Source organism: Pteronotus mesoamericanus, unplaced genomic scaffold (genome assembly GCF_021234165.1).
Source record: "Pteronotus mesoamericanus isolate MK-2021 breed Mesoamerican mustached bat unplaced genomic scaffold, CSHL_Meso_final scaffold_36, whole genome shotgun sequence".
NCBI classification, from domain to species: domain Eukaryota; kingdom Metazoa; phylum Chordata; class Mammalia; order Chiroptera; family Mormoopidae; genus Pteronotus; species Pteronotus mesoamericanus.
The window spans coordinates 23,068,646-23,184,134 of record NW_026555313.1 but is presented as its reverse complement, the minus strand read 5'-3'; the positions used below and the strand labels follow the sequence as shown (position 1 = coordinate 23,184,134).

Genomic DNA, 115,489 nt, shown 5'->3' with positions numbered 1-115,489 from the left:
CACAGCCTAGCCTGAGACTTCTGTACCTCTGGTCAGGGCACAGGAGTTCAGTGTTGCTTAGCCACAGTCCTGAGCAGGGAGAGTATGCCAAGTGAGAGTGACCAAGGGAGATTCAATCACTGGGTACAGCTATGATCCCCACTTAGCATTCCTGAAATAGAAAATGGCAGCCCTGCCACTGGTAATTAGAGAAAAATTTTTTAAAAACAAAATATCTGAGGTAAATAAAGCAGAATGTTAAGATTCAACAGAGTTGAATGGTGGGTACACAGGTGTCTGCTTTATTTTCTCCACTGTGTGATTTAAAAATTTCATTAAGAAAACTATTTGAAGAATGAAACACATGTAACATTCATTCAGTCAAGTTTATTAAATTTACTGTGTGCTCAGCACCATCCTAAGCTGTAACTGAGAAAAATGACAAAACAAGGGAGAAATACACTTAATTTACAATCATTTCCACGTTGCTTTGTTACATGTCCTTATGTCATTTTGGGGTATGTGGTATCCCTCTTTCTCCATTCTGGCTTCTGGCACTGTTGGATTATGTGCCACTATGAACATTCCCTTAAGAGCAGAGGATGGAACCGAAGAGTGGCTTCCTGCTGATGGGGCAGTTGGGTAGGTCAGGGCTGAGCTTTCATGGAGGCGAGACATGTGGAGGGGGAAACGATCAAACTCAAGGACTCAGTGAATCACAGGAAAGCCAGACTTGGGGAGCCCACAGAGAGAGCCCTCATTCACCCCCTTCCCAGGGGATGTGCTTCAAGTGCTAACACCGTAAGAAAAACACTAAGAAAAATATGCATAGCTACATGTTGTCCCGGACATCACTAGACTTCTCACCTCCCTCTTTCCTCCTGATTTATGCAAATACCAGGCACTAGCACCACCAGAGACCAGACCAACAGGGAAGTCTGGTGCCTGGTGAAGAAGTGGAAAAGGTCCAACCTATAACTTAAGATGTCCAAGAGAAGGTGGGGACAGAGAAAAGGCAGAGGTATACAGCAAGAGACTATAGTTTATGCTTGGCTAGTGCCCCTGGGCCAGGGGTTGGTTCCAGTGCAAAGAGCATATTGGTTCTATACAGCTAATAGGGTTTTAAATTTTCCCTGAGGGAACAAAGCTACATAGCACAGGGAAAGAAATCTAAGACGTGCAGGGCCTTCCTTGTCCCACAACCAGGCATGCCCTCATGCCAGCTGTATAAGGTATTAAGTACTGGTATGAGGCAGAGCAGGCCCAAGCCAACAGGGCTATGCCACACGTAAGATGCCAGATAACATCTGAACACACGAGCAAAGAGCTGTATCCGCCTGGGCACAAGCATCACATGCAGGCCCCCAACCTGAATTAGATAAAGGGCTCAGGTCCAGCCAGCAGCCATGCTAAGGATACCTGTGCCCCTGAGGGTCAGATCCCAGTGGAACCATTATGAAGATGACAGAGAGGACACCCCAGTTAGGGGTGCAACAAAAATGGAGGTGGCTTCTTCTCACTGGCAACATGGCCGGACAGAGAATGCCTTGGAGGAGCGGGAGAGCGCCCAGGGGCCATGGGACCTTTCATCTTGCCCTTAGCTCAGAGCCAGATCTCATCACTGCTCACACTGGACACTCGATAGATGTAGCCCAGCATTGGTAGACGGATGAAACCTGCAGGGTCAGAGATGCCGAGAGTCTTGGTAACCCTCATTCTTGGAAGTTAGGAGACCCCTTTCTGCCTCTGGGGACTTAAGAGGCAAAAGTACAAGGGCTGAGGGGTGAAGGAGGAGGGTACCTTGGCTGGTGAGGAGGCCGCCAGGCTCTGAATCCAGAAGCTCTGGCCGGCTGTTGTTCCAAGCCATCTGCCGATCTACTGGTTTCCCTGTTGGGTGACAAAGGGGATGGTGCCCAGGACAAGGAGTGTGCCTGATGGGACCTTGTCTCTCCTAAGCACCAAGGTCTCTCTTTTTCTTAAAAGCACTTCTGAAGATAAAACATGGGCAAACAGAGGGTCCTGGATATACCTCTGGAATCTGGAGTGAGGTCGTTGAGCTGAAGGTTGGATGGGAGGGACATGTTTTCCCGTGGCAGGCGCACATTGTTGAGTTTCAGGTTGTTGGAGTCACTACAGGGTGGATAAAGCCAGGAGATATGACCTGGCTCCAGCAGGCTTCTTTTGGGCCAGTTCCAGAACCACCAGCAACTGCAGATTCCTATTTGTTCCCATGCTGCATCTCCATTCAGCCCATCCACCCAGCCCCCAGGAAGAGTTACCTAGAGATCAGAGACGGGCGCCGGGAGGAGCCTAAGGAGAAAGAAACCACAGCACTGTTTTCAGTGTGCCCACCCACTCTGGGCTCTGCCCCCCTGCCCTTTCAGACCCAGGATTCTCAAGCAGGGGGTCTCTCCAATGTCCACACCCGACAACGCCTGTCCTGCCACTTGTGAGAGATGACTTGTTCTGCCCAACTCTTTCTGCCCTGCTGCTCACCCTGACCTCAGCTCTACTCCCCAGCCACCCTCTGCCCCCCACCACTTTGGCCCTACCTTTGGTCTTCTCTTTCCTGTAGACCAGGCATGCCACCAAGGTGCTGAATGCCACCAGGGTGCCCAGGGATAGCCCTCCAGCCACAATGATGCCCAGAAGTGGCACTTCCACCCGAGTGGCCAGGAGTCCTGCAGGTGGTCCTTTGGTTAGGTTCCAAGTGGGCAGGGCCCCCAACTCTGAGGTGCCACAGGTACTCCTCTGTCCTCCTTGCCTGAGGTGGCTGGGGACAACTCATTCACTGAACTCATCCAAAGGGTAACAAGTTCTCCCATTTCTGTACTGAGATTCCATACTCACCTTGGGCAGGAAGTGAAGCAGTGGTGACACCCACATCATTGGTGGCTACCACAGAGAGGTTGTATGCCAGGCTGCGAAGCTGTAGCCGCACAGTGTGGTTGGTGAGCCAGGGGTAGTTCTGGGCATCCAGCACCAGGAAGTCTGAGGTGTTGACAGTCACCAGCCCATCCTGGTCGATCCAGGTCACATTGGCAGGTGGGTTGGCACGTACCAGGGCAAAAAGAACAAGCAGGAAGCCCTGGCCCTGAGCTTTCTGGTACGTGGCCCCGACCTGGGCAATCTCCGGCTTAACTGGTGCAAAGCAGAGGCCAATATGCTCTCACCAAAGCCCCTCATACTCCTTACCCTTTCTTCCCAAACCCAGAAGGGACCTCTCCTCAAGGGGACACTGGAAATAGGATGATTATGTCTACCTGAGAGGCAGCATTTTGCAGTGATCAAGAATGCAAACACTAGAACCAAAATGTACAGATCTAAATACTGGCTCTGCTTCTTGACCTCTGCCAGGTTGCTAACTTCTCTGTGCCTATATTCTCATACATAAAATGGGGATAATAATAGTAATTATCTCATAGGACTGTTGTGAAGATTAAAGTCAGTTAATACTTGCGAAGTGCTTAAATGTCTGTTAAATGTTCTATCAGACCACCTGCCAGGTAGCTGCTGGGGATCCCTGGGCAGTGAACCTCTCTCCCTGCCCACCTCATGGACACTCACATTGTACATTGAGGATGACAGAGGCGTTGGCTGACCAGCCACTGCCCGGGTCCTGCAGGGAGCAGTTGAGCTCATGCTGGGCCCGCTGGGCAGTGACAGTAAAGGTGCTTGTGCCTCCAGAGAAGGCCTCCCCATCCACATGCAGCAGTCTTGAAGCGCTGGCCTCCTGCAGCTGTCCATCCAGATACCAAGTCAACTGGGGGATGCCAGACCCACCTGTCACTTGGCAGGTAAAGGGGTAACGTTCATTCTCCCGAAGTGCTAGCTTGGCCCAGGTCTGACCATTGATCTGTGGCGCCAACTCTCCCCAACCTGGAACATAACAGGGGGTTCTGGCTAGGGTTGGTGCTGTTCTGTGACCAAGATTAGGTCATTACCGAGGGGCTGCAGGCCAAGAGACAAAGCACCTGGGTTCTCTCACCAGGAACTGGCTGGATCTGGGGTAGGTGTGTGAGGGGAAACCCAGCTCTGATGACTAATGCCTGAAGTGAGCACCCAAACCGAAGGGAGGAGAGAGACAGGAGACATGACTCCCAAAGTGCTTGACCAAGGGATGAAATGGGGTGTTGCCCAGGTTGAGGCCAAGTACCTGAGCTCAGAAGGGCTAGCAGGAGCTGCAGTGTGTGCGGGATGGTAGCTGGGCGTGGAGGCAGCGACATGGTGGCGCCGGCCTAAGACCCAGGCTGCAGAGAGAAGGGGATCAAACCAGGCAAATTTAGTAATTCCTCCAGGAATTAACTTTCCAGAAGCAAAAATAAATCATGCATGTAAACACAAATGAAGACCGACCCACAGGGATCACGGCAAGGACGCAAACAGCCAAGTCCAAAAGCCCAAACGCCCAAACCGACTCTCTGGCTTCAAGGGACACAGGCACTTCCCCGCAGATACAAAGAAACAAGAAGCAACCACGCAGCAACCCCTGGCCCGGGCTCGTGCGCGCACACACATACACAAATACTCCGCCAACGTGCGCCTCCCCCAGAAAACAATCCTACTCCAGGCCCCGTCTCTCTTCCCCCCTCTTCGCATCTCTCGCCCTAAGCCCCCTTTCCCATCCTTCCGGTTGCTGCTGAGAAGGTGATCCCGAGTGCGGGGGTACACGAAGAGTCCCCACCCCACCTTCTGGAGCGAGTCACCTGACAGTCTGCCGGAGCTCAGCCCCGAGCAACTGCTCAGGCCTGGCGCTCACTGCAGTGCGCTGCCGGGGGCAGCGCGCACCAGGCGTGGCCAATCAATGCCCCACCTCGCCGACGGGCCCCTACCCCCAGGGACAGGTGGACAGCAGTTGCCGACTCCTCCCTGCCCTCCCTGAGCCCTAGCCCGGGCTAGGACGGCGTTTGGGTGCAGACAAAGGCGGGAGTCGTGCGAGTCGGCAGCTTTATTGGTTTAGGGCGCGCCATTCCCTGGCCCGCGGGCGGGTTCAGCGTCTGTCGCTGGGGCCGTGCAGCTGCCCCATCATGTCGGCCAGCATGCGATTGCACAGCGCGGCGTACGGGTTGAGCAATACCAGCTGGCGCCGCGCGAAGGGGCTGCCCAGCCGCGCTGCTCGCTCGAAGTCCCTGCGGGCGTCGTCATTCCGGTCCTGCAGCCGCGCCAGTAACCCGCGCTGTACAAAGCTCTGGCGGGCAGTGCGGCCCTGCCCGCCGCTCAGCGTCACGGCGCGCTCCAGGTCCTCCAGGGCTCCTGTGGGACAAGGGAGCACAGAGTCCGGGCTCAGGATTGGGGCCTGCCGCTCTGCCCTTTACGGCCCGCTTGCACGTTAACCTGCAAGTTAACCTAGAGGTAGTTACTGCTCTTCCCATTGCACAAATGAAGACTGGAAGAGATGGGGAAGACATGCCCGCCTGTACAGCCACTTAGTGGCAGAACTGGGACTTAAGTCTCACAGCAAAACAAAGTTGCTGGGAGCATTTTAAATGATTACTGTGTTCACGAACGTGGCCCGTTGCTATCATGTATATGGCAATTTATTCCACATATATTGACATGTTATTAACCGTCCTCCATGTGCCAGGTGACTAACCCTAAATCCCAGAGTCCGAACAACTGTTTTTTACAAACACAGTGCAGTCCATTTCTCTTTCATTTTGAAGGTTTTTTTCCCTTCTTCCATTGTATACGTGTGTGTGTGTGTGTGTTTTAAGAGAGGGGTAGAGAAACATCAATGTGTGATTGCATCTCGCGTGCCCGCTGCTGGGGACCTGGCCTGCAGACATGTGCCCTACACTGGGAATCGAATGGCCGGCACTCAATCCACTGAGCCACACCAGCCAGGGCCCATTGTGTGATTTTTGAAAACAGCTACCCCTTACTTGTTTTTTCCACTTACTGCTTTTCCTCATTCTTTATTTCCATAATCTTAATTTTTTTAATCCAATTTTCTTGGAAGGTCTTGGAACCAGAGCTGGCCTGCCCCGTTTTTACTTTCCTCATGAAATCCTGGGGTTAGGCATCTGAACTCGACCTCAGGGAGTCTGCTGGTGTCTACTGTAGGGTCCGCTGAGCTGCATTTCATCTTGGTGGTGGGGGAGCTCTCATCCTAGAGCAAGGCTGATCTTCCTGCTCTGTTCTGATCCCTGGAACCCAGCAGGGGCTATGTTCCCCACCGTGCCTGGACCTGGACCTTTGAGAAGCTCTGACGACATTGCTTGGTTTCCCTCGGAGGAACTGGTCTGGAGGAATTGAAAGCCTCCTCCTGGAGAATTGCCTCTGATCCTGTTTGTGGATTAGGTCTGCAGGATGTCTCCAGTAACATTTACAGCGCTGCCTTGCCAGAGCCAGGTGGCAGACAAGCCTGGAAAAGGGGCTCTTGAGGTTCTCCACGGTTCCCATAATGGAGTCCAGACTCTCCAGCCTGGCATCACTGGTCCCAAGAGTACCTCCACCACCGAGTTTCAATAGTCTAGGGGTTCCCTACTGGACTTCTGTGGTTCACTGACAGACCTGCTCTCTGGTTCCCAGCATGGCTGGCTCCCCTTGTCCCATCGTCCCCATTCCAGTTACAAGTTACCACAATGCAGCAGGCTTGATCCACTCTCCAGCTAAAAACCCTTTAGTGAGCCCTGGCTGGTGTGGCTCAGAGGATTGAGTGCCAGCCTATGAACCAAGGGGTCACTGGTTTGATTGCCAGTTGGGTCACATGCCTGGGTTGCAGGCCAGGTCCACAGTTCAGAGTGCACGAGAGGCAACTACACATTGATGTTTCTCCCCTTCTCCCTCCAAAAATAAATAAAATCTTAAAAAAAAAAAAAGAAAAGAAAAGCCTTTTGGAGATTCCTGTTTACCGGTAGGCCCTCCAAGCCCTAGCCCCTGCTTTCTCTACTCTCTGCTCCGTCTGGAGACCGGAAATTCCCTCTTTCTTTCATGCCTTCTGGACCTCTATAGACTTTCTCTACTTCCTCATTTCCAGACACCTAACTCCTACTTAGCCTTCAAAATTCATCCTTCAGGAGCAGATCCCTCCTAACCCGTTATGGCAATATCGTAATTATGTTGTCTGTCCCCCGCCAGGCTGTGAGTTTCTTGAGAGGCAGTATCACTATGGAGCACTGCCACCTGATTTGAATCCATCCTAGCTGTCACTTCTCAGCTGTAGGACAGTAGTAAGCTACCTAATCTCCATGCTTCAGTTTCTTCATCTATAAAACGGAGGTAAGAGTAGTACATACCTTTCAGGGTTGTTGTGAGGATTAAATTAATTACAGATTACATGTAAAGTGCCTTAGTTTCTATATTTTTTAACTTTGTGTCCTCAGCACTTGGTCCATTGCCACAATTGTAGATTCTCATTAAATGTTAAATAAATAAATAAATGGAATGCAGTCTATTCTGACTTTCATAATAGCCCCAAGAGATTAGCAGGGTCCATAATATCTCTTAGAGGTAAGAATGCAGATTCCAGAGGGGTTTAATGATTCCCCACCCCTTTCCCCAGGTCCACAAACACTTCATCTCTGGTCTGTGCATCCCAGGGCCTCTTCAGCAGAGGGTCCAGAGCATCTGCCCTCACCTGTCACGTCTCCTTGGAGTCTCCGGGCCTGGGCTCGATTGTTGTAGGCTGACGCCCTCTCAGGCAACAGATTGATGGCTTGGCCAAACCTCTCCAGGGCTGTGCTGAGGTCACCAGCCTCAGCTGCTATCACCCCCTGCAGCTCCAGAGCCTTGGACTGCTCCAACTGTGCTTGAGGGAAAACACCATCTGTGCAAGGGAGGGAGCCAGGAGGGGACAGGTATGCAATTGGGAACAAGAAGCAAAAGCCACCTCAGGCTTTGGAAACGTGAGCAAGAACTTAACTAAGCTGAGGTGTTGGTCACAGCAGGAGTCAGACACAGTATTTGGGGCAGGGGGACCTGAGGTCACCAGGGCTGAGAGCTGGCACTGCCTAAGTCACAAAGGGACCTGGGAAGGGGACCTTGGTTGGCTCCCATTATCAAGAGAATAAAGCTAGCTCACTGTAGTGAAAATACTTGCTCAAGGTCACACAGCCTGTAAGTTGCACAGCTTGGATTTGAACCCAGGTCTTTCTGGCTCCTTAGCCCATCTCCATTTTGTTCTACTGTATTACCTCCATCACGAAGTGCACTCATTGTGGAAGGATCAACTCAGTGCTTGGCTGGTAATAGTATGTAACACTGAATGCTTGCTTAGGTTGAAACCATGCCCTGCCCTCTTCCATTGTGGGGTGACACACTCTGTTATGACAAAGATGTGAGAGTTTAATACACGTCAACACAGTTAAGCTTGGATCATGGAGAGAATAAAGTGGTCAGGTAAGTTCAGAAGTGTGAGGACAAAAGGATTGAAACAAACCCTGGCTTTCTCTTCTTCCGAGAGTGAGTTGCCAAACCACCTTCAGTGCACTAAGGTATAGCCAACCTTTAATTCCAATCTCAATCATTGCCCAAGGGGCATGGAACAAACAAGGGACTTTGTTAAGTCCTTCCTCCCTCCCGCCAGCCAAAGAAGACCACTTCCCTCTACCTCCACAGGGAGGCCTGCAGACCAGCCAATGTAGAGAGCTATAATCCAAGGTCAAACACTCACCCTCATCTTCTTTCTCAGCTTCCTCTCCCAAGTCCAACCCAACAATGTCTCCAAATGGGGTGTCAGGGTTGAAGATGGCCTGTAACACTGCCTGATCATTTAGAGTCCCCATGGCGCTCCACTTCCAAAATCCAAAAAGGTGACTCAGGATGAGGAGTGGGGAAGATGTGGTGGGTGGGGACTGAGCTTTGCAGCCAATTGATCTAGAGGGAGGTTGAGGACCATCCTCCATGAAGAGGACTGTTTTCCATTCTTTTGGCTATAGTGTAAACTCAACCTTCTTTGGCCAGGGGTTAGTGACCCTGGTTTTGCAGAACATTTACAGGTATTTCTCAACTGCCTCCCCACCAGCACCGCCCCTCCCCCATCCTAGAAGAAACAGTAATAAATAAATCCCATTTCAGCCTTAAGGTGGAGTGGAGCAAAGAAAGAGTGCTGCCCAGGTTCTCCCTTAAATGCTTTTATTACATTCACAGATTGGGAGAAAATCCCTAGAAGCAACTGCTTCTAGGAGGGAGGTATGTAGACAGTAAAGGAGCTATTCCTTTGTCTTCTTGAGCCTATCTTCACAATCCAGAATTAATTAGGTCCTGAATAGACATCATTGATAAGGAAAGAAAATTTCATTGAGGAATGTAGAAGGCAATGAGGAATGATTTAATTACTCCACCTTAAAATAAAGGACTGTGGAAGGTACTTTGTAATCAGGTTACAAGCCACAGCCCACCCCCAACTCTCTACCCAAGGCAGTGCCAAAAGAAAGCTCCACGAAGTGCAGCAATAAACTTGACATGTTTATTAATTAAACTATCACTTAAATAAAAAAAAGTGCATAGAAAATAAACATGTTTAAAAACTCCTTTTTTTTACAACTATGTACACTTTTTACTTTTACATTCAGTCTTTCGTAGAGAGCTTTCAGCATTATTATTTTTTGAACTATTAAAGTTATTTTCCTTCATCCCTGTCACAGGGAGTTAACACTGATGGATTTTAGACACATTTTTTTCCTTTTTTTTTTTCTTTTTCTCTAACCAGAAGCTTGGAAGAACACAAGGGGGAAAAAAATAAACAACCAAAGATCTGTTATACATGATAAAGTTGTCAAGAAATGTCTTATTTCTAAAAAAGAAGCTTGTCATCTGTTGAGCTTTTTGAAACAATTATTCAACTACCTGTATTTACTAAGGAGACTGTTAAAAGTTCAATGAAAGAAACACCACAAATCTATTTTCTTGGTTGAAAGACAGAACTAGAGTACCTCGGAACAAGATACCAGGAAAGCACAGAACACAATTTTCCCCTAAATGCAGGTGGTAACCCCAACATTCATAACCAAAAATAGGAAACAAGGAGTACAGATACTGCCTGGCAACATTCACGGGCAGAAAAAAGATCCAGGTGACACCACTTCTGCATTTCTTTCTGATCCTAGGCGTGGGCCGTTTCCACTATCCTTTATGGTTTGGGTTTCTCCCTCATTTCGGATCAGAGAAGTGCCAGACTGACATTTTCCTGCCACTACTAGCAACTGTAACACAATCCTTATCTATAGTGTTAAGAGAATTAAAAGCCATGGACTGAACTAGGCTTCGTTACATGGTGCATTACTATATTAGTTCCTATATATATCATATTTATATTTATTTGAAAACCAAAACAAAAAAGTTGCAAGTTTTCAGAGTGTGAAACTTGACTGGTATTCATGATTCGGCACACACCATCTGCTCAATAACCTTGTATTGCTTTAAATGAAGGAAATGAAACAAAATTACACCCAGCCCTTTGAAATGACCCGCTTTTCCTTAAAAAAACAAAAACAAACAAAAAAAAACAAAAAGAAAACTATTTAAAAAATTCCAAATCAAACTTAAAAGTTATCATCTGACAAGGTTTTGACCTTTAGTATTTTCAGATTATTTGATTGAACATCAGTCCTTTAGAAAGATACATTCATTAAAAGGTTTTTTTTTTTTGTTTTTTGTTTTTTTTTTTTAAATCAAGGGAGCTGCATGGTGCTCACTGCATTGGCCGGGGGTTCGAGGCAAGCAGGATGTGGACTGGATCCCGGCAAAGGAGTCTGGTTGAAAACATATATAGCTGCCAGGGCTTCCCCCTTAATTCTTGTTATTGGTCTAAAAACAGGAGGGGCTGTGCTGGGATTGGTGGACAGTAACAGAGCGGGAGCCAAGGGACCAAATTCCGGCCAAAGGGTCAGCGCCATGCAGCTATTCTAGTTACACAGTTTTCACTGGCCACTAGGAAATGCAGCCACAACAGGTTCTAGCAGCAAAGCTGTAAGGGAGCTGGCTCTCACTGAGAACTGACCAGGTTTGCAGCCTGTTACTCCTTAGGGATTTGGGGTACCCCTTGGGGGATTCTTAGGAATGACCCACCACAGTTCCTGTCTGCACTTTTGTGCAGATTCCTTATGTCACTTTCAAAACAAACTCAGAGGTGTTTTGAAGGTAGCTATCCCATTTTTTTGCCTTTCTTTCTTTCTTTCTTTCTTTCTTGCAGGGAAACCATAGCTCTCTTCCCAAGTTGCTGGCAGGTATGCTGAATTTTGGCAATGAACTCAAGGCTGAGCTGTAAGGAGGAATTTCTCATTTCTGTGGTTATAATTAGGGAGTGGAAAGGCAAGGCAAACCATCTGTGGCTGGCAGAAGGAAAGATGTGGGCTCCTCCCCTGGCCTCAGGGTTTGGGACTGGTAGAAAGAGAATATGAGGAGGGGGCTCACAGTACAGCATGGCCTAGCAGGACAGTAACTAGGTCTGTTTAGCTGAGTTTCCCCCACCCCTAGACTGGCCTTGGGGTCTTTCTCAAGGTGAATTCATGACCCATCAGTGCATTAATCATTTCAGTAACAAATGCAGCTTAAGGTTTTTTTTCTAGGAAAAAAATAAAAAGAATAAAAGGATTTACAAAACAAAACAAAACAAAAAAAAAAAAACAAAAAAAAAACCTCACACAGTGCAATAATAAAGGAAACCAGACAATAGCGGAACCCCTTGGGCCACCGTGTCTCGTTCATGGGCAAAAGGAGGAAGGGAGGTGAGGTCTGGGTAGAGTGCTTTTCCCCAGTCCCCTGCTGGCACTTCTCCGTAACAAGGAAGTCTCTGCCATCCTGGCCACAGTGCTGGGCTCCCTGCATGACAGTGAAAACAGTGACAATGTTCCAGCACAGCCACCAAAGTTCATAAGGTCACGGAAGAATAGGGAGCCCAGGATGGAAGGCACAGCAGAACCACGAGTCCTGGAGCAGAGTGCTGGGCTGGGTTGTATTGCTTTGCTAGACTTCCATAGGATCGGGATTCTCCTGTGGAGAACAAGCTGTCTTGCCTCCACTGGACTATACTACTCTGAAACCTTATGGCTGACAAAGGCAGAGAGGAATCTTTTTATCGTGAGTGGTCAGACTGTGCTTCAGTTTCAACAGGCTGCCCCAAAAGAGGGCATGGGGGAATCTGTGGGTTCTTGCAGGTATGAGGACTTGGTGGGTAGAGGAAAGGGAACGAGGTGATCTATGAGGCAGATGGTGATGGAAATGTCAGGTTGCCATTCAACGTGGTTGCCAACTCTGGAGTAAGAAAGATGAGGGGAAAATAGATTACGACCTCTCGCCACTCTTAGCTAATGCCAGATAGGAGAGAGACAGTGTGGGAAAGAAGAGGAGTGGCCCAATGGAGTTGGGTGACCTTCCTTTTCCATTTATTGTCAAAGAGCAAACCCAGGAAACGTTTATGTCAACAGGGCACAAACTAGACATTAAACAACAAAAAGTACACCTTCCAGGGGGAAGTTGGGCAGGAAAAAACCAGACTTTGTGTGTACAGCTGAATATTTTCTTTGACTTCATCCTATGAAAATAAAAAATTATTTAAAACCAATCTTTTAAATTAGGATAATACCGCGGTTTAAAAATAGCCTTGTCATAAGTGCTTCTCCCTATGAAGTGCTTCTCATAGAAAAATATACAAAATATATTTACATTTATAAAACCTTAAATAGTAAACTGTAAACAGAACAGAGTAAAATCTGATGACTTAATTTAATAGGTTCAGGACACTGTCTTGGGGGAAGGGAGAGAAGACATATTTGACGCTGTTTGACCACATCCTAAGGAGTAATCAGGGCAGTAGTGTCATTTAATTTACTTTATCCATAGATTTTGCATAGGTGGCAGAGTTCCCTCAATAGTAGGTGGTCTAGTCCCCAAGTTTTGGGCGTGGAAATCTGATTAGTGTTGTGCCTTCAACTGGAAATTGACCATTTAAAAATTAAGTCTTCCTATGTCTTAACAACAGGAAAATAAAGTCACCATATCCTAGGAATGGGGCCCAGAGGTCACCCTGGTTGTGATACTCTGGTCGTTGCATGATTCAATTATTTAAATGATCTTTTCTTCTTCTAAAATATCATGCTATGTATATTTTGTTAAAACTCTCAGTGGGGCTTTAAGAAAACTAATTCTGTCTGGTTCTGGCCAATGGCTCCTGTCCATTTCCCCACTGGGAGTGCTCACAGGCTCAGGGAACGTTTCCATAGGCACATGGTATGCCCAGTAGGCAGTGTCCTTGAGCAGGGAGTCACTCTCCTACCACCCAGAAAGAATGGGAAAGCAGGGGATGAAGAACAGGGAAAACAAAAAAGTAGAGTGAAGAGAAGGAATGAGAGGGAAGCTGCTCCTATTATCAAGAAAGGTAATTGGCTGAGATAAGGCTCACGGGAATAATACTCCCACTTAAAGCCCACAGGCTAGATGTTTGGTAATTAATTGGCACAACCCCAAAACAGACTTTTGACATTAAAGATGCTAAGATTCCTGTTTCCCAACTAGAAGTAAACCCTCATGTGGGAAGATAGGGAAAACAACCAGACTTTCTCTGTTTGTTCAACAGATGGCTACTGGCTGAGCCTGGATGGCAAACTATCAAGTATCCAACCAACCAACCAACCAACCCACCCACCCTATATGTGAGGCTTTGCCTGACTCCTTGCTTACAGTGCTTGGGAAAGGACCAAGGAGAGGATGGCAACTTCTCTCTGAGGAGATGCTCAGGCCCAATCTCTCAAAATAACTAACCCATAGCCCCTTCCAGGCAAGTCTACTAGGGACCCCGTTTCCCACTTTTTAACAGCATATAATCAATCAGAGGGCCCCAGTTGAAAACAGATCACAGATCTTTTCTTTGAGACCATTATCTCTCTCCAGGGCTATGCTCACTTGTATAATGTGAATACAGGACATTTAAGGGAGCTCAGACATTATGGAGGCCCCTCAACTGACCACTCAATCCTGAACTCCTAGCTGCTGGCAAAGGCCTTCAGCATTGCTCTGGATGGCTCTGGGTCTTAGTACTCCAGCACTGGGGCAGAAGAGCAGCTTTAGTTTAGGAACTTCCGGCATTTCTTGGCACCACAGTTGCAGGGTAGCTTGTTGCTGGCATCCTCAATGGGGAACTTGTAGTCATAAGTGAGTTCCTCTCCTCGGTAGATCTTGCGCATGGCAAAGATGACAATGTGCTTCTGTCCATCAATATTGATGACCCGAGAGTAGCAGTTGGGCTCACATGAGTGATTGATGAAGCGTGCAGCATTTCCATGCATGGTGGCATCCACTACCTCTGAGTCATCAATTCGAAACATGTAGCAACCTATACCCTGTACGTGAAGGAGAATGGAGAAGAACATGTTATTACAGCTAAATTTGAGAACATTTTCCAACCTTTTCCTGATGTGACTTATAGCCACTGATGAACAGTGTCTCTTCTAGTAAAATGTCCAGATTTCTCCCTTCTCTCAAGATGCTTCCAAAAATTCCTAGATTATAGGCAATAGATTCCTGGATTCTTAATGTCCCCGCAGGTAAGAGAAACCTAAAAACTGTGTTGCTATGTATTTTTAATTCTGGGGTCCACTCAGACAAACCTTCAAAGCATATTTTGTGTAAAATCCTTAGAGCGGATTATGAACTTTTATTGGGCCCACCATAAGTTTCAGAGGTGTTAAAATGTTAAAAAAAACAACAAAAACCTATGTTCTTGAATCAATAAAATGCACTATTTATTTATTGATCTAGAGATATTTATGGTCGATGGACATTTTTTATAATAAAATAAAAGAACTGGGAGAGTGAAAGTGTGAGACTTACCTTGCTGTCATAATACTTCTCTCTCTTGTCAGTCTGGATGGAACGGATGACATTGCCAGCGTACTCAATCACCATCTCACCGGCATCAATGTTTCTCTTACAAAAAAGACCCCGACCATGGATGGGAGACCTAAGACATAAAGACAGAGAGAGGTCAGTCACAAATTTTGCAGTAAGGTTAACTGTATGACTACATGAATAAATGAATGAAATTTCCTGGTCTGTTAGTCCCTCAAGAGAGATAGACAGTTGGGGGAAAAAAAAAAATCTGGCCCCACCTGATTTGAGCATATTAATTGTTCTAACAAATGGACAAGGATTCAAAATTTCTCCATTCTGTGAGTCACTACAAGTAGCAACATTGTAATGCTGATCTGTGTTAAGATCTTTGTTCAATGAAAGAACTGCAGGATCCCAAGATTTCAATTAATAATATCTATAAAACCTAACTTATTGAATGAGGGAGGTTACTCCAGCAGTTGGGAAAACTTTGTGAGTTTCCTATGATTCTCTAGAATTTTAGCCATACCTGTAGACGCCAACTGCCTCCTTAGAAGTCTTTTTTAAGTGCCGGAAACGCATGGGCATTGGCAGATCCATACTAGTTGCCCTCCTTAAAAGACAAGGCACATTATTAATGAATTCTATTCGGGAAATAATCAGTTATGAGACTTAGATCAAAGGTTCCTAGAGAATATGAGTACAATATTTGCTTTGTTCAAAGCCAAGCATAAAAAGTACTTTCTAAAATTAGGTCTATTTTTTAATACACATAGTGCTTTCTGACCATGATGACTACAGCGGTACAGCCAAAGCTGACAGAGTATACTGTGGTCAAAGAAAATATACATCTTAGAGTTATTTTAATCTCCCCCCCCACCGCCGCCAGCTACTACTACTTCAACACAAACTATATTTCAGTCTTCTTAAATGTTGCCCAAGTAAAACTACACAGTGCCCTGAAGACCTGAGGAGAGGGAACAAAGGGTATTTCTAATGACCCCTCTCCACTGAAGACTCACCGAGCTGACTTCAGTTGTACCTCCTCCTCTTCCTCATCATTGGGGTTGTATTCAGGAGGCTGCCGATGTTTAGAAGCCAGGAAATTAAACATGTCAAATGCTGACTTCCTGGAGCCAAAGGATTAGAATATTAGAGAAATACTTTAATAGAAGCAATAAAGGACAGCACTGACACTGGAAATGTCAAAGATTATATGGGAAAATAATAATATCATTAGATAATAAATCGGGACCTAAAACTGCTTATAGAAAAGAATGGAACTTGCCTCAGGTGGACTTCAGCCCTGGCTGAGCCATGAGGGTTCAAGGGTGGTTCATTGGCCTCCTCTGGTTTGTGAAAACGGAATTTGTAATTCCTACAGTGCTTGGCACCTGACAGCTGCTCAATCAGGAACACAACTGCGTCATGGAGAATCCCCAGCATCCTCAAACCATTAACACCTGTAGTAGGATCAGAGCCACCAGCATTGTGAGGAGTGCAGCAAACAGGAAACTGCATAGTACTAAAAGAAAGGCCTGTGCTAGGGAATAACACTGCCAGAGGCTGCTCAAGGGTGAATTCTATTAAAGACTAGCTAAAAATCTGCATTAGATCGCCATTCAAATGATGTGGATACAGACAGATAATGTGGAAAACACTTGTGACAGATACAGTGAAAAAAGCAAGCTATCAAATTATGGACTATTTTCTATGTTGTGTATGTGTAAAAAAGTGCTATACGCATTATTTCACGTTATGGTCCTAATGACCACACAAGGCAGGAGTTACTAGCTTCAACTTAAGGTAAGTAAACACAGGCCCAGAGAATTGAAATACCACACTGAAGGTGACACAGCTAGTGTGACAAAATCTGAACCTTAGACTGTGTAACTCCAACTATGATCCCCATTTTGTTTACAGGTAACAAAGTACCTGGGTCTGGAAGCTTACCTTCACACAGGCACCACACTAAAATTTAAAAGGAATGTTAGTAAACCTCTACACAGAACACTCTCTTGTGCTGTGATAGTCAATGTATAGAGTAATACCCTCAACAGATGCTTTGTTTTACTCACCAGTCCCAAGCCATTAATGAGCACTTCTTATTTTTTTTGTTTTACAAAAACCTTTCTACAATCAATAGAAGTTGATTCTAAAAGGATGTGCTTCTCTCATTAAAGGGATGGGGCACAGTAAAAACTGCCACACTCTTTTTGAAAGGAACAAACAGCTAATGGTCTTTATATTTTTATTAAGTAAACCATATTATTTCATTTACAAATATTGTTTTTAGTTTTATTAATAGATACCAAAACAATAATGGTATCTGTTGTAGACAAGGCATGTTGTTCTTAAACATAACTGTGCTGGGACCACCTATACAATTTCTACATAGTTTGTGTTATGAAGCATATTCAGTACAATTTGGGGACCGCATGCTATGTCCGAAAGATATCCATGTTTAAATGTTAATAATAGTTACTTTTGGGTGGTGGGACCCTGGCTAGCTTTTAATTTGTTATTGTGGCTGTTTGTTTTTTCAGATTTTAAAGTACTTCTGTCTTTGGTTATTTTTTTAGAAGAGGGGAAAGTTATTATTAGTTGTATAGTATCTGTTTCACTTGGAGAATTTCAAAGGAAGAAAATTTGGTTTCAATGGCAAGTAAAAAGTTAAGCTCCAGATAAGCAATATTGTCATGAATAACTGTTGTTCCAATTAGAACTCAACCTAAGTATATAACACAAGTATACAACATAAGAGTTTAAGCTACATAAGACAGTGGTAAAGGTTTCTTTTTTTCTCTATCCAACACTGATAATTCCCTAAGAACTTTTTCTGAAGAGTGTAAGATTGCTGCAGACTCCCAGGTAGAAAAAGACACTGAGGACATTTTTAGGTATATTATCACAAAAAGTTCACTTTAACATTTAGGTTGAGTGTTCATCTATACAGTAACAGGAGGGCTCACAATGAGATTAGGTGCTGTGTCGATAATGGGAAAACAAAGATGGATCCTGCGTGGCCCCTGTTCTCAAGGAGTTGCAAGAGGAGAGACAGATGTGTACAGAAACCACACAATGTGAAAGTATCCAAATACAGGTTGAGTACACAGTACCAGGGGCACTCATAAAAGGGAACAATCTATGCTGTTGTGGATGGATTCACTTATTCAACAAATACTTACTAAGCATCTACTATATCCCACACATTCTTCCCATCTCTCCACTGTGACAGACAGAACCTTAGAAATATAGACATGAACAAGGCAGGCAAGGTACTTGTATTCATAGAGCTTTCATTTCATGGAAGAGACACAATAAACACAAAGGTGTTCCTACTTCAGGGCTTTTCATCTGCTATTTCTTCTGCATTGAGGATTTTTACTCTACCTATTATTCATAACTGGCTTATCCTTATCACTTAGGTCTCAAGCTTTAATGTCACCTCTTCATGAGACTCTTTTCCTGATCACTCTATCTAGAAGTGTTTCCCTGCCACCAACTACCCACCTTTGTATCACTCTATTTCAATACCCCATTTTATCTTCTTTAGTGTTCTTGTATCTTCCACTAAAATATAAGGTCATGAGGGCGAAGGCAAGGTGATAGCTCTAGAGATGGAGAATAATGGACAAGTTTTGGATTGGGGTACGTAATGGTCATGGTGGTTAACCCTCAGCATCCATTCTACTTCAGATGATTAGCCTAAGCCAACCATAGGATTCCCAGTACCCTTGGTGGGGACTAGCTTAGGAACAGACATGGTACCAAGTTCTGACCTGTGAGATAGGAGAAGGCCACTGCTTGCTAACATTGCCGTGACTGACTGTGATCCTGGGAATTGCACAATCATGTGTTATCAGCCTGAAGATGAAACTTTATCATGGAGAACAAAGTGGAAAGAATCTAGATCTTTATGACACTGCAAACTCCCACCTCAACCAATCCTAATAAGTGTCCTACCTCTGGGTGTTCTGTAGGATTATAAATGGTCTTCCTATTTAAATCAGTCCAAGAGTTGGGGTTTCTATAACTTGAGGCCAAAAACATCCTCAGTGATAAGGCAGTAGGTATAGAGAAGAATGGTCAAGAAAAGCTAAAGCAAACAGGTGACTGTGCAGGGTCTTGAAGGATTAACTTGAAAGCAAAAAGGGAATTTGGGGTACAGGGAGAGAGAAGATGGAGTTAAGCAGGCCATTCCTGGTAGAGGGAACTGCATCAACCATGGTATGCTAATGTGAAAGCACATGAAATATAAGTAATAAGAATTCCTTGGGGAACATGTTAAAAATTCAGCTTCTCACTTCCAAGTCCAGAGGTTGTGATTCACATCTATAGACCACACTTAAAGATACACTGATGGATCTGTAACAGTAAATAGTGCAGTATGATTAGAGAACAAGGAATCTTGTGGGATGAGAAACATGTTGAGCGCTTACACTGAACAGATGAGGCAGGGTGAATAGGAGACCTTGTTGTGAAAAGTAGCTATAGACTGGAAACCTCAGGAAAGTAGGGCTTAATCTGCTTCTCCTCAGCCATTATTCCCCTTAGTGTTTAACATGGTGTCAGGCACATTACAGGTGTTCTGTGAATATTTACTAATAACAATTATTTAAGGACTGAAAATTTATTCCATAATTACTGGCACCAATAAGAAGCTTTTGAGGTACTTCTAATGACACTGATGATTCACTACAAGAAGAGATTCCGAGACCAGTTATAAGGCTTTTTGATACTATAGGTTAGAGAATAAGAAAGGTTATACCTGAGAAAGGAAAGAGAAGAAAGAAATATGACTTACACGTTTGGTGTAGAACCAATAGCAGTAACCAACTGGATGTGAATGATGAGGGAAAAGAAGGACATCAAGATTTACTGGTTTTTCTGATCCTGAGATATGGGGGGCAATAGAGAGAATGGGTTGAATCATTGGTGTGTAATATGAGAACATGGGGATGACTAAACAAGCCTCCTCAGATGGAGAATGAGAGGGACACAGGCTGAAAACCCAGGAGACTCCTAACTTTAAAAAAAGTAGAAGACAGAAGACCATGTAATGATGAAAGCAGAGAGATTTGAAGATGCTATATTGCTGGCTTTGAAGATGGAGAAAGGGGTCATAAGCCAAAGAAGTCATCTCTAGAAGCTAGAAAAGGCAATAATATGGATTCTCTGCCAGTGCCTCTGCCAACACCTTAGCTTCTGCCCAGTGAAACTGATTTTGGATGCCTGGCCTCCAGAAATGTGGGAGAATAAGCCACCAAGTTTGTAATGATTTTTTACAGCAGACATAGGAAACTAATATGAAGACAAATATATCACAAGAAAACTATAGACTAATGTCCCATGTGGACATAAACACAAAAATCCTCAAGAGAATTTTAGCAAACCATATCTAGAAACACATAAAGCACTATGACTAAATGGGGTTTATCCAAGAAACCCAAAATTGGTTTAATACCCAAAAACCAATTCATGTAAAGTACCATACACTTAGTAAGAGAATATAACATGACCATCTAAATATGCCTGCTTTCACTGCTTCTATTTAAGTTGTACTAGCAATAAAGCCACAGAAATTTGTCAAGAAATAAAGGCATCTAATTGGGAAAAAGAAGTATTTGTCATCTGTCCTTTTAAAAATTGAATATATTTAAATTAACTAAGTTTTAAAGAAATTCATAAAAATAACACCTACTCAGAGAAATAAAGTGAAATAGTACAGAGAAGTAAAGGCTGCCTGTTCTAATTTCCCAGGTCTTCCTCCTCAGAAGCTTCTCTCTCTCTCTCTCTCTCTCTCTCTCACACACACACACACACACACACACACACACACACACACACCTACCTACCTACCTACCTACCTAAAGGGAAGTATGATCATTCTAGATACATATTGTTATAACCTGCCTTTTCTTTTTTTAAGATTTATTTTCAGAGAGAGAGAGAGAGGGATAAGGAAGGAGAAAGACAAGGAGAGAAATATTGAGTGGTTTGCCTCTCGCACGCTCCCAACCAGGGACTTGGCCTGTAACCCAGGTGTGCCCTGACTGGGAATCAAGCCGGTGATCTTTTAACTGTGGGATGATACCCAATCCACTGAGCCGCACCAGTCAGGGCTAACTTGCCCTTTCAAGTTAATTTACTTTGACTTCTTTCTAAACTCCTCTAATGAGAAGTATTTGGGTTGCTTCCAGTTTTTTGCAACCACATGTTGGAATGAATATCCTGACACATTTTTATGATTTAACTGAGATAACATATAGGATTATTTCTAATAAGTGGAATTGTTGAATGGAGGGCATGTGACTTAAAAATTTTCATGGCTACCATTTCACTGCTCCTCTAAAAAGTTGTATTAGTAACGTAAGGGAGAGCCCATCTCCCCCACCTTTCTATATAATACCTCCAAATTCTGAATCTTTAAAAATCATGGTAAAAACAGTTAATCATGTTTTAATATGCACATTTAAAATTATGGATGAGATTGAGTATATTTTAATTGTTATTGGCCATTTGTATTTTATTGGGGATATTTTAAAATACAGGAAAGTACACAGGCTGTTATAACAGCTACATGTGTACCTGTCACTTAAACAAAAGTTAGTATTTTCTGAAATAAACTTCAAATATTTTCCCTCCTTTTCTTAAAAATATTATAAAGGTTATATTCCTCTAAACACACATTCACATTCCTTCCTATTATCAATATGAAAGGAGGTCAGAGAGTTAGATAGATATGGAAAATACAGAGTCCATGGATTAAAATCTTTAATGTTCACTGGAAACAATTGCATTAATGTTTTTGTACACTGCCTACATTTAACTTGATGTCTAAAAGCATTGAGAAACTTCCAACTTTAAAAAGAAGATATATGATGAGTCTCTGTGCCCACACATACATTAATCTAATCCATACATTTGAGAAAGTAAAAAAATTTCAGTCAGGCATTTATATTTGAGAATATATAGAAGGTTGACCCTATTCTTTATTGTTAAGTGGTATGTATAGAGACAGACAAAATTTGCATGAAAGGGTAATAATGATCCTTATTGAGAGCTAAGAGATTTTTTCATGAAGATAACACACAATTTATAAAATTATGGTTCTTATTAAAAAAAGACATTTTTCTAAAATAAAAATAAAAAGAAGGTATAACAAAACCACAATGAGATACCATTTCACACTCAATAATATGTCTATAACATATAACAAAAGACAGACAATAATAAGTATTGGCAAGGATGTGAACACTCAAACCACTGTACATTGTTGATAGAAATATAAAATGATGCAGCTGGATTGAAAAACAATTTGGAAGTTCCTTAAAAAATTACAAAGAGTTACCACATAACCCAGCAATTCCAATTCCAGGTATATACCTAAGAGAAATGAAAACATGCCTACACAAAAACTTGTATATGAAAATTCATGGTAACATTATTCATCATAGTCACAAGGTGAAAAAACCCAGTTGATGAATAAAATACAAGTGGTATATCACAAAATGGAATATTATTTGGCAATATAAAGGAATATGAAATACTATTACAAACCATATATGAAAACCCACAGCAAGTATCAGGCTCAATGGTGAAAGACTGAAAGCTTTTCCTCTAAGATCATGCATGAATAATAGAAAAATGTCTACTCTGACCACTTCTATTCAACAAAGTACCAAAGTTCTACTGAGATCAATTAGGTAAAAAATAAATAAATAAAAAGCACCTGAACTAGAAAGGAAGAAGCAAGACTGTTTGCAGATGTTATCTTTTATGTAGAAAACCCTAAAGATTCCACAAAATAACTACTAGGACAAGTGAACAAATTCAGTAATGTAGCAGGATATAAAGTCAACACAAAAATCAGCTTCATTTCTACATATGAATAATGAACAATCTGAAAATTTCTAGAACAATTTCATTCATAATAACACCACAAAATGAAAAAAACTTAAGGTTTAATTTAAGGAAGTGAAAGACTTGTACAACAAAAACTACAAAACAGCCCTTGCTGGTGTGGCTCAATGATCTGAACACCGGCCTGCGAACCAAAGGGTCACTGGTTCAATTCCCAGTTGGGGCATGCTTGGGGCATGACCAGGTTGCAGGCCAGGTTCCTGGTGGGGGGCATGCAAGAAGCAACTTGTTGCTCTCTCTCTCCCTCTCTTTCTCCCTTCCTTCCCTTCTTTCTAGCAATGAATAAATAAAATATTTTTAAAAAGAAACTACAAAACACTGCTGAAGTAAATTTTAAAAAGACTTAAGTAAATGGAAATACACCCCATGTTCATAAATCGGAAGGCTTAATATTGTTAAGATGTCAAGGGTATCCAAAGTGATCTACAGATTCAGGGCAATCCCTATCAAAATCCCAATGATTTTTTCTGCAAAAATACAAAAACTCATCCTGAAATTTATATTAAATCTCAAAGGACCCTGCCCTGGCTGATGTGGCTCAGTGGACTGTGCACTGGTCTGTGAACCAAAGGGTCACTGGTTCGATTTCCCAGTCAAAGCACATGCCTGGGTTGTGGGCAAGGTCCTCATTTAGAGGCTTGCAAGGGGCAACTGATGGATGTTTCTCTCCCTCTTTTTCTCCCTTCCTTCCCCTCCCTCTTAAAAAAAAAAAAAAAAAAATCTCAACGGTCTCTGAATAGCCAAAATAATCTCAAAAAATGATTAAAACCTGAGGATGCATATTTCCTGATTTAAAACTGAAAACATGTTGTAGAATTGTGTACCTGAAACCTGTATAATTTTGTTAACCAGTGTCACCCCAATAAATTCAATAAAAAGAAAAAAAACTGGAAACAAAGCTATAGTAATCAAAACAATGTGGCACTGTCATAAATACAGATATGCAGACCTATGGAATACAATAATAGAGAGCCCAGTAATAAACCCTCACAAATTTGGTCAAATGATTTTTGCCAAGGTGCCAAGACCATTTAATGGGGAAAGGACAGTCTTCTCAGCAAATGGTGCTGGGAAAACTGGATATCAACATGCAAAAGAGTAACACTGAGACCTTACCTAACACCATATATAGAAATTATCTTAAAACATTCCAAGAACCTAAGTGTAAGACCGAAAACTGTAAAACTCTTGAAAGAAAACATAGGAAAAAATCTCCATAACAATGGATTTGGCAAGGATTTCTTACAAATGACATTAAAGGCCTAAGTAACAAAAGAAAAAAGTTAAAAAAATTTGTGCATCAAAAGATACTATCAAAAAAAATGCTGGTACTCAATAATTCCTCTGAATTCTGTTTCAAATCACTTCAGTCAGGATAATGGTCTTACCTAGGCACATTAGTTATACTAGGATATATAAATAAATAACTATATATAAATGAATAGCTGCCAATATTGTCAGATTCATTATTTTAATTAATTCTCACAAATTCTGAAGGAGATCAAGACTCAGAGAATTATCTGCATCCAATGAAATACTGATAGCAACAGGGCTTGAACTCAGTTGTATCTGCCTCCAGAGCTCATAGTTTCTTACCACACCATTGTGTATTACAGTGAAAGTCATGGATAAACCAAAGGGCTAGGCTATTCAATTTGAGGTTGAGAACACTGAGTCAAAATGCTGGTTTCCACCATGGCTGGGTGTTCAGGTGGTTGGAACACTGTCCTGTACACCAAGAGGTTGTGGGTTTCATCCCTAGTCAGGCCATATACCTAGATTGCGAGTTCAATCCCTGGTCAGGGTGTATACAGGGGTAACAAATTAATGTTTCTCTCTCTCTCCCCCACTTTCCCTCTTTCTTTCTTCCCCTTCCTCTTTCTCTAGAATCAATCAATTCATCCTCTGGTGAGAATTTAAAAAAGAAAAAAAAAAAAAAAAAAAAAGCAAGCTGGTTTCCTCCAGGACTAGAATTTTACACATGTTGTAATAACCAGTTTGGAGTGACATGTACAAATTTAATTACAGTTCATCCAATGACAATCACAGTTGGTCAGAGCAGGATTTATAAACCATATTTTCTTGCCCCCAAAATATATCCCTCACCAATCTGTGAAAAAATAAATAAAAAAAGGGGAGGGGATAGTTGTTTGTATAAAAAAATAATACTAATACAGTTTAAGTAATTAATAGCAATACAAGAATAAACTGTTTCACAGATTCACAACTGTAAACCTACTTTTGCCCCATACTGTAGAGAGAACTTCTAAAATTCAACAATTAAAAAAAAACCCAATTAAAAAATAGGCAAAGTATTTGAATAGACACTTCTCCAAAGAAGATATACAAATAACGAATAAACACGTGAGAGAATGCTCAACATTATGAACCATTTGGGATGTAAATCAAAAGCTGTGAGACTCCACTGTCTACCCATAAGGATGGCTACTAAGATATAAACAGAAAACATGTGTTGGTGAGAATGGGAAGAAACTGAAACCCTTGAGCACTGCCATGGGAATGTAAAATGGTACAGCTGCTGTGGAAAACAGTATGACGGTTCCTCAAAAACTTAAAAATAGAACTATCATATGACCCAGCAATCCCACATTTGGGTATATACCTCCAAAAAGAATTTTAAGCACATTCTCAAAGAGATACCTGTATTTCCATGTTCATAGCAGAATTATTTACAGTAGCTAAAACAGAAGCAATGAAAGTGTCCACTGATAATTGATGGATAAGCAAAATGTGAAATACACATTAACAGTGAAGTATTATTGTCTTAAAAAGCAAAGAAATTCTGTAATATCCTGCAACATAATGGACCTTGAGGACATTAAACTGAGTGAAATAAGCCAGTCACTTATTGTATGATTATATGAGATACTTAAGAGTAGTCAACCTCACAAAGACAGAAAGTAGAATGGTGGTTGCCAGGATGAGGAAAAGAATGGAGTTACTGTTTAACGGGTGTATGTGCATGGTGATGGTTGCACAACAATGTAAATGTATTTTAACACCACTGAACTGTACATTAAAAATGGTTAAGATGGTAAATTTTATGTGTATTTTACTGAAATAAAACAAAATCTTTTTTTTTTTTTAAAGGCATGGAATACTGATATGATGTTACAGAAGAGAGAAATCTTGAAAGCATTATATTAAATGAAAGAAGGTAGTCACAAAAGGCCACATGTTGTCTGATTCCATTTCTATGAAATGTCCAGGCAAATCCATAGACACAGGAAGCAGACTAGTGGTTGCCAGAGGCTGGGCTGAGAAATGACCGCTAATGAGTACAGGTTTCTTCTAGTGATGATAAAAATGCCCTGGAATTATACAGAAGCAATGGTTGTACAACTCTGTGAATACACTAAAAGCCACTGAATTGTATTCTTTAAATGGGTGAACTGTGTAGTATAAGAATTATATCACAATACAGCTGTGAAAAATGATTAAAAAACTGATTTTTTTTTTTTTTTGGTAGAATCAACCATAACTTAGACCAACAAGATACCCTGCTTCTTGGAGTAAAATGATCATTCTATAGAGATTACCTGCAAATGAGAGCTGTTTTAGGCGGGCATTTGATCGAGCTTCCTGGACTTTATCTGTCAATGACTTCCAGGCATCTGTGAGAAAATAAAATGTTAAAGCAAACATCTCTTAACACCAGTGGTGTGCATAATAAGCTTTGTGCTTAGAATCCTACATGAAAACACACCCTGCTAGAACAGGCAATTTTTTTGTTTTGTTGTTTAAATCAGTTCAGTGCAAAAGAAAGAAGCTGGACAGGTACACCACCCAGAAGTACTTCCTCCTTTTAGAAAGGACACAGAGCAGTTAAGGAAAAGTCATACCTTTTGAAAGTAGCTCCGACTCCCCAAAGCATTCACATCCCTTTGATGGTAATCTGGATCCCAAACCTAAACATTTGGTATTAGTTCTATTCCCTGTACCCTTTACCAATACAATACTAGCATTGATAATTTAACTAAGACTGTGGGGGAGATTCTAGCTTCTCAGTTCCTTAAAATAAGGGGTATTAACTAGAAAAACTTTACAATCCCTTCCAGCTCTTACCTAAGATCCTGTGATCTCTTACTGTCACAGAAGCGTGGAATGATGGTAAGTAATCCGTATATGGATTTCATACTCTCAAACTAGTTCTCCTAACACATTTTTTCCCCCTTAGTCACCCAGGCCTGAATCCTCAGAGTCATCTTTGACTCCTCTGTTCTCCATGTCCAAGCAGTCATTAAGTGTGTTTGTTGTTCTTTCCTTACTTTTCCTACTGGAAAGGGGCTTTATTACCTGACATCTCTACTGCAGCAACTCTCGTTAGTAACCTTTTGTTTTCTAGTGTGTCCAACTCTATCTCATATGAAGCTACCATGTTAAGCTTTTATTCCACTCTCCCAAATTTTCAAAGCCCTCATGGTTTCGCACTGAAGGCCCTCCAAAACCTGGGTCCAACCCACCTTCTCAATTTTCTCTTTCACTACTACCTGACAGGGATTTCAACATCATTTCCCCACCTGACACTACTCTACATCTACCAAATGCAATCCTGTCTTCCTAACTTGCTTAAATCACTTCTGAGAAAGAACTCCCCTTCCCCTTTGCATAACCCAAATTCTATTCTCTCCCTTAAAGAATCTTCATTTTTTAAAAATCTTCACCCAAGGATATGTTTATTGATTTTGGGGGGTGGGGAGGGGAGGGAAGAAGAGGGGGGGAGAGAGAGAGAGAGAGAGAGACAGACAGACAGACATTGTTTGGTTGCCTCTTCTATGTACCCTGACCAGGGATCAAACCCACAACCTAGGTATGTACTCTGACTGGGAATTGAACCTGCAACCTTTTGGTGTATGTGACGATGCTCCGATCAACTGAGCCACCCAGTCAGGGCATAAAGAATCTTCGATTCTACTAATCTTCATGGATTTTTTGATAACCCTAGTTGAACTACAGTGATCTTTTCTTCAAACACCTCTAGTACTTACTTCTATAGAACATTCACTAGTTCTTCAACAGTTAATGAACACCTATGTGCTTGGAGTACATAGATGAATAACAAAATGAAATTCAAGCCCTCATGGGAAGTTCTCTGTTGAGTGAATAAGACAAACATAAACGAACACTTGAACAAATTTTAAGCTATGAGAGAGAAACATTTAAGAATCTAAAAGGGACAGAGAGGAGAGAGTGGGACTGCTTATCTGCCTCATAAGGTGAGAGGAGACTTTCTGAGCTGAATCTTAAAGGATGAGCTGAAGTTCACCAGGCAAATGAGGATAGGAAAAGCATTGCAGGCAGACAGAAGAAATGTACAGAGGCACAGAGGTGAGAGAGAATGGTATGTCAAGTGCATAAGGAAGTGGTAGAAAATAAAGCTAGAAAGGTATCAGAGGTCTCATGTGCTCTGCTAGGATGTATGTAATCTTAAACACATAACCTGTATCACTAATTTTTCACATAAACTATGGACTATTTCTTAAGAACACTAACTTCTTAAGAACAAGTTAAACGTATAATGCCTCCAAGTATCTTGCATTATAGCTAGCGCACATCTGCCCATACAAATAGTAAAAATATATACAGAGTGCTGATCTAGCTGAAACAGGACCTGTGCTGGTGGGCCAACCTAATTTAATCTACTTGCCTTCAATACTTTCCGCACAGATCTGAAAGCCATCATCACTTGATATTTCAAAAATAAGTCCTTTCTTGGGCTTTTTCTCAGCAATACTTTCCTTCCGCTTCTGTTCTTGCTGGAGCCAAAGCATCAGCGGAGAGCTGAAATTACTTTCTTCCTCTTCCACTGTTTTAGGTTCTATGAGGAAGAAAATGGAGAGCGGACAAAGTGATTGCAACAGCACTGACTTTACGTACATTACCTCTTAAGCTTAACAACATTCCATTATTGGTGTTATTTCCATTTACAGACAATAAAACTGAGTCTCAAAGAGATGGAACAGCTTACTATTGAGCTGGCTCAAAAGTTCGTTACATTTTTTCCATAAAATAAAGGCACACTTTTCATTTTCACCAATGACTTTATTGATCTGGATATTTTAGGTATGTTGGCTATCTCTTACTATTGGCTTCTAATAGGGTAGTGGCCAGGGGTGCTGATAAAAATCTTCCAATGCATAAGACTGCCCCACAACAAAGAATTATTTGGCCAAAACATCAGTAGTACCAAGAAACTCCTCAAACCACTTTTGACATGTTCGCTCAGTCACAGCACCTTCTTCATACGCTGCACAAAAATCTTTTTTTGCATTTCCGTTGTGTTTTTACCTTTCTTGTATTAATAAAGTATAATACATCAAATATGTTCCATAGTGTCTTCCATCTTCAATATTAAAATGGCTGTACAAAAATTCACCAATTTTTTTAAAAAAATGCACACTGATATGACAGCTGTCACAATACAATCTAATGAAGTTGTTTCGAATGAAGTTAAAGACAACTAAGCACTACTAGAACCATCATACAGAAAAAAAAATAACAGACTTTTTTGTCAACCCAATACTCAGGCTGAAGCTAGAAATAGTTAAAATGAGGATTTATGAGAAGTGTTCCTCCATCTACATACTGTCTTTGTGGTAGAGTTTCTAGTATGACAATTTGTTAGTTTTTCAGTAAGTAATGGCCCTCAATAGGGTTAAAGTCAAAAAAGCATAATGGTTAATGTGAACAAAGCAGTATGTATTGGGCACCCTTCTAGGAATTCCCTACATATTAACTTATGTGAACCTCACAATAGTCCAATGAGGTAGGTGTTATTATTTTCTACATTTCAAAGGTGAGAAACTGAGGTAGAGTGAGGTTACTTAAGTAGCCTAGCAGCCTAAGTGCATACAGCTAACGAATGGTAATGTGGGGATTTTAACCTACCTGGCTCCAGACTCTGCACTAGGAGCCCTTACTGGCTTCTTACATAAAAGAGGTATATCAATATATACTCCTGAGAAATCAGCAAGTCAGCAGGATGTGATTATATCTCCAATCTTAGGTCTAAGCACTTTCTCTATCTGGTTCTCTTTTGGAAAGACCTCTCAAGGGAGATGGGCAAAGCCTGATATGCAGAGGTCTCTAATCCTGAAGTGACCAATGTGTACTAATTGAGTTCATTCGGAGAGACAGAAAGTGCCATGGAGATGTATCTGGTGCCATAACCAAAATCTGGCTCTCATATACAAAAAATGGTACTTTGTTTTCCTTAGTGACAACTAAGGGATGAGTAAAGTCAGGTCATCACTAGCTACTGAAATCACACTGCTTATAAGCAAGAAGGGCTGGGCTGCCCAAGAGTGAAGGTTTTAGTTTGCTTCCTTTAGTGACACATGACCACAGAATATGGAGTGGAAGAGCATGGGACCACAAGATAACATGGTTTGAAACTCGGTCTACAGCTGTGGCCAATCACTTAACTTCTTTGGGAATTAAGACATTTTTTTTTTTCATCTAGAAAATCAATAGGCAAGGTAAGTGACTTTTATAGCACATTTGGCTTTGAAATTCTGATTCTAAGCTCTTAACCCACCCACATACCTGTACTTTCTTGTTCATTTGCTGGACTTTGTGTTGTCTGAACCTCAGGAAGAACAGCCACTTGCCTGAAAACATAAACACACACAAATGTGAGATGTAACATTGGCTAGTTCTTCAATTCAAAGAAAAAACTGTCCATAATCTGACATACAGCTGTGTCAGTTATTCAAAAACAACTAATGGAAAACCACAGGGTGCTCTGTGCAGAGCCTGCTGAATGAACACCATCACCACACTACTGAATGATATATAACATAAAACCACCTTTCCCCTCTCCATTGCTTCTTAGAAAGAAAGGAAGGAAGGAAGAGAGAGAACAATGACTGGCTGCCTCCTACATACACCCTGACGGGAATTGAACCGGCAACCTTTTTGTCACAGAACAATGCTCAAACTAACTGAGCCACACAGGCCAGGGCTAAAACCATTTTTTATGAGATTTCCCCAAGTACTGTCATTAAATTTCTACTTTTGAAGTTGTAGACTGTATCCTTAAGTGTTTTCTTATACTCTTAGCATTGGAAAAAAGCACACTTGTTAGATAGAAGCAGTTCTGGAGTGACTAAGAGCTGCTAAGTTGGCTGCTTTAACTAAAGTAAGCTGCATGAGCAGTAAACCACCATCAATTTTCACTTTTAAAAATTAAGTCTTGGAAACAATCCAAATGTACATCAATACAATACAATGTATTGGGTTGTACAATGTACAATACAATGGCTAGTTAAATAAATTATTATAGATGTACACACTAGAGCTGGAGGCAGCCATTAAAAAATGAAGTGCTTCTATGCCCTGACTAGTGTTGCTCAGTGGTTGGGCATTGTCCTGCAAACCAAAAGGTTGCTGGAAAGGTCATTTGTTTGATTCCCAGTCAGGGCACATGGTTGGATTGTGGGCCAGGTCCCCAAAGGGGTGTGGGAGGGGCAACCAACTGATGTTTCTCTTGCACATGGGTATTTCTCTCCTTGCCCCTAAAAATAAACAAATAAAGTCTTTTTAAAAAATGAAGTGCATCTGTATCTACTGGCACAGAAATGTGTATACAATATGTGATAAAACCAAGTAAAGAACTGTATGTGCAGCATTATTCATTTTATGTAAAAAAGTATATACATATTCACATATATATACCATGTTTATCGGTGTATGAATAGAAATGTCTGCAAGGATGAAAACAAATTATTAGCAAAACAAATTATTACCTCTAAGGGGTAGACGGGGGCGGGGGGGGGGGGGGGTGTTAGGCAGGAAGAACAGGGAACCATTATCCATTATTTAAAGAATTCTACACTGTTTTCTTTTCTAACAAGTGTGTACTACTTCTATTAAAATAAACCTTTGACAATGAAAATCAATAAAAATCAGAAAAAAAAAAAGCTTTTTTTAAATGCGGTAGACAGAGTCGAGGATTTAATCTTAGAGAACTTTTCTGCTCACCCTGCAGGCTTCCCACACTCCTTTTGTGATGACTGTTCCACATTAGCTGTATCCTGCTGCTCAGCCTCTGCTCCTGGAGTCCTGAAACAGAATTGTTTATACCTTTTCAAGAAAAACCACCAGTGGATATGTACCAAGCATTGAGGTCACTTTAAAGAAATGACTGTATGGCTCTAGTAAAATTTATGAGCCAGGAAAACCAACCTGTGGCGACACAGGTTAGATGATGACTACCTTGCGGGGGCACTAGGGGAGGGCACAAGGAATCTTCAGGAGCACTAGAGATGTTTTACATCATGATCTGAATGGTGGCTATGTGGGTGCCTATATATGTAAAAATTCACTTGTGCACATCACATGTTATACTTTAATAATAGTTTTTAAAAGGACTTAATGAGGATCTACAACAGGTGGCTTCGCCCTGTAAACAGGAATAGTCATCCTTCAGTATCCTGAGCCTCAGCAAAGAAACAGAAACAAACAGCAGAACTGTTTTAAGTCAGAGCAAAAGTAGTTAGAGATGCGTTCTATGCGAGAGACAAACTGCTCACGAATAAAACTGAAATTTTCCTCTATAAATTATCACTGTGAGAAAAAAAAAAAAGTCAAAGTTAAACCCCCCAAAACACCCAAGTACTGCAACCTGAACAGAAGACTGTCCCTCCCAGAAGATTACCACTTAAACAGCCTCTGATCCAGGGCACAAATCTCACAGACCCAGCACAGCCAATAGTTGGCTCTCTCACCCTGTGACTGAAGTCAGGGATGATGTGTTGGCTTCTTGGTCTGGAATGTGTGCTTCAGAAGAACTTGTCCGCAAATGGGAACCTTTGTGCTTCTTGCCATTCCCTTTGTCCAAAGGCAGCTGAATCCGTTTGATTTTTGGTTTGGATTTAGTGGGACCCGGCACTGAAGGACTTGTTGACTGCTGTCCAGAGGATGGAGAGCCTCCAGGAGAGGCTGAGCTGGCTTGCAGAGCTGAGGATAAAGCCTTATTCTGCTCCAGCCCCATGCTATGAGGAGAATCTACTGTCTGCGTAAAGCTGGATCCCTGGGTCCCTGGAGCAGAATCGAGATCACACTGGGAAGAGAGAATTCCAGTTTTGTTGGCAAGAAGCTGGTTCACATGCTGAAGCTGATAGTGTTCTCCTGCTTCCCTGGAAGGTGAAGCAGCTGCTATGCCCATGGTCTGAGCAGAGGGGAGGACACAGATGCTAGATGCTGCTGTCATTGCAGCAGTAGAGGGAGTCTGTGATGTCCCCAGTTGTGGAAATATTCCTGAACTTGGCTGTAAAGCCATAGGCTGGTCCTGAATTCCCAGACCCTGCTGGCTAGCTTTAATTAACAGATTGCTTATTGAGCCAATATCTGGGGTACCCAGCAACCTTGGATTGGTTAATGTGACATGTCCTGGAACTGATGCACTACTTGTAGGGGCTGTTGTAGTTTGCATGGATACAACATTCAAGACAGAGGAACCAGATGCCAGGCCAGCCACAGGCCCTGAAGTGAGGTGGCCAGTGTCCGGGCTTATTGTTGGTGTGCCCGCTGCTGTGGCAGCAGTTCCTCCCACACTCTGTGGCAACAGGGATGCCTGTTCAAAATACATGATGCCAGACTTAGACCTTTTTATGATGTTGGGGACAGTTCGGTGAGATGAAGTATTAAGTGACCCCAAATCTAATAGATTGGGATGATTTGGAAGCTGGGAAGATGTGAAGTTAATCAATGTCATATTAGAAACTACATCAGAAGGGGTAATGTTTGAAGGGGTACTAGAGGGAGCAAGTTTTTTATTCTTTCGGGTCTGTAGACGAGATATGGGTCTTTTCTTGAGTCCAGAGGATGGAGTGGCTAGTGTGGTATTGAGGTCTGTCCTCTGGCTGCCTTCTGAAACCAAAAGTTGGGGATCTGGAGGAGGCTGAACCCCAATAAGCAGCCCTGAGGAAGGACTGCTGATGTTAGGTGGGAAACTACTTTGAGTAGCTGCAGGGAAGGAATGTAAGTGCTGGTGATGAGGCACAGGGAGCAATCCTTTGCTAGCAGGAGGGAACAAAGATTGAGAACTTGGCAAGCTTGGATTTAGTCCTGTGGTTAGGGTGAGACCACTGCCCATGGGCCCCAATACTGAAGTATTTGTCTCCATCACATTGGGTGTAGAACTAACAGATGAGGTCAACTGAATTTTTTGGGTCACTCCATTTGGAAGAGTTTGGAGAACATAAAGTGGCTGCATGTTCTGGTTAACAACAATGAGTTTCTCAGTGGCTGGTTTCAGGTGGGGTGGAGTGGTCTGGACAGCTGCATTAGAAATCTGAGATGGGCCAGGACTATCAGTAGAATTGGGCACATATTTCTGGTTCTGGATAGGAATAGTAGGGGAAACAGGTACCTGAAGGCCAGGGGTGCTACTGTTTCTAGTTAAATCCTGACTGTTGCCATGACCTTGCTCCACTGAAGCACAAGGAGGGCTGGAGATGTCTGCATCCATGTGTCCTTGGATAAAATGATCAGGAGTCATGTGGCCTTCAGGTGCTGGATCTACTCCTGGACTCAGCAGTGATGAGTCATCTTCAGAGGACGCCACAGACTTTTCCGTGATGGTGACTCTCTTCTCTGCTGAGTCTGAGATTACAGCTAGCCTACTGGGATTCTGGCTAGGGACAGTGGGACTTCGGGTGGTCAGGACAGAGAGATCAGATGGTAGCTCTAGAGGCAACTCAAACTGCTCCTCTGCTGAGATAGAGGAAGAGACGCTACTGTCCACAGGTTCTGTTGTTGGCAGCTGTTGAGAAAACACTTCAAAAAGACCCATGTCTTTTTCACGATTACTATCAAGACCCAAACCTTCACCAAGATTCAGGAGTTCTGAGGAAGACGACTCTGGACTCTCACCCAAAGCCTGCATGGATGGAGTATTCTTTAGTACAAAGTCCATAATGTCTGAGGGCAGGATATTCCCACAGTCGTCACTGTTGTTATTATCTGAATCAGATTTTAGGAGCTCAGTATTATAGGTGTCCAGTAAATTTTTGTCCGAGGGGGTGCTTGAGTGCACTCTGCGGCTTGACTCCAATGAGCTGAGTTGAGCTTCCAAGGAATCCTGTCCCTGTGTTTTAATTCTGCTTACAGAGTGGCAGTTGTCCATCTTTGGCTCATTTTTGTGGCCAACAGAACTCTTAATGACATGTTCTTTTTCACCAGCATCTTCAGGTTGATCAATCTTTAAGTTCTCAGTTCCGTTTTCTTTACCATTTCTTTTTGGAATCTGGCTGGTTTTCCTTGTGGTGGCTATGACACTAGTGTCACTCTCTGTCCCATCATCAACACCATCCAACTGTGAAATTTTTGGAAGATCGCACTGTTCCTCCTCTCGAAACAAATTATGGGATGGCAGCCGTTCCTCTGTACCTGAAGAAATCACTGTTCTAGTGAAATTGTAGTAGTATAAGTCGTCTTCATCTGAAGTGCTTAAGTCATCAGCCCCATCCACCTGCCCTTCAGCTGATCGCTTGCCTCGCTTCTTCCCAGTGGAGCTGCTGTAGAATGGAATGTCTTCTTCCCCATAGGATCTTACTCCATAGAGTGGGGTGAGACCAAAGAACATGTTTGAACGTGCCCGGGCACTACGTCGAGGATATCTTCTTTTGAAAGAGCCATCCTCCTGAGGTTTGGGGCCATCTGGAAGCATTAGATTTCTGTCCTGTACAGAAAGATTCTGATAGCTGTTACTCTGAGACTCCTGAGATGAGGTATTATTGGGGCTTGGTTGGGGCACTGGACCATCTCCTGAACTTTCAGAGGCTGAAACTGGTTCTGTTGGAGATGCTGACTCTATTTGCAAAGGGGAAATAGGACTGCTTTCCTTTAAGGTATTCTTAGACTGACTCTCATTTTCCATTTTTAGTGGTGTCAGTGTTACTTTGACTGTGCGTTTCCGGGGTGTCTGTAATTCCTTGGCAGATCCTTCTACTTGCATGGATGGAGTTTTGGGGACTCCTGGAATAGAATGGATTTTCTCCCCAATCTTATCAGAAGAAACATTATTACATGATCGTTGTCCCATTAATTCAGGAGGTAAAACTTTGTCAACAAATTCTGATTTTAGGTTTCCTTCCTCATCAGTTGTCACCTGCCCAGGTTCCAAAAGGGATTTGCTGGAATGCTTTTCTTTGAAAGTTTCTTTACAAGATTTTTTCCCTTTCTGTCTTCTATCTCTGGAACTAGATCCTACGTGTTCATTGACAATAGAAGATCTGTTGCTCACTCCAGATAGTTTCAAGGTTTTGACTTCACCACTTTCCCCAGGAGATGGGCTTACTGATAGGTTAGAATCTGTATGATGGTCTCGATCATTCCTTTGCCCTCTCAAATGGAGTGGTGGAAAGGAGAGAGCCTCTTTAGAAGAAAACGGCACTGAAGAGAATTCAGCTAAAGTGCCAATTTTATTAACATTTAATTCACCAGATGTTGTACTATGAGTCTGTTTAGGAATGCCAGAGTAAGCCACACTATGTGCAGATCCCTCTGCACTCCTGGAACTTAGTATTTTGGTCTTCTCGCCTTTCAAAGAGGAGCTATTGGATGCCAAATCTGAAGCACTTGAATGCTTCATTTCTGAAGATGAAGATCCATCCAAGTGACTGGTTTTAGTGACCACAGTAACCATTGTCCTTTGCAAATTTGAAGAGGTGGGAGTGTTTTGCCTTAAATCAGTACTTGAAGTCAGTGGATCTAAGACACGATCAACTGCTTTGGCACTTGACTCAAGATCTGTAGTGGTCCCTATGGTGGAGATTGAGGAAACACGATTCTTGGAGTAAGTACCCCCAGTTCTCATTGGAGATGTTATCCGGAGTTTAGATTGCTGGGGTGATAAGGAAGAAGTACTGTGACGCCTGGAGCCAATGCTTCGAAGTCCAGAGGAGAGTAAAGGGTCACCCACTGTGACTATTTCATGAGTGGTCGGAGTAGGACTTCCTAAACAGGAGAGAAAAAGTAATAAAGCTTATTAAACAAAGAACAAATGTGTGGTAGTCACTGGTTTCAATGACTTACTGATATATATTTATAGGTAACTAAAGATAAGCTAAATAAGCTAAAAAGTCACTAAAATAAAGTTGCCTGAAAGAATTACAAATTCATCTTTGAGCTGACCTTCTTGGGGTAGATGAAGCCCTTTACCTGCAGAAGGCAATGGCCGACAGCCAGGCGATCTCTGTGTTGGCGAATAACTGGGTGTTCGAATCCTAGGAACCTTTGAAATGACGTGGTAAAAACAGGAACTAGAGGTTTGCGTATGAGGAGGCCGGTCTGGTGATGGAGGACTTACAATTTCAGCTGTGTTTTGACTTTCTTTAGATGACATTTCTGTGGTAAGATATAAAAGCCTTACTAAAAAAGTCCAATTAAAATATCAAACAAATGACCCAATAAAAAGCCAGCTATTAGGTAAATATCAAAGTAGAAACAAATGAAAACTCCCAAAGAAATGACATTTTTCCCATGCTTCAATCACAGCACTCCCAAAAATCTAATTCAAGTAATAGCTCGATTAAAGACTAACCTGCAAAAGATGTTGGACTATGAGCAATGGTCCTATTTTCATCATGTTCAACAGTGCTGTTGATATCTGGTTCTACAACTGGAGGACGGCATTCTACTATCTTGCACGTATATACACAGCGCTTGCGAGCATCGGTGGTGCTCCAGTATACCCTGGAACACCTAGCAAACAGATTTGTAAAGATCACTAGAAGTGAGGTTATAGAAGCAAAGACTAACATTTGTCAAAACCTCTGCTCATCCTAGGTTCCATGGTCCCCTTGATTTTTTTTTCACAGACTCTTAGATTTCCCAAGTTAGGATGTTCCAAACTTTTTGAAGTCCTTTATTTTTACTAGCCTCTTAGAAAACAGCATCAATCTTTTTTTATGGTATTATAAGACAGGGATAAAAATAATATATCCAAAAATGCAGAGAAAAAAATACGAACTACCATAAGAAACAGTTATTGGCTGTCAGAAAGGGACTGCTGTCCCACAGTATGTACAAAATAAGGAAATAGCAAGTCTGACGTGTTTCCTTTGGGAGAAAAGCCCCATGAGACAAGGAGAACATAATTGCTTCAAATTAGCTGGATGCTGATGGAACCTAGTTTATACAAAGAGATGCCAGTTAAATGTGGAGTATAGACTGTCATCAGAGTTGAAATGCAGAGTAAGTTGAAGTATATATAGCAAAATGAGATTCTAAAAGGGAAGAGATAAAAAGGGAATTTTAAATTTACATTGTCAGCCTGTTAGAAGTTTAAACAATTTTCTTCATACAGGAAAGATTATAAATTCTTACTGGAGAATCTGATTATTATTGTTGAGAGGTTATATTTTTAGAAGGACCTGTCAAACATTCAACTGAGGGTAGCAGCCTGAGGTGTGTGTGATGCAACCATGACAATAATCTGGACTTCTGAATCCAGGTGAATGGAGCTTAGTGGACTCTCAAGAGGCTGACATTGTCTTCTACTTAGATTTTATTTAGAAATGGTCTGAAAAATTTTTTTAGATATAGTTGGTATACAATATTATACTAGTTCTATTAGTTTGAGGTGTACAATATAGTGATTTGACATCTTTATACCTTACAATGTGATCACCCCAATAATTCTAGTAATCAACCTTTACTGTGCAAACTCATCACATTATTCAATGCTTTTCTTCCATAACTGGATTTAGCTGACATAAAATGATACTTTAGTCTCAATCTAAGAGAAGTAGCAAAAAAGTAATTAATATTTAATAGCAGTTAAAATTAGCTAACAAGTATGGCTCTACATTTAACAATTTGATCACTGCTTTAGGGTACTCAAGTTGTGGGGGCTGATGTTTTCTCTTTACGGTGTTACTTACTGATATCCAATAGGAAAAAGCTTATCTTCACAGTCAGAGAGATCATTTAGAATTCCTAAGCAGTCGATTGTCATAGAGCCTGACCAAACAAAGAAAAAATATTAGAGGAGATAATGATATACATAAAATAATTTTACAACCGAAGATTAGAAAGTACCCCCATGATACATCCAGCCTTCCTCAACAACCAAGGCCCATGTCATACCAATCATCATGTGAATATTTTCTGGTTCCAAGCCATTAAGAAACTTCCTTCTCAAGCTGATTCCTTCAAAGTCCACAAACACTCTTCTAAAAACTTCAAATCCATTCTCAGGAACCACCTTAAATGAAAACCCAGGGTAGCTGTTAATAGGTTCTCCCTTTATAAATCATCCTCATGACACAGATTCTCTCAGAGGGAAAGTACAGAGCATGGCTCAAAATCACCCTTCTGTTTCACTAGGAGGACCTCTGTATTTCTCTAAAAGGAGAAGATTCTAGGAACACCTAGGAGGAAGGTAAAACAAAGTTTATGACCTTGCTTGCTATGTTCAGTCTATTTTCCCTGAATTCCTAGAGAATTCAAAAATCAACTAAAGCTCTCTCACCTCGCCCTTGATCAAATCCCGATGTCGTTGGCAATATACTTTCTTATCATCCAGAAAAACACAATTCCTGGCTCGGGAACACATGAAGTGATAGTTGCTGGTGCAGGATGTGAGGCAGCAACCCACAGTGGCTCCTGGCTTTTGGCAGAATTCACATCTCTAACAATCCAGAAAGAAGAGAGTCTGAATCATACTTTCAGATGTTTTGAGCCATTTTCCATCTCCTCTATAGAATCACTCCATTCTGGGTTCCCTATAATTCATTTTGTTTATTGGTAATCTGCTGAATTGCAGAGAGGTGATGACCTATAAAGTCTCCTCTATAAATCTCCTCTCTCCCATTGTCTGTGGGGCCCTATAACTACTAAATTTAAATATTATAATTTGATTTAGAATTTGGACTAAAACATAGTTTTTCTTCTATGATGAATGACTGATTTAGAGAAGATGAAACTGAGTATCAATGCTAAAAAGATCATCTTTTTATAAATCTATTGCATCCAAAAGAATTCACTTCTAGAAAGACTATACTATTCAGAAATGTAATGGTTTTCTAGTTACTAGGCTTAACAGATACATGATTTTAAAATTTCCTTAAACTAGACTATATGTCACACTCACAATCAGACTTCTCTCTAGGGAAGACTGGTTTTTTTTTTCTCTTTTGCATCCATACTCCAAGGGTCAGAATAATAATCAGTCTATAGTGGACACTAATATTTGTTACCAGCTATGAAAAACATCAGTGAGTCAGCAATTAGCCACAGGAAGAACTTCTGGAAACTGAGAGGGAATCTCTTTCATAACATTTACCTACAAGTTCTTACCAGCTGTTTGCCCCTGATCACAGCCATATGCACGTTCTTTAGTGATCCATCATCATCTTCAAATACTTCTGCTGACCACAAAGCACAATTGACATGGGTCCACTCATTTTGGCCAATGTATAGCAAACGACCAGCATCCTATGAAATGAAGAGATGTCTCTGTTCTTCAAAGAATACTGTATCAAAGTTTTCCTTGATACTTGCTTTACCTCAGTCAAGACACAATAAATCAATTAAAATTCTTTAACTGAACAAACACACACAAAAAAAAAAATCACACTTTTTTTTTTTATGTTTGTTTCCACATCTCTCCTGCTTACCTTTTCCACAGACTGGAGATATATTATAAACAGAGAATTGAAAAATAAGAAATATGTGGTACCGGTAAGTTTATAAAAATGCACTGACTTCTTTTTTTAATTATTGTAATTTTCCCCATTACCATTTATCCCCCTTAGACTCTCTTCAACCTCCACCCTACTTCCTCCATGATAAAAAATGCATTGACTTCTTTTAAGCCATATTTCAAAGCCAATTCTCTTAGCTTGCATTAAAAAACTTTTCTTTACTGTAAGGTTATTATGTGCCAGGCACTAAATTAGGCTTTACATACACTATTTCCTTTAATCCTCACAACTATTCTGAGATAAGTATTATTATCTTCATTTTAAAGATGAAACTAAATAGCCAGAGAGGTTAAACTCCTTGCTGAGGTCAATACGCACAGAAATGGATCCTGGCAGCCTGCATGAACTGGGGATCTTAAACCATTCTGCTATTACATTAAAGACAAGTTATTTAATATGTAACTTGTATTTTATTGACTTTCATAAAATCTTTTTGAGAAACTTACTGAAGATATTACTAGATATCAGAAGGTTAATTTAAGGCAAATTGTTTTTTAAATAAACTAAATCAGTTACATTTTTAAAAGCCCAAGTTTCACAAACTAAGTGACAAGCATTCATTCAATAAATGGCATCCAGTCATCAAGTTTAGACACAAAAGACAAACAGTTTCATTCTGGACATCTAATCAGTAGGTGCCTGTGTGCCAAGGTACTTACATTAGCACTGTCATCACCGTATGTCAAACATAAAGCACACTGTCTGTTATCTTCTATGCCTGGGGGTGGGTTCAGTTCTGGACTATCTTCTCGACTCCTATCAGTACCTTGGAATCCAAAAGACATCCAGTTACTACTGACAATACTAATCTTGATTTCCAGGAAAAAAGAAAAACAATTCAGTCTAAATAGCCTATAAAATGAACACTTTCAAAAAGTATTTACCACCTGTTAGAGTATTTACATAAATTCCTGTTAACATTCTAAGTGAAGCAAAAGTTACGATTTTATTGTATTTTAAGGGTCACCTGAAAATTTCTAACATGCAGAGATATTAAATTTAGATTCACAAAGTCAATCATTTACATGGAGAGAAATGGAAAATGACTCTTCATTTGGTGCCTTACTCAAAATCGGTGGTGTAGGAGGATGTAGAGGAGTTGGTGAGTCTGGTTCTCCAGGCCCTTTAGGTTTGGGAGCAGGAATGATTTTCTTCATTAAAGGAGGCTGCTCAGTGTGGCTGTTTTCCTCTCGCTCCTGCCACTGAGCATAATTATGGTCAAGTGAAGGTGGAAGCACTGCGTTTGGTAACATCCCACTGCTGAAAATAATTGATTTAACAAGTATTTATTGAACCCCTATTAAAATGCCCAGAACTGTACAAAAAAATTAAAGTCTTGGTATCATCAGGTATTAGCCCCAAGCACGGGCCATTCACAAAATGTAAGAACAAGGCATAATTTTCAAACTGCTTAAATACTCAGGACTTTATTATTTTTAAAAATATAATCTCAATGTATGACTCTTGGTTAAACTTCCAGAAACAAACAATAACCTTATCAAAGAATCAAAAGAATTTACTGGAATAAAAATTTAAGGTTAAATATGGAGACCCAAGAGAGGCAGAGAATACCATTTGAACTGAATAAAATAGAACAATATACTATACTAAACACTGTTGTCTGTAAGCCAGCATTGAAAAAGCATTTCAACTGATTTTTTAATATCAACACCTACTTTAAAAATACCTCAATCTAGAAATATAAGAACTCTCAGATTTCTAGCTTATGAGATAAACAAATAATGAAGAATTTACTTACTTGTTTGATACTTTATTTGGCTCCCAAAACCTGGACTTTTTGACACTGAACCATGGAAAAACACGTTCCATTTGCTAAGAGAAAAACAAACAAAATGTAAACATGTGAACATTCATTTGGAAACCACATAAAAACCAACAACTTTACACAAGCTTCTGTCAATATGAGGATGGTGACAGGCCACCAAGGAAAGGATCCATCCACTCTGGTGACCTCACCATCTTCCTCCCAAAGAATCAGAGGAATGAATTAAACGAAAAGATGTTTTATACACATAGCAAAGCAAAATGTAGAAGAGAAAAAGTCCATTCTGTTCATGGTGTAATTACCCACACACAAGAATTAAAAAGATGAACTATCAATTATCATTCACCCGAATAAAGAAGGACTTGACCATGCCGTTGGCTTTTTTAATTTCTGGTTGCCCTCCATCTGAATTAATGGCTGCTTGAATGATCTTCACGATATCATCACTGAACTCCAACTGTATACAAAAACAAAGCACTAATTATTAATAAAACAGTATGCTCTCAAAACCACTTCCTTTTCTCCCCTATATCATCTACCACAGAGGTCCAACAGGAACCTAACACCTTAGTTTCATATAGTGTAGCTTCTCTTTATAAGAGGCATTTGAGATTCAGTTCACAATTAACTTGTGGAAGACAAGAGATGCAATGAATAAAGCAAAAATGAGCGTAAATTAGCTCTATCATAGTAAGTTACCCAAACAAGGCCATATATTATTTATTTATTTACCCTAAAATGAATAAACAACTGAATAGCAAATATGGACCATGAGTTAAAAAACAATAATTTCCAAAAGAGGTTTTTTTCAAAGATTTTATTTATTTTATTTTTAGTGAAAGAAAGGGAGAGAAATGTCAATGTGTGGTCGCCTCTTGTCCATCCCCAACTGGGGACCAAGCCCGCAACCCAGCAGGTACCCTGACTGGGAATTGAAGTGACCCTTTGGTTCGCAGGCTGGTGTTCAATCTACTGAGCGACACCAGCCAGGACCAATACAGTTTTAAAACCATAGAATTAAAAGGCATCTATCTACAAATGAATATCTTATGTAGAAAGGTATTATTCAGGTGTTATCTCAAAAGGGCCAAATCAATTCACTTTACATTATTATTTTCCATAAACCGTTTTAATATATAAATGACTTAAGCATAAAAATAATTTTCAGAGAACTCAGACAAAAAGCCAAATAAAAAGAACCATTTTAAGACACTGTCTTCCCTACCATAACTTATCTTCTGAAACACAGAACTAAAACAACTCACATTATTTTTAGGTATTTAAAGCCACATGGTATTTCTAAATGTAATACAAACCATCTTTTAATGCTTACACCCAGTTTCATCTTCCATAAAACATAAGGAAGCTAAACTGGCACTTGAAATTTTGTTAGTTTGCTGTAGAGACATACCACAGATGTGTAATTTCCTTGGTCCATTTTCCTCTTGACTCCTTCCAGATCCAAAGGCTGGTGATCTTCCTGCTTACTGACTTCAGTAAGCACTGGTGGATCAGGTCCTTCTGGGGAGCTGCGGGAAGGTATACTCTCCTCTGTTTCAGGATTTAAGTCTGGAGGCTTGGCAGCCTGTTGCCAGGGAAGATAGGTTTCATTTATCTAACACTGAAAAATGAGGCATTTATGCAAATTATATGAAAATTAACAAAGATAGTACTGAATGATTTATATTGTAAAACTTAAAGAACATGAAAATAAGAGATTTCTCCAATTACAGAAAAAGAGAAGTTAAAATGAGCCAGTTATCTAACATCTCTACTAGGCTAATTTAAGACCTTTACCTGATAACTTCCAAACCTAGTATGAAGAAATAGAAATTGTCCAGTTCCTTCTGAGTAAGACATAAATGACAGCTAATTTCCTTATTTAAAAAATTAAGCTCTATTAAAAGATAAAGCAGTAGCCTGACTCTGAGTTAAAGTTATCCATGTGGTTCTTCCAACACTATACATGGTCTTTCCAATGACTATGTATAACTGTATAGTTCACAACCTGTATGGATAAAAAGAGTGGTTTTCAAACAGTGCCCTGAGGAGCCTGGGGCTTTCCCAGAGCCAAAGGGTTTCGAGCCCCACCATCATCTTTAGGCCACCAAACTCTCTTACCTAGATTCATTGCATATACCTGCCTTTGGACCACTGTTTCTGCCTCTGAGCTCAGGCCTCTCCCATCCTTCTCCTCTCTCCAGTCAGAATCTTTTTTTTCCCTCTCTCTCCTAACAAGGAACTCTGATCAGGTTACTTTTTTGGGTGAAGGGCTTCATTAACTCCCCATAGCCTTTGAAGTCCAAATTCCTTATTAATAGCAAGGCCTTTGAAGATATGGCAGATACAGTCCCTTCTTGGTTCTAAAAATATTCTTAATAAGGTTTTAGGTCAGAACAAGCAACCTTATAAAACTAAATGAAGCAAAATTTAAAAAAAGAAAAAAACAAAACCCAACCAACCATAAAAAGATTCTGTTAGTAGGTAAAAACCACCTAGGATCAAACTCTGAGAATACAAAACGAGACATGGGCTTATGTACCTGTCGGTAGCGTAACAAATGGCTGGTAGTCCGAGAGTTCAACAAGGCTGTTAGAACTTGCTTCAGAGATATCTGCAGCTCCTTTTCAAGGGCCAGTCGCCACTCTGCAGGATGCCGCTCAGTACAGTTCACACAAGTGTAGGCCACACTTTCTGGCAGATTAGACAGAATCTCATACATCTCATCTAGGAAAGCAAAAACCTACAATAAGGTGCTTTGAAGAGTGGGAGAGAGGAAAAAGAGGAAACTATCCCACAGAACTTAATATAAAGCTGTACATTAAAAATAACATTAAGACTATAATATCTCCTAGAAACTCATAGTTACTAGTCTCCAAAGGGACCTTATTAATGCTAATCCAGGATTTGATTACTGGGGGATTGATAGGTTATAGTATTGACAAAGGATAGCAAATTACTATTTCAGAGGGATATGTTCAAGATAAATGAGTGCAAATCTATCACAATGTTGTTGATTCTAGAGACATAAATATTTTTTTTTTAAGACTTCAAATAACACTACCATAATTTTGCATTTATAGTACACTTTGAGGGCTATATACGTGGCTGTAACAAGAAAGAAGGAAACTGTAATAAAAAGACTCCAACCTTCTGTACCTGAAAGATTCTCACATTTGGAATGGACCCAGCGATCACATTTCCCACATTGCATCATCTTACTCTCATAGTCATCATCGTCATAACACTTATCACAGAGAGGACAGAAGTTCCCTGAAAGCAAAGCAAAGTTTTCAGCAACGCTTTGGTTCACACACCAATGACTCCAAGGCTGTTGACTTATGTATGTCAACCTGATCTAGACTGTAAGCCATTACGTTCTTCTTCTGAACTATTTACACATGCCAGCATGGGTGTCCTATGGAATGTTCACATATCTGTAAAGTGTCAAGATTATTCTGAGCTCTTATATGTGCGACTAGTTCTCCTCTGTAGACCCATTTTTAGAGGTCATAAGGTAGATTTTACAGATAACATAACAGAAAAAAAATGGAAGAGAGAACTTCATCTCTTAAATATTCCAAAGAAAGGTTTAAATTTTTAAAAAGAGATAAGGGTGTGATAGTAAAAAAGTTAGTTAATTTACACTTTATTGCCAGGGCTTTTAGAGTAGAACACTTCCTAAAATTCAGCACAATGTACTACCTTCATTCTTTTGTTTATCCAGTGACCTCTATTGTCTCTATTATGTTTTTACCTAAATAGCTTCAATTAGTGAGCTTTTATAACATTTTTATCGTAAGTCAAGAAAATAATGAGTTTAATGTATTACCTATGTATTTTTTCCCTAGCCTAACTATTAAAATAAAACGTTTGCCTCAATACCACCTAAACTCATTTCTGAAACAATCAAATATCTACGTACCTCATTTTGGGACATACTGGCTCACAGCATTTTTTTGTGCTTAGCTAACTATTCTAAAAAATACCCTCATCTCTTCCCATAACCTAATAAAACATGTCTAGTTGCTATAATTCTCTGTATAAAGGGCAAGACCAGAAATTTAGTAAATACGTTTAAATGGTATCTTTGATAAGATGTGTTAAGATTTATTTTATTCTGCTATAATGTTGTTTACCTCCCAAACAACAAGTACAGCGTCTAAAAGGTGATGAAACAGGCTTTTTTGAGGTACCTTTAGCAAAGAGTTTGGCACAATCATGGCACAGTGAGAAATCGTGAGACCACTGTGCATCCCACCCTTTGCCTGGAGTTGTAGATCCACAGCTCTTGCAGCGAACACACTTGGTACAGATCTGTAAAGGAAGAAAAGAAATTTAATAAACTTCCTTATTTTTAGTATCTTTTCTTATTTAAAAAGATCACAATTTTCTAGATAGAGCTGACGTCTCTGCTGGGATGGCTTTTTCTAATAACAAGGCAAAAAAATTGTTACATTGACATCCTGAAGCAAGGATATTTATTATAAGTTATCCAAGTCCACAGTCCCATAACAATTTTCTTTAAAACAGTAGAGTGTGTACTCACCCAAACTTTCTTTTTCTTGGTGGGTTTGGTTGGGTAGTTAGGTCCTAGGCACTCAGGGTGATAGCTGTTTCGGCACTTGTTACATTCTAGCAGCTGCTGTAAGGAAGTACAAAGGCAAAAGGTGGGCATCACAGCACCTTCATGAAGCCCCTATTACTTCATACCCCATTTCACATTTATCTTCAAGTAAGTATAGCACATCGTAAGAACACTTTAAATTTCCACACAAAGCATAGGAATTCATTTCCTGCCAAAGGCACTCAAGATGAATATTTTTATTGGGTAGATTTGACTTATTTTGGGATTTTTAAAAGAGATTTTATAGATTTTATTTTTTAGAGAGAGGGGAAGGGAGGGGGAAAGAAAGTGAGAGAAACATTTATGTGTGAGAGAAACATTGGGTTGCCTCTCATACGTCCCCAACTGTGGACCTGGCCTACAACCCAGGCATGTGCCCTGACTGGGAATTGAACCAGTGACCTTTTGGTTCACAGGCCAGAACTCAGTCCACTGAGCTACACTAGCCAGGGCTATTTTGGGGATTTTATCCAATACCATGTTTTCTACTACATCACTAAAATTAAAACACAAAAATACACAATTGATTATACCCAATAGTCAAAATAAACTAAGCCAAGAGAAAAAATATAGATATGGAATCCTAAAGTAAAATGACAAAAATTGAGAAAGAGAGTAATACTCTACGTGGTTCTATTGCTTAGTTTTGTACCTTTGTAGCTTGATGCTGCCTTCCACAAACATGACAGAACTTGCAACGACGACAACACCAATTTTCCAGCTGGTCCTCCAGAGGGCGCTCGTTCTCCTCTAAACAAAACTTGTGGAAGGGCTCACAACAGACTTGGCAATACACAAACTAGGGAAAGATGGAAACAAAATTGTATAATGACAGGCAGAAGTATTAACCAAATCCTACCAACATATTTAGGTCTTTAGGAATACAGCCCTACCTATATTTTATTCAATATATATTCATTAAGCAATGATTATATATATTACATATATATGTATATATTATATATTTAAATGTATTTTATTGATTATGCTATTACAGTTGTCCCATTTTTTTCTCCATTTTATCCTCCGAGGCCCTGTAACCCTCCCCTCCAACCAGCATTCCCCCTCTCTTAGTTCATGTCAATGGATCATACATATAAGCTCTTTGGCTTCTCCATTTCCTATACTATTCTTAACCTCCCCGTCTTATTTTTTTCCTACCAATTATGCTTCTTATTCTCTGTACATTTTCCTCCATTCTCCCCCCACGCCCTCCCTGATGATAACCCACCATGTGATCTCCATTTCAGTGATTCTGTCCCTGTTTGCTTAGTTTATGTTTTTGTTTCTTTTTTTAGGTTCAATTGTTGATAGTTTTGAGTTTGTTGCCATAGTTTTTGATCTTTTTCTTCAATAAGTCCCTTTAACATTTCATATAGTAAGGGCTTGGTGACAATGAACTCCTTTAGCTTTATCTTATCTGGGAAGCACTTTATCTGCCGCTTCATTCTAAATGACAGCTTTGCTGGATAGGGTAATCTCAGATGTAGGTTATTGGTTTTCATGACTTTGAATACTTCTTTCCAGCCCCTTTCAGCCTGTAAGGTTTCTTCTGAGAAATCAGCTGATAGTCTCAAGGGAACTCCTTTGTAAGTAACTCTCCTTTTCTCTTGCAGCTTTTAAGATTCTCTCCTCATCTTTAATCTTGGGTAATGTAATTATGATGTGCCTTGGTGTGTGTTTCCTTGGGTCGAACTTCTTTGGGACTCTGTGAGCTTCTTGGATCTCCCTATTTCCTTCACCACATTGGGGAAGTTCTCCTTCATTATTTTTTCAAGTTTTCAATTCTAGTTCTTCCTCTTCTTCTGGCATCCCTATGATGCGGATGTTGGAACGTTTAAAGTTGTCCCAGTGGTTTCAAAGCCTCTCCTCATTTTTTTTAATTCTTGTTTCTTCATTCTGTTCTGGTTGAATGTTTGTATCTTCCTTCTGCTTCAAATCGTTGATTTAAGTCCTGGTTTCCTTCCTTTTACTGTTGGCTTCCTGCATATTTTTATTTCACTTTGCACAGCCTTTACTTTTTCCTCCATTTTGCGACCATACTCAACCAATTCAGTGAGCATCCAGATTACCAGTGTTTTGAACCATGCATCTGATAGGTTGGCTATCTGTTCATTGCTTAGTTCTATTTTTGGAGCTTTGATCTGTTCTTTCATTTGAGCCATATTTCTCTCAACCTGCCTGTTACCTTGGAAGGGGCAGAGACTTAGGTGTTTGCCAGGGTGGGGCAACCCAGGCACTGTGTTGTGACACTGTAGGTGGGGGAGGGGTCAGACAGGGAAAAATCCCGCTTGCTCGGCTCTCTGCTGGCTTTTAGTCACTTCCCCTGCTACCCACAAGCAAACTGGGTCCTTCTAGTGCTGATTCCCAGGAGGGTGGGTTTGTGTATGTTCTAGGACCCTGTGAGTCTCTCCAGTGAACTTCCCTGTGAGGCTGGGAGTTTCTTCTGCTGCTGCATCCTCCACAGGTTTTTACCACCAGAGGTTTTGAGACTTTCTCTTCCTGCACTGGAACCCTGGACTGCAAGGTCTGTCTTGCTCCCCAGCTACTCTTCCCAGTTTATCTGCACACAAATGTGGGATCACCCGGTCTGCCAGCTACTGCCTCGCCAGCCTGGTCCTCCAGCCACTGCCTTGCTGCACATCCTCTCCGTCTCGGCTGCCAATTTCCACCTCTCCGACCGGTCTGGATGACTGTTTCTTCTTTAACTCCTTGGCTGTCAGACTTCCATGAAGTTCTATTTTCTGGCAGTTCTGGTTATTTTTTGTTTTAAAATTTGTTGTTGTCATCCTTCTTTTGGTTATGGGAGGAGGGAAAGTGTATCTACCTATACCTCCATATTGGCTGGAAGAGCAATGATTATATTTTTTTAGAAAGCACAATATTGGGTACTGCAAGAGGTATAGAGAACTAAAGTGGAGAATTAACAAGAGAATGATAAAGTAACAAATGTAATCCAAGATTTCATAGGGTATGCTAAGTAACTATGGGGCTATAAAGGCATGAGGTAAAGGAAATAGGGAGGGTTTTAAAGGCTTTCTATAATATTCTAAACAATTTTAAGCTCTGGTTTATCCTTTCCATGTCTAATTTTAGAAATAATTATTTTCATATCAATATTTTTAAAATTTCAAATGAGGGTGACCCAGAATTTTCTTTGGTCATAAAATAATTATTGACACAACTGGTCCAACCTAAATAAGGTCCCTATATTAGATAACAATAGTGTATTAATGTTACTTCCTGATTTTGATAATTATACCATGGTTATGAGAATGTCCTTGATTTTAGGAAATAGTAAAATATTTAGGGGGAAAAGAGCATATGCCTGTAATTCTTAAGTTTTTAGGAAAAATGTCTACATATAAAAATGTATATTTTACATATAAAAATACACAAAGAGAAAAGGATAAAGAAAATGAAAAATATTGACATTTGGGGACTCTGGGTAAAGGGGATATGGGAATTCTTTATACTACTCTTGTAACTTTTCTTGAAACCTGAAATCATGTCAATATAAAAATTTTTAGATTTGGATGGAGGGAAACTTCATCAGGCACTGGGTATGCTGCAGGAGAGCATGAGGGCAGTGTGCTATCATCCTCCAGTTCAGTTTTTAGGAATTCTGTAGGACTGCTGTGCACTAGAAATTTTTGTTCCTTTTTATTGAACTTATTGGGATGACATTGGTTAATAAAATTATATAGATTTAAGGTGTACAATTCTACAATACATCATCTGTATATTGTATCGTGTGTACATTCCTGAAGGTAAGTCTCCTTCCATCACCATTTAACCCCTCTTTACCCTCCATCAACTCTCCCATCGTCCATCCCCCCCACAACTACGTAATTTAAATTAGAGCAACTATACTGTGGAAAAAAAACAAAAAAAGCCCTGTTTAATCACAGCGGTCAAAGTATTGGTGCGTAAGTTATTCCTGTGGATACTATATGTGTGAATGCAAAACATTAGATTAAGTAGGAAGAGAAATGCAGTAGCCCCTGGAACTTGTAGACTGAATATTCTTAGCTTCAGTGACACCTATAGCAACCTCAACATAAACAATACTGAAAGACATCCTTCTCTTTATTAAACATATACATATAGAATTTTATTTTATATACTCATATGTACATATTATATAGACATATGTATATGTATACACATATACATATTTGCTAATTTATCTAATTATACCCATGAGATAAATGCCTAGGAGCGCAATTGCTGAGGTAGAAGGTATACCCATTTTAAAAATACACATTTCCATACAACTCTCAGAAAGAGTATAGCTAATTTAGATTTTCACAGAGAGTCTCCCTTTTTTATATCAGGCTTTAATTTCCAGTTTTTGGACATCAGAAGGTTCAATGCCCATTCCTACCATGTTTTTATGTATTGTTTTGTGAATTACATGTTTCTGTCCTTAAGCCTTTATTTTTTAACTGGGTGTTATTCTTTTTTCTTACTAATTGCTAAGAGTTCTTTAGAGGCAAGACAGTTTTAGTATTCAATATAAAACCACCATCAAAGGTATCTCTTTTTCTAGACGAACACTGTATTATTATTTTTCCACATTTAGAACATCTAGCAGAAAAATCAGACCTCTAGTAAAGAATAAAATTAGAAGGTTAGACTATTAAACTTTTCATAATCAATAACTGCTGCTCTAATAAGAAGTATATTCCTTCCTAAAATCTCTAAAAAAAAAATAAAGTCAAAGCATTTCATTAGCTGGTTTAAATAGGGGTAGTACCTGCTACATACCAATAAATCATTGGTATAATTATATTTTTCAAATATTTATTTATTTATTTTTAAAGAAAGGGAAAGGGAGAGAAACATCAATGCAAGAGAGAAACATCAAGCAGTTGCCTCTCTTATGCATCCTGATCAGGGAACCTGCAACCTACACATGTGCCCTGGAACTGGTGACCTTTCACTTTGCAGGATGACGCCCAACCAGCTGAGGCACACTAGTCAGGGCATTTTTTTCTCATCACATGCACACACAAAAAACCTATCATTACACTTTCTAGTGTACCAAGAAGCAGAATCTTACCTCTACGTGCCCACTACTGGCACAGAGAAAGCAAACCACCCTGGGTGTTATAGGAAGAGAGGTCAAGATTCCTAAGCCTCCCATCTCCCACACATTCTCTGCTTCACAATCCTCCTGTGGATAGAGAGAAAAATCATTAATGAAAGATTTACAATGACACAACATTGGATTGAAAATAAAGATAAAAATGGTAAAATCAGAATGATACCAGGATGTCAAGAATACTTCATTTCATGAGTTCAAAAACAACTGCTGCTTTGAAAATTTTTACTCTCAGACACTGTTAAAAGGCTCACTTATTTATTGGTTCAATTCACATTAACTATAATGCAAAGATATACTGAGATTAAATTTCTATTAGTTTTGCTGATTCAAGCAATCATCATTTGATAATTCCTATGTGAAATTATTTTTTCTTCAGTCATTATTCTCATCTAAATATACTTTATTACTCAGGATGAGCAGCTGTGTTTCAGTGCCAATGTCCTCTAGTCAGTTCACAAAGAGTGAGCAAAGCTTTTACACACTGGAGCCCATCTGCTAATGGTAGTTCTTATTAACTTCCCCACTTAGTGCTGAATTTCCTCACTTTTAAGCACAGAAGGTAAATGTGGTATTTGCCTCCTCCCACAACCGTATCAAAATTACAGTTAAACTACGTAACAGCCATTACTATATCCTATAACTAAGGATATACAGAAGAAGCCACTTCAAGACTGGTAGTAGGGGCAGAGATGCAGGTCCCACACTCACATGTGGTGGGTTAAAAATTGGGAGGGATATCCCTAAAAGCGAGGAGTCTAAACCCCATACCAGGTCCCCCATACCAGGGTTTCAGTACCATGAAGAGAAGTCTTCATAACTTCTGGCTAAGAAAACTAACGAAGATGGTAGCTGAGTGACAGTGAGCTATGAGAGTCCCAGGTGTACCTCTTAAAGGGTCCATGCACAGACTTACTCAGACTTATGGGTTCTGAGTTCCATTTTGCCGAGCCCACCCTGTGCAGGTGCAAGTAGGTACCATATTTCAGTTGCTATCAACCTGGCTAACAAATCTGCCTGCCCAGCTGATTCCCTGAGACTCCACCCCCACCCAACTTGCAGGTCCAGCCAGGCCATTGCCAGTGCCGTTTCCATACAGATGGCGTGCCTGGCTCATGCTACAGACTTTCCTACATTATCTCTAAGGTCCACAAACCCCAAACAAGCAGTACGTAGCCTCGGTGTGCCCCATACCTGCTGCTAAGCAGCCCCAAGGCCGGCACTAGTAGCAGCTGAACTCAGTTTGCAGCATAGCCTTTCCTAGGCATCTCCAAGCCCAGCTCAAGTTGCAGCTATCTGCAGATTACTCTGTAGCTCCTCCCAGGAGACCCCAAGGTCCGCACACCCGGTAGACAGCATCAGACCTCACTGAAGAACCACCCAAACACCACAGACCCACTAATGGAAGTCCTTTTCCATGGGGTGGGCCCCTACACAGCTGATCCTCTGCTGTAGTCTTGGCTGGTCCTCCTAGCCAATCAGCCTCAGGGTAAATCTCTCCCGCTGACGTGCCAACAGCAATCAAGTTTCAACTACAACAGGAGAGCACCCACAGTCCACACAGGGAGTACAACCAGAGCACCCAGCTCAGGTGGCTGGGGAGGTTGCACCACTGCACCCCACAAGAAATCTCCCACATTAAGGTCACTCTACCAAGACCAGAAAATGTAGCAGTTCTACCTAATACATAGAAACAAACTGAGGCAGGCAGCTAAAATGAGAAGAGAAAGAAACATGTTCCAAATGAAACCAAAGGCCAAACCTCCAGAAAAAGCACTAAACAAAACGGAGATATGCAGTCTACCAGATGCAGTGTTCAAAACACTAGTTATAAGGATGCTCAATTAAATTAGGAGAAGAGCAGAGAAACTTAGAACTTCAACAAAGAGAAAGAAAACTTAAACTGAAACTAGAGGCCCTGATTGGGTAGCTCAGTTGGTTAGAGTGTCGACTTGATACACCAAGATTGCAGGTTCCATCCCTAGTCAGGGCACATACAAGAATAAACCAGTAAATGCATAAATAAGTAGAACAACAAATCAATGTTTCTCCCCCCCACCAACTTTCTCTCTAAAAAATACATACATACATAAAATTTTAAAAATGGAACTAGAAAACAAAGAAAGAACCAGCCAGAAATATAGAATTCACTTACTAAAATAAAGACTACATTATAGGGAATTAACAGTAGAGCATCATGATGAAGGAGAGGGTCAAATTAGCAATTTAGAAGATAAGGTAGCAGAAAACACCAATTCAAAACAACAAACAGAAAAACAAAACCTTCAAATGATGATAGTTTAAGGAGTCTCTGGGATAACATCAAGTGTACCAAAATTCACATCATGGGGTGCCAAAGGAGAAGAAAAAAATCAAAAAAATTGAAAAACTATTTGGAGAAAAATGACAGAAAAATTCTCTAATTTGATCAAGGAAATAGATACACAAGTCCAGGAAGCACAAAGAGTCCCAAATTAGATGAACCCAAAGAGGCCTCCAAGATACACCAAGATACATCATAAACAGCCCTAGCTGGTGTGGCTCAGTGGATTGAGCGCCGGCCTGCAAACCAAAGGGTCACTGGTTTGATTCTCAGTCAGGGCACATGCCTGGGTTGTGGGCTAGGTCCCCGGCAGGGGGTGTGCAAGATACAACCCACACATTGATGTTTCTATTCCTCTCTTTCTCCCTCCCTTCCCCTCTCTAAAAACAGATAAATAAAATCTTAAAAAAAGAAAAGACACATCATAAACAAAATGTCAAAGGTTAAAGACAAAGAATCTTAAAAGCAGCGAGATGGAGAATACACAGCCTGTGAAGGGCGCTATACCTCCCTGAGATGATATTCAACTGAAAAAACTGAGCCCTGGCTGGTATGGCTCAGTGGATTGAGTGCCTGCCTGTGAACCAAGGGGTCACCGGTTTGACTCCCTGTCAAGGGCATACGCCTGGGTTGCAGGCCAGGTCCCCAGCTGGGGGCGCATGAGAGGCAACCACATATTGATGTTTCTTTCCCTCTCTTTCTCCATCCCTTCCTCTCTCTAAAAATAAATAAATAAAATATTAAAAAAAAATAAAACAATAATGACAGATGTGTTGTAGAATCGTGCAACTGAAACATAAAATTTTGTTGACTAGCATCATCCCAATAAATTTAATAAAAAAGGGGAAAAATATTAAATTAATAAAAAAAACACTTTAAAAAATTAAAGCCCCGGCTGGTGTGGTTCAGGAGATATAGCACTGGTCTGCAAACCAAAAGCTTGCTGGTTTGATTCCCAATCAGGGCACATACCTCGGTTGCAGACCAGGTCCCTAGTTGGGGTTATGTGAGAGACAACTGATCAATGTTTTTCTCCCTCACTTCCCCTTTCTCTAAAAATAAATAAATAAAAATCTTTTTAAAAATTAAAAAAATTAAAATAAAAACTGAATAATAAGGAAAAAAAGCAACAAGAGAAAAGCAGTTAGTTACTTACAAATCAGCTCCCATAATAATGTCAGCTGATTTTTCAACAGCAGGCCATAAGGAATTGGCACAAAATATTCAAAGTGATGAAAAGCAAGAACCTACAACCAAGATTACTATACCCAGTGGAGCTATCATTTAGAATCGAAGGACACATGAAGAACTTCCTTCCCATTCAAGAGAATGCTAAAGGAGTTCATCACCACCACACCAGCATTATAAGAAATGTTAAAGGGTCTTCTTTAAGAAGAAAAAGAAAAAAAGATCAAAAATATGAATAAAATGGCAGTAACTATATGTCTATCAACAATTACTTTAAATGCAGATGGATTAAATGCTCCAATCAAAAGACATATGGTGGCTGACTGGATAGCAAAACAAGACCCTTACCTATGCTGTGTGCAACAGACTCACTTTAGGTCGAAAGACACAGAATTAAAGTAAAGGGATGGAGAAAGATATTTCATGAAAATGGAAACAAACCAACAGAAATGTAGAGTAACAGTACTTATTCCAGACTAAACAGACTTTCAAACAAAGGCTATAACAAGAGACAAAGGGTCCAACAATTCCATTTCTGGGTATGTATCCAAAAAACCCAAAATACTAGTTCAAAAAGTAATATATATTCATATGTTCACTGCAGCATTATTTACAATAGACGTGATATGAAAGAAACCTAAGTGCCCATTAATAAATGAATGGATAAAGATGAGGTAGATATATATAAGGAAATATTACTCAGTCATAAAAAAGAATGAAATCTTGCCATCTGCAACAACTTGGATGGACCTAAAGGGTAATGTGCTCAGTGAAATAAGTTAGACAGAGAAAGGCAAATGCCAGATGATTTTAGTTATATGTGAAATCTAAAGAACAAAATCAACAAAACAGAAACAGACTCATAGGTACAAAGAATCTTTTGATGGTTGCCAGATGGAAGAGGGGTTTGGAGAGAGGGGTTAAAAAGGTGAAGGGATTAAGAGGCACAAGTTGGCACTTACAAAATAGTCACAAGGTTGTAAAGTACAGCATAGGGAATATAGTCAATAATACGGTAGTAACTACATATAGTGCCAGATGGTTTATTGTGGTGACCACTTTGTAAGTTACATGCCTAATCACATGGGTGTACATCTGAAAATATAATATTGTATGTTAACTGTAATTGAAAAATAAAAATTATTAAAAAAATAAAAGCCTACAACACTCAATATATTATGTAATCACTAAACACTTTTACCTTAAAGTCCACTCTGATCCTATGGACTCCATCTGCTGGGATTTTTTGCTTAGAACTATTGCCATTGGAGAGAGTGCTGAGGATGTTCAAGGTGCCTGTGTTCTCCTGCTTATTGACTGGAGGTGGTTTTTCCTACAGGGATAAAAGATATATATAGAACAAAACCATACTCTACTTGCATTTACTTTTGCTGCAGAAAATAATGCAAATGAGAAATCTTATTAATAGATCTGGAAAACAAGTTCTTATTAATAGATTTGGAAAACAAGTTTTCAACACTACGTATGATACAGAAATCGTGGAATACTCTACAGAAGATTTTTTTTTCCACTGAGGCATTTTATTTGCATGTATGTATCACATTCCTAGAAAAAGAATCCCAGGGCTTTTCCTCCTGTGTTTTCATCCTGCTTCTTTGTGGTCCATGATGCCAGCTGAGGTTTTCAGTACAGTGAAATCAAGCTGAGAGGACTAGGGCAGGTTATTCTGCCATTTTTCTAGATCTTTCAGTCGCACATCAGCTTTGGGCTGATCACTTCACACTTGTTTAACCTGCTTATGAGGTTCACAATTTCCCAGCTCTGTGATGATCACTGATTTCAAACTGGTCAATGCTGGAAGATCACTGTGAGAAACTGGACAATGACTTCGGAGCATAACCTAATAAAGACCTAGTGTTTGCCTCTCTTTTTGGCATTGCTGATGCTCTTGACAGCATCAGCCAGGATATACATGTGCACCATCATGGTGGCACAGAAAGATGGTGAAAAGAGCCAGAAGATTCTTAAGGATATAACTCTATCTCTCCACATAATAAAAACAGTGCACACAAGAAGGGATGATTATTACAAATATTGCTAACGGATGTTGACAGCACAAAACAATTATGCTAAACAACCTGTAGCATAAGCATAAACTTAAGTATAAGCATGTAGGGCCACAAGGAAGGGAAAAACAACAAGGGGAAAGAGACAAAAATAGATATGAGCTAAAGCCTAAATTCCACTGCCATCTATGTAGAAGCAAAAATGTGGTTTGTTCACTCAGTCATGTAAATGTCAAGAATAAGGTTATTTTCCTACTAGACTAGAACACATCCCTGAGAAATGGCAGAGAAACAAATCTCTCACCTTTTCTTTTGGTTTTTGTTTTATAGGAATACTCGGGCGAGGAGTCACTTTTTTCTGTTTGCTTTGCTCTGGACCTAAAGAATTCAAAATAAATTGTAGTCAGATGCTAGTAAACTCACAGCTAATGCTAAACAGTGATTACTACTTTAGGACTGATTGGCCTGTGAAGAAAAGGGTATTAGAAAAGACAAAACTACTTAAACTCTAGGCATTAAATAGGAAATTAAGACCAATTTAACTATTTTTTTTTTGCTTCTATTTCTTTATTACTATATAATGGTTAAAAGTGCTAATTTTCTTGCACTGAACAATTAAAAATATACATTTCAGGTTTCCAAATGCTGTTTAAGATAGCAACGTTTTTTGCTAGTAATTCTGGTCCAGCAGTTTCTTCTTGCCTTCCTCACTCACCCGACTCTGGTGGTGGAGGCTGTTTTTTCTTGGGCTCACTAGGAGCAATCTTGGGAACTTCCTTTCTTGGTGGTGCTGTGCTAGATGGCTGTGGGGGCGTGACTGCTGCTGGCTGGGGGACCTGCTTGCTGGATTTCCTGGAAGCTGGAACAGTAACTTGTTTGGATTCATGTCCAGGGGCAGAGGCATTCCCTTCTTCGCCCTTCTCCTCAATGTGCTTTCGCAGAGAAGGTTCACTATTGCTTTTCTTGGGGGCAGGATCCTCTCTTACTGATGGGATAGGTTTCTGACTAGAGTCCACCAAGTTCTTCGTAACACTGCTCTCTTTGCTCTCTTTCTTTTCACTGCTCTTAGACTTTTTCTCTTTCTTTTTCACAGCTAGGGAAAACACATGATTATTTATCTATAAGCAAGAAAAATTTTATTTAAAATAGAAGTATAAGAATATAACATAATCTTATTCTCAGTTTCCTGCAGGTAATGTTGACACTGAAGAGGCTCAAGAAAGTTAATGCCAACTTGGTCAGGTAAAACAGGTATACTTTCATTGCTCTGGGAAATGGAATAAACTCTAATTTTTATATGAATTAAAAATGTTTTATTATGGTAAAGGGTATAGTAAAATGAACCCCCAAGTCCATCACCCAAGCTTCAACAACCATCAACTCCTTGGGATAGAGTAGTACTTAAAAAACAAAACAAAACAAAACAAAAACTGCCCTGGCTGGTGTGGCTCAGTGGACTGAGTGCCAGCCTGTGAACCAAAGGGCTACCAGTTCGATTCCCAGCCTAGGACATATGCCTGGGTTTCAGGCCAGGTCCCCAGTAGGGGGCGCATGACAGGCAACCCACACATTGATGTTTTCCTCTCTCTTTCCCTTCTCTCTAAAAATAAATAAATAATACTTTAAAAAGAAAAACAATTAGTATTCTCTTTACACTAGATGTAAACAACTATATGGCATTAAAGCAGGAAGCATTTTGGGAAAGAGCTTTTTACATTACCTTTTGCTTGCTTCTGAAGATAGGCTTTGGAAGGCATCCACTGTAGATTCTGACATTTTCTCATCCTAGGTTAACAAGGGATACCATAAAGTAAACAACATTTAGAAGAGAAGCAATTTGAACAAGTGTTAATTTGCAAGAATCAGTGAATCTTTATTCAGGTTCATTTTGAGAACTGATAAAAGGACTGTTGAATCCCTCTATCAGTAATTTTACTTATCTTTATGATCTAAAAAGAACAAACACCAAATTATTTTTGGAATGAGACTCAAATTTCATATAACCTAGTACTGACTAGCACCATATATAAAATGATCAGTTTATGTTACTTATTATCAAATCAGTTCTGTTCCCTTATGAGGTTAATATTCATTTAGTAATCTGAATACAAAATAGACTAAAATTACCCAACAAGTCCTTTGCCTTCACTGCAATTCTGTAGGCCTATGTCAAGACTCCACCCCTCAATTTAGTGAAACTCAAGACTTAATTTGAAGTGTAAAATTGAATGAAATCGTTCCCACCCCTAAACTTAAATGTAATTTTACCTTGCTAGCATGTATCTTTGTGCTGATCTGTGAATTCTCACTCCTTTACACAAATGAGACTGAGACAAGATTCTTGCTTAAGGCCAGACTAAACCAAAGCACAGAACTACTTGTTGTCTCCTAAAAACTGCCTCCCAGGAAGTAACTAATGCAACATTTCTCCCAATTATGTTTTATATAAACCGTTTCAAGTTACCCATTCATTCAGAACATATCTGTTGATAACACCTATTTCTTATGCCAGGTGAGATGCTCACTTTATGAGATGCTCAGTCACGAAAATTTGTTCGTGTAACTCTTTTGATCAAATTTAAACAAGTTATCCCAGAAGGCAGAAAGTACATCCACAAGTTGACTAAAGAAATAGAGAAAAGATAACCAAAACTTCCATATCAAAATTTTATATGCATGAAAATACTGAGAGCGCGCAGAGACACATACAAGATACCACCACTATTTCCGGAAAGCCATAAAGATAAAGGTAATTTCAGCTGACCTAATAAACAGTATGCCTAAATGTGTCAGTTTTCAAGCAGAAACTCCCCAGATCTGCACTGATATGGCAGCCACTACGCACATGTGGCTATTTAAATTTAAATTTAAATTAAAAGAAATTAAAAAAATGTAATTCTTCAGTGACTAACCCCATTTCAAGTGCTCAACAGCCACATTTGGCTACTGGCTACAATACCGAACTGAGCAGATAAAATTTACCATTTCCATCACTGCAGAATGTTCTATCAGAAGCACTATTTCAGAGTATTCCTTATTTCACCACAGCCCAAACCTAGTCACACTGCAAAATCTAACTATGCAACTAATCTTGCAATTTGAGAATTGAATACGACCACATTCAGTTTTTTGTTCATCTTTGCAACTAAACAACCTTCACAGTGGAGGCGTCAACACCTCAGAATAAGACACCCACTCACTTGCAGCACTGCTTCTTTATATTGCGGCCACCAAATTTGGGCTTGTCTAAGCAGTTAGTACAAACACCACAGTCCTCAGGCACCTGGCAGCCAGGACACTGCCCGCACCGCCTCGATCGCCGTCCTTTCTTTACTGGAGGTTCCTGAGGTGCCTTGTTTCTGGTGACAGGTTTAATTGGTTTGATGGGTGGAGCAAGAGGTTCAGCATCTTCTGAGCCAGCAATTGACGACTTGTCTGTTAAAAAAATGTCATTAGTTCTGAGGAAGTATCTAATTCCTTCTTGGGAGCAGAGGCAGAAATCCTCAATATAAAATTATATTATTATAAACATTCTAAGTTTGTTTTAATTGGGGCTCCAAAAATGAAATACAATAAAAAATATTTAAATGCAAAACTCAGAGCTATTTAAATGATTATTTATTTAAATGCTGTTAAATGCCTATAACCTGCAGCTTAGTGAAAGCAGAAATCCAAACACTGAAAACAAAACACAGTCTAACCTAAAGTTCAAGAATATGAATTGAGCCCTGGCTGGTGTGTCTCAGTGAACTGAGTGCCAGGCTACAAACTGAAGGTTACCAGTTTGATTCCCAGGTTGTGGGCCCGGCCCCAGGATGGAGCCTGCAAGAGGCAACTAATTAGTGTTATCTCTTGCACATCAACATTTCTCTGCCTTTCTTTCTCCCTTCCCTTCTCTCCGAAAATAAATAAATAAAATCTTTTAAAAAATGGATAAATTGAATGTTTCTGGAGATTCTCTAAACCTCTAAATTTTATATGACGAGTCACCTATCATTGAAGAACTATATGGTAATCATGAGAATGTGCCTCACTAACCTCCAACCACAGGGAGCATAGGTGACAAAGGGTCCCGGCTGCTGTGTTCTGAGATCCAGTGGTGCAGAGCCCACGTTTACCATGGGAGCTGCTTCCAGGCAGTGACTGAGCACTGCAGGACACAAGACTCTCCTGGTAGTCAACTTTTGCTCAAGGACACTCTTGTCAAACTTTTTTATACTGCATGGCAATCTAGGAAGATTCTGCCCAAATATTCCCTCCTTTCTTCATTAGTCAGATTTGCAGAACAGCCTGAAATTTTCCCAGCCTTCCCTGGCTCCCTCCCCATTTTCCCTCACAGGCATTTCATCTAATAAAATCCCTGTGCATTTGATCCTCCCTTGCCCTCTGTCCTTTAGGGGACCTGGACTAACACATAATGCTATGAAGAGCCCACTAGGCATCCTAAGAATGATCAGCAAACAAATCAAATGTGTGCTATGACTTCAAAGTTGACATCTCTGACCTACCATCATTCCCCATGGAAGACAAAATCTTTTCTCGTTCTTCCCATGGTAAGGCACTCAGGGTGGGCATGTCATCAGGAAACACAGCTCGTTTTCGGCCAAGGGCAACAGCAGCTCTTCTGCAGACATGTTTAATCCGGGGTCCTCGCACAGAGGTCTCTGATGAATCACTTTCTTGACCCTAAATATAAGGCAAGCCAAAAACAAACAATAACAACCATACATGTTGAAAATATAATTAAATGAAACCAAGGTATTTTAGATTAATTTATTATAATCTAGAAGCACTCTAGTTATTTCCAGCTGATAAGCCATATAAATATGCAAGAGTCAACTACTTCTGTATTCTAAAATTGGCAGGGAAAAAAGGGAAATCAACTAAATTTTTACTCCCAATTATACTCCTTAAAAACTTCCCTTGAAATTCAAGTTGCCAGTCTGTATTATCAAAGAGTTCAGTTTAACCATAGATTATTTCTTATATTTCCCTGATCAACAGAGAAGAGGAAATAACCTATAAATGGACAAATAAAGGCCACAGCTCCAAACAGAAATGTCTCACATATTAAAGAGCCACTGTTCTTATCACTAGGATGCTAACAAAAAAAATCCAGAATAATGCCAGAAATAAATCCCTGCTTGAACTCTCAACTGGCAGAATAACTAAAATATGGCCCTAGGTTGAATAACATTAAAAAAACCTAAGTTTGTGGTCACTGTAACCTAACTTGATATGTTTGCATAAATATGCATCTACTACCTGGCAATTTTTAAAAAAGAACTGAAGGATCAGCAGGTTTTCTCAGAAAAGACCAGTGTCTAACTCACTGTGTAAAAAGGGAAAAATAAATTGCTGTTCTTTGTAAAAATCAGTTTGTCTCCCTTTTAATCAACTCAATTCTACAGCTTTTCTGTCCAACAACTTAAGGCCAAATGCTTCTCATGTATTCTGCAAACACCTATTATTTATTGCTCCAACCACTTACTATTCAGAGGACGAAAATCTGCACCCATCCACCCCCCCTCATTTTCTATAGTTAACAATAGTAAAACAAATTTGACTATAGAAATGCACCTTCAAAATTAAGTCGCAGATTGCAATACACCAAACCTGTTAAGTGCAAACAACTCAGCATTCTCTGCCACATGGCCCCAACCTACCTTTCAGTCTCAGTCCATCACTTTCCTGCGCATACCAGTCCAGCTAGTCACCGTACCTGAAATGCTTCTCTACCCACACTGTTCCCTCCACGTAGAATGTTCTACCCTATCATTTTATACCTATCAAAATCCTACCAGTCCTTAAAGGACCATTGAAAAAATGCCACCAATTCCTTCTAACCTTTTTTCCTGATTCCCATAACAGGGTGTAACTGAAACACTTAGCCTAAAACTTGCTCATAGAAGGGGCTTGATAGTGTGTTGATTTTAACAGGCAACATGGAAAAGAGTACCTGTGCTTTGGGTTGGTCAGTTTGTTTAAGACTCTTACTCTTCTCAATCTTGCAGAGCTGGGCTTTGGCCTTTTTAAGGAGGCTGGCAACCCTCTTGTCAGTCATTGGAAGCTTGTCTGCCTGAGCCAACATGGAGCCTATGGAGGAAGTGGAATGTTTAACAGTGCTAGATGAAGGAGTGGAAAGGCAGAGGGTTTTCTCCTTCTCCAGAGACGGGGAAGTTGGGCCGAGGTCCAGGTTAGTTTTTTCCAGATTTCCTCTCCCTTTCTTTATAAGTATTTTGGTTTTGACAGCTGTTGTATCCCCAAGAGTCACAGAAGTAGTATCAGTCCCAGAATCAAGTGATGAAGACTTCTTCCGTCCTGTTGCTTTTTTGGCAGAAGATGAAGTGGCAACATCTTCACCAACAACCTTCTCTTTGGAAACCCTACCCACAGGATACAAAGCAGAACTACTCTGAATTTCTGATCCCTTTTTCCTTTTCTCTTTCCTTGACTCCCTCTTATTTTCTTTTTCTCTCTCCCGATCTCTCTCTCTACTCTTGTCCTTCTCCATGTTCTTGTCAACCTCTCGATCTTTGGACAACTCCTCAGGGGCCTTGTCTTTATTTCTCCCTCTTTCAGTCTGAGAGCCTGGGGAAAACCAAGGGAAGAGAGGGGTAGGGCTACTGGATGAAAATGGCTCTGCTGGAGCACTAGTCTGCTTTCTTGGTCTCTGGTTTTTCTCTGCAGATTCCCCAGACTGAGTCAGGGAATGAGAAGGAAAAGTAAAAGTTGGGTTTAAGGCACTAGTGGCAAGAGGACTAACAGAAATGCTTAATGAGGAAGAAACAGAAGACGGTGCGGTGAGAGGTGATAGCTCAGAAGTACTAAGCCTTCCACTTCTTGTCCTCATGGAGTGAGAAGGAGATCTTGGTTCAGATCGAATAGGGCTGAATACTTTTCTTTTCCTTTTTCTGTTAGATACTGCTGAAGAAGGTGTTCCAGCAGAAGTTCGATTACTAGGTATGGTTACAGACTCAAATATTCTAGAGTGAGCCTCACTTGGAGTAAATCTTGGCGCTCTCAGAAGAGGGCTCCTTTTGTGCACATCAAACCTTGTTCCAGAATGGAGTGGTGAAAACAATCGGGCTGACGCAGCAGTACCAGATGCAGAGAAACCGGATGCAAAGCCAACATCCTCAGGAGTTAGTGGAGGAGGTCGGAAATTATCAAATATTGGTTTGCGAATAAGACCTTCTTTGGCATACTTCGCTGAGGAAAAGTATTGTGGCTCTGACCTAGAATGCTTTAAAGAAGTCCACCTAAATGTCGGTTCTCGCAAAATAGATTTTCGCTTTCCTTGCATGGAAGCAGCAGAAGCAGGCAAAAATGGTGATGCTAAAGGGATTGTTGGAGGCATTAGCCAAGGTGTGTGGTCAGAGATGCTGGAGGCTGGCTGCAATGGTGGGGGTGGAGTAAGGAGAGGTGGAGGTGGTGAGGAGGAGGTCTGCTGCTGGGGGGCACTTTGTAGAGCTGATAATTTTTTCGTTGTTCTAGATCCAAAACTTCTCTCCGACACAGAATACCTTCTGCTTCTCCTCTCATTACTATCATTTTCTGGGGACTGGGAAATAGGTAGTGGAGTATGAGCTTCAGGAGTATCACTCTGTTCTTCAGGAAGTACCTGAATCTCCTCTGAGGCCTGAGAATCTGTGGAGGTATCAACACTGGGGCTGCTAGATCGGGAGGAGTCTGAAGACATCTGAGAGGAGTGCTGAGAAGCTGCACTTGATTTTTCGGATGATCCACAGGATGTGGCACTGAATCTACTATTGGGTGTAGACTCTAGTCGGGCAATTTTAATTGGAGGGTCATAATCTTCATCCTCTATAAACCGTCGAGGGGTTTTAATGATTCTTGAGGAAATGGCACTGACTACAGGCATAATGAACTGTCGAATATTTTTGATCTGTGTCTTCACTTTTCTTCCTTGCAGCTGAGCTGCTTCTTTTTCAATTTTCTTTTGAGCCCCCTTTTTTGCCCTCTGCAAGAGCTGCTTAGCAATTGTTGCATCTGTCCTTTTAGAGGAAGGAATAATCCTAACTGGCTTAATCCTTCGAGGGCTTTGTCTGACTACTGTCTTATCTTCTTTTGTGTGTGGAGGTGTTCCTTCCTTGTCTTTCCGAACTTTCTGGGGCTTTTCCAGTTGAGAGTTAATGAGGAGACCTGAAGGGGTCTTTATCCTTTCTGTCGATGGAGGCCTTCCTCGTCGTCGTACAATCTGTACCCCCTTCCTTCCTATTTGAAGCTTCCCTGTCTTAAATTTAGACTTGAGAGGAGAGAGTTTGCCTGCTCTTAATTTTTTAATCTTTGTGGCTTGCTGAAATGTAGCAGAAGGTGTCCGTTTAATTTTTTTCAGGCTATCTTCTTTGTTTCCCTTTGGTAACTCTGAAATGTCCTTTCCATGTGTTATTTTGATTTTTACTCCAGGGAAAGTGGGAGGTCTTCCTCTCTTTTTTTCTATACTTTTAGAATCTTTCTTCTTGATCTTATCTCCAGATTTGGTCTCTGATTTATTCAGAGAGGAAAACACAGATGGATCTGAGAGGATAGCTGAATTTCGGTCAGAGCCACTTCTAGGTCTCCCACGAGGTTTTCGAGGACTAGTTTTAACTGTGTACAGAAATTAAACAATGAAGAGCATATATTTAGCTTTTCAGTTCAGGTCTTAACTAAGCTGAATATAATTCAGCACAAGCCATTTGGTACTGAACTCTACTTGAGTCCAATGCGTCAATAAAATCTTAATTGTGCTTAGTTTCTTTTCCCCAAGAACTTTCTCAAAGAAATTAACTAATAACATGCCACCTAAAAGAATATTTAACTACTTTTTTGAGAGAAAAACTAACATAAAAGTATTTCAACTGAGCAATTTATAATATTATACAAACGTGATTTTCCTACAACTTTGGGCAAGCAAGGTTTTTTCTGAATTCACAAAAATATGTTTAAAAAGCATCCGTACTACCTTTTCCATATTCTAGCCACCAAGATTACCATTGAGAACATGTTTATAGTAACTCATCCCATCTTTTCAATTCAGAATTTTTGCTTTAATAAATTTGAACAAAGTGGGCTTTGATCAATAGCTAACTTGTATAGAAAAAAGTTCCTGAGCAGCTCAGCCTCCTATATTTTCAATCTGTTTTGCCATAGTAAACTAAGAAAGTATTACTGAATAGAAAAATATTCATTCATGAGACATCAGGAAATCATCACTGAACTCAGTAGCAGTAAACTAATCAGTAGAGTGACATGATGGTGTGCCCATTAGGCTGTCCTCCTACCTGCAGATTCTTAAACTAGGTAGTCTCAAGTTACAAAAAAAGATTTAACTTTAATTGATATAAGAGCAAACCCACAATTTATTAAATCATAAGAATTTCTTCTAAATAAAAGACAATTTATAAATCGGCTCAATGTGCTACTTACCAAGAGAACCAAGAAAACATTTTCCTAAAATTTTTTGTATAAACTTGTATTTTCTAAATGTGTTAAGAGTTGCCTAGTCTATCATATTTTCTCTTCCCTCATGACTTTTAAATGTTTTATTTAACTCAACATTTTTTTGACACTTAAAACCTTCCCCAATAGGCACCAAAAGAGATATATGCCATTATGAACATTTTAGACTATGGAACTAACTTTCTAACAGAACAGAAATCAACAACGGGCTTGTTGTTTATCTCTCTAAATATAATTGCTTTCCTCACCAATCGAGACTTCTCTTAATAGATTAAGGATTCACAAATCCATTCTCAATATATATTAATTACAACAAAAGTAATAGACTGAGACAATACAGAAACTATGTTTCATTTCTTAAATAATGAAACAGCCAGGTGGCTTTTTAAAATCCAAGACAACATTCAAGGTAGCCTGACAGCCAACAAAAAAACCAAAGAGGAAACCATCAAGAAACAGTTGTGAATTACCAAAATAAACTCCTACCCAGGTATATCACAAGATTCCTTAAAATCATGGCATACTTGAACCTAGCCACTCTCTTTTTTTATTAGGGCTTTATTATTAGGGCTTTGTTAATTCTGAAAACCTCTTCTATCCAACTTAAAAAAGGTTTTGGTGGACAAATAGAAAAAAAGCAGAACAGAGGAGTGTAGTTCTGCTGTGAACTTCCATAATCCACAACACATTCAAAGAACTCACAAGTCAGTTACAAGTAATTCCTCGTCGTGTATTTCCTGGGTCTCATTTCATCATTTATAAATGAAGGGTTGGACCAGACGATCTCTCAAATCACTTTCTGATAAGAAGTTTTAAGATTTCACCACATGTTCAAGAGAACATTCCTACTGTCTAAGTGGCACAAATACTGGGATCCTACTGACTAATTTCTCCCAACTATAATGACAATACCATCACCACTTGGGAAAGGAAAAATTGTCATTATGTGTTTGAATTAGATTACTATATAAAATATGACGACTCAAATAAAACCCAAATGCTAACAAACATCACAAACTAAGTCAATGTTAAAGAGCAAAGACACAGGTAACAACATATTTAACTAGACTGTCTATCTATATGAAATTTAAAAAAAAATCATCCAAGAATTAAGAATAGCTGCACAGACAGGGAATGTTTTCTTCATCAAAAGATCTATAGCTGTCTCCTATATAGAATAGAATATAATTCTGCAAGCCATTAAATGGTATTTCTACTAAAAATTGTGAGAAAACTAGCTGTAAGTCTAGTATTTCAAGACATTCTAGGTATTTTCTTAGTGAGAATAATGACAAAAATATTGTTTATAAACAGAAATACCCCATATCATTTTTGTTTTAATACAGCCTTTTAAGAATCAGGTAAAACAGTTCACACAGTGCTAATTTTTTTTAGTTCTTGGACAGTAACAGACCAAATTTCATCTGGCCAAATTATTACCAAAGTCATATACACTACCATATAACTCAAAATATGTATATCTGAGGTTGCTCATAGCAGATACCTTCAATTTGCCTACCAGCTTTTCCAACCATCCCACAGGAAGTCTATCTGTCATCCTGCAGGTGGTTCCCACAGAGAAGCCTGATAGAGTCACTCCCATGAAGAGGTGTATTTCACAAACCATTTCTTACTTAGTGTGAAGGAAAAGGAGGGATGTACAAAAAAAACAAAACAAAACAAACAAAAAACCCCCTACTATTTAAGACCATCCTTTACATGCAAAGGCGGCAAGGGGAAGTCACAGTCTCTTAACAAACAAAATTTAAAGGCACCATGTGCTTAAATGGCCATACCTGAAGGAGACCTTGCGGGACTTCGTACTCTGACTTCTTCATCTGAGCCAAAACCTAAGAACTGCTCATCCTACAATAAAGGAAAATTATTTTAAAATCAGAAACCAAAACATGAATGTGAATAAATCCTAAAGAAATGCCCAGAGGAGACAAAAATGAATTTGAAATATTATCTTCTATACATTAATCATCATTCACATGGATATTTAAATAACTGCTATTGAAATAAATGGACCCAGGCATATAGCTTTATTATAAACAGGAGCTGTGTGTAATTGAACAATACACTGAAATACTATCTTTGGTGCACAGGACCCAGGGGACAGTCCTAAAGTTCAAACTATAGTTCAGCCCCAAACAATTAAAGAACAACTTTAATTCAAATGTTCAAATCAGTACAACGACAGAAATATACAGCCCCAATAAAACAAACCTTTTCAACAAGTAGTTAAGTCTACAAACACATTAAGGAGTAACATAAAAAATATCATAATCTCTAATTTACTAAATATTAATAGAGACTGAAGTTGCCATAATCATCAATTCTTTAATTCAGGAATTGACATTTAGATGTGATTTCTGTACATTTGAGATCCAAAGATTCTCAACATGGCATTTTATGGCATCATTTTAAAATGCCCTCTGATAAGAGACTTAATGGTGGGCAGCAGCATTTGTGAAAGCGATCATGAATTGATAATATATAGGGTGAAATTCATTAAAAAATAATGTAGGGAAGCATCTTATTTTCAGTTACACTTAGAAAATGCAAAGGCAAAAACTTCCTACTTCTCACTTTTAACCTGCCCTTTATAAAAACTAACAATCAAACAAGGATTAAACCTATTTTGAACATCCTCTCACAAAAGATGGTCTATTTAAACAAACTAATTAATAGAAATTCACTGATTCAGAGACTAGGAGTTCCTTCTAGAGAGATAAAATTTCAGATTCCAGTAACAAAACCTACACCAAACAAGAAAAAAACAAGGACAAAAGATTTTCTTGAACATCCAAATGCATACTGATACAAACTAAGTTCCAACAATTAAAGCCCCCAATTTTCCTCTCAGAAGCAAAGACCACATGTATGTCGGCCTTATCTGTGGATTTTCTGAAGAACTGTTTTCCAAGTTAGTTTAAAGCTCAACTCAGGTGCTAATCTGTTTACAACCCATTAACCAGGAATATATGAAAAGACACATGTAACCTTTTAGACAAATTAGCAGGTTCAGCCCTTAAATTTACATACTTTTGAGGGGCAAAATGTTTGAGGCCAAGACTTTGGATATAATGCAACTGAGAGAGAATTCTCATTAGAATCTAAAAAGGTTCTTGCTCTTAAGGTTGTTGAAATTATCAAAGCATTTAACTATGTAAGAAAATCTGTAATTATCCTTTTCAAAGAGATTTCTATGTAAACTATTATAATTCTAAGAATCCTAAATTTAATGCATATTATTTTACAGTCTATTCTTTAATCATTAAATAAAATTTAAAATAAATTCTATTGTGAACATCATTTGTGAATATTAAAAAAAAAATCTCTCTCTTCATCTTACAACAAGTTAGGATAACCTCAGACATGTGGAGTTTAATCCTAAATAAATTTCTGGAATGATTTTTCAGGGTTTGTACTTGTAAATTAAAAATTACCAAAAACAAAAAAAAAAACAATCCCCCCCCCCAAAATAACAAGACCAAACTCGCAAGACACAATTAATCCAAAAATCTTATTACAATAAAGGAAGTTATGTATCATTACTTTTTAAATGTACTTTTGGGCAGGAAAGAAGGCACTTAAAATAGTAATCCTAAAATATACTTTGAGAAAAAGCAGACAAATAGTTCACGGTAAATGCCTCAGATACTGTTAAAGAAAAAATGCCTTGGGCGTGGCTCAGTTGGTTGGGCATCGTTCTACAAGCCAAAAAGTTGTTGGTTTGATTCCCGGTCTGGGCACATACCTGGGTTTCGAGTTCAATCCTGGGTCGGGGTGCCTAGGAGAGGCAACCGATCAACATTTTTCTCTTTCACATCAATGTTTCTCTCCACCTCTTTCTCCCTCCCTTTCCCTCTCTCTAAAAATTATAAATAGAACATCTTTTTAAAAAATATCACAGCATCTTAGAATTTTAGAGGGGGCTGTCCAATCCTCACATTTGTAGGCATGTGACACCACTGGGAATGAGGAGCAAATACAGACTGTTTGATATCAGTCAAGTCAGTTACTAGTTTTATATCTTAATTTCTTTACTTGACTGCTGTAATGAGTAAATAAAATATGTAACTTATGTAAAATCACTCAGAAAACTGTAAGACAATATCCATTAATGATGTGGTTTTAGAAACTGAAGCTCTGAAGGGCCAAATGACTTGTCTAAGATCAGTTAGTTCCAATGAACTTCCTACCAAAATAGTTACAATTTAAAACTATAAATAAGTATTTAATTCAGTTCAAAGTCTGCTATTCTTTCCAGTACAATTAAAGCAACATGATGTCCATTTCCAGATCCTTAAAATTTCCTATTTAATTCATTCTTTTATCCTCATTGAACAACCTGCTAATGTATGCATTTCAAAGACATCTGAGCATTTCCCAACACTTACCAGGGGACTACATTGCTAAACGCATGAATTTTATGCTCCAAGTGCTGCAATGGAAAGGTAGTTCTATCAACTATACATACAATAACCAACAGAAAAAGTAACAAACAGGGGAGGTCATAAAAGATTATTAATCTGTGAAAGAAATAAGAAACCCACATTGCTATGATTATTATCAGCAACCTTAGTCATCTTTCTATATTTCAAACTTTCACAAAATGTAACTCTATAATCTTAATTGCAGTGTGCTTCAAAACAGAGTACTACTGAGCTGTCAAGTAGCAACTTAACTAACTCTGTCAATGTTTGAAGTCTGTTAAGTACTGTACTTTCCAAAATGTCAGAAAGCATTAACTCTTTCCTCATGGTCTTACAGTTGAAATAAGAAAAGAATGAGTAGTCAAAAAAGACTATTTCCACCAAAGAACTTTCTTTTTACTTTAAATGTCAGTTGACCTCTTGAAGCATGCTTAAAAAAGAAAAGAGTACTGCCCTGATGGGCATGGCTCAGCTGGTTGAGCGTTGTGGTCCAATCCCTGGTTGCTGGCATGTGCAAGAGGCAGCTCACTGATACTTCTCTCATATGCTGATGTTTCTCTCCCTCCCTTCCCATTAAAAAAAATTAAATAAATAAAATAAGGAAAAAAAAAAAAGGTACCCACTGTTTACATAATTCAGATGGTTCAGCAAAAAAATAAAAGCCATTATTGCTATGCTAAAGAGCTCTCTCCTCTCTCCTAATTCTGAACTTCCAATAAGAATCCTAAAACATTCAAGGAAAGCCAACGCCAGAAACCAACGAGAAGGAACTGCTGTCAAGAGGGTGCTGCAACTGAAGTCTTTCCTGATTCTCATCTTGCTCCCATCACCCACTTTAAACACAATGGGGTTACGCCCTGGAAGATTTAGTGAACAAGGCAACAGCTCTGGCTTCTGAAGGATTTAGATTTGTCTAGAAATCAAAGACTAATGCCAAATGTATACAAAAAAGGACAACAAAAGAAACCCCAATTAAATCCATGTTTGGTACTGTGGCAAACATCCTAACCCTGGGCACCCTGAAGAGAGAGCGTACAGGGGAAACCATAATACACATAACTAAGTATTCCTGGGAACAGGGTGCATGCAGTCTTTCTTCACACATACGTCTCCCAATATGGCTTTCTCTGGTTAGCACAGCATTCCAAGACAAAGCATAGGCAAGAGCCATCATCACACCTACTCCTTCCAAACAATGATGTCCTTGGGGACTAGATCTCCAATATTTTTACACTTTCATATCTTCTTGTCCACTTGAACGCTGTAAAATACTATTAAATCATATTTAGCTTCCAGTGATTAAGAATGCAATGAAGCAGCCCTGGCTGGCGTGGCTCACTGGATTGTCAGCCTGCAAACCAAAGGGTCACCGGTTCGATTCCCAGTCAGGGCAAATGCCTGGGCTGTGGGCCAGGCCCCCACTTGGGGGCATGCAAGAGGTTACCACACATTGATGTTTCTCTCCCTCTCTTTCTCCATTCCTTCCTCCCTCTCTATAAATAAATAAATATTTTTTTAAAAAAATAATGTGTAAGAAGAAAAAAAGAATGCAATGAAGGTGAGCACCCAGTTGAAATGGTAGTGTTAAGTAAACACTGTACTCAGAACCTGCCATGACCACATCAAAATCACAACAATATAACACAATAACCATCATTCAGAACCACCTGAAATCTAGCTGAACAGATGTCCCGTAACTAAGGATAAAAAGAAGCCACCACATAGAGACTGGTAGGAGGGGCAGAGACATGGAAAGGGCTGGTGCCACAGCCATGAGTGGCAGTTTAAAATTGGAAAGGATATTTTGGCTGCGGAGGTTCACCCTGAGGAGTAAGGGGTCCCAGCTCCAGAGCAGGCTCACCCAACTCAGGGTTCCAGTGCTGGGTAAAGAAGTCCCCATAACTTCTGCTTGTAAAATACCAGCAGAGTGAGATAGAGGGCTCCTGAGTCCCAGGACCCATGCATGGACTTACTCAGATTCACTGCCTCCGAGACCCAGTGCTAGGGCAGCAGCTGGAAAGGCACCAGGGACATACGGAGAGGAACTTAACTGACTGACATCAGGGCTCGATGGAGCAGCTTTCTCCCAGATAGAGGTTCTGGCAGAGGCAATCATTCTTTTGCTGAGCTTACCCCTGGCTCCCCACAGAGCCAGCAGGCAGGGCCATATTTGAGACTCCATCAACGTGGCTAACACAGGATACCCTGCACTGGTGATTCCCTGGGACCCAGACTGACCCAACTTACTGGCCCACTCAAGACCTGTCTGGTGGCTTTTCCACACAAACGGCCTGTCTTGGCTTATGCTGCTACTTTTCTAAAAACACCTCTCAAGCAAGCAGCATCTGGCCTCTGCATACCCTTGCTCCCATATCTCTTGCTAAGTGGTCCCAGGCCCAGCACTAGCAGCTGGTCTGGGTTCACAGCTTGGCCTTCCTGCAACCAGCACAAGGAGCAACCATCTGCAGATGGCTCTGTAGCTCATACTGGGTGACACCAGGCAGGGCACAGGCAGCCCCTGAACTTGGCCTGCCCCTCCAAGGAGGCCCCAGAACCAGCATACCTGGTAGGCAGCTTCAGACCATGCTAAAGCACGACCCAACCAGCTTCACAAGTGACACACTCAAAGGGTGGACTCAACAGATACCTGGACCCCACTAAAATGAGTTCTGCTGCATGAGGTTGAACCTTTCACAACTGATTCTCCACTGTGGCGGTAGCCAGTCCTTGCAGCGAATCAGCCATGCGGTCAATCCTCCCATTCATGTGCCAATAGCAATCAAGGCTTAATCACAACAGGTGGGTGCATGCATCCCACATGAAGATCACACCTGGAATTCCCAGCTCAGGTGAAACGTTGAGTTGTGCCACTGGGACCTACAGAACACCTACTATACTTGGCCACTCTACCAAGACCAGAAGATGTAGCGGTCCTACCTAACACACATAAATAAATACAGGGAGGTAGGTAAAATGAGGGGACAAAGAAACATGGCCCAAATGAAAGAACAGAACAAAACTCCAGAAGAAGAACTAACCAAAATGGAGACGAGCAATCTACCAGATGCAGAGTTCAAACACTGGTTATAAGGATGCTCAATAAACTTAGGGCAAGAGTAGCGGAAGGTAGAACTTCAACAGCATAAGAAAGGACATGGAAACCATAGAAAAGAACCAGTCAGAAATGAAGGATACAATAACTAAAATGAAGAATAATTTACAGGGAATCAACAGTAGAACAGATAAAGGCAAGAATCAAAACAGCAATTTTGGCCCTGGCCAGTGGCTCAGTTAGCTGGAATACGGTCCCATACAACAGAGGTTATGGGTTCAATCCCTGATCAGGGTACATACCTAAGATGCACATTCAAATTCTGGGTGGAGCGCGTACAAGAAGCAACCAATTGATGTTTCTTTCTCACATTAATGTTTCTCTCCTCCTCCCCACACCCGCTTCCTCTCTCTAAAATCAATAAGCATGTCCTTGGGTGAGGATTAAAAAAAATACAAAACAAAAAAAGCCCTGCAGGATTTGGAATATCAGGAAGCAAAAAACACACAATCTGAAAAGGCGGCAGGGAGGGGGGGGCGGGAAGAATGCCCCTGCCCATTAGGATAGTGTTTAGGAGCCTCTGGGACAACTTCAAGCATACCAACATTTGCATCATGGGGATGCCAGAAGGAGAAGAGAAAGAAATTGAAAACCTATTTAAAAGAATGACAGAAAACTTCCCTACCCTGGTGAAGGAAATACACATACAAGTCCACGAAGCACAGAGAGTCCCAAACAAGATGAACCTAATGAGGCCCACACCAAGACAGAACATAATTAAAAAGCCACAGGTTAAAGACAAAGAGGGAATCTTAAAAACAGCAAGGAAAAGCAGTTAGTTATCTACAAGGGAGCTCCATAAGACTGTCACCTGATTTCTCAACAGAAACTTTGCAGGCCACAGGGATTGCTAAGAAACATTCCAAATGATGAAAAGCAAAAACCTACAACCAAGATTACTCAGCAAAGCTATCATTTAGAATCAAAGGACAGATAAAGAGCTTCCCAGGCAAGAGAAAGCTAAAGAAGTTCATCACCACCAAACCAGCATTACAAGAAATGTTAAAGGGTCTTCTTTAAGAAGATAAAACATATGAATAATAAAATGACAATAACTACAATAACTACATACCTATTAACAATTAGTTTAAATGCAAATGGATTAAATGCTCCAATCAAAAGACACAATGGCTGAATGGGTAATAAAACAAAACATACATATTATGTCTAAAAGAGACTCATGTCAGATTGAAAGACACAGACTGAAAAGTAAAGGGATGGAAAAAGTTATTTCATGAAAATTGAAATAAACAAGAAAAATAGGGTAGCAGTATTTATACCAGACTAAATAGACTTTCAAACAAAGGCTATAACAAGAGACAAAGGGTCCAGCAATCCCATTTCTGAGTATTTATTCAAAGAAACCTAAAACACTAAATCGAAAAGACATATACATTCATATGTTTATTGCAGCATTATTTACAATAGCCAAGATATGGAAGCAGCCTACCTAAGTGTTCATCAAGAGGTAAATGGATAAAGTAGTAGTGGTGGATATATACAATGGAATATGACTCAGACATAAAAAAAGAATAAAATCTTGCCATCTGCAACAACATGGCTGGACCTAAAGAGTATATAGCACTTATTGAAGTAAGTCAGACAGAAAAGACAAATGCCGGATGATTTCACTTACATGTTCAATCTGAAAAACAAAAGCAATGAACAAGCAGAACAGAAACAAACTCACAGATACAGAGAATAGACTGATAGTTGCCAGATAGGAGGGGTTTAGGGGAATGGGTTAAAAAGGTAAAGGGATTAGGGGTATAAAGTACAGTATAAGGCATATAATCAGTAAGATTATAATAACTACATATAGTGTCAGATGGGTACTAGGGTTATTAGGGTGATCACTTCGTAAGTAATAGATGTCTAATCATGCAGGTATACACCTGAAACTAATATAATACTGAATGTCAGCTGCAACTTACAGATAAAAAAATTTTAGCCCTCTTCAGGTGGCTCAGTTGGTTGGAGCGCCATCCTGATGAACCAGGGTGCTGAGTCAACCAATTGGTGTTGGATGAGTGGAGCACAGGGGATTAAAATATGTGTTCACATGTTGGTCTCCTGCAGAATGTTCACTCTTTGAGGTAGGGACAGTTTACTTACTCATTCTTGTATTCCTTTGTATCTGGCAGAAATTTAACACTTAGTAAGTGTTTGTAAAATGAGAATAAAGGACATGAAATACATTAACTGTTTAAAAAACATTATCACCCTGGCTGGTGTGGCTCAGTGGATTAAGTGCTGCGCTGTGAACCAAAGGGTCGCTGGTTCGATTCAGTCAGGGCACATGCCTGGGTTTCAGGCCAGGTCCCCCATAGGTGGTGCATGTGAGGCAACCACACTTTGATGTTTCTCTTTCTGTCTCCTTTCCCCTCTCTCTAAATATAAATGGAAAAAAATCACTAAAAAATTAAAATAAAAAAATAACATTAAGTATCTACTGTGTAACAGCACTGTAGTAAACTATGAGTGGACTCCAAAGAATAAGACAGTATGATTCTCACTTTTAAGAGTGCATAGGGGTAATGATTTCAGGCTGGTAGGACAGACCAAATCCTTTCATTCACTTAAAATACTTATGTGTGATCCCATTTCAGGGTTAAAGGATAAAAACAGACAAAAGACAACTTCTGTCTTTAACAATGTGGTAATCTATCAACGAGGGATGAATAAATGAATGTTATACAGTGTGTTGCCCGCTATGCTAGAGGAATGGACAGAGAGACACAGCAGAAAGGTAACTAAGCCACCCAAGGAGAAAGGTTAATAAAGTCATTGCAGAAAAAAATAAAACCTAATATAACTTTTGAAGGATGGTCAGTTGGAGTGTGAGGAACCTATTATAGACAGAGAGAATGACATATACAAAGGCAGAGGTACAAGAGCATGGCATTGATTACAGACAGTTCAGTATGACTAAGGCCCTAAGCTAACAAGGGAAAGGAGCATAAGATATTGGAAGGGGAGGAGAAGCAGAGGCAGATCATGTAAGGTTTTAAATGCCTACGTGAGTTTAAAGTTTACTTTTAACGAAGTGTGGGCCTTATCCCGAAGGCTGTAGTTCATCAGTGACATTTTTAGACAGGAGAGAAGCATGATTAGATTTATATTTTCAGAAGATCATTATGACAGTAGTTGGGAAGTAGAGATTGTCTTTAAAACAAGATGCACAAAGACCCGTTATAAAATGACTGCAGTGGCACTGGGGACTGAGGGAAAAAGGCAGAATCCATAAGACAGCTAGGAGGCAAAAGAGACAAAGTTTTAATATCAAGGGTTAAGGGAATGAAAAGAATTAAAAAAGACTTGCAGGTATTTGGCTCAGGTTGATTAGGTTTATGGTGATATTTACCAAGATTGGGAATACAACAGAAGTTTACAGGAATGGGAAGGGAGACCACCTTATACCTTTGAATCTGAAATGCCTATCTAAGTTGTCCATCTAGAGGAAACACATCTGATCCAATGAATATGTGAATGCTGAAACTACATATGAATATAATCACTAAGGGAGAGAAAACTGAGAAAAAGGGAGGGTTAATGGCAGATCCCCAAGGAATACCTACACTTAACAATGTCCAAGGGAAAGGGAAGCCAAGGAAGAAGACAGAGATGGAATGGCCAAGGAAAATCACACAAAGTAAGTACAAAATAGTCAAGAATACGTATGAGGAGTGCCAAGCTGGGTATCAAAACTGAGAGGTCACCTGTGACCGAACATCCAAGACCAGTTTCAATGTCAAGTTGTTCGAGGCTAGAAAAGTGCAGCGGGTTGAGGTGTGATTAGAAAGTGATAAAATAGAAGTATAAATTACTCTTTCGAAAAACTCAAGTTATATGGGGAAGGAGAGATTAAGGCACAAGGTAGACAAAGACCAGTTTGGGAGGATTCTTCTTTTTACTTGAATATGTTTATATGCTGAAGGAGAACAGAGCAGCAGGGGAAAAAAAGAGACTGAACATCCTCAAAGCAAAGCAGTAACAACTGGAAAAGGAATGGAAGATCAGTACTGGGAGGGGAATACATACAAAGCACAAGGAAGGGGAATTCACTTCCCTTATGAAAGGGGCTAAGCATGAACTTATTTAAAAAAAAAAATCAAACGCAGGAGCAAGATTAGAAATTCCTCTAAAATCACAAGCAAAACTTTGACTATATGGGCATCTGTCAGGTGAGAAACAACAGATTTCTTAAGATTCTCAAAGAAGCTCACTACCTACAAGATTTTTAAAATGCAGCTCTGAAGGAAATGAATCATGGACAATGGCAGACTAAGAATAAATGGGAAAGGGGCCCTGGCTGGTGTGGTTCAGTGGATTGAGCGCTGGCCTGCAAACCAAAGGGTCGCCAGGTCCATTCCAAGTCAGGGCACATGCCTGGGTTGTGGGCCAGGTACCCAGTGGGGTACAAGTGTGAGGCAACCACACACTGATGTTTCTCTCCCTCTCTTTAAAAATAAATAAAATCTTTAAAAAAAGAAGAAATGGCAAAAAAGAATAATGAGAAGTAGAAAATCATCTGCCCTACCCTGGCCAATGCCTAAGGCTCCGCATCTTGCAAAGTAACAGGAGCACTGAGACAAAGAAATATGGCCCAAATGAAAGAATAGAGCAAAACTCCAGAAAAAGAACTAAGCGACAAGGATATAGCCAACCTATCAGATGCAGAATTCAAAACAACAGTAATCAGAATGCTCATAGATATGACTGAGTACGGATGCAAAATAAAGGGAGAAGTGAAGGCTATACAAATATACAGGGAGCCAACAGTGAAGAGAAGGAAACGGAGACTCAAATCAACGATCTGAAACACAAGGAAGAAATAAACATCCAACTGGAACAGAATGAAGAAACAAGAATTCAAAAAAAATGAGGAGAGGCTTAGGAACCTCTGGGACAACTTAAATGTTCCAACGCCTGAATCATAGGGGTGCAATAAGGAGAAGAGAAAGACTAAGAAATTGAAAACTTATTTGAAAAAATAATGAAAGAAAACTTCCCCAATCTGGTGAAGGAAATAAGACATACAAGTCCAGGAAGCTCAGAGAGTCCCAAACAAGTTGCACCCGAAGAGGAACACAACAAGACACATGATAATTAAATTGCCAAAGATTAAACATATGGAGGGGATCTTAAAAGCAGCAAGAGAAAAGGAGGAAGTTACCAACAAAGGAGTTCCCGTAAGACTATCAGCTGATTCCTCAAAAGAAACCTTGCAGACAAGAAGGGGCTGGAAAGAAGTATTCAAAGTCATGAAAGGCAAGGACCTACATCCAAGATTACTGTACCCAGCAGAGCTATCATTTAGAATGAAGGGCAGATAAAGTGCTTCTCAGATAAGGTAAAGCTAAAGGGGTTCATCATCACCACGCCCTTATTATATGAAATGTTAAAGGGTCTTACCTAAGAAAAAGGAAATCAAAAGTTAAGATGAAGAGTAAAATGAAAACAAATCCACAACTATCAACAACCAAACCTTAAAAAAAATCAACCAAAAAACAGACTAAGCAAACAATTAGAACAGGAACAGAATCACAGAAATGGAGATCACATGGAGGGTTATCAGTGGGGAGGGGGTGAGGGGAGAATGTGGGAAAAGGTACAAGAAATAAGCATAATTGGTAGGTACAAAATAGACAGGGGAAGATTAAGAATAGTATAGGAAATGAAGAAACCAAAGAACGTATACGTACGGCCCATGGACATGAACTAAGCGGGGAAAATGTATGTGGGAAAGGGGTGCAGGACCGAGGGGGATATAAGGGAGAAAAAAATGGGCCAACTGTAATAGCATAATCAATAAAATATACTTAAAAAATAAAATAAAATAATTTATTTTTAGAGGAAAAAGAAGTCAGAATGAAGGATTAGAAAAAAATGGTTTGATAGGAAAGGCATAGCCGCAGCAAGGCCAAGATAAAAGACAAATGAGTTATCAGAACCTTGCCCATTTTAGAATGGCAAAGCCAAAGCTGATACAATAAACAGCAGGGCACATAACTGTGTTTCAAGTTTATTCTGGAAATGGTACACACACACACACACACACACACTTAAAGTAGGAAAGAGACTGAATAAAGGGATACCAGAGAGCAGTCTACAGCCATAATTCAAATGTGATTGACATTCAATCACTCAGCTGCTATCTACTGAGTATAGCCAGGCACTGTTGTAGGCTCTAAACATATACACATGAAGGCTGAAGGCATGACAAAAATCCCTGCTCCATGAGGGATTTAGTGAAGACAGAAAATAAACATATAACAAATAAAGAAACAAGGGCAGTAAGGAACAATGAGGGTTAGCTGTGGGGGTTATTTATACTTAAGATGGTCAGGAAGGGCTTCTCTATGGTGATGGTTTACCAAGGATTAGCAAACTATGGGCCACAGGCCAAATCTGGCCTGCCACTTGTTTTCGTTCAGTCCCTGAACTAAGAATGGTTTTTAGCATTTTTAAAAGGTTAAACAAAAAACAAAAGAATATTTTGTGCATATGAAAATTACATGAAGTTTAAATCTCAGTGTCCATGAAGTTTTATTAGAACACATCCACACTCATTTGTTCATGTTCTGTTTGTGACTGCTTTTACACTGTAACAGCACAACTGAGTCGTTTAAACAATCTGGCCCTTTGCAAAAAAGTTTGCTGAACCTTGCTTAGACCTAAATGATGAGAAAAAGACAGACATATAAAGACCTAGGTATAGCAGTATTCTAGCCTGATAGTAAGTGCAAAGGCCCACGGACAGCAAGAAGCATGGCATGTATGAGACAAAGAGGCCTGTGTGGCTCTGCAGCACAAGTCAGAATAAAGAGGTGGCATGTAGAAACAGACTTGAAAGAGGCTAGCTTATGTATGGCGTTGTTGGCCAAAAAAAGGAATTTAGATTTATTAGGGTTGGGGAAGGAATGGGTTTAAAGAGAGAGAATAATAAGATTTGAATGACTTACTCTTGGAATACATGGCTGCCATGTGAGGAACGGCCCTTAGTGAGGTAAGAAAGAGGACAAGCAAGGATATGACAAAGTAATCCAGCCAAAAGATTAGAAGGGGTAAGTCTGAGGGTTTGGTGGTAGAATTGATGAGAACATGGATTAAAGGTATTTTGGAGATAGTGCGGAAAGACTTAACTCTTAAGAATAACTCTTAAACTTCAGGCCTGAGCAATTGGATAATTAGCAGGGTCATTCCAAAATAAGGAGAAAGAGAAAATAAAGATTTTTGGACACAGTAAGTCTAAGGTACCTATTAAATATCCAAGTCTTTTGATGCATAGTTGTTTCCTTGCCTGGGAAAAGTAGTGGCTACCTCAGAGGGTGGTCAAGGTTAGGTGAAACAACACATGTTAAGTACTCAATGCTGACTGGCCCACAGTAACTACTCAATAAACACTAATGACTGTTATTATTGGCCAAATGGAAATGTAAAGTAGGCAGTTGGTTATACAAGAAATAGGGTTCAAGACAGATTTAGCAATCCTTGACATAAAGATGAGATTACCTAGGAAGAGGCTGTGGATAGAGAAGGTTCCAAAGGTAGATTCATAGGTGACACCAATAGTCAGGAGAGTTAAACAGGGGAAAGCAATACAGAATACTGAAAATTAATAACCAGTAAGTTTAGAAAAAATCAGGTTGTGTGTAGAGTTACAGAATGTAAGGAAAGAGTGTTTCAAGAAGGAATGCTGTCCAAAGGTCTAATAGGATGACAACTGAGGATTATGTATTCAATCTGGCCAGAAAAGTCCTTAGGGACTTTGATAACAGGTATTTCATTAGTCATAGGGATAAAAGCCTGGCAGTGACTGAGGATGGAATAAGGGGTAAGAAAGTGGAGAACACACTTTCAGTAAATTTTGTTGTGAAAAGGAGAAGAGAATTGGGTAGTAGCTAGAGGAAGATGTACAGTCAAGGCTATTTTAAAAGGAGGATTATATTAAGACATTTTTATATGTTGAAGAGACCTATCAGTTGTGAGAGAGAACTGCAGATGCGAGAGAGAGGAGATAACTGCAGGAACAACTCTGAGTACATAAGAGGGGATGGAATCCAGAGTACAGGTGGAGAGAGGTACTCTTTCAGCTGTAGAAAGCAACAGAGGATATGGTGGTACTTAAGCTCCCGTATAACAGGAAGGAAAAAGCTGTTAAACAACTTAAGAATATTGGCCCTGGCTGGGTAGGTTGGTTGGTTAGAGGGCCATCCCAATATGCCAAGGTTACAGGTTCAACCTCTGGCCAGGCCACAAAAAAGAATCAACCAATGAATGCACAGATAAATGGAACAAATCGATGTTTCTCTCTCGTTCCCCTCTTCCTCTCTCTCTCTAAAATCAGCAACATAAAAATATGTAAAAAAGAATATTAAATATATCTTGATGCATATATTGCATTTCTTATAACTGCCTCGCAAGTAAATCAAGACTACTGCTTGGACTGCTCCCAAGAACAGTTAACATTAGTTTTGAGATCAATTCCAATCATCAACTTCCAAAGTATCTTGCAAAGTATAATTTTAGTACTCATACTCATGCTGTATTTTAAGTGGAGTTCAGCAGAAAGAAATTAGATAGTAAGTTCCATGACAGAAAGGACTTGTTTGATGCCAATGCCCCAGTGCTTGGACATCCGCCTAGTACACAAAAGATGTTCTTTAGCCCTGGCTGGTGTGGCTGAGTGGATTAAGCCCAACCTGAAAACCAGAGTCCCGTGTTGATTCTCAGTCAGGGCACATGCCTGGAGTGTGGGCCAGGTCACCAGTAGGGGGAGCATTAGAGGCAACCACACATTGAGTTTCTCGCCATCTCTTTTTCCCTCCCTTCCCTTACCTCTAAAAATAAATTAAAAATCTTTAAAAAAATGTTCTTTGGAAAATGAATTACATTTCCCAACCACTCTCCATTTCTTACTTTGTAGAGTGCTATATTATGGATGCCATTTAGGGGGAAGATGAGCGTCTTTGTAAGCACTCTTCACCATTTGTAATAGAAAAAAATATAGTGGCACCTGTAAATCATATCCAAAAAGTGGAATATAACAATAATGTAGTTGAATCTGTAAGAAGGGAAAAGTATATTATATTCAGGCATAGTCATATATACAGACATCAATAGACAAATTTCTGTCCTGGCTGATATAGCTCAGTGGACTAAGCGCCTGCCTGTGAACCAAAAGGTCACCAATTTGATTCCTGGTCAGAGCACATGACTGGGTTGCAGTCTGGGTCCCCAACTGGGGGTGTGGCAGAGGCAACCAATCGATGTATCTCTTGGACATTGATGTTTCTCTCTCTAAAAATAAAATAAATAAATAACACCTCTAAAAAGAGAAAGACAAATTTCTTAAGCCAAGATGATTTTGAAACCTATCTACTCAAGATAGGTATGCAGTTATTGAATTAACATCACAAGTCTGTTGTCAAGGTTGGCAGGGGCAGGCCAATGTCAAATTCTCTTTGTTACTGGTGCATCAAAAAGAACAGTGGTTGTTTGAATACATAACAGGAAGTGATTTAAACTGTTTTAAATATAATCTCTGCCTGATATTGAGAAATGTTAACCCAAAAAGTCACCTAGGAATAAACAGTGCAAAGACAGCAATACACTGTTCTTCATTAACAATAGTTGGTAAAATTTTCACCCACACAAAAATGAAATGTTTTCAAATATTTAATTGAATTCTACCTAGCAACCATCACCTAGAAACATAAATGTACTCACTTTTTTTAAAAAAACCCTCATTTGAGAACATTTTTTCCCCCACTGCTTTTTAGAGAAAGAGGTAGAGAGGAAGGGAGAGAAACATCAATGTATGAGAGAAACATTGATTGGCTCCCTCCAGAAAGCACCTGGACAGGGGATGAACTTGCAACCTAGACATGTGTCCTTACCGACATGATGCGGGAATCAAACCCGCAAACTCCTCGGCAAAGGATGATGCTCCAACCGAGCCACACTGGCCAGGTCAGAAATGCACCCACTTTGTAATCAGAGAAAGTATACCACCCCCCCATCCTAACTCCATGTTAACAAGAGCAAGAAGCAAATATGCTCAAAAACAGCTAAGCAAATGAAACAGGCGAACTCTACCCATCCTGCTTCAAAAGGGGTAGCCATAAAGTTACTCATTTGTCTTAGGAAAAACTTTTTTAAAAACAGCAAAATAAACTCACTACATCACACAGTAAGCAATACAGATTCTTTCTTGGCAATGCCCCAAATTACTTTGCAGGGTCTTAAAAATCAAAACAAATGAGCAAAGAAGGTATATTTTCAGACTCCTAGGTTCCAAGCCTTAAACTGGTTTATCTGCTTGCTGCAACAGAAGAAATAAGCCCTCTTAACTGATTTGCTAATCATCACAATCACAGGGTTTATTCTTTTGTTTAATAGCAAAATACCACAAAATGACCAAATCCATTTGAATAGGCTGGAAAGATTAAACACCAACATTGTTTGCAGAGTTTTGTTGTTTTTTTTTTTTAATTATAAGAGGTTTTAGTCCTCCATATGCCAGCATGTTGTTCTTATCTTGGTGCAAAACTTAGGTTTCATTCTTCCTTCTGGGAAGATGGGCTGATAAATGATCAACAGCAACAAGAGTAATACTGAGGAATTCACAATTTTTTTCCCTCTACAGGTAAATGGGGATATCTCTCTGTAGTTAGTTTTATGAATGAGCAATGGTAAGTCAGATGACAAAAGCTAACACTCCCTTTGGCAACAAAAGTTACCAAGTCAGCCAACACAATTTTCACCCCATATTTTTAAAAAAATTTATTTCAGAGAGAGGAGGAGGTAAGGAGGAAGAGAGGGAGAGCAACATGGATTGGCTGCCTTCCACACGCAGCCTTAATTGGGGACCCAACCTGCAACCCAGGCATGTGCCCTGACTGGGAATCGAACTTGACCCTTCTGTTTGTGGGAAGATGTCCAACCAAGCCACACTGGTAGGGCTTCACCCAATATTTTTTAGAAATTAATGTTCAATATATAAGTGGAGAAGTTTTATTTATGTTCCAAATATCTTGAAAAACAAATGGATTCTCTTCTGACTACCAAATTATATTTGGACGTTTGCTACCATATTCTGAGAAGGCCACATTATGGGGCATTAACCTTTTTTTTTTTTTTTTTAAGTCCTGGTATTTTTTTCATTATTCAAATACTAGTATGTTAAGTAGAATAAAGAATCATGAAAATTACTCTTTGCTTTTATAATCTCTTGCTTTCTAAATTATACCTGTGTGACTAGCAATTAAGTTATAAGAAAAGTATGAACCTTTTATATTTTCCAATTCCCAGAGTTTCTCAAATGACACCCAATTTTACAATTAGGGAATCAAACTGTCCTTCACTTTGCCACCACTTAGAGAATGCCTGCAACAGTCCAGCTTCACCTTAAAACTCCAGTCATTTTATGAGATTATCTGGTTAAGAGTGGACATTTCCTATAATGAAACCTAGAAAATATTCATTATATGTTAATAATCTTAAATAAACCAAGAATCAAGTTGCCGAAAAGAAGGAATTTACCAGTTCAGTACTAAATTCAAAAATTTTAAAGTTTCAGTAACTCAATCAAGGTTTTAGAACTAAGAGTTGGTAAGAAAATGAGCTGGTATTAATAGCAGTCTGCCCAGACTTGGTAATCTGTATGAATAATCCCAATTCAGTTTTCATTATGACTATACAGGAAATGCTTTGTGCAACCCAACAGATCTAAAAGGTTTCATTCTGAGTGATGCAAGCCCTCCACACAGCCTCAAAAGCTAAGGGTCAGAGACCTCTGTAATCCTCATTCACATGAAACAAATTTACTTTAGATGGGAAAGGATTTACAAAGCACTTGTTAATAATACATCCATAAGCAGTGATAATCTTAACAGCAATATTCTGAAATACATCTCTTTCAACTGCAACTGAAAATGGGACATGAAAGCTACAAATACGTACTTGTTTCCTATATTGAAACCACACCTACTGTTTTCCTTGGTTTCTCTTGATGTTTAGGATTTCTTTCATAGCTCCGTCTACTAAAATTTTATTCTCCTATAAAACCACTATAAAATGATTTCATAACAACATTTCTCTGGAGTTTACTACTGAAAGTTAATTATTGCCATAAATTGACAATTCAAATAAAATACTTCTTAGGGTGCCAACCAGGCCCTGGGATCCCTTGTGTAATATTAAAAAGTACAAAACATGATCCATGCCCTCTAGGATCTGAATAAAAATAAACTTACTGATTCAAAGAATAAGAAGGTAGCTTGAAAGGTATGTGTATATATGTATACATATATACAGACACAGAAACATATTTACTCATATGTGTATATATAATATATATAGGCAGGACCATATTTTAAAAATTCACCTCCAGAGAAGATCATAAAATTATTTTAGTAACCTTTTTACCATCATTATAATGACAACCATCATTAGCAAGAAGTTCTTTATACAATTACCCTTTGCTTCAGTTTATACCTATTTTTCTCTTATTCTAAGATCAGTAGAGCTATAATATGGCTGGTTATCATTCCTAATAATGGATCCATTCATGTTTTTTGAAGTTATTAAGTGGCCTCTCAACCTCTCACACTCCCAACCTTTCCTCATAGGACTGACGTCCCATCACATAATCATCTTTTGAGTCTCTTCAGAATTGTTTCCAAGGTCTCCTCATTCCTTCTAAGTTGAGGAACCTAGAAATGGAAGCAACATTCAAGTGAGGGGAGAATAAGTGCCAGTATTATCTATAAAACAAATGATGCCATCCCATCAGGATACCACAATATCACTTTTAAAACCCCAATCAGTATTTTTACAAAAATGTCCTTAGATGGGTCTTAGACTTTCCTCTGCGGTACCTTAGTTTACTATTTTTTTAAAAAATTACTCAAAATGATCCTGCCAATATACTGGTACAACATTAATAGAATATGTAATATGCCTTTGCAATGTATTCCTAAAAACTGTACGTACATTAAATTTTCAGTTCAACACACACTCACTGATAACCTTCTATAAGAAAAGTCACCATTGTAAACAATATAAAACATAAATGATGACTTAAAAATTGGTCCATGTCTTAAAGAAATCACAATCTAATGGGGGAAAAGACAGATACAATAACAAGTGTTTGCAACTTAAAGTATCCTGAAGTAAATTCTTTAAGGGTAGGTGTAAAGTACAATAAACAAACAAACAAACAAACAGGAAATGAGAAGTTGAGTTTCAACTAGTAGTGGTATTTGTGAAAACTTCATGGAAGAGCTGGGATCAGTGGATCTGAGCTGAGCCATGAAAGATAAATGACCCACAGGGCGGGTAAGATAGTAAAGACTTCAAGGAGAAGAATAGGTATTGGCCAAGGCATAAAAGCAGGTACACAGACTGTGGAGAACATCTAATAGATTGGTAGTTCAATATGGTTGAAGCACATAAATGAGAATGTGTGTTTAAGAGATAATGTTCAAAATGTAGAAATGTAGGCCAGCTAGACTATGAAGGGCTGAGAATTTTCAATCTTATTTTATAATTAGTAAGATATCAAAAGGTTTTAAGTGACATAATCAGATGAGTATTTAAGAAAACCATGAGTAACACTACAGTGAAAACAAAGGCAATTAGATTACAGTAATAACCCATGCAAAGGTAATGGAAATTTAAAGGAGAATGGTAAAAACAGAAAAGCATGGCCAGATTAAATAAACACTACAAATATATCATGGGCAAGCTTCAGAAATTGACTGGATTACATGGAAAGAGAATGGAGTTGAAATAGCACAGTACAGGGAGGATGAATGAGCTTTGAAATAAATACAGATTTGGATTTGAATTCTAGTTCAGCTGCTTACTAACCATATGACTTAAGAACAACTGTTTAACTGCAAAAGACAGTGTATTGGGTATTTTAGCAAATCTTTTATTTGAGATAGAGCAGAACTATATTTTTTCCTTCTTAAGCATACTATCCTCTAGTTATTCTTCAACTTTAATCTGTGGGGATGCAAATTACAGCATAGGGAGTATAGCCAATATCATATCAACTATTTATGGTGTTGGGGGGGTACTAGATTTATTGGGGGGATCACTTCGTAAGTTATACAAATGTCTAACCAGTATGCCGTACACCTGGAAATAATATAATATTGAATGTCAACTATAATTGAAAAATAAGAACTTTAACTTGTTTTTGACTATTCTATTTGTAGTTATTTTTATTTCTCAAGTTAAGTTCCAAACCCCAGAAATTGTAACCTACAACTTAGCATTTCTTCTATAATTAAACTGTTAATTGCATTGATCTCTGAAGACTTACCTCCCCAAGCAGAAACCTGAGAACAAATGTCAAATAGTTACCAAGTATAGAGTAATGAATCTCCATCCAGGGGCCAAAAACCCTGGAGAGCCTTAGAGTTGTTGTAGGGAATCACCACTCACAGTCTTAAAAAGATAATGAACACTAGCTATAGAAACCAAAGTAGCAACTCCAACATAGCTGCCTTAGCCTAATAATTATGCAACTTATGGATGCACTGTATTCCTTGATATTCTGCCTTCTTATTTACTGTCTCATTCTTTCTCCTCCCTATTCTGCCTTATCTCCAATTATGTTCCAGTTCAACATCAATAGTACCTACTGTTACCAAAGTGAATGACTGGACTTCACCTTGGTTCTAGCTTACTGATGAACTTAATACTCAGGCTTAGCTGGTTAGGTGTTGTCCTGCAAAGCAAAAGGTTGCCAGTTCAATCCAGTCAGGGCACATGCCTCAGTGGTGGGTTCAGTCCCTGGTCCAGGCACATACAAGAAACAATCAATCGTGGTTTCTCTCCCTCCCTTTCTCCATCCCTTCCCTTCTCTCTCAAAATATATTTTTTAAAAAAAGAACATTCTAAAGCCTAGATTATAGCACTCAAAAAGGCATCTACCATGAACACCTCAAAATAATGAAAACCAGTTATCTTGGTGGAAAAAGGATTCATATCCTTTCAATCTCTGAATCCTAATAATCATTAGGGATTACTATGTACTGGGCAAAATGCTAAGTACTTTGCATGGATAATTTCAATTAAGTTTTACAATAATTTTATGAACACGATTGCTGGTAATTTACAAATAAAGAAACTGAAGCATGGAAAGGTTAAGAAATTTTTCCAAGGTCATTCAACTAATAAATGGTGGAGCCAAGATCTGAACCCAAACAGTCTAAATCCAGAGCCCTTGGTTTTAACAGATCTTAATTATTCTCTACTTATACTATCTCATACTATTAGAGATTAGATAATGAGATTCTCTCTTCCTTTGTAAAGGTATTTACATATGAATAAATAAAAACTCCTCTGAGATTACAAAAGGATTTCCTCATTAACTAAGCTTAAAGATATTATCCACATGGTTTTACTGCTTATAATTAAAGACAATAATCTAGGGACAATGTTGTATGTTTGCATTTGATCTAAAAATTAGTTAATACTCACTCTGACTGGTGTGGTTCAGTGGCTTGAGTGCTGGCCTGAGAACTGAAATCTCGCCAGTTAAATTCCCAGTCAGGGCATATGCCTGGGTAGCAGGCCAGGTCCCCAGGTGGGGGCATGCAAGGGGCAAATGATCTATGTTTCTCTCTTATTAATGTTATTCTCCCTTTTTTTCCCCTCCCTTCCTCTCTCTAAAAATAAATAAATAAATAGATAGATAGATAGATAGAATCTTTTAATAAATACATAAAAACTAGTTAACACTCATGAATGGACAGAAGTTGAACATAGGCACGTGTAACTACTCCTCTCGGGGTAGATTATTATAGATATTTATGGATTCTTATAGATAATATAAGATTATTTGAGATTAACCTCTCCCCAGTTTTTAGAAATAAGATAGTACAAAGGAGAGTTTAATGAAAAAAAGTTTTCTCCAAAAACATTCCTTAGAAGTAACATTACTTTCCTAGTTCAAGACAAAAAGCCACAATTACAATACTTTGACGCTATAAAATGAGAAACAACAATTCTCCTTTAGCAAAGCATGGATCATAAGGGTTAGATCTCTCTAAAACAGTTCAAATGTTAGAAAGGTTCATAGTTCCTATTGCTGAAAAGACATGAAAAAAATCCCATGCCCAATCATTTCAACCAAATACAAAAACAGAAATGTAAGAAAACAAAATATATGGAAGAAAAGTGCAACTCCAGAAGTAAATGTCAGTGGAATAGATCCTACCCCCTGGTTAACAAACAAGGCACTGCTGTAGCAATAATTAAAGGTAAAGATATCTGGGGAAATCCCTTCAGTCTATTTTTCAAATAGAAAAACAACTACTCATTTCAGAGAAAGGGGAATTTTCATACACAGCACAGAAAACTGCCAACTAACTCTTACATTTATATCTTTAACTGTTAAAACTCATTAGGGTAGTATATTCAACATCTAAAAAGTTAAACCAAGTCTGACCTCTTTCAAGTTTTGTACTAATCCTACAAGGGAATTTAGGTTATCCAAAACAACTACAAATCACGGAACAAAATTCTCTCAAATGTCTTACTTAGTCTTTAGAAGTAAATGTCTGGCAGAAGCTACAGATGGTTGGCTTCCTCTGGCGTGTAACCTGACAAGGTACAAAGCTCACTGAAATATTTAACAGTGGTAGTATGGATTTCTTTGGATAGGTCAAGAAAAGCAGCTCATCCTTTTAAAAACATAAAGAACCATTTTATGGGATGTTATTCCCTCAGTCCCAGTGTCTCAGTATTTCCTCAGGGCTTTCTCGGAGACCTAATTGGGAGAAAACGAAAAGCCTAACAAAGGACCCCTTTACTCTCTCCAGTCCCAACATAATCCACCTCAGCCACAGGGCCTAGTGGCATCCACACTGTCATAAATGCCAGCAATTAGAGAATTGGGCCATAAAACCACCCACACTCAGGTATAAGAGTGCAGGCCTCCAGCTTTTTTTAATGCATGCCATAAAGATCCTGTACTTCATTCTTTCAGGTCTTCTTCACAACCAATGAAGTGACAATAACACAAAAAAGTAGTCCTTTGTCTGCCTGCCCATATTGATGTGATCAATGAAAACATCTGGGTCCACATGAAGGATTTAAGATTCTTTTTTATTAATAAAGAAAATGTCCTCTAGCACATCACATATGCTGTGTTTTGAGCACTAATATAATGGAAACTAAAGTGAAGCTGTATTTTCCAGAAAAAAATATTTTACCTTATTCTGAAAATACTCTAGAAGTCTAGCCAATTCCTGAACTTCTCAAGAAATAGTAAAGCTTACAGGAGTATTCTTAATTAACTCAATAATTTCTAGAACCTCCTGAATTCTTTCCAAGGCAAAAAGTTAACTCAAATCTCAAAGTTAACTTTCATTCAGTCTATGTTTTTAAATCTGATACAACTGTAGGAGCAATCAACAATTTCATTGGTTGTCTTCACCACTACCAAGTCAACAAAATAATCACCTGTGATTTACCCTATATAACGTTTTATTTATAAAGCTTTAAACTATTGTAGATAAAATTCAAATACTTTTTAACAGCAAACTCTTTAGCTTCCTCTTTCCCACTAGTGCCTACAGGGTTAATAACTATAATAAAAAAATGTAGAAACCTCCTGTCAAAGTCATCAATAATTTATTCTTTCTTAATACCTAAAAATAATATATGTATACCAAAGAAGTTTCCATCCCAGCAATTCTAGAATAAATTCCTCCTAAAAGTAGTGATAGACAGCTTGCCCTGTTCTCAAAGGTCTATGCTGCTGGGCTCTCCACCTTGGCAGAGAAAAAATGGAAACAAACAACACGGTCTTCAGTTAAATCTAGAAGCTGAAGTTCTGTGCCAGCACTAGTGGAATGTGGGCAGGCACCAAGACATCTTAATTAGGGTACCTACAATTAATATACAGCGAGTCTCCAAAAGAGAGAGGCACTGAGGTACTCGATGCCTCAAGGCAAGCTAAGCACTGTAGCAAGCCCCTCTAGCCCCAGGGCAAGGAAGGCAATAGCTCAATGGAAGGATAGCTCCGAGGTGCGCGAAGAAATGGGAATTGAGTCAAGATGGGAGTATTTTCTTTTCTCAACTTCCAATAAGAAGATGAAATACTATTTTGTGAATAATGATTTCCTACAAGATAATTAAATGGAAGGTACAGGTGAGCCCGTTGATAGGAGCTGAAGAAAAGTTCTAAAGACTGCATTTCTCTGATGCTCACTCAGTACAAACCCAAGTACTATACTGCATTTTAAAGCATATTAACAACCACTCCCTCCAATGTAGATGTTGTAACTTTGGAGTTATAAATGCATTAGTACACTGGATTTTTCTTTTCACTGAAAAGCTCACACGTCTAGAGGAATACACCACCTAGACTGACAATTTCCATTCTGACCAGTCATACATCTACAACATCAACTTCAGCAAAGTACTTTTTCCATACAGTTAAGTCCTTATATTTTGCTTATACAATGAAAACTTTCCCAATAACGCTAGTTAAAAGGGCAAATGTACAATCTCATATTAAAAATAACCAAAGAGACTCCCTGACTCTGACTCTTTAAATAAACTCAGTAAGAAGTTCTGACCTGACTAAAAAATTCACATAATGGAAAGGAGTAGAGAAGAATTCAAGAGGTAATATTAACCCAACCGTTTCATTTTACTGATCCAAAATTTAAGGTTAAAAGTGGCCTATGGTCCCATAACTAAACAATGAGAGATGAGTGTGAAGAGAGTCCATGTCAACTGACTTCCACTCCAGGGTTTCTTCTAGTCCACCTGCATTCTCTGCTTCATTTTCCTTCTGCCAAGCTCAGGATTAACTGTAAAGGCAATGAAGGAGCAACTCCCACTCTTGGTGCATATGCCCAATAAACAGAAAAAACAAACAAACCCCAACCTCACAGATGCTCTCTCACTACAGAACCATCATCTTTTCTAAGCTCAACCCAAGGGCCCGCCTCAGTCCATCTCAACTAAACTGCCATTTCAAATGCATACCAATGCAATTCAGTTTCAATGTTTATATCTAATTGAAGTCTGCCATGTTTCAGGATCAGTGTTAGCTTTCAACATTTTGTGAGGTGGCAGAGAAGGTACAAAGACTAGTTGCTGATAAATAAACCATTTCTGGGGTTTATTTTCAAACAACCCAAATTCTAGTCAACAGAGATGCTGTCCTATGCTTATTTAGATGGCAAAGTAGAATAGCATTAACTCTACCTGAGACAATCCTCAGTATATTGGAACAGACGCTACGCAGGTGAGAAAGAAAGCACACACACAGACCTGACTTCTTACAGTGCTCGATAAAAATCAAACTCAAATTCTATTTCCTAATTGCCATACAGAAAGCCAGAATAGGAGACAAGCAACACCTATACATTTTTAAACATAACCCCATTCCAACAGAATATGGTCATGAAGAACTCTTCCTTGTATGTAGTTGTTACCCAGAAAGATATTCAATGAGGGAAGTTAGGAATGCATGGCAGTGAAGGACAAGTCTTCTTTGGCTACAGAAGTTTAAAAAGGGAAGTGGTCTGGAAGTTCTATTACCTTTCAACCACTTTAACTTACTACTAGTTCTGTAAGTATTAACTTAGGTTTTGTTACGAACACGTTACAGTCATTGTTCATTTAAAGCAAACCAGAATTTTAGAAGGCCAGAATCATTTTGGGTCACAAACCATGTTTTCATGAATCCAGGCAAGACATGCTACAGAGCTGAGTGAATTCTGAGAAACAACGTTCAGAATTCTACAAGTATGTTGGCTTAGGGGAATCCTAAACTTCCGCTTTGGAACTTAAATCATTGATTTGTAAGACTCTGTAACAAAATACTTTTTTTCTACACTGAAAACTACCAGGTCGAAGGACATAATCACTATGCGTTAGCACTAATCAATGTATACCACCAACCCATACTAGGTTGCCTCAAACTATCACATGGAAAACTTACCAGTGAAATAACAGTCCACTGAAGCCCAATTCACAAAACATAAAGTTAATAAGCAGTCAACCACTCTTCTCATAATGAAGTAGCAACTACTGTTCAGGCAAAACTTTTAAAAGAAGAAAAAACTTACTTATATAACCTTATTTGAAATAAATGCAATTCCTTAACAGGCTTCACTCATTGTATACTACTGTTAAGCAAAATAACACCAGTGGCTAAGAAAACATTAGCTCCTGATTAAAACTTTAAAGGTGATTTATCAAAGACCAACAGGTAAAATATTCTGGTGCCCAGACATTAGGTCCCTGAATCCAGGTGGCTCTCTTTCTCACCAGTCTCTTAAAAAGCTATAATTGGAAACTGTCAGAGTAAAACTTTGCTTTTTAATGTGGGATAACATTTGGAATGTGAACACTTGGTCCTTCAATACAAAATACATAAGCATGCTAAGCAAGAAGAAAATGCTTCTGAGGATCCTCTTAAAATAAGACTAACTTCTCCTAATAAAGACTTTATTATTATACCCAAATATACATAGGGCTAAAATTTTATATATAACCAGTTAAGTCTCAATTTTGAAAATAAACAGGTAAATGAAATTTATTTATTTATTTATTTTTGCTGCTGTATCTTTTAGAAAAGCAAAATCAACTCACATTTAAGCACCAACTCCATGCAAGTAACCTGACCGGTTCAGTCTTTTTGTCATGTATGAGGCCTTTGGTTCTCCAACTACATGGGATCTGTGTTGTTAGCTTAAAAAATACAGAATTGGCCTTTCAAAAAAAATAATAATCTACAGCAACCAATAAATAGTCTCAAGCAATCCTGCTGACTGCAGCTGCCTTCTGAAGGCTGGGAAAAGGAGGTGGAGATAAAGCAGAGAGAGGCAGGGAAAGGGCCGCTGCAGCTAGCTACAGAGCAAGGAACACGCCCCCATCATGTCCTCCCTGCTCTATCAGAAGGCGGGTTGTTGTCAGTCTCATCAGGCTGCCTTAGAAACGATTTTTAAAAGGAGGCAGGAAGACTAACAACTAAAAAACGCCAGCTCCTTGAAAGGAGAGGCTGAAATCTCTAGGATCTCCCCCACCCTTCTTCCCAGGATATATCAAAAGGGGCGCGGGGCACAATAGGGGATAGGGGTTTGCCCAGGATATTTTATGTGCACCAACGGCAGAGCACGCAGGAAATGCCTGGTTATCTTTCCCTTTCTGTTTCAATCAAGAGCGGTACAGAGCAGCAACCCCATACCCCCCTTCCTTTAGGCCCTAGCAGCTGCTCTTCCCCCTCCTAGCATCCCTCATCCTCCCCCCCACCCCCCTACAATTCAAACTCCCCCTTCTGCATCCAACTGGAAAATAAATGCGTAAGACGATGGCTGAACCTGAAGGCAACTTCCCTTCCCAGGGCAACTTTCCTTTCCGCTGAAGGAGGCTGAATGCTTATCAAAGCATCCCTATTCTCACCCAGTACTAATGTGGAAGGGGCAAAGATCTTGAATCAGAGACATAACCCTAACTCTTTCTAAGGAATAACTTCACTTCATTATCCCCTTTTTCCCAACCAAAAGCAACCACCACCACGCACTAAAGCAAAACTGTCCCTATCGACTCTTCTCACTTAACCCCTCTTCCCCCACCGCTTCCATGCCCCAGGATTAGCCTCGGAAAAGGTGGATCAATAATGCCATGTTGGAGAGGAGAAGGCCAGAAGGGAGGTAGGGTTGGAGACTGCGCGCTCTCACGCGCAGTGGGTGGGGTAGGAGAGCAGCTGCTTTCCCTGGGAGGGTGCTGCCCAAGTCCCCCACAAACACCTCCCTCACAGGGGCCCGTCCTCGGAGCTGGAGCAAAAGCCTGCCTCTCCTCCGGGGGAATGGAGGAAAGCTGCTCTTCTCTGAGCCTAGGGGACAGTTAACTATTTCCCCTCAAAGATGCTACTAATCCTTCATTTTGAAGGAGGAAAGGGTGGAGTGAAGGTAATTTACCAATAGGCTAGAAACTGTAGCTGTGTAAGATGGGGAAGCAGACCGCTGTATAGGATATGACCGTTATCTTCAGAGGGAAAGGAGGTGAAGGGAGGCATGGAGTAAAGATTTTTTTCCTAGGTGGGGGCGAGGCGGGGGATAGGGCGGGATGAGGGAGTATCTACCTGCTTGGGGTAGGGGGTGGGAAGTGGGGGGCCCGGGAGGAGGTGAATGAAGGGGGAGTGGCTGGTAGTGTAGGGTCCTGGCCCGGGATGGAGCGAGGGATTCATCGGGATTTCGGCAGCAAGGTACTGGAAGGGACAACGGTCCCCAAGGAGAGAAGAACGTGGCCCTGGATGAGGCCATCACCCGAGAGATACCCAAGAGAAAAACTGCCCCAAGAGTGGAACATCTGCCCAGAGAGGGAGGCGGGGTGTGGAGGGATCAGGTCCCTAGGAGGGAGGGTGGGAGGAATCTTGCTTGGATGAGGTAATCTGTGGAAGGGAGGAGGGGTTCAGTCCCGGGATGGGAAGCCCCGGCGAGGGGTCGGTGCCAAGGCATTTGAGTAAGGGTCAGGGGAAGAAGAGCAGGGAGGCAAACGCTCTCAGCCACATGGGTTCAAACCCGGGATGGCAGCGCCTGAGGGTCTGAATCCATGTATGGGGGTTCCAAGATGGGAGGGCCACTGTCCCGGGTCAGGGACCCCAGGATGGTCCCCGAATTAGGATGCTCCACAATCCCGGATGGGGGAGGGGAGGAGGCTCCGCAGAGGGTCGAGACCCCGGACCTGGGGGTTCCTCGCCCCCTTACCTCTCCGCTGCCGCCTCCCCCGCCGCTCTCCCCAAACACCGCCCGGAACCGGCGCAGGTTGGTGCCGATGGCGGCCGAGACCTGCAGCGCCGCGTCGAAGCCCGGGCCCACCCGGAGCAGGGCCGGCCCAGAGGAGGCTGAAGATGATGACGAAGACGAAGACGAGGAGGACGACGAAGAGGCTGCTGAGGCGGCGGCCGCTCCCCCTGCAGCCCCAGCCCCGCTGCTTCCCGCCGCCGCCGCCGCCGCGGCCGCCACAGCCGGGGGGGAGGGGGGCGCCCCCGGGCCGCCGCCGCCGGCCGGAGGCCCGGGGGGAAGCAGCAGGGCCGGGACACGTTGCCGCGGGGCGCCCCCTAGGCCCCGGCGCCCCCCGCCGCCGCCACCCCCGGTGGTCCCGGGTCGGGCGGGGAAGCGCCACCGACAGCTGTGCGCCATGTTCGCCCCGTGAAGTGAGGCAGCGATAGGGAGAGGCGACAACACAGGGGGGCGGGGAGGCGGAGGGGGTGCCGAGGGCCCCGGAACCTGCCTAACCCGCTCGGCGCCGCCTGGCGGCCTGTGCCCTGCAGGCCGCCGTGCAGAGCGCCGGGCCGCGCCAGCCGGCCCTGTAACCTGGATACCCTGCTCCGGCCTCCCCTTCTGACGCCTGGCTGCAGCTACGCAATCCCGAGGCCCGGGCCGCTGCCTACTGCCCGCCGCCCACCCCGCAACCTGAATAACTGCATACTCCGCCCTCCGGGAGCGGCTGAGCTCGGGAAAAGGAGGGGGGAAGGAAGCTGAGGAGCCCGACGCGGAGCGCGGGTTCCGGGGAGAGGGGGAGGGGGCGCGCACTTGAAGGGGATGGAGGCGGAGGGAGCCAAGCCGCTTGCAGCCTGGAGAGCTAAAGGCCGATTACACTCGTTCCCGGGATATGCTGGGACTCGAACCACCCGGGAGAACAGCTTCCAGGATAACGCGGCTACCGGGTTGGGGACCAGTGAGCATTCTCTGTCTCCGGGCACGGATACAAGATGGGTCAGCCCTTATTTAACGCCTCTATAATAAAAGACTCCTTTTTGTACTACCTGCAAAACGGAAGCGTTTCCCAGTTTACTATATGCAAAACAGAACGGCCTTCAATGAATGCGCCTTAAAAAAAAAAAAGAGCCCCTCCCATTTTCCTGCTGGAGCTCTCTCCAAAATGCACACAGCAACTGGCAGGTCTCCCGCCACCTCCTCGCCCTACTAGGCACTCGAGGCTGAAGAACCCCTGTTTTTTGTGCCCTTCAGCAGTGAGATGGGCTGTTTCTCCAGCTCGGGTACCGGTGCCACGGCGTGCTCAGCTAACAAGGCGGTGTTACAACGTAGCTAAAGTTGGATGGCTAACGGGGCCTGGAGGGAAGAGGCGGGCAAAAGCGCCCCCGCCCCTTCCTCAGTTCTGTGCTAGTCGCTGCATGCAAAGCAGACCCTAATATATGCAGGCAGAGGAAAGGGGGGCTCACGAGCACGTTTCTGATTAAGAAAGAGGGAGGAGAAGAGCTCTGGGCTTTATGATACACAGAGTGGTTGGGGCCCGCCGGCGGCGATCTCAGAGCTGAATTAGTAGGCTGAGGGGGATGGGGGGAGAAAGGAGGAGGGTTAGGGCGGGGATGGATATCCACCCGGTTTACTTTATTGCGGGAAAGAGGGGAGGGTGCCTCAAGCTAGGCGTTAGAAGCCTGCAAGGCTGGGGAAGCAGAGAAGGGAAGGAGGAGTTTGTACCGGGAGGACTGGCGTTGGCTGAGGCTGGGGAATCGATACACAGCCTGCCGGCCCCGGGGCAACCTCCCGCCCCCCCCCCCCCCCAGCCGAGGTGGAGTTCGCTGGAAGGTCAGGCAGCCTTCCTGGACTCCCGCACCGGTACGGCGCACTGCCGTAATATTGCAGCCTGGGGCGGGAAAGAGGGGGACGATCTTGGTGAGCAGGTTGCAATCAGCTCTAGTCCTCTGGAGGGTGCACCGCACGCCTCCAGAGAAGGTCCACAGCCTCCTGGTGCTGAAAACCTGCGTCCCTCCAACGGCGAAATGTTTGTGCAAAGCGAACGATGGGGGACGCGGTTGGAGGGCAGAGAAAGGGAAGACACACAGGCAAGCTCCAACTCCCCCAACTTGTCCCGGATCGGTCGTCGTTCCAGCCGCGCAGGACGGAGCCCAGATGGTTTGCAGAGCGCACGCACGGAACCAGATTTCGTTGTTACATCGCGTGGTTTCCTAGGTGCAAAACGAGTGGGAGTCATGGCAGTCTCTCAAACAGCAGCCCCAAAACTCTGCTAGAACTAAAGCACCCCATTGTGGAAGGTTTCTCCATTTGCAATATACTATAGGCGTGAGGGGGGGGGTGGCGCGCGTTGCTTCAGTGTGACTGCTCTGATCACTTACAGATTGGCGACCACGTGGATTCCCTCAAGCATCCTGATTTGCTCCCTCTCTCGCTCTCGCTTATTTTTCTTTTGTATCTGTCCCCCCTTCTTTAATATGCATAACGGTCTGCAGATGTAATAGGCAGCGGCCTGAGTGACAGGCTTTATATAACTATGCCAACAGGGTTTCTTGCCTTCCTCTGCCCCTGAGAAAACCTAAACCAGCTAGGTTTTGAGTAACATTACTTCAAGCACACCTCATTTGACACAGGTGGGAGGTCTGCAGGTTGGTCGGGTCAACAGGAAGAAAGAATGTCTAATAAGATTGTACAAAATCTCTAGACTCAACCTTCTTGTTAGAAAAAGTTGAGACATCATCTTTGTCTCTTTGCCTCCAGATTCCTCCAAAAGGAGCCAGAGCAAATCAGAACTGGGTTTACTGTTGGAGCTTTTAGTATAGAAATGATAACTTATATTGGTTGAGTGCTTTCTGTGAGCCCGTGTTATATGTGCATTCAGTTCTCACCAGCCCTCTGAGATAATTCTGATTTTACAAATGGGGAAACTGGGACTTAAAGTAATGTCCCAGGTCACACAATAAGTAGCAGGACCAAAAATCATTAGGTCTGATACCAATATCCACAAACCATACCTCTGATCCCAAAAAGACATACTATGTCATCTTACACCTATTAAGATTGCTACCATCTAAAAAGCAAAACAAGCCCTGGCTGGTGTGGCTCAGTGGATTGAAAGCCAGCCTGCAAACCAAAGGGTTGCCGGTTCCATTCCCAGTCAGAGCACATGCCTGGGTTGCGGGCCAGGTCCCCAGGAGGGGGCGCACAAGAGGCAACCACACATTGATATTTCTCCTCCCTTCTCCACTGACTAAAAATAAATAAATAAAATCTTTAAAAATAATAATAATTAAAAAAGCAAAACAAGGGGGGAGGGGGCAGGGGAAAGCGGTGGGGGTAGGCAGAGACAAATGTATTTGAAAAAAATTAATTTTAAAGAAAGCAAAACACGTGTTGGTGAGGATGTGGAGAAATTGGAACGCTTGTGCAGTGTTGGTGGAAATGTAAAATGGTTCAGCTGTTGTGGAAAAAAGTATGGCAGTTACTCAAAAAATTTAAAATAGGATCATTATATGATCTAGGAATTCCACTTCTAATATGCACCCAAAAGAACTGAAAGCAGGGTCTCAAAAAGATATTAGTACAACCATGTTCATGGCAACGTTATTCACAATAGCCAAAACACAGAAACCACCCAAGTGTCTATTGACTAATGAATCGATAAGCAAAATGTGGTATTTGCATATGATGAACTATTTATTTTAATATTGTAGATTCCACTTATATGAGGTATTTATAGTAGTCAAAAATTATAAAGACAGAAACTATAATGATGGTTGACAGGGGCTAGGGTGAGGGGAGGTTGGGGAGTTACTGTTTAATGTAGATTCTCAGATTTACAAGATAAAAAGTTATGGAGATGGACAGTGGTGATGGCTAACACAATGATGTGAATGTATTTTTTAAAAGACATTCTGTGCTTATTCATAAGGTACCTTAAACTCCATTCTTTAATTCTTAAATTCTTTAATTTAAGAATTCAGGTGCTTAATTCTTTAAATTATAATTCAATTTATTTTTCTTGAATACCTAATATAGTCATATGGTTAAAAATTTAAAGGAATTAAAGTTTTCACTCCAGCCTTGTTCTGAACTACACTCCCTACCCCAGTCAGATCTTACCCTTTCTTAGGGGCAACTAATATTATCAGTCTCTTGTATATTCTTCTAGAAATAGCCTGTGCCTATACAAGCAAGTACATATAGAAGTTTTTCCATAAATGAAAAAATATTGAACCCACTACCTGGAACTTGCTTAGAAATGTCTTGGAAGTCATTCTTATGGTAGTCAGCATTTCCTGCATGGAATAGATGTAGCATAGTTTATCTAACCAGTTCTCTATTAGTGGGCACTTAAATTGTTTCCAAATTTTTACTATTTTAAACAATGCTGCAGTGCATAAATATGTAATTAGTGAATGTGCAAATATATTTGTAGTATACATTTCTCTTCTTTTAATTTTATTTTTTGATTTGAAAGACAGAGAAACATCGATTTGTTATTCTACTTATTTATGCATTCATTGGTTGATACTTGTGTGTGACCTCACCAGGGATCGAACCTGCAACTTCAGCATATTGGGATGACACTCTAACCAATTGAGCTTCCTGACCAGGGCCTGTAATCTAAATTTCTGGAAGTGGAATTGTTGAGTCAAAAGGTATGTACATTTGTAATTTTCATAGAGGTTGACAAGTTGTCCCTTGTAAGTACTGTACTACTTCATACTCCTACCAGCAATGTTTGAGTGCCTTTTTCCCCACACCTTGCCAAAAAAGACTTTTTTACATCTTGATAGTTGCCAGCCTAGTAGAAATGCACATTATTTTAATTTTTTCAAAATGACAAAAAGAAACTTTTAAGAAGCAAACCCCAAATTTTCCGCTTTCTGCAATTCATGAATTACTTTTTGTTTGAAGGGACATCTCGATATTCATTCCCTTTTCCCCTCCCTGGAAAGACATCTCATTGTGCACTAGTATTGTGGTGGCTCTAACATGAGCTCAAAGTCACAAATCTGGGCTTGAATTGCAAGTTCAATAATTGTAGCTATGTGATCTTGAACCAAGCACCTTCTCTCATTATGCTCCTAATTTGCAAAAATAAGGATATTAATAGCAACTTCGTAGGATTATTATGAAGATTGAATAAGATCATCTAAGTAAAGTGTCTTCTGTGTCATTCAGATAGAAACATTTACCCCCCCAAGGGATTTCCTTATTCATCGGTGAATTTACCCCCTCTCAAATCAGCAATTTCCTTTCTCCAAACAGGCCCTTGATGGAAAACATTGGATTAGTAATCCCAAAGTCCTCCTGCTGAGAAAGAGCAGTGACCTCGTCATTTAAATTTACCTGTGGGAAGACTTGATCATCACGGAATAGAGTCTTGTTCCAAATCTTCAGATGCTGCTTTCTTCCGGGGAAGGAAGGGCCAACTCCATTACTCTTCTACAAAGGTGCCCTGGCTGAGGTGGCTCAGTTGCTTGGAGCATCATCCCATAAACCTAAAGGTGGAAGGTTTGATTCTGGTCAGGGCACATGCCTAGGTTGCAGGTTTGGTCCTGGGTTTGGCCCTGGATCAGGGTGCATGCGAGACAGGCAACTGATCCGTGTTTCTCCCTCACATGGATGTTCCTCTCCCCCCCTCTCTACCACCCTTCCCTTCTCTCTAAAATCAATAAACATGTCCTCTGGTGAAGATTAAAAAAAAAAAAAAAGTAAACAATGGCTGCAAATGGCTACTGCCCTGAATCCTTAAATTTGCATTTCTGAACTTCAAAAGAATTAAGTAAAGCAATACCTATGACTTAATGGACTGTAAATAGTAACCCCAGCATGGACAGCTGGTTTTCAGTAAAGGATTGGGTGTAGTCCTGGCCAAAGGCAAAGACTGAGCGACTTTTGGGTCATGAGCTCCTTGCGAATAAGAACTGAATATTACTTATCTTTGTATCCCTTGTGCCAAGTAGTGTCTATACTAGCACAATTAATGTCTGCAGAAAAAAAAATTACCCCCTTCCCAACTACACTCTTGGACCTTGAGACTCATACCCAAGGGATCTTGTTTTGTCAGAGGATTTAGCAATCACATGTACTGGACCAATTTTTTTTGTACATTTTATTTAAAATCAGTTAAATTGTTTCCATGTGAAATTGTACCAATGAGCAAACTTCATATCTCTCAAAGAGAGAAAAATGATAAGAATAATTATTGTTTGATTATTACTCTTTCACCTTGTATAAGCTTGAAGGAAATGTTGTACTAAAGCATTTCCTTTCTCTCTCTTTCTAGTTATCTCTAAATTATACTCTCATAGTAGTCTTCTGATTGGTGCCATTACCATCAACCTCTGTGCTTTCTGATTTTCTGTCCTTTTGTTGTTTTATTTATTTATTGTTCGAGAGAGGGGAAGGGAGGGAGAAAGACAAAAAGAGAGGGAGAGAAACATCGATGTGTGAGAGAAATGACGACTGGTTGCCTCCACACACCCCCAGCCGGGGACCTGGCCTAACAGAGGCCTGTGCCTGACTAGGAATCAAACTGGTAGTCTTTCAGTTTTCAGGCAGATGCTCAGTACACTGAGCCACACCAGCCAGGGTTATCCTTTTATTTATTGAACAAGCATTTACTGAACATTAACTTTGTACAAGTTATTATGTTAGATCTGGGACACAAAGATACTATGTCACAAAACTTTCACAGAAACATGGGAAGAAAAGGGGCTTTTGAGAAACGAGGTATTCCATTGTTGCTTGAACATAAGGTACATGTGGGCAAGTGTCAGAAGATGACTGACCAGATCATACTAAGGAGTTTGTCCCACAAAGGATAGGAAAAAATGGAAAGATTTGAAGCAGGGACTGGTGATAGCAACTGAGCATAAAAAAGCAGGCTGATGGACCCTGGCCAGGTAACCCAGTTGGTCAGAGCATCATCCAGACACATGAAGGTTGTGGATTCCATCTCTGATCAGGGCACATGAAAGAATCAACCAATGAAAGCATAAATAAGTGGAACAACAAATCAATGTTTCTCTCTCTCAAATCAATAAATAAAAATAAAAATAAAAAGCAGGCTGACATTGAGACTAGAGGCAGAAAGTGCATTTAGGATATTTCTAACCTCATACCAGAACTTCAGACTCATATCCATATGCAGTAGTCCAGATGTTGGGTGCAGTGGCAGTGAAGATACAGGAATGAGGACAGCTTCCAGAGATATATAGCAGATAGAATGACTTTTGGTGTCAAAAAATGAAGAAGAAGGGTTTTTCTCAGGTTGCCGGCTGGGGTGATATCACTAGCTAAGGTAAGAACAAGAAGAGGAAGAAGCAGCTTGGAAATGATGAGTTTGGTTTTGAAACAGTTGAGTTTGAGAGACCTGTGAGATCTGCAGGTGGAGCTGTCTAAATGGCAGTTGGATATATTGGACTGGAGTCAGGAGAAAAGGCTAAAAACATTGATTTGAGAGTTGGAAGCATAGAGATGGTTGCTGAAACTCTTACCAGTATCAGAGTTCTTTGGTTCCCCAAGATAGAAATCAAGAGGAAACCCCAGAGAAACTTCTGAACAGATTTTATTAAGCTTATGGTCGAGGAAAGAAAGGTCCTCTGAACTGGTTCTGGGGCTGGCTCTGCTTGCTTGCTTTTATAAGCTGGGGAAAAAGCAAGCTTGTATGAAAAGGTGGGCTTGTGGGGGGTTCAGGAAGTGGAATTTTCTATATCAAGGTGAGGTTACTTCCTCCTTCTGTCAAGTTGCTTGTCAACTATCTTGCGCCTGTGCTGTGGAGGCAAGATGGCTGTGTTGCTCATTACGACCACCCTAGAAAAGTCCTATAGGGGCCAAACCTTGATCAATTACACATGCAAAACTATGGTGTCACTCTGGCTGCTGTGGCTCTGTGGATTGAGCACCGGCCTGCGAATCAAGAAGTTGCCAGTTTGATTCCCAGTCAGGACAGGTGCCTGGGTTGTGGCCGGGTCCCCAGTTAGGGGCATGTGAGAGGCAATACACTGATGTTTCTCCCCTCTCTTCCCCTCTCTCTAAAAATAAAATCCTTAAAAATTTTTTTTAAAAACAAAAATCAATGCTTTCCACATCTTCTGGCCACTGGTCTTAACTTGGCTTCCTGGCTACCCAGTGGTTTTCCATTCCCTGCCCTAGGACCCTGTACTGTCTAAAAACCATGGGCATAGATAAGTCCACACAGAAAGAGTGTGTGTAGCACATATAGGTGAAGGGGTCAAAACAAGAACCAGAAGAAACCCAGGTCTATTGGGTGGGCTAACAAAAATTAGCAAATGAGTCCCGGCTGGGTAGCTCAGTTGATTAAAGCATCGTCCTGATACACCAAGGGTTGGATATCTGGTCAAGGCACATAAAAGAAGCAACCAATGAATGCATAAATAAATGGAACAACAAATTGATATTTCTTTCTCTCTCTTTCAAAAATCAGTAAATTAAAAAAAAATTTTTTTTAAGTAGCCCATGAGTCCTGGCTGGTTTGGCTCAGTGGATTGAGTGCCAGCCTGTAAACCAAAGGGTCGCTGGTTTGATTCCCAGTCAGGACACATGCCTGGGTTGTGGGCCAGGTCCCCAGTTGGGGGTGTTCAAGAGGCAACCACACATTGATGTTTTTCTTCCTCTCTCTCCCTCCCTACCCCTCTCTCTAAAAATAAGTAAATAAAATATTTTTAAAAAATAGTAAAGTAGCCCATGAAAGGAGACTGAGAATGCTCAGTCAGGTAAAATGAGGTAAGAGGGAAGCCAGAGGAGAAAAAGAGTTTCAGACAGATGAACTGTAAACAATGTCAAATATAGCAGAGAGATCAAAAAGCAAACAGACTGAAGATTGTTCCTCATAGTCCTAGGGAAGGCACAGATGATCTCATTAACAGCAGTTGCAGGGGAAAGGTGAAATCTGAAGTCAGAATGTACTTGGTTGAGGGGGAAATGGAGAGAGCAAGAAGAAGAAAGTGTAGGCAACTCTTTGGAGAGGCTCAGTTATAGAGAGAAGGACTTCAGCTGGAGCTGCTGAACACATGGTTGAGTATATTTGTTAAACTACATTTGGTTATTATAAAAATGGTATATGCAAGGTAAAAAATTTAAGTATGAAAATATAAAATAAAAAGATAATTATTGGAAAATTTGTATTCTATTATGTCAGAAGATAAGCACATAGATAATCTTTTATATATGTATATACAACATATTTTTTTAATTTTTATTTTTTTATAGATTTTATTTATTCACAGAGAGAGGGGAATGGAGGGAGAAAGAGAGGGAGAGAAACATTGATGTGTGAGAGGAAACCTCGATCGGTTGCCTCTCGCACATCCCCAACTGGGGACCTGGCCCGCAACCCAGGCATGTGCCCTGACTGGGAATTGAACCAGCGACCCTTTGGTTTGCAGGCCAGCACTTAATCCACTGAGCCACACCAGCAAGGGCACATATTTTGTTTACTCAAGGTGATGATACCATATAAACTACTATACCTGATCCGTTAATCTTTTTCACTTAACAATATGTCCTAGAAACATTTCCACAACTTTCTGACCTTATTATCTTGCCCGCCCCCACTTCATTCTGTTCTACTGCTTTGACCTCCTTTCAGTTCCTGGAACACACCAGGCACACTCACACCTTAAGGCTTTCGCACTTGCTGTTTCCTCTGCCTGGAATGTTCTTACCCCTGATACCTCTTGGCTCCTCTCTCCCTTCAGTTCTCTACTTAAATATCTCCTCCTCAGAGAGCCTATTTACCCCATATTGTTAATAATACATTACCCTACTTCATTTTTCTTTACAGTACTTATTATCATGCATTTGTTGACTTGTTCAATGGCAGGTTCCCCATACAAGGATATGAGCTCCATGAAGGGAGGACTTTGCTTCACTACTCTACATCCAGGGCCCAGAACAGCACCTGACTCTTAATAGTACTCAGTGAATTAGGAAAAGGCATGTAGAGCTAGAACAGTCAGTGTAGTATTATGGGCAACAACATAGTGATTAAGAGTACAAACTCAAACTGCTTGGGTTCTAATCTTAATTTCTCTGTAGGTATGTTCATTTGGGTGAGTGAATCAGTTTCTTCTCTGTAAAACAGGGTCATACTAGTGTCTAACTCCTTGGATTGTTGTGAGGTTTAATATGTGAACATATGGAGATGCTTAGGATAGTAGCTGACACATGGTAAATTGTAATGAATGCTTATTGCTTATGAGTATTAGTAATAAAGGCACTAACTCCATTCTTTCAGCTCTTCTTCACTTCCTTGATTATTTCTTCTCAGCTTCCCTTCACCCCTTAAACACTGGTGTCTCCTGAGTGCTTTTCATTACTCTTATTGTCTTAGAGTGAACTCATGGTTTTCACTGCCACTGGGGCTGAAGAGTGCCATAATTGCTGCCCCAACCAGCACTGTCCCTGGGGCCTCAAACTCTTGCAGCCAAGTGCTTTGAGCATTTCCACACTAATTACTTGTTATGTTATATGACTCACCGAACTGTTTGAACCCCTCAAGGGCAGGAATAGTTTCTTGGTTACCTTTATCTCTGCTTCTTCAAGTGTGGTGTTCTTTGTAGGTGTACTTTATAGGTGCTCATGGTCTAGTGAAGAGAAACAGGCAATAAATACATTACTATAATAAGTTGTTTGGTGACAAGTGTTACATATAAGTAGGACAAAGAGAGCAGAGAGTTGGGAAAGGCTGAGATGTAATAGTTTATAGAATGGCCAGGGAAGACCTTTAGGTGAAGGGGATATCTGAACAGAACACTGAAGGAAATGAGAGAGTAAACCAAATGATGTCTGAGGAAAGAGCATTTCAAGCTTAACCAGCAAATGTAAAAGGCCTGAGGTAGAGTATGTCTAGGGGACAACAAAAAGAAGGAAAGTGACTGACAGGATAGTGACAGGGAAAGAAGTGAATGAAGTCATGAGGGAGGGGGGTGTTTTCTCTCTCTTTTTTTAAAGATTGTATTTATTTATTTTTAGAGGGAGGGGAAGGGAGGGAGAAAGAGAGGTAGAGAAGCATCAATTGGCTGCCTCTCACACACTCCCAACTGGGGACCTGGCCCACAACCCAGGCATATAACCTGACCAGGAATTGAACCAGTGACTTTTGTTTTACAGTCTGGTCAATTGAAACACCAGCCAGGACCGATCAATGTTTCTCTTGATGTTTCTCTTACATATCAATATTTCTCTCCCTCTGTTTCTCCCTCCCTTCCCTTCTCTCTAAAAATAAATAAAAATATTTTAAAAAACATGCAAGAGCTTAAAGTTAAGTGACTAAACATTAGAGGGTTCTGAATAGAATACTGACAAAATATACCTTAATGTTTGGAAGGATCCCCTCTGGCTGCTGGTAGAGAATAGATAGCAGAGAGGCAAGGGCAGAAATAGGGAGCTTTGTTGGAAGATTATTGCAGTGGTCCAGGTGAGAGATGATGGGTATTTTGGCTTTGATGGTAGTGTGAAGGTGATGAGAAATGGCCAATTCAGGATATATTTTGAAAACAGAGTGAGGATTTGTTGATGTATTAATGCAGGGTATAAAAGAAAGAAAAGGGGAAGAGGCAAGGATGAATGGGTAAGTAAAAATGAATAAGTGATGTGGAGATATATATGTGTATGTATATGTATATGTATGTGTGTGTATATATACATATATGTATGTGTGTAATATATATATATATGTATCACAGAGGGATACATCACAAGAGCTGCCTAGGTCAGAAAATAAATGGGAAAGTTTAGGAAAACAAACAGAAGAGAGAAGATTTAAAATATACTCACACACTGCCATTCACTTGTGGAGAAGAAGGGTAATGAAAGATAAGTCAGTACAATAGCTTGAGAATGAAGTAAAGAGAAGTTTAACAATTTTTTTCTTAAATTATTTATTTTAGAGAGAGAGAGAAACGTCCATTTGTTGTGTCCCTCATTTATGCATTTATTGGCTGCTTCTTGCATGTGCCCTGACCGGGGATCAAATGTACAGCCTTGGTGTGTCAGAGTGATGCTCTAACAAACTGATTTTTTAAATTTAAATTTTATTTTTTGAAAGAGGGGAAGGGAGGGAAGAGAGGGAGAGAAATGTAGATGTGAGAAAGAAACATGAATTGGCTGCCTCCTGTATGCACCCCAGTGGGGACCAAATCTGAAACCCAGATATGTACCCTGACAGGAATCCAACCAGCAGGTGACTTTTCAGTTTGCAGGATGATGCCCAGCCAACTGAGCCATACCTCCTAAAAACAGGGATACTTGAGTCCATCTATAACTTCAGGAGAAATATCAATAAAAAAGGAGGGAAGTTGCTTAATGAAGATGTAGCCAAGTTTCTGAAAAGAAACTGCATTCACAGTTTCTACTTCCTTACCATCTTCCACATACACTTCAAACAACAATCATAGACCTGCCACTCCCCACTGAAACTGCTATCATAAAAAACACCAATGACCTTCTAGATGCTAAAACTAATGGATACTTTAAAAAAAAATGATTAGAGAGAGAGAGAGGAGAGAAAGAGAAACATTGATCTCTGTTGTTCCACTTATTCATGCATTCATCAGTTGTTGATTCTTAGATGCCTTCTGACAGAGGATTGAACCCACAACCCTAGCATATCAGGATGATGCTCCAACCAACTGAGCAACCTGCAGCAAACTAATGGATACTTTTTAGTTCTTGTACTTGTTCTTTCTCCAGTACTGTTGAACTGGAGGCTCTCCTTCCTTGGTTTCTTTTTCTTTCCTTTCCCTCCCTCCCTCCCTCCCTCCCTCCCTCCCTCGCTCCCTCCCTCCCCTGCTCCCTCCCTCTCTCTCTTTCTTTCTTTCTTGGTTTTATTTATTTATTTTTAGAGGGAGGGGAAGGAAAGTAGGGAGAACCAGAAGGTGAGAAATGTCGATGCACGAGATACACATTGATTGGTTGCCTCTCGCATGCACCCAACTGGAGACCTGGCCCGCAACCCAGGCCAAGTGCCCTAACTGGGAATAGAAATGGTGACGCTTCTGTTTGCTGCCAATGCCCATCCCACTGAGTCACAACAGTCAGGGCTCCTTCCTTGGTTTCTTTAACCCCACTCTCTCCTTCCTGCTTTTCCTCCTGTCACACTAACCTTCTATCTCAAACCCCTTCATTGGCTTCTTTTCCCATGTCCATCCCTCAGCATTGATATTTCTCAGTTATGTTCTTAGCACTCTTTTCATTATTTCTTTTATTTATTTAAATACTTACTAAATGCTTACTACATGCCAGGCACAGTTCTAAGTGCCAGGAATATAACAATAAACACTACAGAAATGCCTGCCTTCTTCTCAGGGAGCTTATTCACTCTTCTTGAGCAATCTCATCTCATACTCAAGGCCCCCGTCATTCTCTATGTGCTTGTGACTTCCAGATTTACATCTCCAACACTAATACTTTTAAATTTTAGACACATATAATCAACACTCTGTTGGGCATCCTTACTTGTATGTCCTTAAACTGTATGTCCTCTTTGCACTGAAGTTTGCCTCTTTCACTATCCCCTCTTCTAATTATACCACCATGCACTCCCAATTGCCCATTTGTTTTCAGGATTACTGCAGTTGTTTCCAGTCTCATCATTCTCTGTTACAAGACTGAACTTATTAAAATGAGAATCTGACCATATTACTTCCATCCATAAAACACTTTATTAATTCCTTATCATCTTTAAGATCTTTTATTATTTTCCCTGCTGGGACTATACCCTGAGAACACCAAAACGCCAATACAAAAGAACCTATGCACCCCAATGTTCATAGCAGCACAATTTACAATAGCCAAGTGTTGGAAGCAACCTAAATGCCCATCAGTAGATGATTGGATCAAAAAATTATGGTACATATACACAATGGAATACTACGTAGCAGAAAGAAAAAAAGAAGTACTAAACTTCGCAACAGCATGGATGGAACTAGAGAGCATCATGCTAAGCGAAATAAGCCAGGGGGCGAAAGACAAATACCATATGATCTCACCTATAAGCGGAACCTAACCAAGAATGCAAAGAAGCAAGGCAAATATGGCCAGCAACACTGAAAGGAAAAGAAATCAACAGAGACAAGAGGGAAGGGGGGGGCAGGGAAAGGGAAGGGAAGGGGAAAGTCAAGGAACATATAGCAAGGACTCATGGACAAAACCAAAGGGGAAGAGCTGAGGGAGGGAAGGTGGGAGGGGGCAAGGGAAAGGGGGGGGAAGGCAGAGACAAATGTATTTAAAAAGTAAATAAATTAATAAAAAAAAAAAAAAAAAAAAAAAGATCTTTTATTATTTTGCCTTTCATTTACCCCTTGCCTCCAACACACATCTATTTCTTGTGTCCTTGTGTTCCTGAACTTGAATTCTCTTGTACAGTCATGCTTTGGTGTATGCTCTTCTCTGTCTAAAATACACATCTTTCCCATCTTGTCCTCTTGGCTAATTTTTAGACCCAGCTTAGGTGTCATCCCTTCCACCCCAGCCTTCCTCAGCCTCTCTGGTGTGTACAACCACCACGTATTGTGCAGACTCTCTTGTTGATCTTTACATGCTGTATTGTAATTGTGTGGTTTGTAACTGTTTATTTTGCTACCTCTTCCACTAGACTGTGAGCCCTTTAAAGGTAAGAAATGTGTCCTTTATTTCAGTATCCCAAGCACTTAATATGACCTATTATAATAAATGTTAGTTTGAATAAATAAATAAATGAACAAATGGTGTCCTGGATGATGCTCCAACCAACTAAACCACCCAGTCAGGGTTATATTTTCCTCTTAAGGTAATAGGTAAGGCATTTCTATTGCATGTGAGTGAAGGTGTGTAACAGCTTCTTTAAATCTCAACTTTGACCCCTTCAACACAGTGATTCTACCCTCTATCCCATAAACCTTTTTTTCTTGCAAAGTTCTAAGAACCAAGGAGATCATATAGAATAGGTCTTTGAGTTATTTATTTATTTTAAAATATTTTATTTATTTATTCCTAGAGAGGAGGGAAAGGAGAAAGAGACAACGTCAATCAGTTGCCTCCTGAATGCCCCACACCTGGGACCTGGTCCACAACCTGGGCATGCACCCCAACTGGGAACTGAACCAGTGACCCTTCAGTTTACAGGAGTATGCCCAACTTACTGAGCCACACCAGTCAGGGTGGTCTTTAAGCTCTTTAGATAAAGTAGCAATGGATCTACACTGATTGTCACTTAAATATGACTTTAAATCCATTCAATTGAAAGCTGCTAAGTTCCAAAGCCTCTCCTAATTTACCACTCCTTTTCATTCTTTCTGTGTATTGTCAATGCTGCAGTTCCTAGAATTGGAAACATTTTGTTTGCCTCCAAATTACTTTGAAAAAGTTTACTAGACCTAACTAACATTAGCAAGTAATGTTTTTTTCCAATACGGGAGAAAAAGGGTAAAACTAAGCAATATTACCCTCCCACTGGGATGTCTAGCTTTTTATTTTTATCATGCTTAATGTTTAATTAAGTGGTCTAAAATTGGTTTAAGATTCTTTTCAGCCACCACTGCCAACTTATCTTATACTAATAGAACTAGAGTTCATTTGATCTAATTTAGAACAAATTTTTATCCTTAGATGGGATGGAAAATCTACGTGAGGATTAAGATCATGGAGAAGGTACAAGAGAAGAAGTAAGTCTGAGTTCATTATAACCTAGGTTCTGCAGTGTCATCCCCTTAGCTAGATGGACAACTTGTTGACAGGAATATTTTCAGAGAAACTGGAAGCTACCAAATCCTGAATTCTGAGATGAATTTCCACAAGTGAAGGTGTTCATATTGAAAAACTAGAATTTCTGTCACTTGAAGAAGCCCTTTGAGTGATAAGCATTTGGCTATTTTCTCTTCAGCAATCATGACTTGCCTGCAAGATTCTCCGAAGGTTACCTTTCTCAAGGCCAATTGGGTAAAGTTGTTTTGACATGTTTTTGAGTCTAGATCACAGTCTATGCAGTGTTTAGTTATTAGTTCCTAGACTTAAAAAATACACAGTGTGTATGCTTTGGTAAGTAACTAAAGTTAAAAAACAAAAACAACAAACAAAACCTTGAGAACATGACCATTATTGCACAAAGATCTTATAATCTGATACAAAAATGTAAGGCTAAATTAAAAGCTACATTTATTACTATCTCTCATATGTGAAGGTACATGAGGTTCTGACATCAAGTTTAAAAACTGAGAACTTGGGAAGCAGAGGGGAGATGAAGAGGGTAAAGGGTGATCAAATGCGAAGCAAAAGACTAGACTTGGGTGGTGAGCACACAGTATACAGATATTGCATTATAAAGTTGTACACCTGAAATTTATATGATGTTACCCCAAATAAATTTAATTAAAAAAACCTGAGAACTTATTTTGAAACATTATAGGTAAAAGCACTCGTTATTCTACTTTTAAAATGTTTAGGATTAGGTTTTAGCCTCTCCTCTTTAGCCTTATTCTCTTCACTATTCAGAGCCCTCTCTATGAACATCTAACAAATACTATTACTTGAAATCCAGGAAATATGAAGGTTCTGACACAAATTATATGTTAGGAATTACTTTGTTCTGCTAAAATTGAAATGGAGTGTCTAACATGTAGGTTAGAGTTCAGGTGTAAGTTTCTGAATAAAAACGTAAAAAGCAAACCATCTCCCTTCACCACTCCTAGCCCTCATAGTGCCAATACCAATTTAAATGTCTGAAAGCAGAGGATATTGTTAGAATTAGGAAACCAAGAATGAAGTCCTACATTCCAGACCTCTACTCCTGGCTCACTCACCTCAGGAAAATGGTTTTGCTTCATTTTGCACTGAAAAGGGAGGAGTGTAACAAATCTAAGGTGAGTGACTCCTGCTAACCTGCAAGGGGCCTTTGCTGTAGTTGAGATGGACAATTAAGAAAACATGCAGCTATAGATATTGTTTTAAGAGAAAAAAATAGGCTTTGTTGCTGATTTGCGTTCTTGAGACTTTTCTGTGTGTAACTTTAGGTTATCAGTCTTTATAGACAGCTCTCTTCTGGAATGGGTGGATGGGGTCAGATGGTTGATGATTGAGAAACAAACTCGAGTCTGAAGCCAAGGGCCATTTGGTGTTAGTGTTACCCTCAGTGCAGTGGGGGTGAAATTTGGAGTCTTGGGTGAAAGGGATATTAGTTTCCCCAATGTAGTGGTAATGTGGGTATTATATAATAAAGCATACTTTTGCAAAAGTAATCAGCACAATGGAACCATAATAGCGTTCAAGGTATGATGATCAAAATATCACTCCACACTTAATATTTGTCTGTTCATTTTTCTTTCTTTCCTTCCTTCCTTTTTCTTTCTTTTCTTTTGTTCTGTCTCTCTCTGTCTCTCTTTCACTAATCTGAGCTTATATGACTTTCTAATACTCCATCTGAAGGTCATTAAAATTGGTAACCACTTTTTTAAAAGTATATTTCATTGATTATACTAATACAGTTGTCCCATTTTTTCCCTCTTTTATCCCCCTTTGCCCTGTAACTCCCCTCCCGCAACCAGCATTTCTCCCTGTTAGTTCATGTCCATGAGTTGTACATATAAGTTCTTTGGCCTCTCCATTTCTTATACTATTCTTAACGTCCCCTTATTTTGTACCTACCATTTATGCTTTTTATTCCCTGTACCTTTTTCCCCCTTCACCCCTCTCCCTCTCCCCACTGATAACCCTCTATGTGGTCTCCATTTCTGTGATTCTGTTCTTGTTCGAATTGTTTGCTTAGTTTTTTTTTTTTTTTTTTTTAGGTTCAGTTGTTGGTAGTTGTGAGTTTGTTGTCATTTCACTGTTCATAGTTTTGACCTGCTTTTTCTTAGATAAGTCCTGTTAACATTTCATATAATAAGGGCTTGGTGATGATGAACTCCTTTAGCTGTACCTTATCAGGGAAGCACTTTATCTGCCATTCCATTCTAAATGATAGCTTTGCTGGAGACAGTAATCTTGAATGTAGGTCCTTGCCTTTCATGCCTTTGAATACTTCTAGCCCCTTCCTGCCTGTAAGGTTTCTTTTGAGAAATCAGCTGATAGTCTTATGGGAATTCCTTTGTAGGTAACTGTCTCATTTTCTCTTGTTGCTTTTAAGTTTCTTCCCTTATCTTTACTTTTGGGAAATATACCTATGATGTGTCTTGGTGTGGTCCTCCTTGTATCCCCCTTCTTTGGGACTCTGAGCTTCCTGGATCTCCT

The 115,489-nt window shown here is 40.3% G+C and overlaps 3 protein-coding genes across 11 annotated transcripts; all 3 read right to left on the bottom strand.

Moving 5' to 3' along the window:
- Positions 1-284: 284 nt before the first annotated feature.
- TMEM25 (transmembrane protein 25) lies at positions 285-4,754 on the bottom strand. Of its 8 annotated transcripts, XR_008530771.1 has the most exons (10): positions 4,669-4,743; positions 4,136-4,229; positions 3,547-3,858; positions 2,830-3,120; positions 2,532-2,660; positions 2,259-2,289; positions 2,009-2,109; positions 1,780-1,866; positions 1,399-1,655; positions 593-637 (listed from the first exon to the last, which is right to left on the bottom strand). XR_008530771.1 is itself a non-coding variant. In XM_054592363.1 (9 exons), exons 2-9 carry the CDS (start codon positions 4,203-4,205, stop codon positions 454-456), a joined length of 1,200 nt encoding a protein of 399 aa, XP_054448338.1. In that variant the 5' UTR covers positions 4,206-4,229; positions 4,669-4,754; the 3' UTR covers positions 285-453. The 8 variants fall into 8 exon arrangements, 7 of the variants coding, with proteins under 7 accessions (XP_054448338.1, XP_054448339.1, XP_054448342.1 ...); XM_054592363.1 differs by lacking the exon at positions 1,399-1,655 and having other exon boundaries at positions 285-632; positions 4,669-4,754; XM_054592364.1 differs by lacking the exon at positions 1,399-1,655 and having other exon boundaries at positions 285-632; positions 4,686-4,749.
- A 161-nt stretch (positions 4,755-4,915) lies between these two features.
- Positions 4,916-8,884, bottom strand: TTC36 (tetratricopeptide repeat domain 36). Its single transcript, XM_054592629.1, has 3 exons — positions 8,594-8,884; positions 7,559-7,747; positions 4,916-5,232 (listed from the first exon to the last, which is right to left on the bottom strand). Exons 1-3 carry the CDS (start codon positions 8,823-8,825, stop codon positions 4,970-4,972), a joined length of 684 nt encoding a protein of 227 aa, XP_054448604.1. The 5' UTR covers positions 8,826-8,884; the 3' UTR covers positions 4,916-4,969.
- A 2,695-nt stretch (positions 8,885-11,579) lies between these two features.
- Positions 11,580-97,675, bottom strand: KMT2A (lysine methyltransferase 2A). 2 transcript variants are annotated; one of them, XM_054592343.1, is made up of 37 exons: positions 97,241-97,675; positions 95,124-95,222; positions 68,729-68,798; positions 63,427-66,080; positions 61,976-62,153; positions 60,668-60,902; positions 59,188-59,252; positions 58,183-58,560; positions 57,772-57,845; positions 56,642-56,773; positions 51,888-52,001; positions 47,475-47,621; positions 46,745-46,840; positions 46,392-46,512; positions 45,355-45,468; positions 44,738-44,922; positions 43,607-43,780; positions 42,542-42,652; positions 42,169-42,242; positions 41,476-41,669; positions 41,069-41,175; positions 40,003-40,140; positions 39,176-39,334; positions 38,791-38,908; positions 38,586-38,664; positions 37,244-37,404; positions 36,862-37,047; positions 32,424-36,657; positions 31,678-31,758; positions 30,241-30,305; positions 28,343-28,513; positions 26,235-26,309; positions 16,033-16,211; positions 15,771-15,874; positions 15,278-15,361; positions 14,749-14,878; positions 11,580-14,258 (listed from the first exon to the last, which is right to left on the bottom strand). In XM_054592343.1, the coding sequence occupies exons 1-37, from the start codon at positions 97,673-97,675 to the stop codon at positions 13,983-13,985; spliced, it is 11,997 nt and encodes a 3,998-aa protein (XP_054448318.1). In that variant the 3' UTR covers positions 11,580-13,982. The 2 variants fall into 2 exon arrangements, with proteins under 2 accessions (XP_054448318.1, XP_054448319.1); XM_054592344.1 differs by lacking the exon at positions 95,124-95,222.
- Positions 97,676-115,489: the final 17,814 nt, after the last annotated feature.

Excerpts from the sequence above, each read along its gene's own strand:
- TMEM25 (XM_054592363.1), bottom strand. The coding sequence starts at position 4,205 with ATGTCGCTGCCTCCACGCCCAGCTACCATCCCGCACACACTGCAGCTC. Across the intron at positions 3,121-3,546 it reads TGTCATCCTCAATGTACAAT|TTAAGCCGGAGATTGCCCAG; the intron begins GTGAGTGTCCAT and ends GCTTTGCACCAG. Across the intron at positions 2,661-2,829 it reads TGCTTCACTTCCTGCCCAAG|GACTCCTGGCCACTCGGGTG; the intron begins GTGAGTATGGAA and ends GACCACCTGCAG.
- TTC36 (XM_054592629.1), bottom strand. The coding sequence starts at position 8,825 with ATGGAGGATGGTCCTCAACCTCCCTCTAGATCAATTGGCTGCAAAGCT. Across the intron at positions 7,748-8,593 it reads AGCTGAGAAAGAAGATGAGG|ATGGTGTTTTCCCTCAAGCA; the intron begins GTGAGTGTTTGA and ends TCCCTTGCACAG. Across the intron at positions 5,233-7,558 it reads ACTCCAAGGAGACGTGACAG|GAGCCCTGGAGGACCTGGAG; the intron begins GTGAGGGCAGAT and ends CTTGTCCCACAG.
- KMT2A (XM_054592343.1), bottom strand. The coding sequence starts at position 97,675 with ATGGCGCACAGCTGTCGGTGGCGCTTCCCCGCCCGACCCGGGACCACC. Across the intron at positions 52,002-56,641 it reads GGATCAGAGTGGACTTTAAG|GAGGATTGTGAAGCAGAGAA; the intron begins GTAAAAGTGTTT and ends CTCTATCCACAG. Across the intron at positions 14,879-15,277 it reads GAGGCAGTTGGCGTCTACAG|GTCTCCCATCCATGGTCGGG; the intron begins GTATGGCTAAAA and ends TTTATGTCTTAG.